Here is a 121,896-nt window from a genome sequence, read left to right as displayed (position 1 = left end):
CCGTTGCAGGGAACTTGGTCTTCATTACCTTCCTCACATGGCTGGTGCAGTTGGCTATCCATCTGTTGTTCTGCTTGTTGACCTTCTGATCTTGACAGAAATTCTTTTCATCAGAGAAAAACCACAGCATCCCGGGCTGCTTTGGGTGCTTGAGCTTGTTGAGCAATTTTGTTGACTTCATCAGCCTGTTGTCCTTTGCCTTCTGGGTCAAGATCTGGCCCACCTGCATCTTGTAGCTCCTGCAACTTAAATCCTCAGATACACAGTCCCTTATTGTTTTCTAATATCAGCCCAGATCCCTTGCCATGGCCTTCATGGACCTGGTAGGGTCATCCTCAACCATCTTCTTCGCCTTGTCGACAAAGGCGGTGTCCCTGACCTTCTTGTCGGCGCCCTCCTCCTTGGGGGCCCTCTTTATGGTGGCATCAACATCCCAGGTGTCCTCTAGCTTCTTACGGATACGCTGAACAGTCCGTAAATTCACTCCTAAGGTTGAAGCAATCGTTGAATTGGAGATTTCACCTCCATTATTAACCAATGCCATGACTACGGTGGACCTCGAAAGCTCCTCGTTCCACTTATAGCCTTTATCTCCTCATATGATGATGGCATGGTGCTAACTGAACTACGTATCATCAGCTGACGAGAATAGCTTTCCTATTTGGTAATCGGTTTTTTATCTGATAATGTCGTCTTCAAGTTATCAAGGTTTAAAGTAGGCGACAATTTGATCCCCGCTCCCTGTATAATCGGGCTCCAAATGTGAGTACATTTTGTGAGCAAAAAATGCTGTACTTATTTTGGGCTTGTGAGCAGATGCTATGCTTTGTCCATATGTGTTATTTCTTCATAGGGCCACTCCATTTATCCAGAGAATGTAAATTTAAAGTGCAAGCCCAGAATCAGTACAGTGACAAGCTGGATCCGAAGAGGTCACCCGGGCCTGCCAAAGTTTCTGGCAAACTAGGGTAAGAAATCTAAGAATAGGAAACGGATGTTAACAAGGGTCTTAAACTAGGAGTACCATAAGTTTCGCTCCCGCCTCCTCCTCGCGCGCCACGAAATGCCCAACCATAATAACATGTATCACATTAAACATTTCTGTCGAGCATAAAGTTTTTGCCTTTAATATATTTTTTACAAGACTTTAGAAATGTGTAATTTAAGGCTATTGTCACTCTTCTGGTGGCTGTATGTGTACACATAATAAGTACACAACAAAACATAGTCGTTGATTATTATAATATTACTTGTGGAGAATATAGAGGCTTTAAGGGGAGATTAAGTTCATGGCAAACTCCTTTTTGGTAATACTGTCACGTAATTTAAGAGCTATAAGTTTTTAAAGATAAACTTGTGTATTTTCGTTGTTGATGTTGATTATATATATATTATACATATGTGTCCCATCAACACAAAAACAAGCTGGAATTATTTTTTCATGAATATTCGTCAACTTTGTAAATCAATCGTTCATATTAACCCTTGGAGTGCGCCGTAAATTGCCCTTGAAGTAGTCAAAATTGATCGTCAAAATAAAATTAATAATAAAAAGATATGTTTTATTTAAAAAGAGCCATATTGGCTTCAATATGAGTCTCTTAAATCAAATAAAGGTTCTAAACTCTAAGTAAAAGTCTTGGTTATATTAACTCATCCCAGGAGTTTGAATAATAAGCCTATAATTGATGCAAAAAAAATTATGAAATGTTGGTGTATATGTATGTGTTATGATGTAAAAGTATATATAGGACATTTGAGGTCTATCAGCACAAAACCAAGCTAGAATTACTTTTATCAAAGGTAAGTATAGATTACATATGTATTCTTCAACAAATATTCGTCAATTTCTATGAATAAATAATTATTATTAACCTTTGGGTGTGTCGCAAATTGTACTTAAAGTAAAGTAGTGAAAAGTTCGAGTAAAGGAGTAAGAAATTGATAGATTTTAAATGAAAGGGATCACAGCGATGTCAATAAAAGTCTCCTAAATCAAATAAAGCTTATAAACTATATCTAAAAGGCTTGGGTATCTTAACTAATCCCAGCAATTTGAATAATAAGCTTATAATTGACCTCAAAGATGTCTATGAAATATTAAGATTTATCTGTAGAATCATTTAGGAGCCACATTTAAATTATTTCGTTTTTTAAACAACACATGTATTTACTAAGGGTAGTACCCGGCATTACACAGAGTTAGTTTGACTTTGCTTAAAAAATAGTGATGTGCCACGAGCAAAACTTGTAAGTTTGTACTCGAGTTTTATAAAATAAAAAACTCGGCTCATCAAAACCTCATAACCCATAAAAACCTCGTTACTTATCAAAACATTTCATTCTTTTTTTTCTTTTTCGAGCGCATTATATCATGTAAATCTTCCTAGACTTACATCCTTTCTTTACAAAATTTAGAATTTATGTTTTCCCATGGTATAGATGTGTTGACGTTTCTGCAATGTGTATTCAAAATCTTTGTTTGATTTTTTTCAGACTAGCGGGAGTACTAGACACTGCTTGCCATTACGGTTCTAGGAGGTTTTGCATTGAACATTTTGGTCTTTTACGTTTTTGCCATGTGGGGATTCGCCTTTTGACGCTTTCGCCTTGAGGAGTTTTCGCCGTGTATTGCTTTGTCTTTTGACGCTTTCGCCGTGATACTTTTTCCCCTTGGATAATAATAGAGTGAATACTGCCTCCTCTTAATTATATATTTGTTATGAATTTTTACCGTTGTATTACAGCTTTAAGAAATTAGAAATAAAAATGTAAACAAGCTAGACAATTACCATTTCTTCAAAATTTAATTAATTATATATAAATAATACGCAGGTTTCAAAGTATCGGGAAGGAACCACGGCGAAAACGTATCAAGGCGAAGGGACACAAGGCGAATGCGTAAAAGGCAAAATGTTCCAGGCGAATCCTCCTGACACGTAGAATTACTTAGCCGTCTAAAAACTTTTATTTTTCTATATATTATCATTAATATCCATTCAAATTAATAAGCATCCGTGTCACTAAAACATATTAGTGACAAGTTATAACCAGACAATAGTAACATATTGATTTATTGACTATATAAACTGTTAAATTACGCTTATGACGACGATTCAATAAGATCCTTTAGTATGTGCATTTACAATATATTCATTTACAAATACAGAGTCCTTTAGAGAAATACACAAATTTTTAAATGACAAATTTCAATAATTCATTAGAAAATATGATTGTTTGGACAGACTCCTTTTTCAGGGATCAATAAGTGAGTATCGAGGGTTGAGGTAAGTAACGAATATTCAACCGAGTAACGAGTAAAGCTCGTAATCCCTCGAGTATTTTACTTAGAAACTCGAAAATACTCATGGAGTAAAATTCAGCTTGCGGCAATTCACTATTAAAAAATATGGGATCTAATTACCCAGGAAATCCTCAGAGTTACTCATCGTTTTTCATGCACATACTCACACGTAGTTACTCAACAGATGGTTGTTCTCTCCTCAATAATGAAAGAATCACAATAGCAACTGAGAAAAAAAATAATGATATGACGTCATAACTAAAGGAATCAAGGGAAAGAGTGGAGTGATAAAAAATCGACGACAACAACAAAAATAAGAGGGAAAGAAATAAAGTCTTCATCTACAGCTATTGCACCGACTGATATATATATAGTTGATATTCTCTCATGATTCATGACTTGAAATGGTTATTTTTTATACAATAGTTACTATCTTTATTAAATAATTCAGTTAAAAATTTAATTTTTTTAAATAAATATAAAGTTCAAAAAGAACCGAATTTACTTTTCTTAAATTTTAAATACTTAAGTGAACTTTACTCTATCAACTTAAATAATATTATTAGGAAATGCTACATTTAAATAATGAATAATAATTAAATGGAACCAATTATCAAGACATTTGTTGCTCAATTTTGTATGTATACTTTCACTTTTCCTAGTCCCCTTTCTCTGTTCGTCTCTTTAAAGAAAGTTTTGCGTGCATCTTAAAACGAACTTGGCAATATTTTCGAATAATTTTTGTCTTAATATTATGACAATCGCTATTTGTTGCTTCTTTTTGAATTCATTTTGCAGGATATTGTCTATATTTCTTCAATCATTGGATTTTGAGTTTTAATAAGGTTGCAAAATTGCTTATCGGCTCTCATGAATATATTTTTGAAGGCTTACTTGATACTATGGTATAAAGAATGGTTAGTATACTCTTTTAGATCAAGGAGTTTTTTATATGGGCCAATATCACAAGTGTTCCAAATAACAAAACTAAGACGAACAAACAGACTGATACGTCTTAATTTATTTTAAAATATAGCCAGCAATATAGATAATAGTAAATACCGGTTTGTCGTTCAGACAACAAAGTTTCTTCTTGTAGATGAGGAGTTAGTTCTAGAAAAAAATATGTATAATCCACTACGTCTGATTGCTTTATTCCTTCTTTTAAATCATTTAAGAAATCGTTTAGATATTCGCCTTCATTATATTGAATATTGAAAGATCCCGATTCCTTCATGAACTGACTAAAAGCAATTATTCTAATATTACTTTACAAAGTAGTACATAAATTGCCTTCAAGACCTTTAAAATAAGCCTTATGGCAGTTTACAATTTCAAGCCAATCAACAAAGAGAAGGATAAAAACATGTTTTTATTCTACTGAGTGTTCACTCCTTCCCTGGAGTCCTTTAGTTATGACAAAAGGACTCTCAGGAAAAGCGGTTCAGGGAAAAATAAACAAATCAATTTAAAAACAAGGAAGATTATGTTCCTAACATCGACCTATAATATCGGGTTATTGTTGTGAATAACTCGCTCTTATTCTTCTCTTTCCACTAGGGGGGAGAAGGGCTGTTCAAACTGGCTGCGTGCCTGGATGAACATCTAACAGCTTCTAATTTTAAGCCAATCAGAATTGAGAACTACTAGATCCTACCTTCCTTTCCTTGAGCGTCCACTCTTTACCTGGAGTAATTTAGTTATGAATAGAGTTTTGTCGGTTCGTATTTGGGACGGAAGAATGTTGTCCCGTCTGCCTAAGTCTCATTCCGGTCCAGTAAAGTTCTCTCTATACAGGCTGGTGCAGGTGGCTATCCACCTGTTGTTCTGCTTGTTGACCTTCTGATCTTGACAGAAATTCTTTTCATCAGAGAAAAACCACAGCATCCCGGGCTGCTTTGGGTGCTTGAGCTTGTTGAGCAATTTTGTTGACTTCATCAGCCTGTTGTCCATTGCCTTCTGGGTCAAGATCTGGCCCACCTGCATCTTGTAGCTCCTGCAACTTAAATCCTCAGATACACAGTCCCTTATTGTTTTTCTAATGGCAGGCCAGATCCCTCGCCATGGCCTTCATGGACCTGGTAGGGTCATCCTCAACCATCTTCTTCACCTTATCGACAAAGTCGGTGTCCCTGACCTTCCTGTCGGCGCCTTCCTCCTTGGGTGCCCTCTTTATGGTGGCATCAACATCCCAGGTGTCCTCTAGCTTCTTACGGATACGCTGAACAGTCCGTAAATTCACTCCTACAGTTGAAGCAATCGTTGAATTGGAGATTTCACCTCCATTATTAACCAATGCCATGACTACAGCGGACCTCGAAAGCTCCTCGTTCCACTTATAGCTCTTTATCTCCTCATATGATGATGGCATGATGCTAACTGAACTACGTATCGTCAGCTGACGAGAATAGCTTTCCTATTTGGTAACCGGTTTTTTATTTGATAAGGTCGTCTTCAAGTTATCAAGGTTTAAAGTAGGCAACAATTTGATCCCCGCTCCCTGTAAGTCCTTAAACTTATAAATGTTGGTCCCTGATGAAGTCACTTAACTTTATTTCTTCTTTTTTTAATCAGTTCTAGTACTGACAGTCCTCCCAAGGACTGATAGGAGTTGTCCCAAGCCTTCACTGGACCGAATAAATAAGGGCTGACACAACACTACTTATGACTAGACTTGATTAGTTTGTAATGAAAAAAATAACTTCAAAAATTAGAAAAGGAAAAACGATTTTGACGTGTTCTCTTTCTTCTTTTCTATTTATTGTTTAAAGGATCGTCGTTGTGTTAACATCTCCACATTGTCTGTAACATATAAACAGAGTTGTATAAAATATGCGCTAGACAGCTAGAGCGGTTTTATCTAGTTGGCAAACTGAAGAGTCTTTTTATTTTTTTAAACTATTAACCTCGTGTAGAATAAAGTGTATATTTAAAGTCCATATCCTCGTGTATCTCATATATCATAACGAGTGATAACTTTATACTTAGATGTTTTATCTCTAAGAATAAAAGAATATGTAATGATGACAGCTGGGAAAATAAAAACCACTGTTCAGATTGCCTATTTGGAGGTAAAACTATGTATATGATCCAATCAGGGTTATGATTACATGATCCGATATGTGAAAGTCAGATTCCAACAACAGCCATTGAGAGGAATGGGAAATGTGGAACAAAATTGACTGTTGAATAATTGTAAATTGAATCTTGCAACAAATGGGAATTACTTTTGCAAAATCCTGATCTTCTATTTATACAAAAGTTTGGACGTATAATCAGTGACCAAAATATGTTAACGCACCGCATATATTGTCATAATGGAACTACTACTTTTGAATGGTCACTGGGTCTAGACGTCTCTAAGGATTACAATCCATAACCATTAAATGGAATTTTTTTTTTTAAACTTTTGATGAGTTTGTTCATTAAAATAAGTACGGAGAAAGTCATAAATTGAGAAGTATAAACCAAGGGACATTCAACCATTACTATACCATTTCCAATTCAAAACGGAATAACCCAATTCAAAATGAAAATTGTCCAATTCAAAATGGAAATTGTCCAATTCAAAATTTGAAGAATGTTTCCGAGGAGAGAAAGAATAATGTTCATTACGTTTCATTAGATCAGCTACAATCAGCAGTGACAAGAGAGGAAGGAGAAAAAGATATAAACAAGGACATTTTCTATAATTACTCCAATGTTGATCCCCAATTCTACTCTGAGTCCAACAAGGACCTACAATTATAACTCTACAACAAATCCTCAGGATTATCCTCCGTCTTTATGAGCACAAATGAACATTCAAACAGGTTTTGAATATTATTGAATCTATTTAGAAAAATTTTTGTCTCCATGTCAATATTTACTTGATTACTACATACTAAAAACCAAGAATATACTCGTATATTGCAAAGACTCGAGTGTAATATTCAGTATATACATTCATCTATTTGCTCTAACAACGCACGCATTTTCATCTATAGTATTTAAGTGGAATCGAATGCATCTTTAATAACTGATTGTATATGTGTATGATATATTACAAGATATCTTATAAAGTTTGAGTAAAGTTGAAAATGGGCATGTTGGACTTTTTTAGGTGAAAAGGTTGACCTCATGACCTTATTGGTAAAAACTCATTTTGTTGGCTTATACAATAAATTATAACATAAGAATAAAGAAATTATCTATTAAACGGTTATGAAAGTAGACTTAAAAATAGGGTAGGAAACTTTAGAAGCCTCTAAATCTTAAGTAGGACAACAAAAAATACTGAAATTTTGGATTTAAGAGTTTTAACTTATATTAAAATATGTGCCAAATTTGAAGAACAAAAAAATCAAAGACAATGCTGTTTTTAATCAATTGATTTGGCTTGGAATGATCCTACCCCTTATATTGATAGTCTTGTTAAATAAAAAATTCTAAAAATGCAAACTGAAATCATAATCCATAAAAATAAAAGCTTTTTTACTGGTAATAAGTAAATACAGGGTATCTACGATAAATTGGAATCATCTTAAAATTCAACCTGCTTGATAAAAATGGAATTTGGAGTGTATTTGTTAATATGAAAAAGTTAGACATGATATTAAACAATAAATTTATTCAACATGTCCTCCCTCAGCAGCCACCATCTTCTCCATCCTGCCTCTAAAGTATTTGCATGCCCTGATGACTTCCGCGGAATCGACAGCATTCCACTTCCTCGTAATGGAGCACTTCAGGGCCGCGATGCTCTTGTGGCTGACCTTGCACACCTCCCTCTCCAACTTCAACTACAAGTAGTAATCACACGGATTGAGGTCGGGTGAGTTGGAGGGCCAGGTGTTGCGATCCCCGAAAAGTGATGTCGGGGTAGTTGAAGAGGTTAGTGGTGCTAATGGCGATGTGTGCGGGCGCTGAGTCTTGTTGGAATATGAACTCCCTCCCAGCGTCTGTAGCCTTCATCCAGGGGATGACGAACTCCTCCATGACTTCGCAGTATCTTAGCGCGTTAACCCTTTGCTTGGGATTGAAGAAGAAAGGAGGTATCACCTCACCGGTGCTGACAATGACACCCAGGGTCATCACGGAGGCCGGGAATTTTGTAGTGAAACCCGCAGGGACCTCTTCTCTCTCCTCAGCATGCCACCTGTCATTCTGGACGTTGTAGCTTCTGTCGACAGTCCAGTTCTTCTCGTCGGAGAAGAAGATGATTCTTCCTCCATGGCTCTTCAGGTGCTTGAGGAGACGCTTACCGTTGGGGAGCCTGGTGGCCTTCCTGGATACCGTGAGGATGTAGTTTTTGGCCATTCGGTATGACCTGTACACGAGGTCCTCATTCACAACATTTCCCAACCTGAACAAGGAAGTCCCCGGTGAAACCTTGATGGACTTCCGGAGGCCTTCAAGGAAGCGGGGAGTATGGATTCGGTCACTTCTCATGTTGTGGGCCTTGCGGCAGACCTTCTCCTCAACCTCCCAGGCATTGAAACCCGGCACACCGTGGTCTTTGGGTAGTTAAGAAGCTTGTAGATAGCAGAGGGCTTGTGTCCCGCGCGAGCCAATTCGAGGATGGCGTCTCTCCTTGCTTGTTTCATGATGACTATTGTTTGTTGTCAAAACAATTGTGGTGGAAGTTATAGTGTATTTTCACGCAACCTTTTATATTAGTATGATTTAACCCCGAATATCCACATTATGGATCTGGATGAAGTTTAAAGTAGTTCCAATTTATTGTGGACGTAAGCACTCAAATTGTATCCTTGAACATAACTTATTTAATTATTAAGCAAACTACTTTTATTTTCTATTCAATTAGGACCTTTAAATGATCCATTTTACTGTTTTCAGAATGTCTTTGATAAATATCAAACATTTGATAAAGTTATTGCCATAACTTAGGATAATGCAGTAGATTTTTTATTCATTTGGTGGTGAGTCAGGGTTTAAACAAAGTGGTTTCAATAAGCAGGGGTGTCTGCAGGAGGAGAGCTGTATCCCCCTCCCCAAATTAAGGAATTTTTACTTTTTACTTGAAAATTTTATATTTGCATTTTTTTTTCCAATTAGTTTAATAATTAAAGAAACTAATTAAATATTTTTCCCTAAAATTTAAATTTTCTTTGAATAACTATAGATTTTTTTTTCCATAAACTATATCACTGAAATTTAATTTTTCAAATTTTTTTAAATAAATTTAATTTTTTGCAAATAGGAAATTTGAATTTTTTTTTACAAAAAAATTCAAGAAACAAAGACATTGCTCCCTGCATTTAATCCCGCAGATGCTCCTGATGAAGCATACAATGGAAAATCTAAAGAAAATACTCATTGCCATTAAAAATAGTCCTTCAAATTCTTATAAATTAGAAAAATTTTGTATTGTGAATAATTATTTCACTAACATTAATTACATTAATTTATTGGCCATTATTTTGCTATTTTATGGTCTGTATAAATAACCATTAACCATACAAAACTATTGCATTATCAAAGTAAACACACAAGAAATAAGAAAAAATATGATTTTGTACTAAACTACGACTCATAAACATTATTAAACTATTTATGTATTAGTTTTGAGACCCAGTTCGAGATTCGAAATTCTTTCTCGGGTTGGTCTTAACGATTAACTGTTCCTTTTTGGGGGAAGGTGCTTCAAAGTAACATTATCAAATAATAAACGTTATATAGAAATAATATAGCGAAGAAAAAAATATATTTTGTGATTTATTTAATATTAATTGACTACTAGGCTTTTTGAAGATAGCCAGTAAAAAATTAAAAATATTTTAATTATATATAGTTTGTTTATGTTCAAATTATAAACTAAAACGATTTAATATAAACTATAATTATATAATTGGTAAATTTCTACATTTTTATTTTACTCTCAATTTTGTGTAAATATAATCAATCCTGGACTCTTTTTGACATTCTTGAAAATTCAACATATAAATGATCCAAATGTTGACCTTCAGATGTATTAGTTGTCATTGCCGTGTTCCTTCTTCAACCATAATTAAGATTGGAGATACATGCTAAGACTTACTCACTAATCCTCTTCTTCCTTTTATTTGACTAATTCCCTTTTTTTAATTCGTATTTAATATACGTTCTCCTTTTTTCCCTTTGAACAATCATTCGTTTATTTAATTTTTTTGCTGCATTTTCGAATCGAAAACATATACCTTTAAAGAAAAACTTTGAGACAAGGGGAATCAATCTTGGGTTGTGACAAAAATCAATTAACTTGATAAAAAACAAACTTGCCCTCCAGAGCCCATGAATTTGGTCTGATTGGAATGCAACATATCTCAACGTACGTAACTCAGAAATTTAAAAAACTTTTATTTAATTGTTAAATCTGTTTCTGTCTTCGTTTTTGAAATTTTTATAATTGTTTGTACATGCGGGACGAACTGCAGACACACACATAAATTGTTGTTGGACCGAACTGATTCGGTCCAACAACAAATCTCATTCTGTACCTGTCTCATAGAAAAATTTGGTCTTGATCAGTCGAAAGGAATAGTTATTTCTGGATCGATCCAAAGGAAATATTCGGCCTAGATCGGTTCAAAGGAAAAGTTTGGAGTAGATCGGTTCAAAGGGAAAGTTCGGTCTAGATCAATTTTATCGATAAATTGTTTATAACATGACATCCTTTGTACTTTCAAGTACTATAACTTTATACGAAGTTAAAACAGAATAGCTCGGATGAATTTTAATCCTGTCGTCTCTCGTGGAATACGGAATTCGAGCATCTCTTGAGATGGATAATCAAGTTTGAAGTATCTTCCTTCGATTCCTTCCATCTTCTTTTGGTCTTTACTCTTAGAGAACATAGAAATCTACTTAAAGATAAAATAATAAAACAAACTTATTCAGAAGGAAACGGATTCCCATTAGTTAGACGACTTATTGCGAATTACTCAACTGATTTGCTTGTATAATCGAATTAATAAATTTATATTATATGTATAATGTATTTATTCTAGAAAATATCGTGTACTTTTGAGATTTTTTTGAAAAAATCAATGACGGTTGATCTAGAAAAAAAGAAATTTGTTATCTCATAACATATGTCACCGAAAAAAAATCGCTCCATAGGCTAAGACCGAAAAAAATTTCTCCATAAAATGAGAACGGAATAAAATTGCTACACAAAATGAGAAAAGTTGGTCCAAATCCGTCTATAGAAAATAACGTAAGACCGAACCGAAAAAAAAACTCGGAGCTGGACCGAGGCTCAACACTAATACACACATACTAACAGTGTTGTTTAATTTGTAAAGAAAAAGTTGGAGTTTGGCACATATTCGTTGAATATTATATAAAAAGGTTTTTTTTGGTATGTTGCATATTTGAAAAAAAAAAAAAAAAAACATTTCAGGGCATGGTGAGATTTAAACTTTTATAAGCAAATTCTATGGATGACAAATAGTAATGTGATGCAAATCTTGTTTATTTTTTAGATCGCTCGTCTATTTTGGAATTGGTACAACGTTCAATTATATTCAAAACCTGATTAAAAATGTGTGTGTACCCATAAAAGACGGAAAGTAACCTTGAGGTTTTCTTGAGGAAGGAGGAGTTAAAAGTATTTCAAGTCCTTGTTGGACTCTGAGTATAATTCGGGTTCGATGTTAGAATATTTTTTCCCTTTGTGGACGTTTATTTCTTTCTTCCTTGTCAGAGGTGATTTTAGATTTTTTTCAACATGATTTTCGGAGCTACTTATTTCCTAAATATCTCTCTTAAAAAAGTAATTCATTATTTATTCTCAAATTAGTTTTTGATAAATAACATATTTAACATATCAGTAGACCAGTTTGCTTGCAACAGCTGTCACCTCACCAGTGTTCCACGATTTAAATGAAGGATTTACAGTACTTGGGAGGAAGATAATGCAATAACTGACCATTCCATGGATAATCTATCTATATTAATGGTGTCATTTTTGACTATTTAAATACAAATTACAAAATTATACATACTATGTGTCACATTGTAAAGTTGAAATGCCATCCGTTATATTAGTCATAAATATATAATAACCGTATAATTTTAATGGAGTAGAATAAAATTATAGTATCAATTAACGTAGTGGGTTATTAGAATGACCAAAATTGTAATTACAAGTGATGGCACGATTCATCGGAATCGAACAATCTGGTATTTTTTCTGAAATTGGGATCGTACTCGGGAAACTAATGTTTAATTTGCTGTTCCAATGCATATTTATTTCTGGTATTTAACACTTAATTACTTTAAAGCTTACTTTTTTTTAATTTAATATTTGAAATTTAATTCAATTTTTCAAATATTTTTTTTAAATTTTAATTTGTCTGAATATCTATGGATTTTAACTTATATAATTAATTTTTTTTCAAAAAATTTTATATCAGAAATTTAGGTGTTTTTTTAATTTTTTTCCAAAAAATTTATTTTTATGAGAACAATTTGGAATTTTATAATTAAAAATTTTCGAAAAAAATTATTTTTTGTCGGCAGGGGGTGGGCTGAAGTGGATTTTAATATATAAAATTTAATTTAAAAAAAAAGAAATTCGGCCAATAGCTCTACATTTTTGAAATTTGTCAAAAATTTATTTTTTTGTCAACAGCTGTGGATTTTTTAAAATATTTCTCAATAATGTTTAATATTTGAAATTTAATTTTTGAAGGATTTTTAATTTTTTTTTCAAAAAAAAAAATATTTTTTGTAAATAGCTGTGAATTTTTGATTGTTTTTTTTCAAAAAAAAATTCATAATCGAATTTTTTTTTTGTTTAAATTGAAAAAAAAGTATTGCTATTGCAGGGTGAGTAGTTCAAATCATCATTTACCTATATTAATAAGGACCTTAATTCCTACATGTCTCCTTGTAAAGGTAAATTATGACCGACCTGTTTCATTGAATGGTCCATTTCTCTGCTAATTTATCTTCTTGGTCTTTGTTTCTACCACCATTCCACCAGCAAGTCTTCCCATGGAACTTGATTACTGATGTACTCCAAGTTTCCCTTACAGACTACTTGCAAAAAAAATCCAAAGGAAATTTGACCTTATACAGGGTGTCCGCGATAAATTGGAACTATCTTAAAATTCAACCTGCTTGGTAAAAATGGAATTTGGAGTGTATTTGTTAATATGAAAAAGTTAGACATGATATTAAACAATAAATTTACTCAACATGTCCTCCCTCAGCAGCCACCATCTTCTCCATCCTGCCCCTAAAGTATTTGCATCCCCTGATGACTTCCGTGGAATCAACAGCATTCAAATCCCTCGTAATGGAACACTTCTGGGCCGCGATGCTCCTATGGCTGACCTTGCACACCTCCCTCTCCAACTTCCCCTACCAGTAGTAATCACACGGATTGAGGTCGGGTGAGTTGAAGGGCCAGGTGTTGCGATCCCAGAAAGTGATGTCGTGGGAGTTGAAGAGGTTAGTGGTCTCATGGCGATGTGTTCGGGCGCTGAGTCGTGTTGGAATATGAACTCCTCCATGACTTCGCAGTACCTTATCGCATTAACCCTTTCCTTGGGATTGAAGAAGTAAGGAGGGATCACCTCAACGGTGCTGCAGATGACACCCAGGGTCATCACGGAGGCCGGGAACTTAGTGGTGAAGACCGCAGGGACCTCTTCTCTCTCCTTGGCAAGCTACCTGCCATTGTCGACGTTGTAGCTTCTGTCGATATTCCAGTTCTTCTCGTCGGAGAAAAAAGATGATTCTTCCTCCATGGCTCTTCAGGTCATTGAGGAGACGCTTGCCGTTGGTGAGCCTGGAGGCCTTCATGGATGCTGTGAAGATGTGTTGTTTGGCCATTTGGTATGACTTGTACCTTAGGTCCTCATTCACAGCCTTGGAGACTAGCTGCTAGCTCACTCCACGGTTCTTGGCCAACCTGGACAAGGAAGTCCCCGGCGAAACAATGTTGTGTGCCTTGCGTCAGACCTTCCCGTCAACCTCCCAGGCATTGAAGACCTGGTACACCGTGGTCTTGGGGTAGTTAAGAAGCTTGTAGATAGCAGAGGGCTTGTGTCCTGCGCGAGCCAATTCGAGGATGGCGTCTCTCCTTGTTTGTTCCATGATGACTATTGTTTGTTGTCAAAACAATTGTGATGGAAGTTATAGTGTATTGTTCACGCAACCTTTTATATTTGTATGATTTAACCCCGAATATCCACATTATGGTATGCTATTATGTATACCAGTAGTTTTCTATACAGGATGTACCCGTATAATGTTTTCATATGTATAAACTACAAATAGATTTAGTCAATACCAAATAGTGATGTAATAGATATCCAAGTTTATAAAAACTAAATGAAAACAACATTAGTAGTAAACCACTTAATTAAAATTGCTAAATGTTAATATATTGATTAAATTATTTATTTAATATCATTGGATACTGATGGGTTTTACATCTTGTACATAGTATACGGGTTCTTTATGAGATGATTCTCTCCGATGGCGTTAAAAAATTTGAGGGATACTTCAACTTGCGCTCCTCAAAAATGAAGTTATGGGGTTTACTTCATTTCAAAAGGTGCAAGTCAATCAATGATATCTTTCAACCTATGCTCCACAATTCAATTGATGTCTTCCGGACAGCATCTTCTAAAAAGTAAAATCTATTAGATGAAATCATAACTCCTAAGCTTGACTTCTTTCTAGTAGTCCTTGAATATACATATATATCAAGGAACACACCACGTAGAATTACTAACATAGACTGAATGTATTTCATCAAAGTTCTGCAATAACATATAAAAGGGATCTCAACCTGTCTTGTCTTCAAAGTCCCATAATACCCGCCCAAGAGTCTGCGTCACTTACGGCCCATTAATTTTGTGTGTAAAATAGTTAAATGAGTTACATGCAAATAAATTAATAAGGTAAAACGAAATATGGATTAAATAAAAATATATAATTATTAGATGCAGATTATTATCACGAAGACTGGTCCTTGTATGAAAGAAGAATATTCATAACTCTGAAAGCCGGTTTCAAGTGGTTGACACGAAGTTGGTTTGATGTCCCATGTCCAGACTAAAGGTTCTCTCCGAATTAGACAAGACTTTAAAAGGACAAAAATATGTAGGAGCCAGGGATGGTTTTATTGGCTTATTTCTGACCTACTTCAAACGCGGCTCTCGCTCCCGCCGGAGGCTCAGTTGTAACTCTTGGTTTAGCATGTTTCATCTCATTGGAGCTCACATAAAAGCTCTTATCGTTGGGAGCACCAGTGCCTTCGGTTAACAATAACGGTAACCACGGAGCTGAACCTAAGACATTGCCCATTTGAAAAAATGTTGCTCCTGGAATAGCTGGGAAGGCAAAACGAAACCCAAAATCACAAATGGAAGAGGGTCTAAACAAGATTCACCTTCCTGGTTCATTCTTGAACCGAGAGAAGTCTTCAAAGTCCTATGAAACCTCTCAATAATGCTATGGATCTCAGGGTGACACGAGATGGTGAATAGGCTACTCGAACCGAGGATTTGCCCGAAGCGTTTCCATAGGCAACCAGTAAATTGAGCTCCCCAATCTGAGCGTAGGGTCTGAGGGAATCCATATCTCGATACCTATCCTACAAAAAAGGCGTTCATATAGTTTCTGCTTTAGATTTTGTAGTTCTATCCAAAACCATTAGTAGAAATCGATATCCCTTTGATAGAGACAGTGGCCAACGAGGTCGATGTGGACGGTATTTAGCCTACCGGGATTCTGATTTAATGGCTTTGTGCCATTAGGTTTTGTGTGAACTGAGGGCTTGTTTTTTTGACAGAGCAAACACTCACTAGTCCAAAACTTGAAGTCAGCAGTCAGACATAGCCATGCAAATAACTTCGCCACTTAACAGAGAGTCAACTTAAATCCTGGATCTCAGAGCCCCATGTGTGCTTTTAAATTTTTTTTTCCTTAGCTCTCCAGACGACTAAAGTGTTCTTGTGACCCAAAACCCAAGCGTCTTTCATTCCCAAAATCTTGCATCGTAAATTGCTCAGATTTAAAATCCAAACTTCCAAGATCAGAAAATGAAGGGAAATGCCTCTGTTTTGACCGGTGCTAAGAGCCGCTATAATTTGTACGCCACAAAAATTGGACTTGCCCGACTTGTAAAGGATCTTGCAGTGAAACTCTGCTATGAATGGATGGCTTACAAGATACAAGAGCCGGTACCAACGGCTTGTGATCAGTAAATATTGGGAATTTAACCCCCTCTAAGGACCAACAGAAGTGGGATAACGCTTCCTTAACAGCCAGAAGTTCCGTATTGAACGCAGAATAATTCTGTTGTGTTGGGGTGAGGGATTTGGACCAAAACGCTGAAGGAGCCCAAGGACCCTCCACCCACTACTCAAGCGAAACATCTATACCTTTCAACGAAGTGTCGTTTGTGAGTGCCATAGGCGAACTTTCAAAACAAAAAGTTAACAAAATCCGATCCAACAGAGGAATCTTTATTTTCTGGAAGGGCTCATCAAGCTCGGCTTCCCAATAAAATTTTGAATGCTTGCGCAACAGCGGATGTAGTTTTCCAATCCATTGTGCGAGATCGGTAACAAATCTGGAATAGTAATGCATCCAACCTAGGAAAACTTAAGAGGAAGAAGATACCTTACCGCTTCTACACGATCATTTAGAGGTCTAATTCCCTTTGTTGCCACTCTATGTCCAAGGAAATTCAATGCGTGTTTCCCACATTCACACTTCTCCCCGGAGAGAGGAAGTCCGGCCTCCTACAGTTTTGACAACAATTTGAACGGTAGCTGCCGATGTTCCTCGAGTGACTTGGAAGCCACTAGAATGATCGAGGTAGTACATAAAGCACTGTATGTATTTCATCAAAGTTTTCAAATAATATATAAAAGGATATCAACCTGTCTTGTCTTAAAAGTCCTATAAATATATAAAAATACCGAGTAGACAATTAAAATTGGAACCCCTTTGAATTTTACACTTCAACAAGATATAATTTATTAATTAAACATAGAATTTAAACAAAATTAATACTGGAAAAAGATGTGTGTCTGAGCTCTCTTAATCATCAATGTAGCCACCCGTAGCGGCAATGATGGCTTCCAGGTGGTGGTTGAAGACCTGCCACCAGCTGTGGATGTATTCCTCTGTCATGTCGTCCCAGTGCTGGCTGACAGTGGCATTGAGGGTATCATTCTTTAGATTAAGGACTCCAGTGGTGTAGTCGAGGGGGCTAGCATCAGGGGCGTAGGGGTGTCTAAAGTGTGAAAAAAGAGTTAAAAGACTCATTCAAAAGAGTCTTGTAAAGGAGGAGATTGGTTCATTTCATTGCTGGTGTGAAAAGTGGTCTCTCCACTCTCCCAAGGCTCTGCCCATCCATTTTTTGAAAGCTTTCTTGACATTCTGGTGTGAAATCCCGAGATCTCTTCTATGGGCCCTCATACACTTGAGGAGATTTGCCTGGGATTTTTTCTTTAACTCCTCTGAGTCCAGTTTGATCTTTTTGAGAGAGTCCTTTTTCTTCTCCAACGTTTAGGACTTACTGACGGCGTAGAATGTGGCCTTAGAGACACCCAACAGCTTGGAGGGCGCGAATGGAAATTCGTGCATCACGTTCAAGTGTCATTTTCTCGACTTGTACGTAAGATAGAGAGCTTATGTTTGTTTTGTTTTGTAACTAATTGTTTATGCTTTGATATATCGAAATATGAATTAATTACAATCTCTCAACCTTCATTAATTATTGAATTAGTAAGTGTTCAGATTTCAGTGAACATAATGTATAATAATTATACTGTGCTCGGTTATGTGTTATAAATCCATAAGGCAATTACCTTGAGAATTATGCATTTTAAATACAGTATCAAATGAAAAATACACAAATACTATGCAGTTCAAAGGGTAAAGTAACGGGAAATATTATATACATATATATATATTATTCAATATGAAAGGTGAAAACGAATGCATGCACTTTTTAAATTCTTTTATATTTTTCTGGTCAACCCAGTCTTCAAACTGTTTAAAAAGTAGACTTTTACAAAATAGGACAAGGAACAAGTGCGAGAATATTTCTCATTATTCTTTCATTCTTGTGAAGAGAACAACTAAATATATAGTCAGGGGCGTCCGCAGGATTATAATATATATATTTTTTTATTTTATTTTTTTTTTTGGTAAGGGGGGTTCAAATTTTTTTTTTTTAAATCCCCAAATTAAAATTCTTAGAAAAAAATCCCCAAAACCCAATAGGTATCACAATTCCTCAGTTGATCCCAAAAAAATACATTTTTTTGGAAAAAAATTTTAAAATCCACAGTCGTTCACAAAAAAAAAAAAAAATTTTGTAAATAAATTTCAACTATTAAATTTTTTCAAAAAAAAATTCAAAAATGAGATTAAATGTATTAAATTTTTTCGTAAAAAAAATTAAAAATCTAAAGCTATTTACAAAAATCTATTTTTTTTTTTGCAAAAATAGTTAATAATAAATTTCAATTATTAAATTTTTTGGAAACCAATTTCAAAAATCCATAGCTATGCATACAAAATTTCAAATTTAATTTTTTTGCTCTAATGCATATTTCAGCAAAATGACTTTTTTTTTAAATAAAATAAATTTCCAAAAAATCATTTTTATCCCTATAAAATTTTTACATCCAGACCAAAAAAAAAATCTAGTAGCAACCAAAAATTCTTAATTTAGGGAGGGTCTATAACCCCTCTAGCCCAACCCGTGCGAACGTGCCTGATAGTGTAACCACGAGTTTGTGCGCTCATGAAAAATCAAGTGTAACGCTGAGGATTTGGTGGGGAGTTATAAGCAGTGATGCTAATTGAGAGGATTTTGGGCATGTGAAAAAAGCGAAAATCAACGTAGTAACCCTACAATTTGAAGAATGTTTTGGAGGAAATCAGTTGATCGTTCTCGATATTTCATTAAATCAGCTACCAGCTGACATGAGGGGGAGGAGGATAAGGAAATAAACAAAGACATTGGCCTCAAATGTCGATCTTTAATACTACTCTGTGTCCATTCATGACTTAAAATTATAACAAGAATTATAATGTACAAAAATAGCTACTAGGGCGTCATCTAGCTAGTCAAAACCTGACATGATTTCAAATGTTAAACACTGAGATGATGTAGAATTTCTGTCCAAAAATTCAAATTCCTCCGTAGCATCGTTTTCTTGTGATTAAACTTTGCTTTGATTCATGGATTTTTCACATTTCATAAAGCTTTCAGCTATGTTTTTCGATTAAAATCCTATTGAGTTTTCCCTGAGATACTACTGTTGAATATTACTCTATCCTCCCAGGCCCGGTTCTACGGGATACCTAAACTATAATTTCACTATTTTCTAGTTGAAAGACAATCATTTACTTAAACACTATTTTTTTAAATTGTAACTTAAATTATAAATAACTACATGACTTAGCCATTATGATATCGTATGAATTATTTACGATGGATTGCTGATAAGTTACAGGTAAATTGAACTAATATATCCAGTATTGTTGATAAATGTTATTGATTTCAACAACTTATTTTAAACTGGTCTTTGAATGATACCTTATTCTAATATCCAGTTTAATTTACAGTAATTTAATACCAAAATTAGAGAGGTTGCTGGAATATTATTATAAAACTTCCGAAAAATATTAAAACAATGCAATCTTTACTCCTAAAATTATGGATGAAAATCGTGGGCATTTTGGGCTTGTTAAAAAACTAAAAATCAACATGGCAACACTGACAATTTGAAGAATGTCTCAAGGGAGAGCATCTTAGCTGGCCTACGTTTCATTTGATTAACTCCTATCATCTATAACATAAGAAAATAAACAAGAACATTGGCAATAATTACTGTATGTCGATCCTCAATTCTACTCTGAGTCCAACAGGGACATACAATTATAACTCTGCAACAAATCCTCGAGGTTACTCTACGCCTTTTATGAGCACACACAAATGTTCAATCAGGTTTTAAATATAAATAGGATAGAAAGTTGACTACTCAGGAGTTAAATAATAATGACAAAAGCTCATGAATAGAAAATTAATTCCTCCGATTACCAATTCCAAAAAAAAGTGAACCAGCTAAAAAATGAACTCGAATTATATCACTAACTATAGTCTTTATTGTGAACAAATAATATTATGTCGTATATCAAAGTTGGCAACGTACACTTATATTTTACTCTCACTATGCCGGATTTAGACCATTTTCACATCTATATATATGATCATATTAAATTTTAAATGTTAATATCTTCATTTAAGCAAAGATTACTAAAAAAAGAAAATTTCATGAGTGAAAGTATTTGAACTATACACTCTAATGGTACCTTAAACCAATTTTTATAATCAATGAGGCTATTTCTATTAGCGTAATTATAAAGGGATCGAGGATCCGGATCAGGTATACGTTATTACTCAATACAGGAGTCTCAGACAATTTGTTGAAAATAAAAATATAGTATTTGATTTATATATAATCAACAATGATGAATTTGATCTTATACCTTAAGAAAAAATCGGAACGAACTTTGAGTGGAATGCTTGGTAGAAAATCAGGGTTGAATTTCATATCTCGTGATATCAATCAATTTTAGCAATGAAATTTATAACTTAAGCTCATTACATAGATACATATCTAATTTTGGTTTTAACAAAATCGAAATCTATGGCATAGGGGGAAAAACTCATCTTTTTTTTTGTTAATAAAATTTACGGAATTACTCTCCTAGTGATTAGGGTTATAATTCCTAAGCATTTTTTACTGTGGGAGTTATGTTGTTTCTGGCAACCTGAACAGAGTGTTTTTATTTTCTAAAGCTGTTATCATTGTTCTTTGAGGAGATACCATCAAAGTATAAAGTAATAACTAATGGACAGAGAATAAGACTGAAGAGCTGTTGGGAGTTATAAGTGTAAGTCCCCGTTGGACTCAGAGTAGAATTGATAATTGAAAATGGAGTCATTCCTGTCTATCTCCTTGCATACTACAGAGTGGGACTTGTATATATTTCTCTCTGCTCATAGCAGCTTGTAGACAATCTAATAAAAGGACATAGCACATTAGCCTTAATTTTTTTTACATGCTTATAATGCTTACGATTTACAATCCTAATAATAATAGCTTCGGATAATAAAAAACACTCTTCAAGTTGAAACTACAAAATGTATATCCCTCGCCTAAGGTCATATTGTTTTACGTTATTAAATGCTGGACCTCCTCGTATACTCATCCTCTTATAGTGCATAAGATCCTAGAGCATGGGAAATTAATTTTTGAAAGTTTAAATGTTAAAATTATCAATTGGTTTTGACTCTAAAGAAGCCTCTTGAGGGCCCGAATACAAAAAATTCGAAACCACACATTTAAAATATCAAGAACCAATGTAATAATGAATAATAAATTAATTAATTTTTTGGTCAGATATAAAGCCCCCATTAATTCTTCAATCACTTTTCAAGGTAAGAAAAATGAACATTATTCTAATGATCACATTGAAGGAGCAATTTATTTATTAGAAGACTAATTAAATACATCTTTTTTTTTGTTATTTATCTTGATTTTTTTCTTTTTGAAGAAAGGAGTAGAGTTCTAATATTAATCATAATTAAGAAATATATTGTTTTGATCTCTTAAATGAGTTTTTAGGGACAAAAAAAACCCTCATTATACATTAATATATATATATGTATATATTTATAAAGAATAAATCCTTTTTGCCAGTGTTATTTAGTCTTGTTAGCTTGATCCAGGTAGTAGCGAATAGCATGCCTTCCAGAGTGATCAACATAATATTCTTTTAACTCTGAAAATGATAATATTTCTGTCGTTTTTTAAGAATTTTTTGAACTACAGTAAGGATCTATTACAATTATTAACTGTAAACACGTTAAATTAAAAGGGGACATATTAGTTCTATTTATTACTTTTAATAATATCTAGTTGCAAACTAATATTTTCTCCGAGATTGATTAAGATACTTAACTATTGTGAATGTTTTGAATGACCTTCAGTCAAGGCCAACTTTAAATATATGTATATATTAACCTTTTTCGCATATTTTGCCTTAGTGAAGTTATATTAATGTTCAATTAACCATTTAAATAATTATTCTTTAAAAAATTACTGGACTCAAATTAATAATATAAATATAAATCGACGGAACCCTCAGCCCCTAGCAGAGAAGAAAAAAAAAGTTTGCTTGAAAAAGGAGAGGTGCATCTCTATTTTTTATTCCATTAAACGGAAAAAAGAGAAGGAAAAGGCAATAAAAGTTTGAAGAGCGGGTTCCAACCAATCAGACGTTGAGTTATTAAATGACTAGACTGAGGCAGAGATTACTGAGTAGTCCAATGGAAATAGGTTCTTACGGGATCCCCACGTGAATCAAAACATACCAAGGATCGTTCCTTTTTTTTCTTTCATGGATATTCCTTAAAAAAAGGTCGCTTTATTTCGTGGATTCCCTATGAATCGGATCCAATGAATGAAGAACTATGGTGCTGGGGTTCCAATTCTCATGGACAACTTGGTATAGAGGATTTTAACTCCGATGAATCACACGTTCCAGTAAAGTCTGGTATTCCCGGATCTTCCATGCTTTTGGACGCTGCTCTTGGTTCATATCTAGCCCTCAATTTTTGTTTGACTTCCTTTTTAGATATTAATTATTATTAAACACGGAAATAATTGGTTTTTATTCAGTTGCTCAATCTTTAGATCCATTTCTTTCATGTTGTTTTATTTTTTCTGTTTCTTTTATTCATGCCAAGTTTTCCCAATTTTTGATACATTTAAAACTTTAAAAGACTCGATTTTTGAAATGGTATGAAGATTTCCTGGTTTTTCGTCTCTGAGTTATGAGCTCCGCCTGGCTGTCAGCCATCATTTCATCTATTCAATGACACCCTTTCTTGCGAGATGAGTTAATGGCACTTACTACAAGTTTCCATTTACTGTGTATAAGCAATTACCACTTATTATATCTATTCTGCAATAATCACTCTACACTCATTTCCCCGCGAATCCCTTTATTCTCGTGCACATTCATCATTTGTGTTGATTTTTCTTTTATAAACATCAATCTCAATAACCATTCCAAGCTCCTACATCTGATAAATAAAACTTTAAGTGGTAGTAGTCATTGGCCCTAAATCATTAAATATGTTGTTTGTTTGTTTTTTTCCAAATTTTAAACTGAGGGTTAGATTTACATTAATCAGGTGGTGGACATACGCTCATTTCGTGCGAAGAAGGATATTTGTATGGTGCTGGCAGAAATGATCAAGGACAACTTGGCCTTGGGCCTGAATCATCATCAAAAGTATCAAGTTGGACATTAATACCTAGAAAGTTGTTGATTTCTGACAGTGTACGAATTTCAGCTGGATGGGACTTTAGCTATTTCTACAGTAATCATGAGATTGGTGTTGCTGGATCTAATGCCTTTGGTCAAATTGCTTTGAATAAAGAAATAAAAAGCTCCATGAGTATTACAACTATTAGTCATTTTGACTTTGTGAAAGAAGGGATTAAAGAAGTTGCTTGTGGTCTTAGGCACACTTTATTTCTAACTTGTCAAGGAAATGTCTTTGGAGTTGGTTGTAATCGTAAGAAACAGCTTGGACTAGAAGAGCGCTCCAATATTTTTTACCCTACGTTCGTACCAATTAGTACTAAAATCCTTCAGATATCTACGGGTCAGAATTTTAGTCTTTGCCTGTGCGAAAATTACAAAATAGTTGGATTTGGAGACGATAAATTCGGACAGTTGCAAATGCCTATCAGTGTCAATGCCCAAATCGATCCCATTGTCAAAGTGGCATGTGGTTGGACTCATGGTGTCTCACTTTCCCACCATGGAAGAGTAATGTGTTGGGGTCGAAATAATTATGGACAAATAAGTGGAAAGAACTTGGAACAATGTACAGATATTTCATCTGGTTCTGAACATGTTATCGGAGTAGTGAATGGCGAATTAGTTTCCTGGGGTTGGAATGAACATGGGAATTGTGGTGATGGAAGTACTGAGAACGTACTTAAAGCCTCTCCTATCAAATTTTCTAACTTATCTATCAACAGAGAAAATATAAGACTTATCAGAGCTGGCCCTGGTCATTCCCTGGCTGTGCTTTGCACAAACTAATTGCTTTAGATAATATTTTTATAACAACCTGAGTAATTGATAAACTGAAATACATTTATATATATGTATAATTGACCTGAAAAATGAATTGTTATGTATCTTTTTTTTTTACTTATGATCTCCTATTTTTTTTTTTCAGAATTTCAAAGAAAAAACGAAACTAAATAAGTTACATGAAGAAAAATAAAGAGTACGACGGCTTCTGGCGGAATAAGGTGGCAACGACTATTTTTGATGTCTCTATTTGCTCTTGGAACAAGAGTGATCTATTAAACTAAAATGTCAATACACGGAAGTTTAGCGGGTCAAAGTTGGAGTCATTTCCACGGTATAAGTGGGACTTCAACTCCATCACACTCACCTCGGCCCCCTTCGCCACCGCCATTGAAAAGCTACTCTTGTTCTGACGATGTCATGAAATTACCAGCTAGGGATATGCACATATTTGGAATTTGTCCTTCTCAAGATGACTTTTTATTGGTTATTTGTGAAATATGTGGTAAAAGAATTAAACTTGAAGCTTTTGAGTCACATAACGTCGCAAGACATGGGTCTCAAAGACAGAAAGATGCCCGAAAGGCCATGCTCAATGATAAGGCCTCTGCACTTGATCTTATTAAAGAAGATATTTTCAATAATACTCCTCCACCGCCAATTATTAGTAATAGTAGTAGTAGTTCTACGAGTCCTTCATTACCTCAACGAATCAAGACACCTGTTAAGGTTGAAGAACTTTCCAATTCTCAGCCTTTATCCATGAAAATGGAAGTAGTGGAAGAAGTGGCGGAATCAACATCTGCCACGAACAATGTCATCAGTATTCCAGACAATGAGCCTCTTCCCGCTGGAATGAGTAAAGATCTAATGGCGATGGTCGAGGAGTCATCTGGTTCCTTAGTTCTGCCTCCCCCACCTCCCCCTCCATCGAATAGCATCCTACTGCCTAACAAAACGCAAGGTTCAGCTCTTTTATCTAACATATCCAACGATATAGTCAAGCCCTCCCCCAACAAAAAGCCGAGAAGTGAGAGGCGTCAAAATTCGAGAGACCGGGAATATCATCCTGACAAGCATTGTGGTGTGTGGGATAATGACAGCAAAAAACACTGTACTCGAGCTCTCCTCTGTAAATCTCATTCTGTTTTGCTTAAAAGAAAAATCAATGGGAGAAGTAAATCCTTTGATGAGCTCGTTATTGAGCATAAAGCAGTTAAAGAGGCCGCTGCACTTGCTGCTAAAGCTGCAGCATCCTCTCATGTTGAAATATTGCAGCAACCATCTCCTCTACCACCTCCACCTGTTCATAATGGGACGTTGCCTCGAATAATTCCTACTGCCGCTGTCGTCGTCGCACCCGCCGCTGCATCTCCTCTTCCACCTCCTCCTTCCTCTCAGCAGCAACAACCGATAATCCATCAGCATTCACCACCCTCGGAAGAAAACCTATTTTATACGACAGATCATCCTAAGCCTTTAGCTGTTTGTTCCTTTGGTGGTCGTCGTATTGCAAATACTTTAATGACGAATAGGTCAGATGCTTTTACTAGAAAACTTCTTCGCTTAGCATATTCTTCTCAGGGGGTAATTAGGACAAACGGAGGAGGCCCGGATAGACTACGGATCCTCAAACAACAACAGCAGCAACAGTCTACTGTTCGTCGAGTCAGGACTTCTCCATCCAACATTCTGAAGCCCTCTCCTCCACCTCAACAACAAATCATGCAACAACTCACGGCATCTCCTGCCGGCTCAGCCCAAGCACATGTTGGTAGTAGTGGATTCCTCGTGAACTATAATCTAAGTAATCATACATCAATGAATCACTCCTTGGTCAAGATTCAGCCGGGCTCAGTGAGTCAGCCTCCTAATTCCTCACCTAATCATTCTCAGCAAAGACTTTCAACCGGCATCAAGCTCTCGTCTCTTCAACAAAACATCATTCTTCAAGATGGTTTTAAAAATTCAACAGACTTTAGTGGAATTCAATTTGAATTCGGAAAATAACGTAGGCGGAGTTTGAAATTTATACTAGGGGAGGGAGCAAGGGTTTGAAATTTGTTCTAGGGGGAGGGCAATTTGTATTACTTTACATACCAAGTATATAAAATATACATGTTAATTTAATAAATCTTAAGGGTCAGGGGGCCTGCCCCACTTGCAAACTCCGCCTATGGAAAATAGTACTATATTTTGTATCAATAATTACTCGTCAGTGTAATTTTTTATATCTTATTCTCATTTAATTTTTGAGAAAAAAAAGGGGGATTTTTTCCATTATTAATTTTTGATATTTCATCGTTAAGGGCCCTTTTAACTCTCCTAATACTACAACCACTACGTTTTCAAACTCCCAATTAAAATCAGAGTTCCTTTTTTTACCTGTTTAGTTTTTTTTTTGTTTTTTCAAAAAATAAATAAAAAATAAAAATAATAATACAATAGAAAAACACAAAAAACATTTTGTAAAAAATAAAAAAAAAACACCAAATATATATAAATAAATATTATTAGACTATGTTTGTTCCATATTTAAAAATCATTCATTGGTAATGATATAATTGTTTTACAGTAATTTCAAAGGGAAAGTATTTTCCTTCATCCCCGCCCCACTCTCTCTCTCTCTCTCTCATTTTCGTTAATTGAACAAGGAATTTGTTTAAAGTGAATGTGGTAAACTTTTATTATAACATATTTCTAATTTTTGGCATTTTTATTCAAAGTAATTTTTATTCTTTAAATAAACACTCAGTTATATATATATTTTTTTGTTGGTTTCAAACGCAAAATTCAAAAATTAGCAAATTAGAATAATATTTTTCAAAATTTAAATGTTTGCATTTAAAATGTTTTGACTTAAAAGAAGATATTGATAAAAGTGTTATAATTGTATACGTTTGTTATTCATTCAGTACCCTATCTTTCTGAAATAAAAGCCATGTTTTAGTATCTTTGTACATTGAAAAATCAACCAAGTGTGTTATATTTTCTATATACATATATTGTACTAAAGTGTGTAGAACCCAGAAGATTTATTTGTTATAATTTAATGAAAAACTTGTTTAAAGGAAAAGTTTTAAAGCCTGGGCTCCAACTCAGAGACTTTAATAATATTCATCAACTTTTTTATGTTGATATGTGATGTAGTTTAGGGGTGGTGCTAGTTGATTAGCCCACATATATTTAACACCGTTTTATAGTTACTTATTTAAATAGGTTTATTTATTACTGACGGTAGTATCCGACATTGCCGGAGTAATTAGCCTCGGGCGAAAGATAAATTTTTCTTTAAGAATATAGAAAATCTATCCCCAAGAAATCCTTGGGTTACACTCCGTTTTTCATGAGCACGCTCACTCGTAACTATCAAGAATGAAAGAAAAATATGAGTATAATGGGAAAAAATTAATGTGATGAGCCAGGGAGTACTTTAGTCTTTAGCAAGGTTAATAGAAATACAAGGTTAGACCATCATTTAATCGAGCTTACTAGAATATTCAATCTGATGTATTGTACCGATTGCTGGGCAAGACAGGCAGATTTTGACAAAACACGCAGCCACTCATAGTCCATGACGTCACTATTGCTAGCATTTTCAATTTGATATAAAGTATCGACTACTCAGGAAGAAAAACGGATTTTGATAAAACACGCAACCACTCATCTACAATATTAAAATATGGTCTGACCTTCATTGTCTATTAACCTTATGTCTTTAGGATGTTCACAAATAAAAAAACATAAATTCATTTCAAAATACTGGCCTTTATATTTTATTCAAATCTTAACATATTATACTTTCATAATTGCGTTTAAATTATTATTTCTTATATTAAAAATATTTATAGGATTTACATCAGGGAGCAATATATACAGTGCACCCTGTATACACGTTCATTACTATTTCAATGCACACCTGTAATATTTCATTAAAACAATAAAAATTACTATTTCTTGGATCACAATATGTTTGTGATATACTATACCTCACGGAGTACTACATACAGTACACACGGTGACTTGTCATACATTCAAACAGACGGACAAACTTTATTGAGGGAGAACAGAAGAGGGATGGAGAGAGAAGAAAATGAGGTTTTATTTCGGTCAATTACAGGATCTTACTGACTTTGGAGGCCCAAAAAATATCATATGAACATTTTATATACTTACTAAATTTCTGACTGATCTGTTCGATCATTTTAGATGCCATATGTGATAACACCAAAAACAGACTTGTAGATGCATATAAGATATGATAAATTTATATATTGTTTTTATTTTTTGAGGGGGGTTTAGAAACTTTTGTAGGGGTTTTTAGCTCCCCCCCTGCAAAAAGTGGCTAGTGACGCCACTGAGGTAGTTTAAAATCTAAACTAACAATTATATATTTTTTTTACTATTGCATAAGTAACGATGTTGATCATGAGTACTTCTCCGAAGATCTAGGGAGAATCATTATTCACAATTCTACCATTATATTCGGATAACATGTGATTTATCTTCTCAAGAGCTCTTTCATATCATATCATATTTAATACTATTTTTTATTGCGAAAGAATCAACATTTATAATTTATATAAAAAACAACTTAATTGATGTTGCTAAAATTACTTTTCTGGAATGCAATACGCGTTTACAAAAGGGAAAAAATACTTAATCATATATAAATATTTTTGAGTATTGCCGAGACAATGATTAGAAAATTAACAATACGTGTTAAAGCATTGACGCTATATACAAGAATAGCAGCCTTCGCTTGTGGATTCATCATCATGAGTTTAATAGTTTTTGTCTTTACACTTATTTTTTTCAAACTTACTTTCAGCGTTCCCGTTAGAGGATTGTACTTTTCAGACGTAAATGATTGTAGAAGAATATTATATGGCTAATCTTTCATATTTTAATGTAAATCTATTATTTTTTCAGACTCTACTTGTAGTACTTGGGCTCACACTTATAAGTATATTCATACCTCTCATTTTTTTGACCTTCTATATATCACTTACTAAATTAAATGCTTGTATGAAGATTAACAAAATTACTAAAAAGATAGATGCAAGTAGTGGTTCTATTAACCAGGCTGCTAAACGTGGATTTATGTCCAGGTAAAATCATACTATTTATTAACTATTATTATATATTATATACTGTTAATATCCAACTGCTGAATACTGATTCATTTTATGAACGAGTAAAAATAATATATCAGATATGTAATACGAAAACGCAAAAATAATCTGGAACCAAAATCAGGAAAAGATAAAATCCTTTTTTTCCCCCCGACTTCAAATACCTATACATACAGCCCAATATTTCATAGACGTCAATTATAGAATTTGTTTTCAAATTAATGGGATGAGTTAAGATACCCAAGAATGCTAGATACATTTTAGAATTTTTGTTTGGTTTATAAGACTTATATTGGTCCCGATATGTCCTTTTTCATATAAAATCTATCAATTTATCATTTTTATAGTTGTGATGATTAATTTTGACTACTTTAAGTGTAACTTGCAGCACACTCAAAGGGGTTATAAGAATAATATTTTCAAAAAAAGGTCACCTTTGACTGTAAAAAGAGCCCTTCTTTCGATTATCGCTTGACCAGACAAAGTTTGAAAATCTGCGAGATTCCATTTTTTCATCTCCAACTGTTGGTTCAGATTAAAATGTATTTATTATTTCAATGAAAAATTAATTACTGACGAATTTGTTATAAGTTATGACCATCTTTGACTTAAAGAGTGTGTTACTCAGTATCCTTTGTGAAAATATTTATGTATCCTACGTAGTCATTTTATTTATTTGGTTCCAGATGGAATAAACGAGGAAACTTAATTAAGAAAAATTTGTTTAATACAGAGGAAAATAACAAAAAAGACGAAAGTTTAGAATCCAATGAATCCTTTTTTTTTAATCCAGAAAACCTTGATAAACCCGACTATTTAAATGAACATGATCTAGGAATGAACTTTGATGATCAAGAGAACTTAAAAGAAGTTAAAAAGTTAAAAAATCATATCTCTAACCCGTCATCTACAGAGTCAGAGCCGATTGTCACGGATATCCAACTCCCAAAGCTAGATCCAGTACATGAAGATGCATTAGAAACGCATGTGATAAAAGAAAGAGAAAAAGTATTTTACAATTCGGACGAGGAAACAAGTTATGACACAGAGTCCTCATCGTCTGTCAGTACATCGACATTGCCTGAGTCAACCTCAAAGTCAACCCCTCATTCATCATTGAAACCATCTGGAGAGAAATTGAATTCAGAGAAAAACCAAAACTCATCATCAAAAACACCAAAGTCAGAGACAAACAAACTCATCATAACAAAGTCAGAGACAAACTATAACTCATCAAAAACACCAAAGTCAGAGACAAACTATAACTCATCATCAAAAACACCAAAGTCAGAGACAAACTATAACTCATCATCAAAAACACCAAAGTCAGAGACAAACTATAACTCATCATCAAAACCATCGAAGACAAACCATAACTCATCATCAAAACCATCAAAGTTAGAGAAAAACGATAATTCATCGTCAAAACCATCGAAGACAGAGACAAACCCTCACTCATCATCAAAGCCATCGAAGTCAGGAGCAAAGTCTAACTCATCATCAAGCCAATCTGAACATAAATTGAATTCAAAGATAAACTCTCACTCATCTGAACAGAAATTGAATTCAGAGAAAAATCCTCAACCATCATCCCAACCCTATGGACAGCCATTGAATTCCGAGACAAATCCTCAACCCTTATCCCAACCCTATGGACAGCCATGGAATCCTGACACAAATCCTCAACCATCATCCCAACCCTATGGACAGCCATTGAATTCCGAGACAAATCCTCAACCCTTATCCCAACCCTATGGACAGCCATGGAATCCTGACACAAATCCTCAACCATCATCCCAACCCTATGGACAGCCATGGAATTCCGAGACAAATCCTCAACCATCATCCCAACCCTATGGACAGCCATGGAATCCACAGACAAATCCTCAATCATCATCCACACCATATGGACAGCCATGGAATTCTGAGACAAACCCTCAGCCATCTTCACAACCATTGAATTCTGAGACAAATCCTCAATCCTCCTCCAAACCATTTGAACAGCCATTGAATTCTGAAACAAATCCTCAGGCATCATCCAAAACATCACTACTTGCATCATTGTCAGAATTACCAGAATCTGCACATAACACACAACCACAAGATCCAATAACCCAATGTAATCCTTGTAATACAATCCGAGGTTGTGTATCGTATGAGTTTCGTATAGATCCCTTGGCATTTTTAAATTGCAGTTCTTAACAAAAAAGTCAATACTTGTTTTTAAAAAAAACAAAAAAAAAAACGTAATTATCTTTGTACTAAGACAACATTGATAAATGATCGATTAATAAAAAGTTAAAAGATGATTTAATGCGCCACAGAGAATGGTTTAAAATATAACATAGTGTGATCTATTTTTGTTCTTTTAAGGCAATAGCAAATACTTTTTTATAAAGAATATGTAAAAAAAAAAAAAAAAAACCCACAGCGATAAAGAGATGGGAACTCCCCCAGTTTTATGAATTTACTCTTCATTTTATCACAAATAACAACAAATTGTTCGTGTGTGTGTTATTAAGATATGTACATTCAAATCAAAAGAAATTAGCTCATCAATAATTACAGATTATTTCTAAATGAAATGAGTTACAATTGTGGCAAGATGATGGTACTTTCTTTATATCGTAATAACATGGAAAGTAATTGTCTTTAAGGAGATTACTACTGTATCATTCTGACAAGTGAGAGATACATACATATATTTAATTACAAAACGAAATTTTGGAACCCCTTTCTTTTTTATAAAAATATGCTTCATCATAATTACTCGTCTTTTGAGTGTTATTAATTATATTTGCTTTTTGAAATATAGAGAGACTGAGAGGGAAAACAAAGAAATATCAATGAATAATTATTTTGTATAATAACAATATATTATCATAATGTGACTATTGACTAAGATATGAAACCTACGTCTTACTAAGCCATGATATAATTTTAAATACTATAAATGCGGAGAAGCAGCCGGTTAAGAGGAGTTCTCTCTGGGATTGCTGTTGATTTTGTAGCTCGACAGCCATTAAGCGATGATTCATTTTAGCTACTTGTTTTCTAAGAAGTTGAATTTCCTCGAGAGGACTCCCGTGAACCTCTGGTCTGTAGTTCTCTCGCGTCATTTCCATTGTGGATGCGTTGAGGGGAGAGGCGGGCACGATTTCGTTGCTGGGTTCGTCTAGAGAGGGTAGTGGAGAAGGCTTGGGAGAAAGGGGCGGCAGTGGCGTCGTCGTTGAGGATGAAATGAGTTCTAAGGGACAATAACACGTAAATATGTAAATAAAATAAAGTAATAAATCATGTAGAGGATGATGGTTTAGGTACATACTTGGCGCTTGCATGTGTCCAGCCTCCTCCTTCTTACGAAAGGAACTCCCTGTGGCTTTACCCAGAATGATCTGATCAGGAACTTTCATTTTGGAACGGATATCCTCGGCGTAGATGAGATCCGCCCAGGGATTCTTCATTGCAACCTCCTCCATTCTTCGCTATATTTATTTCTTGAGCAACAATTACAGGCCACAACACTGTTACTGTACAAATTTAAAGACGGTAGAAGCTGACCTGACCTGACCTAAGCTGCAGGGATGGAAGAATTATTATAATTAATAAGTGTATTAATTCGCAAGGAGCTAATAAGAAAATAAATAATTTCACAGCTGATGAGAGGAATTTTTGTCTCACGCAACCTATTGAGGGTGTTTGTGAGCTTTCAATGACGTATTTAAAAGATCCTGACGTCACTGAACTACGACAACAATCTCGTAATAAGCTCAAATAATAATTGATTTCTGTAGCCACGGACTCCTAGAGAGAAAGACTGGAGACAGTTTGTAGTTGGCTGTGGACTGAAGTCCTTTTACTTCATTAATCATTATTATTTGTGACGTCATCCAAGGAAATATTAACCAATCTTATTAGAACTAAGATATTTAGATACTGATCTAACCTATGGACAAAGATAAACAACTAAAAAATCGTAGAGCATCATATTTAATAAGTAGCACTCTTTTTCTTTATAGTTACGTTATTAAGCAGGTTTGTTTGGGTAAATGCAATACATAAAAAGTAAAAATCTAGTCATTAATTTCTTATTTACTATTGCAATAGCCAGGGGTTTCAATCATTTTCAAATTTCAATAGTTATTTTCCTCTATTTGGATTCCCAATGACGTCATCTATTATGATGGTAAGTTATCAGTGAGAAATAAAAATCCTTGTAGACTAAACTTGTTTTAATAACATTGGCCCGAAACAACAACAAATAAATTAATGAAAGTTTTTATTATTATTTGAATTTCAGGACTGCATTCAACAGCTGTACCAATTATGTTTCCCGTCCCTCTCTGTAGTGGTCCTTGCTGTTGCATATTTGTATATTTTCTATAAGAAAATATAATATAAAAAATACATCATACCCGTCATTGATTTGGAGCTGCTAAATTGCCCTGGATTGGTTGTTTTTTTTCATGAAGGAGTCATGAGAGATGAAAAGGAACTCAAGGCCGAATTGCATAGACTTGAACGACTGTTTCATCATCTTGATAGGAATAAGGATGGTGTCGTTGGAATAGAAGATTTGATTGAGGGCCTTCATCAAATGGGATATTATCATATCTCACGGCAACAGATCGATGTAAATATTAAGGATTTATAAATTATATTGACGCTTTTTCATAACGACCTTTTCACTGACGTCATGAATTGTATCATAATTGAAGGAGACGCCATCTTGAGGGCTCAAATGAACAAATAGCCAATCACTCTTGATGAAACTTCATCATATGGCTTTAAGAATAAAAAAGACTTAACATCTTCATTGAATACTAGTTGAGACCAATCAGAAATACTGTTATTTGAATAAATCAACTTAATATCTACTCAAAATCTCTATAAATATCTCAATTTGTACAATGACTTTTGTATTGAACCGATTAGAGACGAAAAATAGTATCTTATTCGTTCCTTTCGTATAGTTAATTTTTATCTACAACACAGAAATAAGACTCCATAACGATGTTTTAACATATTTTTAATACATTTTAGGCAATGATATATAATAAAACGTGACAATAGAGGGATACAATTTTCATTGACAGTCCGGGTTAAGTCCTTTTAATTGTTGATCCCATTTAGACCTCCAATATGCTTTTGATTGTTGTACAACTTGGTGGTTAGGCCCTTAAAATGTCCAACATATAAAATCCTAATGTCATATGATAACGTTCTATTAAAATAAATTAATACGTTCTTTTCATTATTTATTATTTACTTATCTATCTGCAAATTATTTCATTTCCTTGGGAAATTGCTATTTCTATCACTATAGTTAATATTAAGAGTCACATCCTTTAATGTGTATAGTTACTGTATATTATAGTTAATTATAATTTACAATAACTATACACATAAATAATAAAAATTAAAATATTACATTTTATTGTATGTACAATTTGAGTCTAATTCATATTCCTCTTTTAATTTGTAGGACTTCTTAAAACTTTCCGATGCGAATAAAAGTGGGAATTTAATCCTGTCGGAGTTTGTAAATTACCTTAGGGAGCACGAAAAACAATTACATTTTGTTTTTCATTCATTGGACGAGAATAAGGATGGTAAGACGGTTATTCTGGATATTATATAACTTATTCGCCATATTCATATATTGATATATATTTACAAATTGCAGCTTGTTGTAGGAAATTGTACAAAGTTGCAATTTCTTCGTCTTAAAAAATGTATGACTTCATTAACACATTGATCATTTTAATTATCAACTATACATTGATACTATCATTTCATTTTGATTCCTTAAAATTACATGGTTATTATGTATTTATGAGTAATATAACTGTGGGCCTTTGAACTTTATACTGTGCCACAGAATACATACATAATATTATTTTGTATTAAAGTAGACATAGATGACAGCATTAATATATCAACTATCCATGGAACATTCAATTATTGCATGTTCTTCATCTCAAGACCTGTAAATCCTCCATTTAAAATTAGTCATCTCATTTTTGGTTGCAACTTGTACAATTTGATTATTCAAGTTACAACTTGTACAGAACAATTTGTTGTTATTTCTTCCTTTATTCGCTAAGGAAATAATGTCCATTCAATTCTTCCCCTCATGTCACTGAGCAAAGTATTCTAAATAACTAAAAGTAAGATACATTTCTTGAGCATAAGAGAAAGGTACAGAAATGTCTTTGAAAATATGTTGTCAAATAATTTAAAGCCTAAGCACAATACAAATGTTTTGAGTGACCCAACTACAATAGCTTTAAAGCACCCTTTAACAAAGTCTCAAAACAAAGTAATTTATTTTGAAGTTCTAGTCTTATTCCATCTATAATGTCCGTAATAACGAGAGAAGAGCACAAGTGACCCCTCAACTCAAAGGCAAGCTAGAATTATTTTTTTCCAAATTGAATTTAAATTCTCTTTGAGAAAAATATTCGTCAATTTCTTATTATTCTCATTAAGCATTAGAGCCGTCGCAAATTGCACTTAAGTCAGCCTAAATTGATAGTTTTAATAAAAGAAAGATTTCACATCGTAATATATTTTATTTGAAATGGAATATACAGGATGCGGCAACATAGCAAACTTATTCCAAAATACTCTAAAACAAGTTTTATTTGAAATTTTATTTTACAATCATATCAGACTGGTCACGTGAGTCATTGTTTATACACCAAACTTCGATATATTAATACTCTATGATTTTTTTGTTTATCTATAAATAACTTTTCGTTAAGATGTTTTAGAGCAATATTTATTTTGTACAAAAAGATGTAGAATTTTATTGGAAACCTATCTTATTTTATAGTTGTGGATGATTAGTTCTGATTAGGTAAATACTTATTGCCGATTCCGCAAAGGTCTTAAAAATGTTGAGTTTTTGGGAGTAAATTCGATTTTAAATAAACGGATTTAGAGAAATTGCACTATTTCAATGTCTTTAGATGACACCGGATCTGATGACATCAATTTAAGCTCTCTAGCATAATTATTTGTGAAGTTATTCCTGTTAAAAGAATTTTGCAATTTTCAAATTATGAAAATTAATTTACAAAATCTTTTTTTATATATATTATAAATTGAAACAATTAACTAATTTTCATGAATCGCATGCAATTAAAACTCAGGAATTAAATCGTTATTTGTTTCATTCATAAAATGTTCTGTTAAACTATTTTTTGGTAATATTTATTTTCGACGGCAACATATGATAACGATTTATTATATTTCTAAGAAAACTAGCGTGAAACCACACCTAATCCCTACTACTTCTACAGCCGGATTATCACGTATTATAAAAAAGGAAGTTATTTTGCTTCACTCCCTAGAAGCAAAAAAATATAATGATTTGGCCCATCCACTTTCAAAAACGGTGAGTAGAGCCTAGAGTAATGAACATTCAGAGTTCAGACAAAGGGCAGGATAAAAAAATATCACTTTTTTAAATAAATAGTTTTTATTGGAGTTTTGGACCATTTTTTTCATAGTTCGCGGGCTCGGAGCTAGGCCTCTCACGATAACACATTTTTCTGTGCGATTAACTGTCCCAGAAATTATTGCAATAAGCGATAATTTTGCCGTTTTGACACCTTTTTCAACTTATATAATGATAAGGGCATAATAAAACTGGACATCTGGAAGACATTTAAAATACCAAGAATCCAAAAACAATAAATAAAATTATTTTAACACAAAATGCTCTTGAATAAAAACCAAACCCAAACAAAAACAATAAATAAAATTTAAGCACTAAATAAAAGGATGCACCTAAACTAGATTGCTCTTCAACAAATAACAAACACTAGGCTCAGACATACAGGGAAAACTGCCAATTAGACCTTTGTGCAAAAAAAAGTACAAATTAACAACAAAAAACAGGACTGAGAGCGGATGCCTCAACAGGTCATATGCAAATCTGTAGCTTCTTTAGTCTTTCAGATTTCGAGCAAGAAATATCAACGCCGGATTAAAAACCTTTGATACCCTGTTACTTTGAAGCGTGTGGATGGAGTTTATTGCAGCCGGAAAATAATTATCGCTCATTTTAATTTATTGTGTAATTAATCGATGTATTGCAACAGGTGTAACATGTCACTTTCGATCCCATAATAATATAGTATAATTAGTAAAGGTTTACCTGACGTTGCTCCGGCTAAGGAGGGAGTGGGAAATCACATTGACAATGGCCAATATTATTTCTTCTTAATGTTTAGACACCTTCGGTGCGGACTAGCATTATAATATACATATATGTGTTATTTTAAATTTAAAAAAAAATGTTATAAACTTCAAATAACATACCAATATATGTATATGAAAAAGTTGACTATATGAGAAGCCCATTATATTTTATTTTGTCTAAAAATTGTGAAATTGATATTCGCGAAGAAAATTGTAAAAAACCTTGTACATTAACAAAATCCATCGTTTTGTGACATTTCTTTTAAAAATTGAAAATTGACGCTGTAGGAAAGAAAGAGGGAAAATAAAAAAAATATTCAGAAAATGACAGATATCAATTTTTTTTTGTGTCAAATTGATATACAAACGAATTTTCAGACAAATTTTTATAAACTTTTTTTATCTACGAATCCGATGTTCCATTGGAAATATATATTTTTTTGCACCTGAAAAAAACGAAAGTGCAATTTGCACCGAATTCTTATTTTGCCCATAATTTTTTTGATTTTGTCTAAATGTATTCATATTGTTGTTTTTTGAGACGCTGATCACTTGTTGATTTATATCTCAAATCCCTATCTAGTCTCCTAGAGCTCCAAAAAATAACTTTAGTGTTTGGGTATAGAATAAGTCCCCTTCATATTACCCACAGAAAATCATTAACTCACCAGATTTAAAAGAGGTGCCCATACAAAATTTCAGCCTGATGGGTGCAACGGTGTGGGGACCCATAAATGACACAGACCCACAAACTCCATTATATATACAGAATCTTCTTTATAGTTTATATTACTTGCAAAATACTACACGGAAATATTCACTATCGATTGTACAATTTACAAGATAGTTATGAAATATTTTGTGAACTAAAATGACTGATATCTCGAAACAATAATAGGATTTTACATTTCATCATTTTACTCCAGATCCACGATATGTGAAGTTAACTTAAAAAAAGTGTTTTGGGGTAAATTGTGACGATGACAACAAATTGAATATAAGTTATTTAAGAAATATATAATATCTGAAGAAATACTTCATTCGGATACAAAACTTCATCAACCTATAAGGTTATAAACAAAGGTGAAAATCCAGTGTGGAATGCTAGAAAAAATCAACTGAAAATCAACATGGTAACCCTAAAAATTTGAAGAATGTTTCGTAGGAGAGTAGCTTAGCTGTCATACGTTTCATTTCATTAATCAAATCAGCTGTGACGAGGAAGAACATTGGCAATAATTACTCCGATGTCGATCCCCAATTCTACTCCAAGTCCAAATAGGACTTACAATTATAACATCCCAACAAATCCTTAGTCTTTTATGAGCACACACGAACGTTCAAGCAAGTTTTGAATATAATTGAATCTATTTAGGAAAGGATATTCACTACTCAAGAATTAAATAATAATGACAACTGCTAAGGAAAAGAAAATTCGTTCATTATACTACCAATTACAAATTAACGGGCCAGCTAAAAAGCACACCGGATTTACATGTATAGTTATAAATAATGATTTAAATTGTGTTTATTTTTTAGCTGGCCCGTTTTTTTTTTTGAATTGGTAATCTGAAAAATATATTTTCTTAGCTGGTATGATTATTATTTAATTCCTGAGTGGTGAACTTCCATTCCTACTTCATTCAATGATATTCAAAACCTGATTAAACATTCATGTGTGCTCCTAAAAGATGGAGATTAAACCTTGAATATTTGTCGCAGAGTTATAATTGTAAGTCATTCTTGGACTCTGAGAAGAATTAACGATCAATATGAGAGTAATTCTTGCCAATGTCCTTGTTTATATTCTCCTCCCTCGTCACAGCTGATAGTAGCTGAGCTAAAGAAATGTCATGACAGCTAAGCTCCCCTCCTCCAAAATATTTTTAAATTGTGTGTGTTACCATGTTGATTCTTGGTTGTTGTTTTTTTTAACATGTCCAAAATATACACGATGTTCATCACTAGTTATAACTAGTAGTTATTAAATATGTAAGTTTATTCTAGATTGAAATGGTTCCCTAAGTCTTTAATATTAATAAAACCAAGTTTGTCTAGTATCTCTTTTTTGAGTTTTACGGAAATTATCAGAGAAATAACATGGTAGCAACGAGCGTGTGTAGTAGCTAAAGCAAAACACCGCATATTAAAAAATAAAAAAAAAAAAAAATTGGAATAGAAATCCAGGGCTGTAAATCCTAAGCATTTTCTAGTGTGCAGGTTTTATTTTTTTTTTGCCAATCTGAACAATGTTTTTTTATTTTCTCGAACGTTGTCAACATTATTTCTTTGTTGAGAAAGGAACATCTGAATATTGAGCAGCTACGTGTGCGTGTGCTGATGAAAAACGGAAAGTAAAAGAAGGGATTTCTGATGGAGTTATATCTACAATATTAAAGCAAACTTTGCCTGTTTGTCGACGCCTTATATCTCTGAGCAATGCCCACTAAAAATTATAACGGTCTCAGACTGCTGTAGGATTTTCAAACCGAAACACAATATTATTTGCTACACAACCTTGTTTCTACATTGTTATTTCATATATCAAAAATGATTTTACAGTAAGCATATACACATCCAGACAATCTTTCCTTATTTAATATTTTAGTTCTTATTTCCTCAAATCTGATTGGTTTACAAATTTTAGCTGCAGAGGGCCTTCAATACCTATGATATTTAATATCAGAATTGAATCCCAGAATTTGGCAAAATGGGCATGATCCGTTACTTTTTATGTAATACTTTATCTACAATTAAGATCAGGCTCTTCTGTCATGAAAAGGTTTATGAAACTGTACGATGTAGTATGATAATGCTTTTAAAAAAAATGATAGCATGAATAAAATATATTTTTTATGAGGTATAATCAATTTAGTGCACATGTGGTGATTTAGATGAAAGGGTTTCTCTGAGACATATATTTTAAGGGGGGGAAAATGGAAAGAAAAGAAAATTCTTTTTTAAATTTTATTTAAAAAAGACAAAAAATTCATCCTTTATATAGGACATATTTTATAAAAAATCCTAGCACTGGACTAGTGTACTATTGATTTTTTTTTTGTTGTGGGTTGGATTGGGTCACGAAATTCCAAAAAGGGGCATCCCGGTTAACGACAATTTCCCGAGCAATGAGAAACCCAATCAACAATATAAACTAGTCTTGAGATTCGGTCTACATAATTTTTTCCCCGTATGGGATTAAGTGATTTTTCTAGACAGATCTATACCTATATTTCGATGGATCGAAATTTACGAAGATCGAAAACCCGTCCCCCCTCCCCCCTCATATTTGCTTAATGAAATAACGTAGGTAACGGCGTTATCTCGCTAACAAAAATAACTTCAGTCTGTTTGTGTTGTCAGCTAGCGATGTTTCTGCTTCTTTACTCCTAATCAGTGTTCTGAACTTTGATTATTTGAATAAGAATTAGCTTTCTAAGGTGTGAATAATTCCCAACACTGATTGTGTATTAATTCCGTGTTGTAGAATAATTGCTAACTATTAACTGATTTTGAGCATTTTGGTTTCTTTTTGTACGAAAGGTTGTGTGATAAAATAAAGATAACGATGATGTATTATCCCATATTAAGGGTTCTGAACGTTGATTGGCTGAATTATCTCTTGTTAAGCTCAAACCAATTTCCAACAATCATGGAGTATTAATTCTATGGTTACGAAAAATTGGCGAATTACGAACGGATTATTGGACTGATTGGTTTATTTTTAGATGAAAGGTTGCGTGATAAAATAAAGGTAACAATGTGTTTTCCCGTAATGAGGGTTCTGATCGTTGATTGGTTGAATGACCCCCTCTTAAGCTATAAATAATTTCCAACAATCATTAAGTATTAATTCCATGGTTGGGAATTTTTAAAACCCATAGTAATTCACAGAAAATTAAATTAAAAAAAAAACATTTAAATTTCAAATCAATTTCAAATTTTTTTTTTTAAGAATCTAATGGGCTTCATTTAAATTTTTTGAAAAACGGAATTAATTCGAAAATATTATAATTTTTGAAAAAAAAAATCAAATATTAATTTTTTTGGAAAAAATAAAAATCCATAGTTATTCACAGAAAATTAAATTTTGTAAAAAATTTCAAATATTAGATTTGAAGGAAAAAATTTAAAAAACCATTGTTATTCACAAAAAATTAAATTTTTCGAAAATAATTTCAAATACTAAATTTTTTCAAAACATATTTAAAAAATCCTTAGTTATAAAAAATTAATTTTTTTGTAATTTATTTAAATTTTTTCGAATCCTAATTTTTTTAGAAAGAAAATTATAAAATCTATAGCTTATCACGGAATATGGAATATTTGGAAACACATTTTAAATATTATATTTTTGAAAAAAATTTAAAAAATCCATAGTTATGTACAGAAAATTAATTTTTTGGTACAAGATTGAAAGAATCCATATATTCATATAAATTATTTGAAAAACTAAATTAAATTTTAAAATATTAATATTTAAAAAAAAAAAAAAAAAATCAAATATTAATTTTTTAGTAAAAAAAAAAATCCTTAATATAGGGGATGGATACAGCCCCTTCAGCCCTCTCCATGTGGACGCCTTTGGTATCTACATTTATTCTTATTTTTTTTGTGAATATTATCTTATAAAGTTATTTTTTACGTTTTGTGTAATATGTAATTGTGTAAAATTATTACTTCTCAAAATGTAATGACCTCTTACTGTGACCATATATTATCTCTAAGTTTGTTAAAAATCGATATGTAATTTTTGCTGTGATCCTGGTGACAATCAAACAAACAAACTAAATAACAAAAAAAAAACAAGGGTTTAAAACGTAATCTCCGTTTAACTTCGTTGCGGAGATTATAACATTATCTCATTCAAAAGATATTTTATTTATTAAGTTATTGTAAATAGAGTTCTTGAAAAATGTGTATAATCATATATTAATCTAGTATAACGAAGTTATTGAAACAAATAAAGATACATAAATCTATTTGATTTTAAGGGAGGATTTGCGGTCTACCGAATGCCCCTTCTAGTATATCAATTGTTTTTACCTTTAATTTTTATCTATATAGTTATTTCATTTCAAAATATGGGTTTGAATCGAAATTATACGAAAAAATGAGATTTTTAATAAAAGGATTTAAAGGCGAAATTTACTACGATTCAAAATTTAAACGATCATTTTAGTGTTCTATTTTTAAATTAACAATAATATATGTACGTTTTAGCCAAACGTTGGCGAAAATTATGTTGCATAGTGTAGTCATTCCATCCATAGTTAAGGAGAATTGTCCCCAGGCCTATATATATATATTTTTTTTTTTTTTGGGGGGGGTATAGGGAGGGCTTGGATTTTGGATTTTATTTTGAAAAAAAAAATCGAAAAATTAGTAATTTAGAAAAAAAAAATCTGAAATTGATCGCTATTTAGCAAAAAAAAATTTACAAATTTTTTGAAAAAATTTCAAAAATCCAAAGCAGCTATCGATAGAAGTTTAATTTTATTGGAAATATTTTTTTTTAAATAAAACTTGTCGATAAAAATTTTGAATTTTTTTTCAAAATTTACAGTTATTCACAAAAAATTTCAAATATCTTATATTTAGATAAAAATTTCAAAAATTCAGATTTATGGACAGAAATTAAATTTTTTGGACTTTTTTTGAAAATCCACTGCTATTTACAAAAGAAATTCAAAAATTACTTTTAATTTACAAAAAAATTCGAAAAAATACATTTCAAATATCAAATTTTTGGAATTTTTTTTTTTAAATTCATAGCTATACATAGAAAATTAAATTATTATGATTTTTTTTTGAAAAATTATATTTTTGGATACAAATTTCAAAAATTAAATTTCTTAAAAATCCAATGCTATTAACAAAAAACAGCCTTTCCCCCGGCGGACGCTCCGTACCAACCGATTTTAGTCCTTCTTTTTTGGTTTCTTTTTGTATGAAAGGTTGTAACAGAAGTAACGATGTACTTTCCCTGCATAAGTCTTCTGAATTTTGATTTCAATGGTAGTCCTTTTTCCCAATTTACAATTGGGAAAATTTGAGTTATCTCTGTCAACAATTTCCAACAATCATTTAATAATAATTCCATAGTTGGAAAAATTGCCTAACCAATCTTTTCTGATTTATTTTCACTACAATTTCAATACAATCATGATTTTTTAATAATTATAATGTAATACAAGTAGTCCTTTTTCTTTTTGTGAAGGCATAATTATTGAACACTAAGTTTTGTATTTACCCCGTAAATAGTTTATCCGGTTTTTTTCTGGAAACTGAACAATGCTGTGGTTACTTCTCAGACAAACTTTTTATACAAAACATTTATTTAAGAAGATTTACTCGCAGTCTTCCATATGTAGGTCCAATAGCAGTCCAAAATGTGTACTCGGCCGGAAACGCTGCAAAGAACATCATCTGCACTATAAAGTACGAGAGAAGGACTGTGGACAACGGGTGCAAGGTGGCTGGGGAATCAAGAATGCTCTGTTCAGTCCCCACAAGGCAAAAATATCATATGCACGTGACTTGTGATTAAAGCTAATGGTGCCCACATCAAGTAGAAACTGTTTGGAAGTGGTCCTTGCACATTATTATCGTCAAAAAACCTCTGCTCTATAATAAACAATAAAATTATGGAGCTTTATAGTTTTGTGTAAATTCTTCTGTCCATCTCTATAATTGGGTCAGCGTTGATTTATTTAAATTTTAAAACGTACCAGTTGTAATTATTATTGTGTCGGTCAATATTTAACTGGTACAGTCCAGCCTTAGGTTCGGTACTATAGGTCCTTATTTAATCATGAAAATATCCCTGGCTTATGAAGCCGAATAAAACATATGAAATTTGTATTAAGAGCATTTCACATTAGAGCTGTTTGATTTTCAACTTTTTTAAATTTCGATTAAGGCTATAGCGGAAAAGTTATCATACGGTCAGACAATTATCCATCCAAAATTTCATGGTTCTAGGAGCCCATCTTTAGGTCGCACATTTCGATCAAATTAAGAAAAACTGAGTGAACATGGATCGTCAGAAGATATTTTTAGTTATTTCGCATTAACTAATTTTAATAGACTTTTTTAACTTTTAAAAAGTCTTTAAAAAATTTATTTCTGAAATTGTGCTATGGAACAGAATCTGTTAACAGGTTTAGTAACTTGTTAACAGATTCAATTAGTGCTCACCAGAGAGGCTAGGAGCAAGAAGATCCTGTTTTACTGGAGGGCATTTGCAATTCTTCTCAGATGAGAAGATATTCACTATCGACAAGAAAAGAAACTGAAAAGAAGTAGCCAGAATGATAGATGTATATTTAAATAGCCTTCTGAAGTCCCTATGATGTTCAAGGCGAAGAACCCAGCCGCAGTGACGGTCCTGTGTGTCATTAGTAGTGAGGGTCACGTCATACAACCCTACTGCTTCAAGAACAAGCAAAAGGTGTAAAAAGAGGTCTACGTGGACGTGGCAAGCCATGGATGGACAAAGGTACTCGAGGCAGAAGTTACACCTTCCAGCAGGACTCTGCCCCCGTCCATAAAGCCAATATTGTGCAGGAATGGATGTAGGGGAATGTGCTACATTTTTGGAACTTCAAGACCTGACCCTCTAATTCTCCTGATCTTAATCCTTGTGATTATAATCTGTAGGGAAAGTTGGAGGGGAGGCATGTGTAATCTACCATAACTCTGTTGATGACCTGAGGCCGTCTCTCAGTTCAGTGGCAGCTCGATAAACGCTGCTGAGAGCTCAAAGTCCGTTTAAGCTTTCAGGTTTTGTGTGGGAGGCTGTCCTTGAAGCAGGAGGTTTTAATATAAAATATTCAAAATTGTATCACTCTCCTTTTTTCATAAATAAAGTATTCACCATGAAGGTTCGTTATGGGCCTTGGGTCCCTTAAACTTGGTCAAATTTATCTACAAGACCTTCTATACCGGTCACAAGACTTGAATGTACCGAATAAATTAGGACTGACACAGCATTAATTGTAATTATAACGCTCTCTATAACCGGTCTATGATTTCCAAAAGACATCACTAATATTTTGTTCATACCCCTATATATTATTGACTAATGCTTTATGTACATAGAAAGGATGTTTCATATTATTATTTTGTTTGATAACTCTCAGCTCTACATAACATGTTCTACAATCATAACATAAACATTGACTTATTATAGACCTACTATGTACTCACATGTCATTTGCCAACACTTCTCCTCTGCCTTCTCTCTTAATAATAATTCTAATTTGCCAAGCAATTATCTTTCATTATCATATCTATATTATAGATACATATATTATGTGAACACATAGAGACAGCTTCTATCCTTGTCCACTATCAAACACCTCCACAAATTATTGATGACAAATAAGACATTTATTGACTTACAAGCAGAGCTGCTGAGTAGGTGCATTCAATTTCCGATTCTGACTCTAAGGACTAATTTTACAAAAATATATTTTATAGCCTGAAGAAGTAATATTGAGTAAGGTTGTGACTTTATCGGTTTAGCCGTTCAAGGGGTTCCGGTTCTTGAATCGCTGGAACAGGAACCGACAAAGTCGAACTGAGACCGGAATATATGTCCTATCTGTCTCGGTTCTTGTGTTTATTTTCGTTTGTTGTATTTTTTTGTATATTTACAACCTTTTAATATTCCATCTACTTAATTTTATGTAAATGAAACACGTCGTTACATTTATTGTTTCACGCAACCTTTCATCATAAAAAGAAAAGAAAAGAGGGGCCTCAAATAATCTTATAACTAGCCAAATAAGTCAAACATACCAACTGCTATTCTCTTAAGTCCTACGAGACTATTATTCTCATATTAAATCTTCACAATTTTTTAAAATTTTTAAAATATATATTCATAATATCACCCCCACCCTCTAGCCTCCCCTCACGGCCCCACTTTGAAAACCATTGCTTAAGTAAGCTTAGTTTTTGGGAACCCTGGTGGAACTTGGGGCACTACGCATTCATTCCCAAAATATAATCTCGCGGACGTACCAAGGGTTGGTATAGTCTATTGAGCGCGTTTCAAATTTGTGTAGTAAACTTAAAAATTAGCTTTAACTTTCAAGTTTCTGAAATTAATAGAACTTGTTAGGGGGATTATGGGGGGGGATAATACCTATATTTTACAATTGATAAAAAACATTCCAGCATTCAAAATATCAATTATTTATTATAAAAGTTATTTATTAAGGGGGGTAGATGGGTTATATAAATATTTTATAAGCGGTACATCACTAAAAAAAAGTTGAGAATCCCTGTACGTAAATTTGTGGTATCCTAACAGCCTTTGTATAATTAAACTTTTACGGATCTTAAAAAGCCTATAGTATTGCTTAATGCTTCATCCTAGTTAAGAAAATAATATCATCTATATCGAACGGAGCATCTCTATTATCCTTATAAGTGCTTGGAGCGACATCTATACAACAATTGTCGGGGGTGTCTGCAGCGGGTGGGCTGGAAGGGCTGTATCACTCCCCAAATTTAGGAATTTTTGATTTTTACTTGAACTTTTTTCCGTTATTCGGTCAAATTAAGCAGCAGAGCAAAAATAAAATTTTTCTTTTTTTTTTTTGCAAGGAATGTAATTTTTTGTGAATCGCTATGGATTTTTGAAATTTTATTCCCAAAAATTTAATATTTGAAATTTTTTTGTGAATAGATTTTTGATTTCATTTTCGAAAAAGTTTAATATTTGAAATTTAATTTTGGAGATTTTGTCCAAAAAATTTAATTTTTCTTGATTAGCTTTGGATTTTTGAATTTTTTTTTTGTAAAAGTTCAATATTCGAAATTTAATTTTAGAGATTTTGTCCAAAAAATTTAGTTTCTTCTCATTAACTTTACATTTTTGATTTTTTTTTTTCGAAAAGTTTAGTATTTGAAATTTTTTCCCCAAAAATTTAATATTTGAAATTTAATTTTTCAAATTTCTTTTGAATAGCTATATATTTTCGAAATTTAAACATGCATTTAATTTAACCAAATAATAAAACCAAGCTCCACCCAAAATATAATCCTGCGGACGCCCCTGGTTGTATTGCGTGGCTTTACCAATGCAATTATATAAGTAACTAATATTATGTTCTAAAAGTAATTGTATCGGAATTGGTAATCACTAAAAATGTAACCTTAATCAAGATTCTATTTTATAAGGGTCCGAACTTTTGTTAAAATAATAATAAAATTCGATATTAATATCCCTCTAATTTTGAAAACGGGCCTAGATCCAAGTGTTTGGGCACTCAAAATGACTCTAATATTTACGTCTAAAGATCCAAAAGGACCCGGATCCAAGAAAATGTGGATTTGTCCTGTGTTTATAAACATAATTTTCTCTTACGAACATATACATTTCTTTTAGATTTATATTAACATTGATTTAGACCATTTTTTCATCCCTATTTTGGAAACAAAGTTTGTACGTTTGTTTGTTGTCTATGCCTAATGCCTGTAAGAAATGCCCAGGTACTCCTGCTAGTATTATATTAAATGATCAATGATAAAATGTGGTATCAAATATAATTGTCTCATGATTGATTAATGTTCAAGTTTATGTGATAATTGATAACCAATATAATAATAGCCGCCAGCTTGATTCATAACAAATTTCTGCTATTGATAAACTTTTTGTAGATAATATGGAAATAATGAATGAGTTATTAATCATCACCACATTATATATCGATGTTAAAATATAGTTCTATATATATTTTGTCCGTCAAAACAAAAGCAAATTGACATTTGTATTCCTCAACAAATATTCGTCAATTTCTATGAATACATTATTTTTATTAACCCTTTGAGTGTGTTGCAAAATGCACTCCTAAAGAAGCCAAAATTGATAGTCACAATAATAAAATAATAAAAAATTGATGGATTAAATTTGAAATGGCGGATATCGGGTCCAATATAAGTCATATAAATCAAAACAAGGTTCTCAACAATAGCTAAACCTATTGGATCCTAATTCATCCCACAAATTTGAATACAAAGCCTATAATTAACTCAAATATGTCCATGAAATATTTGCCTCTGTGTACTAGAGTGAAAGTAAAAATTTACAGACTCTTGAAGTTCGAAATTCTGAGGTGGCAAGTGACTGATTTTAAAAGTTATAATACTAAATAGTATCTACAAAAAGATATACTGGCAGCAAGGATTTGCTATTTTTTAATTGAACTATGAATGGCAGCTGACATGGAATCCTAGAGATCTGGAATTTGTCACGTATAATTTTCATTCCCAGATGAGGAGAACATAACAGGAGTGAGTGGTCGAAAAAAAGAGTAGATCTCATTATAAGTAATTGGATGCTGTTCAATAATAATAAAAAATTATGGCTCTATCACTACTAAATGGTATATTATAAGCCTTGCAAGATTTTCTCAATTTTTCTGGATCACCCTGTATATTAATACAACAAAGTTTGTCTGGATGTTTGCAGGTATTTCAAAATTGAGTGAATAATTATCGTCAATTTCTATCAGCAAATTATTCTTACTAGTCCCTTTGGGTGTCCCCAAATTGCTCTCTTAAAGTAGTCAAAATTGATCTTCCCAATAAAGATAGAGGGATATATTTTGTTTGAAAGGGACCATCAGGGATCAATATAAACCTCTTTATATCAAAAACTATATAGCTACAATTCTTGGGTATCTTAACTCATCTCTGTCACTTGAATACAAAGCCTATATTTGACTCAAAAGTTGAAGGAAATATTTGGTTGTATGTATATATATTTATTAATCAAAGTTTGTTTATGATGTTTTCGGGTAGCTCAAATTGAGTGTGGGTGGATTGCATCAACAAATTATTCTAATTAACCAATTGTGTTTGCCGCAAATTGGACTCTTAAAGTAGCCAAAATTAATCGTCACAATGATGATAAATTGACATATTTGGTTTGAAAGGGGCCATATCGGGGCCTTTATCAATTAAATGAATAAATTTAATTTGCGGCACTTTCAAAAAATTCGTTGAAGTAAATCCGGACCACCTTTAACTACATTCTGATCAAAAATGGAAGCAAGTAGAGGTTTGAAATTTTATTTACAACTTCTAATCATAAAAAAGAAAAAAAAATCATTTAATCTTTCTATCATCTTCGCCAATCATTCGACCCATACGAGGCTGAATGGATTTGCAGACCGAACACGTCCGTGGGAGGAGACTTTGTTCTAGTACTTTATGATGGAGTCCTTCTAGGAGTCGACAATGTTGTTTGAATTGACAAAAACCTTCGTTTCTAACTCCCTTTTAAAGAAGTAATCCATGGAATTCATATCGGAGGAGTTAGAGGGCCAGGTGTCCCTAAATCTTCTTTGAAGAAGTTTTGGATCTTGTAGCCTTGTCAGAAGCGACTGAGACTTGTTGAAACAGGAAATCGACACTATTGGTATTAGATTTCAACGAAGGTATCATTTGGTCCGGCAGGAGTTGACAGTAACTATCTGTTCCCACCCTTTCTTTTGGCTCAAAGAAGATAAGGGCATGCCACTCCCGTTGCTCCCAATGACCCCAAGGTTCATGATGCTTCCCGGAAACTTGGTTATAAATCAATGGGGGACATTAGCTCTCTCTTTGGGCAACCATCCGTCGTTCTGGATATTGTGGGACTTCAAATAGTTCATTAATTTTCTTCCGTGGTCAGCCAGGGGCCCTTCATTTTGTCTGTAAGGATGGGTCTTTTGTAGAGGCGGTATGAATTCATTCGCAGGTCAGTGTTGATGGTCCTAAATACGGTTGTACTGCTTACTTGACGCTTTTTGGCAAGAGATTTAATCAGAGTACAAGGAGATGACTTCACGGACCGTTTCAAGCCTACGATTTTTTTATCACTCCAGGACATGTAGGCTTTTCTCTCTTATATGCCTTCTCCTTCCAGAGGTTATAGACGTCGTAGACTCTGGTCTTTTGACACCCGTGCATTTTCTTGATGACGCTGGACTGTGTCCCGCCCAGCGAATTCGATGAAGGTGTTGTTGCTCCATCGTAAATCCTTGTTTTGAATAAAAAGTTTCACAAATAACTTAAAGCGAACGCTCAACCTCTCACTTTAAAATTGAAATAATTTGGATTGATTTTCTTGAACGACCCCTAATAAGTAAGTGGTCCGTCTACACGAAATCAAGCATAATGATTTCTCTCAAAATTACCTTGGAGTACATAAGTATACTTCCACGAATATTCCTAAATATTTATACAACAAGTTATTCTTATTAACCCTTTGGGTGGTGCGTTGCACATTCTGCTCAACGTAATCAAAATTGGTAGTTCTTATAAAAGAATTAGAAATTTGACATGTTTTATTTCAAGAGCCTATATTGATGCCTTAAATCAAGAAAAGGTTCTAAACTATAGATAAAATTATTGTATATCTTAACTAGTCCTAGTAATTTGAGTACAAAAGCTATAATTCACTCAAATATGTCTATTAAATATTGGGCTGGATGGTTATATGTAGTAAATGAATTAATTGAGATTTTCTGTTTTTGTTGATTTTTGTTCTATGTTATTTTATGTTGAAGCACCATATATATATATATATATTTATATATATGTTTTCCGCCTTTTTATATTAGGTATGTTAATAATACTTCAAGGTCAAGAATGGTCCGGTTTAATAATGATAATAATAAAAAATGATAAATGGAAGAAGGGTTTGAGTTGTATGTCCTACTATTTAACATCTTTTATTTATTAAGGCTGGGTTCAAGCTAGTTGAAGAGGAGCATTTCCTTCTCTTAAGGGTATTTACGAATAAATAATGTCTATTATAATTATAAAAAAATATGAGCTGATATTTTCATGTTGTACGTACGTTTGGATAAGGCTGGTTGGTGTTCAATAAATACTTTAATTTTGACAAATAACTTTAAACCTTTTTTTTTTTTAAATCTAATGAACACATATGTCCTATTTTATTGTAGTATATTCATATTTAGATAGATCAGGGGTGGCAACTGGCGGCTTAGGGGGTACTCAGTTAGTGTGTCCCGAAAATAGATCAATTAAAATTTATAATATTTAAAAAAAAAAAAAAAAAAAAAAATATGGTCGGTCATGTGGCCCTCCAATAATAGTGCTGAAAAAAATTTGGCTCTCTTTTTCAAGGAAGTTGCCCGTCCCTGACTTGGAAGATAAAGTCTATGATTTTTTGAGAGAAAGGCCACTAAACACTCAATATCTTATTTTCGGAATTTTGAATCTATCTAACATAAATGGATTTTGCTGAATTTTTATGTAGCTTCTTAGGGCTCCAAAGACGGTTCTAGTAACATTTTTTGGCCTTCAAAGCCTTAATAGCATTTTTCAAGAAACGAGTTTTTTATACTAACAAACGACTATTTAAAATAAAAAATAAAGACAGTAAAATTCTAAGAGTGATTCTCGTTGCAAGTTGGTTCTTTGCTCTTTGCACACTTTTTTTAAAGGATATTATAAGGTTTAGAGAAGAAGAAAAAAAGAAGAGATAATTAGGCAAAGGATCTTTGACCATAACATGACAGTTGAGCGAACGAAAGTTCAACGATCCGCGCTCAACTGTCCAGAATTTTGATATTCGATAGTTTCATTTTGTTAAAATTTATTCCTTTAAAAAATTCGTTAAGGCGTTTATGAAAAAAACAAATATATATATATATATATCATAATGATAAATATTATTAAAACTAGTCCATTTAGTTACAATTAACGTTAGTACTAACAACAGTATGGGAAGACAAAAAGTAGTATTCGCTGTCCAGGAGCTAGTCAGAACCCAAAAAGGGAAAGGCTAAGTTACGAATATGGAGACATACATTATAAATTTAATTAATTTTAATATCTAAATATCCGGAGCAACGCTGGGACATCTACTCATGTAGAAAATGAAATGAGGTGTACAATGGTCATATGGTCTAAACTTTGATTATATCACGCAACCTTTTCCCTTAAAAATCATTTGTAATTCAGCCAATTCTTTCCAACCTTTCAAATAAAGCGACCCATTTTATAACAAGCAATCAAGAAACGACCCCAACTACACCGTTAGTACCCGGGATTATCTGGAGTTATTAGGAGTGGACAAACATGCAAATTTTGCTTTAATAATATAGAAAATAACTCCACACCAAATCCTGATTACTGCTCTCCGATTTTGATGAATAAACTCACTCAATACTCCACACAATTAACAAAAAAAAAAAATAACAGTTTATATTTTTTTAAATTAGGATTTGATGAATCAGGGAGTACTTTAATTCGTTGCTGAACCTCATTTAAAGTCACATTAATTTTTTTAAATTTTATATAATGTACTTCTCGCTCGGATTTTTTCTTTTTTTTTAATATGAGTTGAGCTAAACACCTGGGAGATTCCATTTATTTTATACAATGCTCCATATGTAATATACTCCCTATTTTCTTTATACTGTATTGGTATATAATATACATCAGGGAGCACTATATACAAACTGTGATAAAGCTCGATAGGATTTTAACACTAGAACGACGAGGCTATCATTTTTGTTACCCATTTGGGATTCAATAAAACATTGTGAAAAACTTATTAATTGTATTTGTTCAAAAGTTCTTGAATTCTCCTAATTCATTTCCTTAACCACAAAAAACAAAATTAGTAATCGTTTCGTTCATATAGTGAACACTCCCTAGACAGACGTGGTTATCATATTTGATATCCCATCATTTCAAATAATGTTTTTATCCTACAATTGTGTATTAAAAGGTTGAAGCAAGGTCAGACAGGAATGGACAACTTTAGAAAGGAATTGTATAGCCTCCTTATATAAATATAAACAGAGATTTTGCTGAGCTAGCCATTCTGATTCAACCTGTTATTGCGCTAGGATGTCAAAGAAAACAATATCCAATGATGAAATAAGACATGTTCTTGTGTTGAACTAGATTAATAATATATCCAACTACCTTAATTAAGTTCTTCTGATTACTATTCTGAAGTTTTTGACTAACCTGTCGGTGATACATTTTGTTGAATACCATTATTAGTTTTGCAAGATGCTATTTGTATATATTGACAACTAATTGGATTATATAACATTTAAATGTCAGAATACAATCAAGTGACTCAATTACCACCTTCTAAGAAACATAAAACAACCAACTTATTAGGAGAGTTAGTGCATGTCGGTAAGGAGAACACAATTTGGCACCAATATGAATGAGAGAGAATTCAGCCCGTTTTAGGCAAGAAAACATTTTAAAGGAAGTCCCAGGTCTATCATTATTAGCAAAACGTAACATATTTACAGATATTTAAAAATAAAAAAGGGTATCATTTTTGATATCCACTGTAGTTTAAGGGGGGTAGTTACCATCCGTCGTTCTAGTGTTAAACGATATAAAATGACTGAAAATATTAGAAAATGTGAAAAATTCAACCTCAAAGCAATCTTTGTCAATCAAAAAAAAAAAGAAACCGTCAATCCACATGGTAACACTGAAAATTTGAAGAATATTTTCGAGGAGAGCAACTTAGCTGGCATGACGTGTCATTTAATCAGCTGCAATCCTATGTGACGAGTGAGGAGGGGGTGGAAGGACATAAACAACAAGGATATTTGACAGAATTTCTCAGATGTCGATCCCCAATTCTACTCTGAGTCCAAATAGGACTTACAATTATAACTCCCCAACAAATCCTTAGGGTTACTCTCCGTCTTTTATGAGCACACACGAACGTTCAAGCAAGTTTTGAATATAATTGAATCTATTTAGGAAAGGACGTTCACCACTCAGAAATTAAATAATAAAGACAACTGCTAAGGAAAAGAAAATTCATTCTTCCGACTACCAATTTTAAAAAAAACGGGCAAACTAAAAAATACACAAGATTTACATTTATATCCCAAGAAACTGACGACACAAAGTCATTGAATTATTTTAAGTATTGAAAATTTACGCTCCTGGCAGGTTTTGACTGGATAGAGGGCGCTCTAATGGCTGTTTGAGTACATCAAACAGTCACTATTGACCCCATTCATATAAAATCAATCAATATATCATCATTGTATTGTGGTGATCAATTATGGCTACTTTAAGTGCTATTTACGACGCAGAGAAAGGGTTAATAAGAAATATTTGTTGGTAGAAATGAACAAATATTCGTTTAAGAATACAAATCTAATCCACATCATTATGTCTTGTTTTTGTGTCGACAGTATACTCCCTCTAGCGGATATCCCTCACAATACATTATATGATATTTATAGAAGAAACAACTGAAATAAATAAAATAGCATATATTATAATATATATTTCTTATTTGTGCTTTCTAATTCGTAATTCGACTATGATTAAATAACGCACAAAATACACACTCAAAAAGTTGTATTACATCAGAGAATTTGATATATAAATACTTATTAATTATTTTCACTTAGTTTTTCGGTTTTTTTTCCTTTAGCAAATAAGTAATATTATACATACATAACGCAATACGTATTAAAATAATAAATAAATATTGAATGATAAATATAAAATCAATTTCACTTTAAATTGTATGATTCTCCAAAAATATATATATTGATACATCATTACATAATAATATTCTGTGTCGGACTAGTAAAAACTCCTTTCATTTCTCTCTACCCGCAAATATATTAAAGTATTTTGACTGACGTCATATATTACATCATTATTGAAGGAGACGCCATCTTGGGGGCTGTGTTTTTAGTATATAAAATGATCAAATAGCCAATTACTCCTGATGGCACTCCATCAAATGACTGTAACAGTCCATAAACAATGAACACCTGTTTTAAAAACTACTTAAACCCAATTATAAACAGTGATATTTGAAAATAATCAACGTCACATCCACTGAAAATCCTTAAAATTGTCTCAATTTGTACATTTATATATTTTGTGGATATATTATCCATATTATTCCAGTTAATAATTGACTGTCTACATTGTCAATTAGTGTTGTGACTCTCGTTATTTAGGACTGAAGACTCCAGTCCCTTCCAAGTCAGTCTCACTCTGGTCCAGTTCATTCCTAAAAACTTCGTTCCTTGATCACGTCGCTCAACTTTACTTCTTCTTTGTTTAATCAGTTTTCTCGTACTGAGTATTAAGGGCCGGTCCAAAGACTGGACCGAACTGTACCAAATAAATAAGGTTCTATATCATCGATGTATTAACAAATGATTATAGGGTTTTATATATAATAAAACTAGGCAATACAGAGATAACTTTTTGAGTGACAGTCCGCTGTAAGTCCTTTTATTTGTTGGTCCCGTTTTGACATAACATAGTTCACTAATTATCCTTAATATGAAGAAGTAACTTTAATTGTTATAAAACTGGGTTGTTAAGGCCCACAAAATGCTGACGTCACGTGAAAACCGCTCTATAATAATATGGATATATATATATTCTACAACTAGATAATTAATTATATGTAGGTAGATATATAATGAATTTTTAATTAAAAGAATAATGATTTAGAAATGCAATTAACAAACAAACAAAACACCAACGGAAACCCAGGGAGAGATGTGTATGAACTTAAGTAGTTTGATCACTCATCCATTTTATTATCTATCCATCCGTGTTTTAATTACGTATCTTCCAAATTTCAGGTAAGCTTTGCGTCGATGAAATCATTGGTGCTTTTAAAAAAATGGGAATCAGCATTACGCCCACAGAAGCTGAAGGACTATTAAAAAGGTAATTTCTTCGCTTATTTCTTATGCTATTCTCATCATCCTTGTCACATGATGATTATAACATAATTTTATGAAATGTGTGTTATTATATACTATTTGGATCCTTTTCTATCACAATGGGTTTGTGGTTAAGACTTGGAGATAGGCTAGGACCATTAGCGTTGCTTGGATTTGAGGGAGGAGATAGTTTAGCCATAATGTTTTTGCGAAAAGTGCGAAAAGACTGACGTCTTTTTTGACTCATTCCCGGTGAGAGTTGCTGTTCATTGTTTTGACTGGATGGAAGTTTAAGGGATTGACTAAGAGGAACTAGGGTGGAATTGGACTCCTTGAAGGTGTCGAGGTCTTCATCATATTGATCAAGCTGGATATCATTCGGGAAAATCTCGTCGTAGTGCTCGATGAGTGTCACCATGATGGATATTACACTATCTAATTTACCCTGATCCACCATTGGGCACCGTGACAGTAAATTAGGCCCCAGAACAATAGCCAGATTTTTCGAATTCATTTTTGTGCTCCCGCTCTCCTTTGATAGAAGGGATAGAAACTTGATGAGGAATTGAATGTTGTCATAGGCCTGTTTTGTTAGCTCCCCCAGTACGATTTGAAAGTGTCGAATTTTTCTATCCTTGGCCTTCGAGGCTGCAGCCTCCATCCATGCCATGTAAATCTCCTCAGGAGAAAAATCTTCAACCGTTGTGAGTAAGGGCTCTGGGAGTTCTCTTAGATAACACTTTAAAAGACCTGCTTGTAAATGCGAGTCCTCTTCGTCAAGAGACACTCCGATATTTGCATCTAATTGAGCCTTATATTTGTCCAACTTGATTTGTTTGGGGGAGATGCGAAAGAGTCCCTCTTCTTCTAAGCCAAAACGTAGAAGGTTATGCACAGATAAATGAATGGGCAATGCAATTGTTCTCCCAGTGGAACGAAGGTGATCACTGAGTCTTTCCCCAAACACGGGTCTCTGAGATGTTTCAAGTAAGATCCGTTCCATGTTGGGTAGTTCAGCCTCGATGGTTTTGAAGGCGTTCTCATAGAACCCCTTCTTCAATCGCATTAAATTGTACACTGTGACTGCATATCGATTCTCTCGTGAGGTGAGCGTGAGCAACTGTGAAGTAACTTTAGCCTCCTCAATCCCAAGATCCTTTTCCAGAACCTCCTTTTCATATAATAATTTCTCTGTTTTTTCCCTTTGAGCTAGTATGGAGCCTGTGTCCTCAATTGCCTCTGGAGTAGTCGAGGAAGAGCCAGATGATTCCTCTGTTTCACCAGTTGAGGACACGTTGGGAGGATTTGCGTTATTGGTGTCTCCATTTGTTCCTCCTGTTGTAGTTGTAGAGTTCTGCTGCTGCTGTTGCTCAAGCTGATCCTTTCTCTGCTGTTCCATTTTCTCTAGTCTCCGTAGCTCTTTTTCTAGTAAATTATTTGCACTGACGTGTTTTTTTGGCTGAAAAGTGAAATAAGATGTATTTATAATTGAGAAAATCAATCAAGCCTCTCTTTCCAAGACCTTACCTAAATGCTCCAAATCCTTTTTGTTGGCAGTATAGACGGGTATTTCATCTGAGACGAGTTTAAAAAGAGGTGTATTACCAAGGATGAGCATCTCCATTTCACTTTCATGTACGGCCAACATATGAGCCACCGTTTTCTCTAGATTAGCATAGTGCTCTACAATGGTTTGAAGGGGTGAGGTGAGATTTTGTGCTGTTTTGACTTCTGTCAGAACTTGACACGCAGAGGCAAGATTCTCTCCATGAATATGCTCCACTGCTCTTCTCTTTTTAGCCTCAAGATCATCTTCCTTTTTAACACTTGACCTAGAAGTATTTGTCCTGAGGGACTCTTCCACGCTTTTTTTTTTATCATTTTGCCAGCCTGTAAATTAAGTTTAAAGGTAGGAATATTAAATGGTTGCAAAATCAGTATTTTTAGTTTGTTATGTTGTTACCTTTTTTAAGGCCATGAGCCTGGTTTCGGCCGTTATTGCATAGTCGTCATTTAAGACTTCTTGTGGCTTGAGCCAGTTGAAATTCATAGTGATGATGAGTCCGTTACTATTCTATGTATTTATTCTCTATGTTGGTATGTTTTTCGATAAAGAATCTTATTTAGTACCCCCAACCGTTGTCCTTGTGCTTAACTATGCAGTTTTCATTTATTGTGTGTTTTTTTAAATAAATATATATATATTCTTTCCTTTTGAAGTCCCGCTTCCAGCTTGTTCTTGGTAGTTTTTTTTTTTTTAAACACTATTATTAAGTATTAGTTTGTGAAAATACACAATGTTACTTAGTCCTTGATAATATTATGGATGATTTTGTTGAGAGGTGAGGTGATGAAGAAGAGAGAGATACTTGTTTTCTTAATAGTAATATTTTTATAGTAGATTTAAATATACGCACTGATTACTACAACTATATGTTCTAACGTCTTCTCTTCTGGCCCCGTTACTCGTTGTTTCTTCCTTTCTTATCATCAAGGATGACGACGAAGATGCTTCATATGAATATGATGAAAACGTTTCATTCTTATATAAATGTGCTTCTCTCTTTGAATTGTTGAACAAGAATATTTTTCTTCTTCTCCTCTTTGACTTAATGACTTATTATGTGTTCTAAGTGCGTCTATGGGAGAAAAGGTGTAGGAGGCAGACGTTTATTATAACTTGTAAGTAGGAGAAGATAGTTCTACGATTCGATGAGGATGCCTGATTTTAAAATAATAGTATTCAGGAATCACGAATAACGTTTCCAATCCTATTAGTCAACTACATAATAGATAAGTAATAATCCCTTGTACGTATCACATTCACTCTTATAATAATATATATACAATATAATACTACACTACTCCTTGTCCTGTTGTTGTCGTTCTGTTTCTTTTTCTTCTAATAGACTTATAGTCGGAGTGTATACACAAACGACTAACTTCAAGTAAGTAAGTATATCTTTAACAATACGGAGTGGAGTGTTTATTCCTCGTAACAACTCCCTGCCAGAGAGCGAGAGAGGAGAGAAATTACACTTTAGGAGTGTGCTGTGTGTGTGGGGGAAACGTCAATTATTATTACTTACAACTAGTAACTATATATTATCAATTTCGCATAGATAATAGTAATATATATTAAAATTATTATACTGTATAACAATAATGATTAATACTAAGGCAATACACAGGCGTGTAAAGGATATTGAAGAAGGTGTTGTAGAAGGGAGTACGGGCTGAGAGGAGGATTTCATTCAAAATTTCCAGAATGGATGAATCACCACTTCTCCTGTGGTGTTGGTGGTAGAGCATGTTGTCCTGATGCTGACGGAGAGAGAGAGAGGATAAGAAGAATGTGGACAAAGTACATCATTTGTGCACTATTATAAAATAATTCTCTATTATTTTTCGTCAAAGTAGTTGATAATGAAATAAATAAATAGGGGAGTGTGGATAGACTATTGCCTATTGGAGAGGGGGGAGGTAGAAGGAGGAAGGACAAGACGTATGAGCAACACTACTAGAGACTCAATATCTAGTCAGTCATTGGCTCATAGCACGTAGAGCATGAAAGATGGACTGATCATTATTTTCCTCACACCACCCTGCCTGCGTCGGACAACAACATATGGAAATGTCCATGAAATACTACTGCCACTATATACGACCAAAGGTAGACCCAAAAATAAAGCAGGTTTTCTTCTCCCCTCATCTCGCTATCTTCCTTCCTATTATATCAATGTACCAGACGGGTCGTCCGCCTGTAGATTCGTGTCCTTTCAGGCCTCATATTGCCTAAGGATACATCAGATTTTGACTATGTACGGTGATGATGAAGTATTCATTGAGGGAATACAAGTACATGGATAAAATGTACCTATTAGTGTTGGGACTTGCTCCAAGACCGAATTTATTTTTTTGGTTCGGTTTTATGGGATTTTTTTAGAGCAATTTGGAGGGATATTATTGTTCAGATTGTGATTTATGACGGAAAATTAATCTTTTTCAAATCCTGGCTCGATTTTTTGAATGTCCCAATCTATGGATTGATTTTTTCCCCATTCCTGAATCATGAGTAAGGATGTGTGATGAAAATTGTATGTATTTTGGGTATGTTAAAAAAAAATCGTCAAAAAATGAGAGCAACTTAGCTGTAATGAGGTTTCATTAGATCAGCTACAAACAGCTGTTACGAAGGGGAAGGGGCGAAGGAAGTAAACAAGGGCATTGGCAAGAATAACTACGATGTCGATCCTCAATTATACTCTGGGTCCAATAAGGTCTTATAATTATAACTCAGCAACAAATCTCTCCCTCTTTACTGAACTTGCACGAATGTTCAATGAGGTTTCGAATATAATTGAACGTTAGTAGAAAGGGAAGTTCACTCCTCTCAGGAATTTAATAATGAAGACAAAAGCTGAGGAAATAAAAATTAATTCTTCAGGTGACCAATTAAAAAAAAAAGCTAAAAAATACGGATAAAAAAATGTCAATTATGTATATATAAAAAGAGCGCAATGAGAAAAAATACAGAATAAATACCTTTGTTTTAATTTTGAGGGGGTAAGGACTTTGATTAAGAGGAGGCCCTTCCACATTTAAATAGCATTAGTGTAAGAAAATTTATTTAATTGTATATTTATTTATTTTGTTATGCATTTTCAAAACAATTACACGAGAGGTAGGGTATAATGCTTACTTCAGAGGTAGGAGTTGCCACCACGAAGACCCATTAAAGAAGAAAGAGCACACGCTACAACCATTTTTTCTATTCCAATTTCTAAATTAAGTCGTCTCGTTATAAATAATGACATAGTTATTCATGAGTAATATGAGTTATGCAACACATTACACAGCGTGTTTTCGTCAATTGTAAGTGGATCCTCACAATTTTGAAGCACAGCATACGTCATCAACAATTCATCTCTAGAATTCGTCTTGACAAAAAAAAAAAAAAAAAAAAATTGAGACCGTTCTCACGACGATACCTCGTTAATACAAAAATTTACATTATTTTTTGTCAACTATTGATGTTTCTGCTTTCCTTCCCCCCTGAATTAGTTTTCTGAACCTTGATTGGTTGAATTCGAAGTAGTTCTTCTGAAGCTGCGAACAATTTCCAACAATGATTACATAATATTTCTATAGTTGGGCAGACTGATTATGGGCCTTTTCCCTCCGGTTTATTTTCGGAGGAAGAGTTGTGTGATACAATAAAGGTAACAACGGGATCTAGATCGAATTGTCCTTTGAGGGAAGTCCAGACTGAACTGATTTTAAGGACTACAAGTCATAACGGTCCCATACCGATCTAATATTTTCGAACCGAAACGCAACACTAATACCTATACGCTGACACCACGTCTAGCACTGCTTTTAAACTTTAAAAGTATGGCGCTCCTTCATACAGGTCATTATATGTGGTTGGTAGTGTCCGTCAGCACAAAATCATGCTAGAATGATAGTCATCATTAGAATTAATTTTGTTTTCTTCAATAATAGTCAAGATTAAAGAGATTAAAAAGGAAAGAGCAGACAAGATGGTTGAAATAAAAAGTAAACACAAACTATTTATATGAATTATGTTCAAGATTCACGTAGCCTCGATCAAGAGATATTTTGATTGTATTTTTGATTTAAAATAACTTGAATAATTTTTAGAGTACAAATATGATTCAGATACTATGAACCATGGTTGTAATTAATAGTTTATTCTAAAGAAAAATGTATAACCCTGTTGATTTCTATTAAATCATATTAGATGAATCGTAGTCAAAAGATGTGATATATCACTATGAACTGCACAAGAGATGAAAAAGCGCATATACCGAATTTGAGACGAATCGGAATTAGAGATGAGAAAAAACATTCTTGATAGATATAAAGGGAGCGGGGATCAAATTGTCGCCAAAATATTTTTCTACAAAAAACAAACCAAAATATACATTTTTTAACTTTTTTATTGAAAATCAAAACTATGACGAGCATATAGGTATAGAGTAGCCATTCATTCGATATAATCACCGTTGGCATCAATAACGGCCTCTGAACCGGCCACAGGGTCTTCTGACCATATCATTACCCATGTTGCCGAATACCTCCTTGATGGAGTCTTGATGATTTTTTTTCTTATAGATTGTACCATTGTAGCTCCTGAGGCCTTAAATCCTCAGATAACAGTCTCTTATTGTTTTCTCATGGTGCAGTCCTATTGCCCAGCCAGATCCCTCGCCATGGCCTTCATGGACCTGGTAGGGTCATCCTCAACCATCTTCTTCACCTTGTCGACAAAGTCGGTGTCCCTGACCTTCCTGTCGGCGCTCTCCTCCTTGGGTGCCCTCTTTATTTTTTACATCACAGGTGTCCTGTAGCTTCCTACCGATACGCTGAACAGTCCGTAAATTAACTCTTAAGGTTGAATCAATCGTTGAGTCGGAAATTTCACCTCCATTATTAACCAATGCCATGACTACGGCGGACCTCGAAAGCTCCTCGTTCCACTTATAGCTCTTTATCTCCTCATATGATGACGGCATGATGCTAACTGAACTACATATCGTCAGCTGACGAGAATAGCTTTCCTATTTGGTAACCGGTTTTTATTTGATAATGTCGTCTTCAAGTTATCCAGGTTTAAAGTAAGCGATAATTTGATCCCTGACGCCCTTATAGTCTCTTTAAGTCATGTTTATAATTCATTTCCATGTATACTATAAGGTAGGTATTAGTAAATTATTCTGATTAATCCTTTAGTTGTATTTAAAGGTCATTTGGATCACAATTTGATAAATGACTAATTTTATGGTAGGTATTTAAAAGTTCATAATATTGTAGCACAATAGAGCCTATTAGTTATATCAAATGAGGGTTTTAGACTTGGATTACTTAGGTTCTGTGGTACATTTATTAAAGGGAGATAGAACAACTCTCATTGAGGGTACGAATTAAATTTTCATATTTTTTAAAATATGTATTGGGGTGAGTCTAAAAGTTTGAGAAAGACTGCTCTAATCACCCTAACATAATTCATAGGCAGCTTATAATATACAACATGCTGTTGTTATTTAAGAATGAACTTTGAGTGCTGCGACAGCTGCACATGCTCAGGCAGGACATTGTTTCTTTTTTTGTCTTTGACGCCCCAAGTGTTTGGCGTCAGTTAAAAAAATATGGCATCGATCAAAGAAGTATCATTAAAAGGCAGAGTGTCCTTGTTGCAATCTGTGGCGGTTGAGGGAATTTTGAGATTGCAAACTTCTTAAGCCTGTAACGGTTCTTCCTGTTTGGAGAGTTCGAAATCAACAATTATGAATCAACAACAGCCAACCCGCATTGCTAAGAAAATATTGACCGGGTTGAATCAACTTATTTTTAAACTTGGACTTTTTTCGAATAAAAATCCGATTTGATGTAAAGCATTCGGAAGGAAGTCCGGAATATGCCAAAGAAGACTGTCATAAAGTCAAGCTGAGGCCGGTATTGAACAACATATTTTTTTTGTTCAGCTTTCATTTGGCATTAGTTTTGATTAAAATCGGAGGATTAGTTAGATAGAAAATCCAATGAAAAAAAATCGTGTTGGATGTTAAATAGAGGTTGCAACCTGTATGTATCTCAATCCTTCCCGGATATTTGAGTCTATTATTGAGTGAAATACAGGTGAAAAAACGATTCCTTGTCGATAAGTTTGCCCACTGATAAATATTTTCTATGGTATTGAGATCCAGAGACTTACTAGGCCAATCTATGAACGTAATATGTTTCTTCTTGTGCCACTCCTTTGTTGCTTTTGCAGTATATTTTGGGTCATTGTTGTTTGCTCCAAGGCCCATCCACGATCCATTGTAAGTGCTCTGCACGGGAGGAATAATGTTGTTGCTCAATATTTCTCGGTATAAGATATTCGAAATTTCATAATATTGGAGCAAAATGCAGTCTTATAGTTACATCAAATGAAGACTTGTAACCAGGACTAGAAGTGGATTTATTCTAGTCCCGAACCTTCCAGCCTGACTTTGATTTATAATGTAAAATAATTCCTTTTACAACTAATCAATGGCGTCATTTTTGATTCAACAACCCCCCTACCCCCTCCCCAAATGAAGAAATTTTTGTTTAATACTGGAATATTTTTTCGTTTGGAAGAAATCTAAAAAATATATATATATATTTGTGATATTTGACTTCATCAATCAGTTATTACATTCTGATGTGTTTTAAATATATTTAGCTCTTATGAGTATATATTATAAAACTTTTAATATATAGATTTTCATATTCTGGCCCAAAACACTACACCTCGTAGCCTGACTTAGCTTGAAGCCCGATATTTTCTAGCGCAATCCACTTCCAACCAGGGCTACTAATTCTTTCGTGTTTATTTAATCCTCCGTTAGTGAAAATCCTTTCTTTGACGAAGTGAATTAACTTGAGTTAAACGTTAATCCAAATATTAAACGAATTTTATTTATAAATTATACTAAGTTTACATAGACTTAAAATTACGCTAATTAATCATAACATCATTAGATTTGGGCATCAACAAGATATAATTGGTATTTATTAGGGTTACAATATTATAATTTCATTTTCAATAAAATAATTATATGAAATATTAATTACTTTGAAGGAACTTTTGGTACTAAAAATAGCCTCATTAACTTTGATGGGATTGAGTGTGATGTATGGGATAACAGCTGATATTACATTTGTAGCAACGGTTAGATCGAAATTTAAGAAAAAAGGAAATAGACAAAGGAAAAGAACAACATGAAAGGGAACATATTAATCAAAATCACCAAACCTTGATAAAAATTGCAAAATTTGCAAATTGTTCCAAGAAATTACATGTTTGGAACAACTAGTTGCATTCAGTCTGAAAGATATTTCAGGAGCATATTAATCCTGTTTCTAGCCTTAAAAGCTATTTAAAAAAGAATTAAATCAATTTGATCAAAGTAGAAAACCCCATTTCACTAACGAAGGGTTAAATAAAAAGACGTAAAACAACTCGAAAGGAGATGACAAATAGAGTTTTTAAGATTCGGAGAAAGAAAATGTATTTAAGAGTTATAAGTAATCATAGTCAGCTAATAATCATATGTATCTCAATCCTTCACATATATTGATCCCTTGCTGATTTTGTACGTTTGTCGGCTGAGACAGATTTTCTTTGGTAGTGAGATCCAGAGACTGGCTATGCTGCTTCAAGAACATATTTTGTGTCATTGTTGTGCTGGGAGCCCTCCACGATTTTGTCCTGAGAGAAGAAAGTTGTTGTCCAATATTTCTAGGGTACATGGCTAGGGCTATCCTCGCTTGGATGCCATGAAGTCGTCCATTCCCCCATAGTAGAGAAACACCCCTAAAATATCATTTTTCCACCCTCATGCTTGACAGCGGAGGTAATGTTCTTGGAATTAAACTCAGCAGTTTTCTTCATTCAAACGCTTTCTTGTTCATATAATGCATCTCACTGTTAAAATAAACCTACCATTATAGACCGTGTACCGTATTTCTTGCTCTCGCCTTCTCCTTGCACACTTTTTTATATATTTTTTTTTCATTATAAACTACTCAACTCTAGGTATATAGAAATAATGGGAACCCTGAAGTCCATGACTCATTTTCCACTTGATTTTCAAATTCCTGATAGTATAATTGTCTGTTTTCTATTTTTTAGTATTCATGTTGCTTCGGCGTGAGTATAATTTATATTTACCTACAAGGATAAAGTGAATAACTTAGAGACCATTATTCGCCTTATTTTCTTAGTTAATATGAATATGTTATTATGTTATATTTACTGACGTCATCTTTGCATCATAAGTGAAGGAGTCACCATCTTAAGGACTCATAATTGGTATTCTTACTACAAAAAGTGTGTGCAAAATACTTTGCCTTAAACCATTGTGCCCCAGAACATTTTTCCTGAAACGATTTTGCCTTAAAGCCATTTTTCCTCAAAGATATTTTGCCTTAATATATATGTAAATAAATGAGCTTTATAACACAAGGGCTTAGAAGTCACGGCTTCATACATAGATGGTTTTTTTTTAAATCATCTCATATTCAATTAGTACCAATCTTTAAAAGACAGCTGTCTTTGTAATTCTGTATCATAAGTACCGCATTTACATGGACAATTTTTGGTTCAAATCATATATATTACCTTGTGTCAACGTCTCAACCCTCGAATATACATTTAAAGCAAATATTACGGGTAATTTGTAAGTCAAAAATATTTTTAAAAGACAAATTATGGAATATTTTACTTCCTGTGTAGTTTAAACTTTTGTTTTAACAAAACTGACATTTCCACGCGTGGAACCCACATTTTGAATTCCAGAACTAACCAATCTAATTAACATATTGCGTAAAGCACTTTGTGTCCTTGTTTCTGATGGAACAAAACGGTGTTCTATAGACCTTCAAATCTAACCCAATCAAATATCCCTGTTTATATATCACGTACATAGGTCGTTTATATCTTGTGGTATTCTGGGTTAATACATTTTTTTCGGGACCAATCAACGTTCAAAACGCGAACATTCTGAAAACAAAAACGGAGGAAAAAAGACCTGAAATCAATTGATAATTAGCCAAGTAAATCAATCATACCAACTGCCATTTAATTCTTAAGTACTCGTGGAGCTATAATTGTCATATTTAATGATATAAATCGTGTGGTTTTTTTTTTGGGTTTTTTTTAATTGATAATCTGGAGATTGGATTTTCTTTTCCTGAGCTGTTGTCATTATTATTTAATTCCTGAGTAGAAAACTTCTTTTCCTACTATATTCAATTATATTTAAACCCTGATTGAATATTCTTGTGTGCTCAAAAAAGGACAGAGAGTAACCTTGAAGGCTAGTTAATTTTTCACATGGCTTGCAAAAATAAATTGACTAGCCTGTTGGCTAGTGGCTAATTTTAATGATCGTCAAGCCCTGCAAATAAACTTCATTTATTTACATGTACATTGGTAAAATATCCTCTAGGCAAAATAATTTAAGGAGAATGTAGCAAGTACCCATAAAATGAACAAATTTCCAATAAATCTTGATGAAACTCCATCAAATGGCATTATGAATAAAAAAAAGACTTGACACCTGCATTGAATACGACTTAATGCTAATTATAAATAGGGATATTTTAATATAATCTATTAAATGTTTAAATTTGTACAATTGTATTTTATTAGGGACGATAAACGTAGGGAAAATATCATATTCATATTCCATTGTCATAGTTGATTTTTGACTTCAATATGGAAATAAGATTGTAATAACATACATATTGAAAATACATTGAAGTGTAATATAAAACCAGGCAATAAAGATATAGATTTTTGATATAGGGTTTGAGTCCTTTTATTTGTTGGTCCCATTTAAACATGATCCAATAACTCACTATTTTCCTTGAAAAAAGGAGTTGAATTGTTACTAGACTTGATAGTTTAGGTCCGCAAAATGACCCAACAATGTTGACGTCATTTGAAAATGCTATATTATATATTGTGCATAATGTTGATATTTATGTGTGTACTTGTATAATGTACATTAGACTGTACCGTTTTCGGGTTAATATGCCCCTCTCCCTTTGCACAACAGACTTTATCTCCTAGAGACTATCAAACACCTAGCTTACGCAAAGTTTGAGACCTACAAGATCATTTTTGACGTGGTATAGTCTACCAAGTAGTCCATTAAAATATTAACACTTTGAATTTTAAAATTCGGCAACATATAATTTATTAATTAAGAAATGAATTTCAACAAAATGAATACTGTAAATAGATTAATGTAGCCGGCAACGATGGCTTCTAGGTGGCGGTAAAAGGCTGAACACCCGCTGTAGTCCTCTCGTCATGGCCTCCTAGTGATGGTTGACAGTAAATTTTGAGAACCTATGTGTTGGGATGACGGACACTGCAGGCCTTCCCCTCAATATGCATACAAAAGCTGTAGTCGAGGGGATCACATTTTGTTGACCGATTCAACACTAGTTTATCAATAAAGAATAATGTACAATAGGCAGGTTGGTTATTCAACCATTTTTCGAATTTCAATTAGGCTAGGATTAGGGTACCCAAAATTTATCCAAGTAAGGTTAAATACTCAGATAAATTTCGGGTACCCTAACTTTTGGTTCCAGATTCGAAACTAAAATTAGACAGATATTTGTCGCAAATTGTATAAGTATTTTACACGAAATTCAGATTTAAATAAAAAAAGGATCTGGATTAAGGTTCCATTTTTACTGATTACTGATGCCAAAACAATAAATAACCGAATGTTTTTACTATTAGAAGATACTTATATACATGGAATATTTTTTTTTCAATAATGATATTGGATACGTCATTGTATCTTGCAACCTCTCCTCCGAAATGAAACAAGAAAAAGGTCAAAAACAGTTGGTAGTTGGCCAATGCTTCCAACTTTGTAATTATTAAAGTTAATAATTGTTTAATAGGAACTATTTCCTATCCAACCAATCAATGTAAGGAACACTGATTAGAGGAAAACAAGAAGAAACTTCTCCAGCTAACAACCAAATATAATGTACATTTTAGTGTTAGTGTACACTGTGTTATCTCGCGAGCACAAAAATATACAGTGTATTTTGTAGTCAGCTGTGGATGAATTTCCTTCTTTTCTCCTAATCAGTGTTCTTAATGTTGATTGGTTGAATTATAATTAGCTCATATTAAACTGAAAACAATTCTTAGCAATCATAGAACAATAGGTTCATAGTTGAAAAAAAAAGCCTAACTACCAAGGGATTTTTAACCCTTTTCCCGTTTCTTTTTTGGGGGAAAAGTTGTGTGATACAATAAAGGTAAGGACGTGTGAACTAGTATTAAGTATTCAGCAATTTTAAGATCTGGAAATTCCCTTGAATCTTTTTTATGAGCCGTAAAAGCTCGAATACCTGCAGCCAATTCAGGTCTCGGATTTTTCAGATAATACAACTATATTTATACCGTACCCGGGTATTTCGGATCCAAATCCGGCATATCTCTACTTACGGATAGCACGCATACATACAAACAACTATACTCCATTAATATAGATGATCTATATCATATGAAACATATTATGAATCCATAAAAAAAAAAAGTGCTATGAACTTAAAATAGTTTAACAACATATATAAAATTTACCTAGATGAGAAGAAGTCTATCTTTTATTTTTGTGAAAAAATTGTCAAATCGAAATTCGTGAATAAAATAGCAAAAAAACTATTTTGTACTAATTTTGCAAAAGAAACAGTAGTTTATAGTATTTGTTGCATTGTAAAGAGGAACATATACCTACCACGATTTTTTCGTACTTGCAAAACCACAAAGTTATGGAGAAAAATGCCGAAAAAATGAGCCTTGATGTAATAAAATATTCCGGAAATGAAAAAGACTAAAATACAATATTGAGGTCTATTGAATTATATCCAAAATGCATCGTTTTGTGGTATTTCTTCTTAAATATTGACTAAAGAAAATATAATTTTTTTTTTAATCTGAAAATGACAGACATTTCAATTAAACATTAATTTTTATGTGTCAAATTTATATGCTAACGAATTTTCAGACAAATTTCTACAAACTTTATTTTATCAACAAATCCAATATTTTTGCACTTAAAAAAACAAAAACTGAAAGTGCAATTTTCACCGATTTCTTATTTTTCCCATATCTTTTTTGATTTTGACTAAATTAAAAAAAACGTTTTTATTCGTATAGTTCTTTTTTGATACGCCAGTCACTTTTTGATACTAGCTAAACACGTTATTTAGTCTCTTTGAGCTAAAAAAAAATAATTTTGTGGTTTGGGTATTGAATAAGCGCCTTTATATGACCCCCACCCCGAAAATCAATAGGCCCAACGGTGTGGGCACCCATTAAAGGCAAACACAAACTGTATTATATATATACAGATATTAGCCATTTGATTATTTCTATGAATTAATTTTGTCTATCCAATAAAAATACAGATCTATAGCTATGCTTTTAAGTAAAAATGACTAAGCAAAATTATATTACAGTATCAAATAAAATACTATGTAGGATTTTGTATTATGTAATTCATTTTAAAAATTGTGGATAAATACTATCACAATGATTGTAGTTAATGATACTACTTAAGAGATAAGTAGCTGTTGGTATAATGTGACTTATTTGGCTAACTACCAACTGGTTTTGAGCATTTTTCTGTTTCTTTTCGAAAGAATGGTTGCGTTCTTAAATAGAGTTAATGCCGTGCTAAGCATTGAGTGTGCTTATAAAAAGCAAAGAGTTATCTTCTATATAATTGAATCAAAGTTTGTCTGTTTGTGGAAGCCTAAAAAGTGTGGGCAATGCCGAATACTACTGCAAGTGTATACAGGATGACCCATAAGTCCTGGGACAACTTCAACAGCCAAGAAAGTACACAAATATTTATTTCTCAAGACATATTTTTACAAGATTGCAATCGGGGTAAAGTTTCCTTCAAAATGAGTGGCATTTCATTTACATGGTCACCATTTGCGGCAACTACAGCTCTCAGACGCTTTGTAACTGTTTTACATACTATACGGATGGTCTTTTCCAACAAGTTGTCTCATGCGGAATCAATGGCAGGCCTTCAAGTCGACGACGCTGTGGTAGGAAGTCACACTTACCTCCTTGCCCAGAATGAACTATATGGAGAAGTCCATTAGGTTAAGATCTGGGGAAGGAGGGGCCACATGTCCATGTGAGCCACAGCTCCACGGTAAAGATCTTCTCGTCACTCCAAATATTTGAAACATGCGTACAAAAATTGATGAATTTCTGAAGCACCCTCGCCCGTATCAGGCTCATGGCCATTTTGACCTCGCTTAGATGCTGCTGCTTTTGTAGACGATACGGCTTCATCCTGGGATCCTCCTTAACTACCCTTTGCATGGTTCCACGAGACACAGCAGCCTCGTGAGACATCTTTTTCATAAAGGGCTAGTTTTTGCAGTAGATTTCCGACCTCTTTTCCTCGATCAACCTGGGTGTCCTCATGGCCTTGGGCGACCACTCCGGGTCTCCTTGTACCGTTTGATCGTGTAGTGGATCTATAAATTGGACACATTGAGCTCTTTCAGGTCCTTGATTATGGTCCTACAGCTCCTCCCTTCCAAATGAAGTGAAATGATGGTGTGCCTCGGGTTCATGTTGTCGTCGTTAGAGGATCAAGAACAAGTTTTAGAAAAAAGTTTGTGTAACAACAAACAAAGATGGAAGTTGCATGAATCATATGCAACAAACATAATTTTTTTTAAATATTCACATGTCTAAGAAAAATATTGACTTGAATTTCTGTCCTACGACTTATGTATTGGGTCACCCTGTAAATATATAAAAACATTAAATAATAATACGTAAACTCTCTAAATTTTTCGTTTACACCCCCTATAAATTTGCAACCAAAACTTTGGAATAATATGGAATTTGACTTATTTTTCCAACTACCTATGACTTGATCAGCAGGTAACAAAGTAATTAGGTTATTAAAATGAAGAAAAAATAAAGTTTATTTGTAAAAAATCATTGTATTTTTGTTTAAATTTTAGCTTCATCAAAAAAACCTCCCTCATAACCTTGGCCTGATCTTGCATGAAAATGAATATTCATACTATTTATTATAATATATCAAAAAACTGGAGGGGGATTATTTCTTGTTAATGTTTTATTTTGAGTTGAAGTTCAAGGGTCGCAAAATCTGAAAATTTTTATTTAGAAGGTCATTGCCCCCTTTCTATATTCCAACTCTAAAAAGTGATACCAGAATTGGTTTTCTGGGATTATTACTTTTACAATGATAGTTCATACATCCATATTGGTCAATTGGTTGCGGAGATATAGGATTTTTAAAATTTGGGGTCAAATTTGTCGAAAAAGTCAAAAATTCAAAATATTGATCCAAACTGTATAAAATTTCAAAGGAGTTAGTTTCAACACACAGGCATCAATTGTGCCAAGTTTCATCAAAATCGGAGAGGGTAGGATTACAAATTATGTTTCCTTACGTGATTTGGGATGGAATGATCCCTTTACCGACTATTAGCATTCCTACCGTTAGTTTTTCAAGATAGGCAGGTGTGATATAATTCCAAGCATTCTTCAAAATGTTCCACTTACTTTTGAGCACTTTTCCCGAACTTTTCTCTCAAGGTGTTCTCACAATAGCTCTATTGGATTCAAATCAGGAGATGGAGCTGGTCATTGCATAATAGAAAAAATGTAAGAGGCTTCTTTCTTTTCCAAAATGTTTTTGCAGAGCATGGATGTATGTTTGGGGGGCATTGTCTCTTTGAAAAACAAACTTCCTTCAAATTAATCTCTTCCCAGAAGGAATGGCTTGTGTCTACAGGACAGAATGAGCACCATTTTGAAAGGAATTAACTACTAATCTTTCATACATTACATTACATATGCAATCAAGCCAAGCCAATACAGGTAGATTTTTAGAGACGAATAAAAAACAAAAAATTTATGGATCAATTTTTTAATAGTAATTATTACCCTCTGGTTAAATTAGAAAAATATTGATAAAGTCATACACATTGATCTAAAATGATGAAACACTATTTTTTTTTTTTCCAAACTTTTTCTTATCTGTGTACATGACGTAAGTAAAGTAAACACTTTTTGGGGGATTTTCTCCTTTTTCTTTATTGATATTCAAGACTATTTTTATGTTGACGCACCCACATCTTTTCCATCCTTCTTTCTCTTCTTTTGTTTTTCTTTAGTTATTACTTGATTGTTATTATTATTTTGTAGTTAGTTAGTTAGTTTTTTTTTTGTTTAAAAATAAATATTTTACCTCAGTTTTAAGAATATTACATTCTATTAGAAAGCTTTTACTTAATATGTTTATTATATACATGTGTATATAATAGATTGTTCCTTATATTTTTTTTTAATAAATAAATAAATATCTGTTCAAATTGTAGTTCATATATATATATATTTAAAAATGACTTACTTTGGAATACACAATTCTTATGTGAGAAACAAACATATATTAAATCCGCTATAATTCCCCTCTGACAATACGTGCCTTACGCAATCGCGTTTTGATGGAGGGGTAGAGACAGCCCCTAGATCCGGACCCTTATACAGCGCGTGTCAGCTAATCACAGAAAAAGCTTTGATCCTTGATTTTTGTGAATGTTTTGCCTTGCCATGAATCATTATGAGCTGAGGCTACAATTGTTTAAGCTCGATGATTACTTTAGTTGTAAACTGTTGTCGCTCTGGAGGATGGCTGGTGCTTCAAAATAATGGAAGATATGTAGAAGCTGATAGCCTACTTTAGCAACTCTCTTAGAAGACAAGGGTCTCAGTGTAACGAAGTTTGTTAAGTGGCATTGATTAACCATAATCCACTTGAACTGGCCTCGAGGAGATTGTGTTGTGTCGGTCCTTATTTATTCGGTCCAGTCCGATTTAAGGATTGATCCGTAGGACTGTCACTCATTGGGACCGGTTCTTAACCGTCTGTCCTTGTAATTTTTCTCATTTTTTTATATGGTTTATTAAGCCATATACGAGATATGTATGCATTAAGATTATTGTAGAAATATCTTTAAATTGTCAATGCTTTGTAGAATAAAAGTTGTTAAGTTTACACGTTCTTCTTTCAAATGATATTTATTTTGAAAAATTGCTGGAAATGGAGGATAAAGACAACGAGTTGCTAACTTGCTCCGCGCCGTAACACTAATCCCTCCATTTTTGAGATTGTCCCTTGCGAAAAGATACTTATTTAACAGGAGAAGAAGAAATATAGAAAAAGTCAGGAGATGAAGCTTTGTAGTAAAGGACAGAACAAAGTGAAGATTGAGGAGTTTTGGAGCAATTAGGGGACACCATCGAGGACAATCTAACAAGGTTAATGCAAAAACTTCCAGGGAAGTTGAGTGTCTCAGAGCTACAATGTTCAGAGCGGTGGGGAAAAATGAAAGTTGAAGATGTAAATAAACAATTGCATTGCTAAAGATTTTTTCTACTACAACCTCCACAGCCTTCATGAGGGATTGACTTTGGCTTAGTAATTTCACTGACGGAGGCTGTAATATATGTATAAAACGGCTTGTAAATTGTAAGCATATTTGCTTTTTAACAAGGAAAAATCCGAAAAAGGAGTTAGTAACCCGGACAATTTTAAGAATGTATTGGATGAGAACAGCTCAGCTGTGATGATGTTTCATTTGCTCCAATCGGTCGTGAGAGGAAAGAAATAAACACAAATCCCACTCAGTATCTGGGAATAATATGGAGAGGAATTACTTCAATGTCAATCCTTAATTCTACTTTCAGTCCAACAAGGACTTACTCGTATAATTCTGCAACATAGTGTTACAATCCCTCTTTTTATGAGGACAAACCCTTAATAATGATAAAAGCTTGAGATAATAAAATAAAACTAGAATGAGAATTCGGTTGAGCTCACACATCCACTTTGGGTCATTTTTCCTGAATTAATTTTTTTTTTCTATAAGAAACATCTTTATAAAACCTACATATGGACACCAATTTGAGCTCTGTACCTTTCTCTACATTTACAAGTTATAGTCGGTTATGTATTTTTAACGTTTTTGCTACGTTAACCTTTGACCTCAAAATATTTAATGACCTCTTACTATGAACATGTATAATCTTTGTAGCAAGTTGGAGCAACATCTTAGGCCTCGTATAGAGGTAGTTATTAAAGCTGGGAGCTCAAATATTGAATAAAAGTTGTGGCGAGGAATATCTTCAAATAATTTTGTGAAATAAATATCCTCACAAAACCTCTTGTTTCAATTTTTCAAGAGAAAAATTGAAAAGAATTAAATCTGTAACAATAGATAAGATCAACCTTGTAGAATTAATTATTCAATTTATTATTGCGAATAGTTCACAGCTTGACAATTTCTAATTTAACCAATCAAGGATCAGAAGACTGATTATGAGAAAATAAGCAGAAATATCAACAGCTGACTACAAATTGTGAGTTAACACCGTGACATAAGAATTTATTCTTAATATTACTCTCTTCTAATCTCATTGGCCTTGCATTTCCTCTCCCTTATCACCACCTCTACGGTATGACATAAGTCATAACATGACACGACAAAAAGTAGATTCCACAATGACTTCTTATAAATATATAGACATTTACAAAGAGTACATTTTTAATATATTTATACGAGTTTTTACAGACTGCAGAGAGGGGTTTTTACTAAAATGACATCGAGATGTGTTTAATCATACGTACACGGTTCGTCAGCAAATTGCAGAAATATCTTTAAAGCTAATTTTCGATTTAAAAAAAGAGAAAATTTTCGAAGTTTTGTAGAGCAAAGGTTTTAAATTTCTGCATTTCAGCTTTCAAATGATGTTTGTTTTGATCAAATAATAAGACAACAATAAGTGTTAGAGATGTAAGGAAGAAGAAGCTGGTGTTGAGGAAGAATGAGCTGATATACGGGCCGACTATGTTGTGAGGGTCTGCAGTGGCTTCAGGGGCATAATTGAGACCATAGTTGAGGTAGATGTTTGACATTTTGAAGAGTGAAAGTTGAGTATTTATATAATTACTTGCATGAATAGTAATTTTTTGTAACTCCAACCCGCAGTCTCCAATGGTATTGTCCTTGGCTAAGTTTTATTTCTCGCGATTCTCTGACGCACGCTGTAAATATGTATTTTTAATGATGTTGCGTCTTGTTTTTTCGTATTGTTCAAAAGTGTTATATAATTGCTCGTGGAGTACGGTGTTACTTTGCTAACATACAAATACCCAATGTATTTTGTTGTCAGCTGTCGATTTACTCGTGTCACTTTATACGTGTTGGCTATTTCATATTTTATTCTTTTTGATAAATAAACGAAGTTGTATGAGGTAAAGTCGCGCGTTATAATAAAGTAACAACGTGTGAGATGAGAGACTTGGGTTTAAAGGATCTGGACATGTGTGGCCCATCAAGATAAAGACAAACTAGAAGGACTTTTATCAAAATGGAGTCTGGATTACGTTTGTATTGTTGCTGAACCAGGGGCGTCTGCTGGACTATATTTTAGGGCGACCTTGGTTATTGGATTTTTTTTGAGAAAAAAATGAAAAAAGTAAATTTAAAAAAAAAATCAAAAAAAAATCACAAAATTTAATTTTTAATATATTTTTTTTTTTGAAGAATTGTTATTACCCCTTTAGCCCAAGCCCTGCGGACGCCCTTGTGAAAGGTATGGTCTCAAATGTATACAACAGTTTATAATTTTAGATCACTGATCTTATTTCTTATTAAAGTCCTTCTTTTATTGATTTCTATAGAAATTGATAAATTATGATCATGTCAATAGATTGGAGTTTAGTGCTTCTGTATCCTAAATAAATATAAGTACCGGGTGGAAACAGGAAACTTACACACTTGTACTTTATTGATTTTGAGAGGTTCTGTGAGGGAAATTATAACTGTCTTTAATTGTATAGGTAGCCATGTATCTCAAGCTCCTTCTGCTTTATGATTTTTTTGAAAATCCGACAAGAAATATAATTTGCAGCGAGATTCATGGCTTAGGTCATCAACTCAACCATCAGAGGTGGCCAGGCTGATGGAAATGGCGTCTAAGACCATCAACAATGTTAAGAAGAGGCTAAACCACAACAAGACTATAGAGAGGAAGGAGGGCTCCGGAAAGGGCCCATCATTATTGCAAATAACCCTCGAGGACGCCATCAAGAGTGACTGTGTGGGTTACATGCTTAGAGTACCTATGTAAATCGACGTTCTCAAGGCCAACCTGCATCCCTATGTTCAGGCAAATTTCCCCTACGGCAACGTCGTCATTCAGCAATAAGGGGACCCGCTCACGCTGCAAAAATCACTCAGATCTTCATACCTAGCAACATCGCCACCATACAGTCCGGATGTCAATCTCCTCGACTATTCTTTCAGGCCACACATCCAAAGGATAGCCTGTTGCATCTGTCACCCGAAACTTGAAGTCATGAAGGCCTCCGACGACGAGGAGTGACTTCTATGGACCCAAACTTCATTGAACTGTTTGGAAGAAGCTTGCCGCCATGCATGAGGCCACTGGCGGCCCAATAGAATAAATCAATTTGACATATGTATCAGAAAATTATTAATAAAGATTCTTTTTAAATGTAGTATAAAAGAATTGCAAGCTATTTTCTTTTTAAGTATGTAAATGTCAAGTTTCACCCCGGTATAGGATCTAAAATTCTTGGGTATTTTAACTAATCCCACAATATCAAATAAGAACCTTTTAATTTACAAAATCTGTCTATGAAATATTGGACTGTATGTATATCTATGGTAATAAAGCAAAGTTCATCTGAATTGTTGTATGTTTGTGGGTATATCAAACTAAATTTTGATTGGATTACGTTTGTGTTCATTGACAAATAATTATCGTCAATTTGTATAAGAAAATTATTCTAATGAACCCTTTGTTGTGTTTACTCTTAAAGTAACCTAATGGATTATCACAATGAAAGAATGATAAATTGAATGATTAAATTTGAGAGGAGCCATATTGAGGTCAATATAAGGCTTTTAAATAAAATGAAAGTTATAAACTATAGCTATAATTTTTGGGTATCTTCATCTTAATAATTTGAAATATAAGTTGTATAATTGACTAAAATATGTCTATCAAATATTGGGCTCTTTGTATATCTATATAAATTAAGTAAAGTTTATATGAATGTTTGTTCGTAATAATTATCGTTTATTAAAAAAATATTCTTATTAACCCTCTGGGTGTGCTGCAAATTCCGCTGTAAGTTGGCAAAATTGATCGTACAATAAAAGAAGAATAAATTGTCATATTTTGTTTGAAAAGGCCATATCTGGTTCAATATAAGACGATCAAATATAGGTTTTAAACTATAGCTAATGATCTTGGGTATCATAACTTATCCCAGTAATTTGAATATTAAGCTAATAATTGACTTAAATATGTCAATGAAATTGTGGGCATATTACATTTACCGGGAAGTCCATTGAATCTGAACCCTTACTAATTCAATGATTAATGAAGGTTGAGTTATTGAAATTAATTCAAAATAGATCAATTAAAGCATAATTAAACAAACCTGAGCTCTGTAGCTTACGTACAAGCCGAGAAAATGACACTTGAACGTGATTTACGAATTTCCATTCCCACACTTCAAGCAGTTGGACGTCTCCAGGGCCAACTTCTACGCTGTCAGCATATCCACAACGTTTGTGAGGAAGAAGGTCGTTGTCAAAAAGGCCAAACTGGACTCGGAGGAGTTAAAGAAAAAAGCCCAGGCTAATCTCCTCAAGTCAATGAGGGCGTATGCAAGGGATATCGGAATTTAATTCTAGGCTCTCCAGAGAGCAATATAAAAAGTGCCTTGTGGGGGTAGAGAGGCTACTTTGGACGCCAGCAATGAAATAAACCTATCTCTTCCGTTGTGAGACTCTTTTCAATGAGTTTTTTTGAGCTCTTTTTTGACACTTTTGGCCCCCTCCAGCCCTGATGCCAAACCCCTCGACTACACATTTTGTGTACATGTCGAGGGGAAGGCCTGTAGTGTCCGTCATCCAAAAAACGAAGCCCTCAAGGCCACTGTCAGACAGCATGGAGACGCCATGACAGAGGACTACATCCCAAGCGGGTGCTAGGACTTTTGCCACCGCCTGGAAGCCATCATTGGCACTAAGGACGGCTACATTAATGATTCATATAGTTCAGACACACATCTATCGGTAGTATTAATTTTGTTGAAATTCTATTGTTAATTAATAAATTATATCTTGTTGAAGTTTCAAATTGAAAGTGTTTAATGCAACACTCGGTATATGAAAAAAATGAATAAATGCGGATTTTCTCCTTTTTTGATTTGTGCTCAGGATTGTTTGTATGTTGATAAACCACATGTATTTTAATTGTACATTAATAATATAAAATGCCATACACTCTCTATGATGCATGCTAATTGTGCGTGGGTGGGCTGATAGACGGATGGATTTGGGCAGTAGTAGTTTTTTTTTTCATTTTTAAACCCTCTCACTTAGACATACATGGGTATTTGTAATTATGATGTCATTTGCAAATTATGTACAAATCTACAAGACATATTATATTGACCTATTATATTAAAAATACATCTAGAAATATAATTCCACCCTTGCATGTTTGCTCATAATTATTTTATGTGTGCATGATCTAATAATCCAGTGCTAAGGAAAAGAGGTAAATTACCCCAAATGGGGTAATTTAGAAAGTTTTAGGGGTAGTGGGAATACTATGAAATAAACAACATGCCACCACAGGGGCGTCCGCAAAAAAAAAAATTGTATTTGAAAATTTTTTCCTAAAAAATTTCAAATCTTTTTTCCCAAAAAATATTTCATATTATTATTTTTTTTTTACAAAAAAATTATTTTCTGTAAATACCTACGACCAATAGAAATTTTTCTCCAAAAAATTTAATTTTTAAATTTTTCTTCCAAAAACTTAATATTTTTCTAAAAAATTTAATTATTCAAATCCTTTTCCAAAATATGTAATTTTTCAAAATTGACAGAAAAAAAACAACTAATTTTCTGTAAATGGCTATGGATTTTGAAATTTTTTTCCAAAAAAAATTTATATTTGAAATTTAACTTATGGAATTTTTTAAATCTCTTTCCAAAATATTTAATTTTTGAAAGTTTTTTGCATATAAATTTAATTTTCTATAAATAGCTACGGATTCTCGTAATTTTTTTTTCAAAAAACTGAATATTTGAAATATATTTAAAAAAAAAAAAATTATATATGTAATTTAAAATTACCAAAAATTTTAATTTGTTTGAATATCATTGGATTTTTCTTCAAAAAAATTCTGAAAAACAAAAAATCTGCCAAAAACTAAATAAAATATTTATATATGTTATCTTGCAGACGCCCTAAAAGTTCTTTCGTGGTAACGCTAAAAAAAGTTACCCTTTTTCAGTATTAAGCTATAATAAACTTGGGTAGATTTGCATAAAAAATACCTTTCAGGTTTATAAAAAATCAAATAAATTGTAAATAAATGAGATCATTAGATGATTTATTTTTCGACTTGCTTGGAATATAGATTAAACATTTTTCTATGAGGTCATTTTTAGGTCGCACATCTGGATCAAATTATGAAACAAGGGAAACACTCTTAAATTAAAATTAGTGAATTATGATACGAAGGGGTTATTTTAAATAAAATAATTTTGATAGACATTATTTAACCTATAAAAAGTATTTAACGATTTTTTTTTTTTTTGTTAAATTTTCCTATGGGAAAAAATTTAGTTAAAAGTTAAGAAAATTGGATTAATTGCGTAGAGTGCCTATCGTTTTTTGTACAATTTGGAAAAATCAGTATCAATATTTTTTATTCTCTCTTTTTACTCCATATTGTAGCTTTTGAAAAAGAAAATAACTATTAATATTTATTATTGGATAGAATAATGTCCTATCATATTACATGGATCCAAAATAATGATTAATACTGTATTTTAATCTTTATTGACACAATAAAGAATTCTTTTCAAACATTCAACTAGGTGTGCTACCTAAAGATAACTCAATCCCAACTTGTCCTAATTAGCTGCAATCAATTTCAATAAAAGTTGAAATACAAACCCCCCTAGTGGTCACCCTAACAATTTGAAGAATGTTTTCAAGGAGATGCTGTAATGATGTTTCATTAGATTAGCTGCAAGCAGCCATCAGAGGAAATAAATGAACACAAAGACCTTCCATATATAGCAAGGACATATAGACTAGAATTTCTCAGATGTCGATCCTCAATTCTACTCCGAGTCCAACAAGGTTTAACACGAGTTTTACTCTCTGTCATCCACGAGTACACGCACGAGTTTTTAGCTTTCAATTATGGGCCTAAATGAAGATGATTCCTTTCAGATCCCACTTTAATTTGTTGTACCCTCATAGGGTATGTGTAGCCTAAAGCTCTAACGAAAAATTGGGGAAATCAAACTTGCAACTTGCCTGTGGCTCCATTTTTGATATTTCACAAATTATGTTTTAATGGCAATTTTATACAATTTTTATGTTTTTATAAAAGTGAAATTGAAGCCTTTGCTCTTGTGAGTATGTTGAAGCCAACAATTTTGAAATTGACTCTGAGGGGAGTTATACCCATTTGAAGTTTTTGTTGAGATAAACAACCTGATCAATTATCAGACATGTCAAAAATTTCCCTAAAAGTGTGTTTACTTGACATGGAATGTATTGACATGTAAGTGTAACCACTTATAGTGTATTTATTTACATGAATGACGAAGAGTTACGGTCATCGATTGTTTGGGGATTATACAGGGTGAGGACTCAAAAATTAGAATCCTTTTCGAGGCCGTCTTGCCTCAGGTCTGACATTTTTGTACTTGGCGCCATTCGTAAGAGCTAACAGAAAGCTACAATTAGTTATTTGCATTGTTTTTGTACGATCAAAAATGTCCGAGCAAAAGCAAAACGGAAGATGGGTTGTCATCACCTCCACGCATAAGTTGACCCCAAGGATCTGTTATGAAAGGGGAAATGATCGCTTCTTGACTAAATCAAGAGCTCAGGTCGAGTGAACCTTCAGGACCAAATATCCAGCTCAGGTCATGGTCCTCCACGTCGTAGCGTCGGACGGCAGTAAGGTACATCCCTACTTCTTCAAGGCCAAATACGAAAGTCAACACGGACGTCTACTTCAAGGTCCTCAGGTACCAGGTTTTGCCATGGTTGAAGAGTACGTTTCCCTGGGACAGTTATGTGTTTACCCGAGACGGTGCTCTGGAACACACGTCCAAGAAGGTGAAGGATTTCTTTAGGGAGAGTATTGCTGCCTTCTGGCCGGCAGACTTCTGGCCTTCTTCCTCACCAGACGTGAACTACCTGGACTTAGCTGTTTGGAGCTTCCTAGAAGTCATGAAGAACAAAACTTCACAACTGAATGTCGATGTCCTGAAGGCCATGATTCGGAAGGTGTGGAACAACTTGTCCTTGGAGTTCATCAAGGCCAGCTGTGCTTCTGTTAGTTCCCGTATTGAAGCCATCATTCAGAATTGAGGGGTACATATTGAATAAAAAGTGTAGAAAATTGTTGAATTACCAACTTTTGATTCAAAAGTCTGCCATAAAAATGGCACAAAATAAATATATGGAGAAGTGAAAATGGCTTTTAAAATGTTCAAATTTTGTCACTGTAAGTCCCTGTTGGACTCAGAGTAGAATTGAGGATCGTGATTTGAGTAATTCTAATATATGGAGTGGGACTTGTGATTATATCATTTATCTTACAGGTGCTCGCAGTTCATTTAATGAAACATTATGATATCTAAACTGCTCTACTCCAAAACATTCTTCAAATTGTCAGGATTACTACGTTTACTTTCAGTTTCTTTTATTTTTACATAGTTCCAGGCTATATTTTATACAACTATATACATTGATCCATGGAATGATCCACGATAAATGTTTTATAGAAAATGGATTTAACTCAAATTGGTTATGGTAAATCATTTATAGTATCCATACGCGGAAATGAAGTATTATATCACTAACTTGATCCAACTATTGAGTTCTGAGATCTGAAAGATGAAGAAATTAGTTTTACATGAACTATTTGTATTTATCTACAAAAAGTAAATAAGTGTTCATCTAATTTAATGAATTATGTACAAAATGCTATATAAATGAAATATTTATAAACCACAATATTACTCCTAATTCTATGACTGAACTCTACAATACTTTTTTTTCTGAAGAGTTAAGTGTTCCATCTTTAAATGTCTAAAATTAAAAAATAAATAAATAATAATAATGAATGTCTAATACCCTTTAAAGTTTTAAGGTCAAAAACTAAGAACATGATTCATAAACAAACACTTGTAAAAATTATAAGTTTTGTTTAGCTATCTGATAGCTTTTCAATACTAAATTAAACTCGTTCCTCATTGTTTTCCTTTATCAAAAATTCTTAGAAATGCTAACTTTTTTAATCTCCCAATACTCAATTTTATTTGATCAATTTAGTATCTTAAAGGGACTAAGGGTTATCTTTAAAACCTCAGATTTCAGAGTTGGATTGAGTTACAGATCCAATATTTCATTTCGGAGTAGGACTACTATCAATAATACTACATACTCAATTTGAGTTAAATCCATTTACTAATCCTAAATATATCGTGGAATGACTCACATACATACATCTTACTGATTATGATTTCTATTTTCTCTGTTTCAGGATCAACTTTGATGATAATTCCTTGGATATTTCCTATGAGGAATGGAGGGATTATCTCCTTTTTCATCCAAGCTCGGAGTTAAGGGACATTATACATTCCTGGAGACACAACGTAAGTTGAAATTTCTTCGCCTTAAAATGCTTTATTTATTTACAACGTTCATCAATCTAATTACTTACTATGCATTGATATTATCATTTTATTTTGATCTATTCAAATTAAATGATTATCTTGTATGTATGGGTCATATAACTGATGGCATTGGAACTTTATCTATGGTGTGCCTCCCCGAATCCTCTCAGTGGTTTGCCTCGCCATGACCTCTTCTTCTGACACATCCTGTATCATAACGAAAGGAAAACACTGTTCTTCCCTCGTATTATGATTTTTTGTTAACCCATGACTGTTTTCCATTATGAATTATCCATCATGTCGAATGATAATTCTTCGATTGGAATCGTTATTGTGTTTGTTTATTTTTCTTATCATATTAATTAATAGTTAATTTATCTGTTTTGTCTCTGGTACGAATTCATTACATCAGTGGTTCTCAAAGGGGGTGGTACTTGGAGGCACTCCAAAGGATGCTTGAGATTTTGAAAGAATATTTTACAAGTGGTACATGCCTCAGGAGCGTTCGTAGGAGGTGGGCTGTAGCCCCCAAATTAAGATTTTTGGTTATTTTACAAGAAAGTTTAATATTCGATTCTTTTTTCAAAAAAATTTAAAATATGAAATTTAATTTAATTTTCTGTGAATAGCCTTGGATTTTTAAATTTTTCTCCAATAGATTTTATAATTTATATTTGTTTTTAATAAAAAATTTCATTATTAGTGTACAGCTGTGGGTTTTGAATTTCTTCCCCCAAAAAAAATAATTTTTGAGAATTAATTTGGTATTTTGTGGAAATTTTTTGAAATTTTTTTTAATTTTTGGATTTGTGTCTAGAGACAAGGTACTTTTGATTTTTTTTTTGGTCAGGGGCTGTAGCTCCCAAATTAAGGATTTTTTGTTTTTTACTAAAAAATTTAATGTTTGATTTTTTTTTTTCAAAAAATTTAATATTTGAAATTTTATTTAATTTTCTGTGAACAGCCATGGATTTTTAAATTTTTCTCCAAAAGATTTAATATTTGAAAATTTTTTCAAAAATTTTATAATTGATATATTTTATCCAAAAATTTCATTTTTGGATACAGCTATGGGTTTTTAATTTCTTTCCGAAAATTTTTAATTTTTTGAGAATAAATATGGTTTTGAAATATTTTTTCTAAAAATTTTCGTTTTTGTGAATAGGTAAGGATTTTGTACATTTTTTTTTCGAAAACATTTGATATTTTCAAATTTTTTCAAAAAAATTCCAAAAACCAAGCCCCTTCCAATTCCAAAATATAGGCCTGTGTACGCCCCCCGGTCACTGAAGTTAAAAATGCTTTGTGCTGATAAGGGGATACTTGGGTTTAATAAATATTTTACAAGTGGTAGATCACTACAAAGAGGTTGAGAATCCCTGGATTTCATAGTGAGATTTTGATGTCAGTCATTTAATATTTTTTAAAGCAATAAATTATACATATTTTGAATAAAAAATTCAAAGGGAATATCAATTTGAACCAAAAATATTCAATAAGGATGTAGAAATTTTGTGTACTTATATATTAAGGCTAAATATCCTTGAGGCAAAATGCCTTTAAAGGAATGATTTAAGGCAAAAGTACCTGACACCTAAAAAAACATGGGGAAATAGTAAAAGGGGACATTGAAAAATAATTTGCCCCATTTGACGAGTTTTAGATCTAAAAAAGTATCCGTTCGACGCGGATTTTCTTATTCCCAAAAACTGCTATAAGCGCGCTATTCCCTGTATGCATACATGTGACGTATGAGCTTAAAACCGGTTTGAATAATAGAGGAAAAGAGAGCAAACATCTTTTATAGAGCGTTCTACTAAAAATCAAAACGCTCCAAGACATATCTAGGATGATTTTCAACACGAAACACAGCACTAATAGATATGTAAAATATATGACGGGACAAATTGTAGCGTTGTGAAGAGTAGAGTAAATATGTCTATGAAACATACATAGGCGGATGAAGACACGTTTTAGCCATTAAAAACCACCTGCAAAGGGTCTTCCTAATTCATACATATAAGTAAGTGACTTGGTGAAGTGCATTCACCTTTTTTTTTTTTAATATTTGTACATTAGGCCGGTTTGTTTTTCAACTTTTTTCAAATTTCGATTATGGCTTGTTTGAAAAAGTTGTCAATTGGTAAGGAAATAAACTATGGGAAATTTTATTACCCTACCGTGTCTTTTTAGGTAGCATACCTCTTTCAAAGTTTGAAATTAGACTAAACTTCTTTATTTTCTCAGTGAAGATTAAAATAAGACATTAAGCATTATTTTGTATAAATCAATCATGATAGATATTAATAAATTTTTTTCTGAAAATACCCTATGGAACAAAAAAAAAAGAATCACAGAAGAAATTTTTTAATCTTTCTTTAAAAAAATACAAAAAAATGATGCGCGTTATACGCGGTACATTACATTTTTCTAACATTTTTTTGCTCTATTGTATAATTTTAGAATAAAACTTTTTTAACATTTCTTATGGGCTAAAGCAATGTCTATCAAAATTATACAATGTTCAATATCTAAAAATCCCTGTTAGTATATATATTTACTAAGTAAAGAGTTGTTGTCTTTTTTCATCATTTGATCGAGATCTGCATCCTAAAGATGACTTTGTAGGACAATGTCATTTTGCATAGGTCATTTCCATACCATATCACAACATTTTCGGACTAGCCATAATCGAAATTCCAAAAAAGTTAAAAAACAAACTACCCTAATGTACATATTCATGAGAATAACTAGATACATCATACTCAGGAAGTATAGTCTTTCTTTATGTACGTATTATGAATGATGAAATGTCATGCTCCTTCCCCCTCTTTTTAAAACATGGGTTTACCCAAAAAAAAAAGAGTTACATGAGTGTATTCCACGAAGAAGCGGAGTCACTCATGACTAATATATAAATTGTATATAGATATTACAGTTCTACGAAGACTGCCCTCCAGGATATTGTAGGTGGACAATTGCACGCAATTATACTATGTACGAGTATGTACTTATTTGTCTACCAATCTCTCCCATCTAAGTTCTGTAGATTGTTTTCCCCTCAAAATTGATTGAATTATCTACCCGTTTATCCTATCCACAGGTGGGACTGACCTATCTAAGGATCTGTAGATAGTTTTACAATCAAAATTGTTAGAATCATCTACCGACATGTCCTATTTAAGGATCGTAGAGAGTTTTCCCATCAAAATTGTTTGAATCATCTACTGATCTATCCTATCCACAGGCAGGGTTGACCTATCGAAGGATCTGTACATAGTTTTCTTATCAAAATTGATTGAATAATTTACCGATCTGTCCTATTTACAGATTAACTGATTTATTTCCGGATCTTTAGATAGTTTTCCAATCAGAATTGCTTGATTATCTACCGTTCTTTCCTATCCACAGGTGTGGTTGACCTATCGAAGGATAGGAACATAGTTTTCCTATCAAAATTGATTGAATAATTTACCGATCTGCCCCATTTACAGCTTATTTGATCTATCAAAGGATTTATAGATAGTTTTCCCTTCAAAATTGGTTGAATCATCTACCGATATATCATATCTACAGGTCGGGTTGACCTATTTAAGGATTTGTAAATAGTTTTCCTATCAAAATTGCTTGAATAATTTACCGATATGTCCCATTTACAGATTAACTGCCCATCAAAATAGCTTGAATTATCTACCGATTTATCCTATCCACAGGTGGTACTGACATATCTAAGGAATCATCTATCTGTTGATAGTTTTCCCATCAAAATTGCTTGAATATTTTACTGATCCGTTCCATTTACAAATTAACTGACATATCTAAGGATTTGTAGATAGTTTTCCCATCAAATTGCTTGAATTATCTACCTATTCGTCCCGTTTACATATGTTCTTAAACCATTGAAGGATCTGGTTATAGTTTCCCATCTACCCATCTGCTGTATTTATAGATGAGACTGACCCTTCTAAGGATCTGTAGATCATTTTCCTAACAAAATTGCATAAATCATCTACCGTCTGTCCAATTGACAGATGTGACTAACCCACTGAATGATCTCTAGATATTATTTAAAAAAATGTATACCCTCAATTTTCCCTATTTAATCTCATCTATACAAATATAAAATTTTCCCACTTTGAAACAAGGATAACAGGTCCCTACCGGTGCTTACACTAATTCTTTAAGCGTAAATGGAACTGGAACATTTAATACTTAAGGTAGGGTAGTCATCAACAGTTTAAAACCTTTATATGTTTTCTTCCATTACTCAGAGGGGATTCGAACTAGACCCACCAAACTTTTATATAACAAATTTACATATATTTACTAATAGACATATGAATTAAATAACACTTACAATAAGTATTTTTTTTTAAATTTGGATTTAAGTAGAAAATACCAGAGTCCTTCCTACGCTCAAATCATAGTTAGAGTTTTAGCTCAAGTTGGGACCTGTCGTCCTTGCTCTAAAGGAGAGTATTTGATTTTTATGAAAAGAAAAAATGCCTTGGTATTGCCTAATGCAGTGGTTCCCAGTTTTTTTTGGTTGACATTGTGCGACTCCATCACCTCTCATTGAGAGATTATTATAAAATTTGGAGTTCATTTTATACAAATTATATAAAAAACCATACAATCCCTATAAAGTTAACCCAGAGCCAAATAATTTAAGTTATTTGACCCTATTGATCAAAAACAAATATTTTAGTTCTACACATATTTAAAAATATAAGGAAAAAATAAGAAATTCAACGAATAAATGATTGGATATATTCTAAATATATAATCAGCGATTACGTGGAATTATTTCTAAACTATCAATTCTCTCTTTGTTGTCGTAATTAAAGTCAAAATTGAGAAAAAATAACATTAGATGTTGTGGATGTGATAATAGGCTTATAAACGAATAAAGGTCTTGGTTTGACATAAGTTCACTCCGCATTGAGAAAAGCAGGTCTTGTCTAGGTTTAATTTTGGACACAGCAACTCAAATATCATCCTCCAAGTTAAGGCACGATCTGTATTTATTTTGGATATTTTTTATTACGATCTTGCGTAAATATGAGATATCCTCACTTTCGGATCCAGATTTTTAACCATAGAGGGATAATTGTCTCAAATTTCATGCGAATTTCACCTGAAATTCAGAACTAAATATAATAAGATCCGGGTTTAAGTTGCATTTTTATTGATTACTGATGTTAAACAATGAATAACTTGATGTTAATACTTACTAGAACAAATGATTAGTTACTAATAGAATTATTGTAATACCAACGTTGGGATAACCATGCGATGCAACTGTTAATGGGGATGTCGCCGCAAGCACTAATCAAGAGAAAAGGAAATGCTACGTTCTTTATAGATCATATATTTTTTTGTAAAACTAGGATTAAGTATTTATTGTGGAATCCTGGATAATAAAAGCAATACGTTACCTGAGTACCTTGGATACGGATACAAGACTTGTCCTATATTTTTAAAGTAATACTATAGGCTTTTTAAGATTAAAAAAATATCCCTCGGATATTTTTTTAGATATGTAAAAGTTCGAGTAACCAAAGCCTTTTTCTGATACAGGAAAATATCAATTTATTTTACCCGATTACTTTGGGTTTGGATTCAATACTAATTTGATCTATATTAAACAAAACTAAAAGTTTTTGAAGATCCTTAAATGTTCGATTACCCAAAGACTTTGTTCCGATCATGGATAATATCAATTTACCTAAACTATACCCGAGTACTTTATTTCCGATCCAAGACACATCCTATATTTATAAAGCAATATTATAGCTTTTTAAGATCAAAAAATCTATCGTATATTTTTTTAAGATCTGTAAAAATTCGATTACCACATGCCGGTTCCAATTTACCTATAGCGAACCGAATACTCTGGATCAAGATCTTAAGATCCGTCTGATATGAATTATCCAATAATTTTAAGGTCTGCAAAAGTCTAAGTAACTGAAGCCTGTTCGGATCCAGAATAATACGAATTTACTTACATATACCGTACTCAAGTATTTCGGATCCGGATTCAAAACTTTTCTTATATATATTAAGTATATACTATAGACTTTTTAAGATCGGAAAATCTCTCTAACTTTTTTTAGATCCATAAAAGTTTGAGTAACAGAAACCTGTTTGGATCCCGGATAATACAAATTTACATATAGCGTACTCAAGTACATTGGATTCAAGACCCATCCTAAATTTATTAAGGTATACGATAGCCCTTTTATGTTTTGAAAGATCTTAAATTCTTTTTTAAGATCCATAAAAGCAAGAGTACAGTAAGGTTGCCCTATTTATTACTTAAAAGTTTTGAAAAAAAAAAAAAAAAAAATTGAAACCCCTCCGCAAAAATAAAAGAATTTTTGCTTCTTACAAGAACATTTAATTTAATTTTTCAATTTTTGGAGAAAAATTTAATTTTCTGCGAATAACTATGTATTTTTGAAATTTTTCTCCCAAAATTTTATATTTGAATTTTTTTTCAAAAATTTGATATCAGAAAGTTTTTTCCTTTTTTTTTTATGGTTATTTTTCCAAAAAAATTTAATTTTTTGTGAACAGCTGTTGATTTAAAAAAAAAAAAATTCCAAAAAAATAAATTTTTTGTCAATACTTGTGCATTTTTGAAAAGAATTTAAATATTAAATTGTATATTTGCAATTTTTTTTCAAAAAAATTCCAAAAACCAATCCCTTCCTCCCAATATAATCCTGTATACGCCCCTAATAGCAAAATAGTATGTTTAGCTACTTTTTAAAATATTAAAGATTCGGATTAAGCATCCGGAATTGATACTAGAATTGCATCGGAATCGGCATCGGTTTTTATTTAATCGTCCCATCAATAGCTTTTTAAGATCCGTAAAAGTTCAAGTACTCAAAGACCGTTATGATCCTTTTGGATAATACAAGTTTACTTATACCGTATCCATTTACATACTTCGAATCCGGGTCAAAGATCCGTCTCATTACTACTTTGGACAGCCTAATTTACATGTACTTATTATGTATAGAGTCCATTAATTGCTAAAGGGACTCTTTCTTTTATTTAAATAGTGCCCTTCCTCTGTCTATCTACCTATGGGACAAATAACAAGCGTGTTTTGTGAACTGCTCTCCAACCAACATGCAATGGTTGTTGAAGGAATGTACTTATGAATGTGCCTAGTGATGCATGCATCCATGATACATATTAGTATTCAAAAAGAAGAAGGAAGGAACAAGCAGACATGAGGGGGTCAGTCATACTTCTTTCTAACCATTCAATATTTATAATGCTTGGATTATATTAGAGCGCAACGAAAATTATTACCATTTAATAAGATTATATCTTGCTTTATTGAATAGGAATTTCATTAAAAGCCGAATAAAAGCCGACTAAACCCACAAATATCAGACATATCATTTTTTTTAAACTAGAATGACACTCAGTGGAACGCACAACCTCCCCCTGAAATCAAGGGGGAGCTATGTATCTCAATTGGATCCCCAAGGATGCAAATAACTCCATAGATAATTATTCTAGAGAGCCTAAATGTCTGAAATTTGTCCAAATCGGGTAATTGGAAACGGATTTATTCCGGAAAATCACACATTTTTAAAACCTTTATATTTGGCATCCAAGCTACCTGGATCTGTTGTGCTACTATGTGTCGAGCGACCGGTCTCTCTCTCTCCAAGACGCCCGACACATAGAGTACTGGGGGTTGAGATCCATTTCCAATAAACGTGAACATGGCGAGCTTCCATTCTCCAGGGATTGGCGAACATGAACAAAGAGTTCCATATCCAAGCCTGCGCCAGGTTCAGGACCAGGTTAGAGGCTGTGGTTGAAGCTGGAGCTTGAAGCACTATGGATCCCCTCACGTAAGAGAAAAAGATTTGTGATTTGCTGAATTAGTTTTGGTAAAATAATTATTAAATACATGATTCCTAATTTCCGGATTTATAATCCCTAGTCCATATATAATCGTAGTTCGTTCAATACTAGTAATAAAATGGTGTGTAAACATTGTTTACTTGGCTAGGCGTAGAATCCTTGCGCCATCTAACGTCTGAGATCGTGATGCGGACCGAAATATCACTCCAAATTGTAGGGTTTCCATCTGAAAATCTTAGATCAGTCAGAGAGATCCTTATGATTCTTAGTTTACCGAATTAGTTCGGTCTGGATGGGTCTCATTTAAAATTTGGTATATCAGGATTCTATAGATTAATGGTTAATGACGTCATGGGTGCGTTTCAAAATTGTGAGCTACTATAACGTCATATGAAGTACAATGAGTTGAACAAATCATATTTGTACAACTCATAAATCAGAATAAGGGAATCAATTGGTTCATAGATTGAGCCCGAGAAAATTGGTCCACGATTTGAAAACGATTTTTTAATGTTCCTTTATTTTGGTCAGATAGAGTTCCCCTGTTTAAGTATGACGTAAGTTTATAGTGTTACATTTACTTCATCTCACCTAGGAATCTTCTTTGAATTCCACATACGTGAAGTATATTTTCTTCTCTAGGAACGGTCGGGGCGCGAACCTACGCACATTGAGTTCTAGAGAATAATTTATTCCTAGCCTGTTAATTTTAATTTAAAGGATTTTTAGATTTAAATAATGAAATAATGATTAACTTCTATCTACAGTCTGAGATTGGGAATACCTGTTCAAATTGTAGAATTTTCATTCGCAAAATTCTTGACCAGTCTGAATCCGTTGTAATTTTTAGTGGACCGAATAAGTTATATAGATAAATAGTTAATGTCGTCATGTGTATTTAAAAATGTTGAATATCAGCACAATAACATTATACGAAGTTGAATGAAGTATAATTGCACAAATTCTATTTGTACAACTCATAAACCGGATAGGGGAGAAAATCAATATAGAGATTGTCGCTGTCCACGATTTGAAAACGATTATATTGTGGCATAATATTGTGTACCGAAATATTGATTCAAATAGTAAGGTTTCATTCTGAATATGATAGACAGGTCTGAAACCGTTATGATTTATAAAGGGACCAAACTATTTACAGATGAATTGTTCTCATTTAAAATTTGGTATATACCATGGATGTCAAAGCCGTGGGCCGCATTGCAGCCCGCTTAATGTTTAAGTGTGGTCCATACTCATTTTCACTTCAAGTAGTATTTATTAGCAAAATTTCAGAATATCCTCAAAACTCCTAGAACTTGAATAAGTCGTTTTGTAATTTTCGAAAAATTATTGCTCTCGGGAAAAAAGTTTTAAATGGAAATCAGGAGGAAACAGATTTTTTGCGGATTTATTTTCTAAACAAAAAAAGTCGTTCTATCAAATTATGCAACGTTGCAAAAATTTTAATTTTTTTTCAAAAAAAAACTACAATATTTTAATCCTTCGGACGCCCCTGAACAGGGTTGCCAGATTGTCCTTTTTTGAAGTAGTTTGGTCTTGAAGAATTAGATAGCCATTTTTCATGACATTTAATTTGATAGATTATGCGGGCCATTAAAATATTTCCTGTGGCAATGTGGGGCATTATATTAAAAGATTGGACATCCTTGGTATAGATAAATTATATGGATGAATGGTTAATGACGTCATGGCTGCTTTTCAAAATTGTGAAGATCGACAATCAATAGCGTCATATGAAGTAGCATCAATCGTACAACTCATAAATCAGAATAGAGGAGAAAATTGATTCATGGATTGAGAACGAAAACATTAGTTTTGAGATCAAATATGGTTGTAGGGCTCCTATCAACCACCCCACCCCAACGTTTTAACCCCCTACTAGCATTTGACTCCCTGACGCATCTACAGCCCTATTTTCGTATTAAAATTTTGATGATTTATAGAACTCATATGTAATTACTTTTTGATTCGAACTTTAAAGTTGCATTGCCCAACAAGTGCTCCAAACAACCAGAACATTCATTTATGACTTTGGCTCTCTATCATATACTGATTGTACTTTTCAATGTTAATGATAAAAAGAGATGGGGGTTAAGTGTTGAGGGGGGAGATTGTTCGGGGAGTGAAATGATTGGAGATAAAAGTACGGGGTACTTGCTCAGGAGGTAATGCTCGGGGGTGTCTTAGATGTCTTGTTCCCATCGAATATATCCGTGCTAATCAATCAATAAAAAAACCCACTCAAGAGCGAAGAGTTCGGTTTCGGACTACGTCTCAACACTAATTCATTATATTTTTAAATATATATTTTCAAGGTTTTCCCCGATTTATTTATTTTTTTGCTATGAAACTCGTATTTCCTCAAGGTTAAGCAATAAGAGATTGAGATGACGATCGTCATCTCCCATTCCTTATTGGTTTGGTTTTTCATGCCTACGTACGTTGGATTTTTATTTGTACTTGGATTAATATGTACCTAGAATGTATTTTGATCATTTTTTTTTTTGAAAATTTATTAGACTCTTGGAAAGTCCCGACTTTCTTTCTTAATCAGTTCATTGCTCATTTTTTTAGGACGTTGGAAACATGGGAAAAGGGGGTAGGAGGTATAATTCCTGGAAATTGAACTTTTAAAAAGATTATATATTTATATTCTTTTTTTTGCAATTCTTCGTCTATTCAATTGAATGTTTATTATTTAAGGCATGACATATACATTTATCATGGATTATATTAAAAACACACACATTATATTTGGTGTAGTAAATATTAACAATCTTGAAATAAGATCAAGAAAAGGAGAAATTTCCAATTAGTTTTTTATTACTTCACATATATAATACAAAAAGACTTATTATTCAAATCACTGGGATGAGCTAGGTATAGTTTAGAATCTTTATTTGATTTAAGATAAATACATATGCTCCTATATGGCCCCTTTCAAAAACATACCATCTGTCAATTTCTTTTTATTTTATTGTGACGATCAATATTAAAGAAGGGAAAATTTTGCATACCCAAAGGATTAATAAGAAAAATTTATCAGAGGCTTCATAGCCCTTCCCAAATTAAGGAATTTTTTTAATATTACTAGAATATGTTATATTCCAATTTTTTTTTAAGTAAAATTTTTGAAAAAAGAATTTAATCGTCTGTTGAATAGTTATGGATATTTGAAAAACAAATTCAAAAAAATTTATAGCTGAAATTTAATTTTAGTTTTTTCTGAACAGCTCTGTAATTTAGAAATTTTATGTGAATAGCTATGGATTTTTGAAATTTTTTTTCTCCCAAAAATTTAACATTTGAAATTTAATTTTTAGTTTTTTCTTAACAGTACTATAATTTTGTAATTTTTGTGAATAAATAGGTATTTTTGAAATGTGAAAATTTGTAATTTGAAACATGTTTATTCAAAAGATTTAAGTTTTTTTATGAACAGCTCTGGATTTTTGGAATTTTTTGAGAATAGCTATAGATTGTTAAAAAAATTTCTCCGGAAAGTTTCATTTTTTGTGAACAGCTACGGATTTTTGAATTTTTTTCCAAAAATTTAATTTATAAAATTTTTTGAAAAAAAAATTTAATTTTAGTCAATAGTTATGCATTATTGATAATTTTACTTCAAATTTAATATTTCAAATATTTTCCTAAGGAAATCATTTTTTGTAAACAGCTGTGGATTTTTTTTAAAATTGAATTTTTTTTTTTTTCAAAAAAATTCCAAAAGCCTCCCTCCCTCCTCCAAATATTTTACCTTTCTAGCTTGCTTTTGTGTTGACAGACCATATATATATATTATAGTTTACGTATTTTGCTAGGGTTCATATCTATTTTTTATATATTTTTTGAAGCATTGCATACAAACATTTGATTTATCCCTCAAGAAAGAGTGAGTCAGAGATATATATTTATATATTTACACACTCTCAATAGAATAATTGTTTTACTCGTAAGTCATACTACATACATACATACTTAACTATTGGTGTTGAGACTCGTCCAAGATCGAATTACTTTACTCCCGATTCGGTCTTAAGGGATTATATATCCTGTATAACAACATCCTTAGCTTCATTATATGATGCAACCTTTTCTACAAAAAACAACAAGAGGAAAGAAATCACATTATGATTAGTGTTGAGCCAGTCCTGATTTATTCAATCCCGTCCAATACAGTTTTAGGACCTGTACTATCAGTCCTTGGGATCGGTCCTTATTAAGGTAGGCCCTTGGGATTGTCAGTACTAAAACGGATGATGCTGATTGACATAATCACGGACCAAACTTTATAGGTTATTACGACTGATATTTAGGGCTGAACACTCTTACTCTACACACCTTTCCCAACAAAGTTATAGGCCGGACGGGTTAAAGCTATGGGAACATCACTGGGGGAAGTGTGTAGAGCTACAAGGTGACTATGTTGAAACATAAAATACAAAAATCAGAAAAAAAATAGACAAAAACACTGACATCAACTCACTCAAACAACTGTGACATAACAACTGTGCGTCCAAAATGGCTGTCAAACAGATGCTAGATAGATGTGTCTAGCTTTTATTTACGAGATTTTCAACTTGAGGTCGAAGACTGTTCATACCACCCTCGTAGTACCTGTATACGGAACAACAATAATATTTCTTCTTTGTCTTATTGTCTTAAAGACATGTCCCAAGGACTGATAGAACCAGCCCTAAGATGTGACTAGACTGGACCGGCTGATAAGGAGTAACACAACACTATTTAGGTTTGAGATACAATACATTAACTCCATGCCGATATCATAGACCATAGTAAGTTGTTACCTATATTATATCACGCAACCTCTCCATAAAATATAAACAAGGTGAAATAAGGAGTAACACAACACTATTTATAAGTACAACTATTTCAGGTTTGATTCCAATCATTAATTGGTGTTTTCGTCCATGCCGATATCATAGACCATAGTAAGTTGTTACCTATATTGTATCACGCAACCTCTCCATAAAAAAAAGAAACAAGGGTAAAGCCTAAAATCACTTGGTAGTTAGCCAGTAACTGAGCCAATTCTTCTCAAATATGGAACAATCATTCAATAATCGTTATAAATGGGAGACAACTTAACATGAGCTAATTCTAATTCCACCAATTAATGTTTAAAACTCTGATTAGGGGGATTGTAGTAGAAAAATCCAGAGCTTGACAACCAAATATAGTATAATTTTTTGTGTTAGTGAGGTTATACTGTGATAGAACGGAATTTAATCGTTATCAAATCGTGTACCAATTTTTGGGATCTCTATTTTTGTACCTATTTCCTCACCGATCTTGATTTATCAGTTGATTTATGCAACACACTTAATTTCATATGGTGTTAATGTAGGCCAATGTTCACGTGGGTACTTATTTATTTAGTCCAGTTTAAGGACCGATCCTATCGGTCTTAGAACTAGAACGGATTTAAAAATGAAAGAAATAAATATAAGTGACGTCATCAAGGACGGAAGTATATATTTTTTAGGACAGATATGGAGGACTGGACTCGACTTAGATTGAACTGGACAAAACTGCAGTCTTCAGTCCTAAATTAGTACCCTCACACACAACACAACACTACACACACCACGACTTATTAAATAATAAAGGAAAAAAAGAGCTCCTTTGTCTCAATTGGAAAGGGAATTGAAGTCAGTGACAAGGCAGTTAGGGCATGTATTAACGATATTCTGAAATGCCAGTCTTACACAATGTAACCTGGACAGATCTTCACAATTATCCTCCAGCAGCCCCAATCTTAATCTGATAATCTAGGGCCAACTTGAGACACACACTAAAGACGCCCCCACACAAGTCTAAGCCAAGCCTGGTTGCTGTCATCAAGGATAACTTCATATCCATGCCCAGGGACCCTGTCATTAAGGTCTCCTCGTGCTTCAGAGGCTCTATTGTGGCTGTGATCGTGGTGAAGGAAAAGTATATTGAGTAAGGATCACGATCCTACGATGACATTGTTTTTTATTTGAACATAAAATACTAAAAATTACGGATTTTATGTTGTTTTTGTAAATCCGAGAGAGTGTGCGGATTTCATCATCCAGGCCTCTAATAAAGCAACTGCCATGCCTCATTATGATGCAATTTATGACGTCAGTAAAATTGCTCTATCTACATCTGTTGTCTACAAGTTCACTTCGTATAAGCCTATGAATTGTACGAGTTACAACTTATTCGTCTTATAATAACGCCTTATTTAATTATAGTATGAGTCATGCTGTAATTACATACAAACGGCTTACTAATTATCCTTTGATCTACCTATCAAAATGACCTATTTGTTATTATGTAGTTACTCGAGTTATTATAGAAATGTGGACACTGGTATAGTTATCTAATGTGCCGTTGCTAGCTTTCATCATTTGGGGGCTTAGCCTCAGAAAAGTTTAAACCCGTAATACTTATACCATTTGGCTTATTATATATGTTGTGTACAAGTTCCAGAATAGATGATACTTGTATTAATCCTGTCATTTTTGACTATTTCACAATAGAAATTACTAAAATATTAGGTTGGGGAAAAAGTAATTTCGTATTTCCTGCCTTCTTTTTTAAAACTAAGTATATCTTGTTCATTATTGGTCAAATAGGATCATAAGATAAGGCGTTGTAAAGGTGGGAGTATATACTCCAAACACTTTTCAGACAGTATTGCGCTTGGCTGGTTTAGACAGGAATTATTGTGCGTCGATTATGGAGGTCTCAAAGCAATATTTAGCATTTTTTACTATCTGAAGGGAAAAATACGTCGAAAGCGACCAAGAAAATTGGGGATTTAAACGGGGCCGATACTCTATCTGTTCGTGTTGCACAGCAGTGATTCGAGCGATTTTTCCCCTTGCTGAATTGTGCTTTCTACTGTGAACAACTTGATCGTTTCAAACTGTCGATCGAGCAGAAGTGGAGAGCATTGGTGGATAGGTGACAACAAGACATCATCAAGACAAGACCAGGGCCCACACATCTTTTAATGACGGGCCAGAACCTCTGTGAGCTCGGATGGGAAGTTCTCATGCCTCTACCCTACAGTAAAGACCTGGGACCAAGTGACTACCACCTGTTCCTGTCTATGGTTAATGCGCTGAGGGATACAAATTTGGCTTCAATATAGACCTGTGAAAATGGCTTTGCGAGTTTTTTGCCAATAGGGACAAGGGCTTCTACAGGGGCAGTATGAAGATGGATTCTCGTTTGCAACATGTTCTGGAACAGAGTGGGGGTATACTTGGGTTAAATTGGATGTAACACTTCTTATAAGACACTCAAATAAAGCACAAAAGATTAAATTACTTTTGCCCGTACCTATTATAAGTATTCTCTGGTACATTATAAAATTCTAATGCCCACCCAGTGTTACATTACTCATAAATACATAATAGCCATGAAATTTTAATATATCAAAATGAAATGATAGTATTAAGTTATGGTTAGTAATTAGAATGACAAATTTTTTAATTATATAATGCATTTTAAGAGGAAAAAATTAAATATATATATATGAGAAATAATTTGAAGGGGTTTTATAAAAACTCTTTTTTGGAGGGGGGTATCCCCACAAAAAGGGACTAGTTACGTCCCTGCCTATCAATTAATGCTAATTTTAAATAAAAATCTCCTATATAAATTAATATTGGTCTAATTTCTACAACTAGTGTTGTGTTGGTCTTATTTATTTGGTGCAGACAGTCAGTCCTTGGGACCGGGTTTGAATTTTTTCATTAAGCCATATAAGATATATGTATCAAGATCATTGCACATATTTTGCAAAAAATATAGGTTGCGGACTCAAAAATTTGAATCTTCTTCGAGGCTGTCTAGCCTCATTTCTAAAAGTATGACAAAAAGCTATAATTTCATGTTTGTTCGGTTTTTGTGCGATCAAAAATGTCCGAGCAACAAGCGAAACGGCAGAGTGCGTGTGATCTCCACGCAAAAGTCGACACGGAGACGCTGTTCTGAATAGGAAAAATGATTGCTTCTTTGCTAAATCAAGAGCTCAGGTCAAGGAAACCTTCAGGAACAAACAACCAGCTCAGGTTATGGTCCTTGGCCTCCATACTTCTTCAAGTTCAACGAAAATGTCAACACTCACGTCTACTACAAGTTCCTCAGGTACCATGTCTTGTCATGGTTGAAGAGTAGGTTCCCGCAGGGACAACTATATTTAGCCAAGAGGGTCTCAAAACACTTCTTGATAGGTGCAGTATTTCTGCAGGAAGAACATGACTGCCTTCTGGCCTTCGTCCTCACCCAACGTGAACTCCCTGGACTTTGATGTTTGGTGCATCTTGGAGGGCGAGACTAATCAGACTTCTCATCCGAATGTAGATGCCCTGAAGAATAAAGGGATCATAATGAATAAAAAGTGTAGAAAATTGTTGAATTACTCAGTTTTGAAATGGCACAAAATAAAACTATGGAGAAGTGAAAACGGTTTTTAAAAATTACTCATTTTTGAGCCCTAACCCTGTATTATTCTCTATTAAAATACAATATAAACTGAGTTATTTAATTTATTCTGTTATATAATAGAATGATTAAAAAAGGAAAAAAAAACTCTCCAGGTAACGTAGCGAGGGATCGATTTTACCTTCTTTAAGGCCTACAAGTAGAACTGGACTGGTTGGAACTGGACTGGACTGGTCTGCGTCCTGAGTTATAAATAAGGACCATCACAACACTAATCACAACTATATTCATTTTCATGTTCAACTTATTTTTGATACTACAACAAAATAATATTTTCGTAACTTCCATCTTTTATCAGGTACCAATTACTTTTATTCATTTTTTATTTTTTTTTTCATTTATAATACGTTTAATTTCAACTTTTAAAAAAACAATATTAAATCTGTATATTATGTAAAATTGATTTCTGTTCAAGGTTATTTTGATGTTAACACACCAAAAATATTTAAGTACAAATGACATTGAGTTTGAACCTACTTACATGGAACCTTGAATCCCTAGAGGAAAATATTTATTCTATCCAAATATGTATCGACATATTTTATGTATAATTTTGATTGGCTATTTTTGGAGTCTAAACCATTTATTGAATTATAAAAAAATGCCCAATATTCCATTCAAAAAATCAATTTACAAAAAAATATATAATATATTGTATCTATTTTATCACAAGCTAGAAGTAGTACCCGGCATTGCCCAGAGTTATTAGGTATCGATGAACAATCAAACTTTGCTTTAATAATATAAAAGGTAAAAACTTCATAAATGCTTGTAGTTACTCTCTGTTTTTCATTTGTTACACTCACTAATCAGTTTCAGTACTGTTAGCATTAAAGATTGATTCCAATGACCGGTAGGATCGGTTCTAACACTAGACCTGACTAAAACGAATATATAAGTCCTCGTAGATATCCATCAGTGAGTTTATTTTATGTCAATCTTAACCACTTTATAACTGTACGGTGTTACCTTACTAAATATAAATTGCTTGGTTTTTGGAGTTTTTTTGAAAAAATAATCAGAAAATTAAAGTTTTATGAAAATAATTTCAAAAATGCATAGCTATTAAAAAAAAAAATAAAAAAATCAAACTTCAAATATTATATATATATTTTTTAAATATCAAAAATCCATATCTATTCACAGAAAATTTCAAATATTAAATTTTAATGCTCGGGGAAAAAATTCTAGTAAAAAGCAAAAAATCCTTAATTTAGGGGAAGGGCACATCCTTCGGACTCCCCTGATATTAGGCATATGAAAGTTGTCTAAAAACCTCGTGTGCTTAAATCAAAAAGAAAAGATATATTTGTCAACATTGAAAGACGTTATACTGGCTTAACTTTGATCACTATCAATACTATAGAGCTCTTTGGTCGCTAATACGTTTGAATTTTCAAAATAAGGAGAAATAACTAATGAAAGTACTAATATTTAGCAGATTATTAAGTTATATATACTTTTAAAAAAAGTGTGAGTCATGAGCAATTAATTCATATTTATTTATTTATCTTTTAGTATTTGGACCTGGGTGAGGATCTTGGTGTACCTGATGATTTCACTCCTGAAGAATATTTATCAGGAATGTGGTGGCGCCATCTCGTTGCTGGAGGCTGTGCCGGCGCAGTCTCGCGAACATGTACTGCACCGTTGGATCGATTAAAAATCATTCTACAGGTACATGGGGGACGAAAATCCTATACTATGAAGGAAGCCTTTGTCTACATGTTCAAAGAGGGTGGTGTTCGTGGACTCTGGCGTGGAAATGGGGTCAACGTAATTAAAATTGCTCCTGAGTCCGCTCTCAAATTTGGTGCCTATGATTGGATCAAAAATCGAATCAAGGGACCTGATGAGGAAAGGGACTTTGCTACGCACGAACGTCTCATTGCCGGCTCTGCTGCTGGGGGAATATCCCAATCCGCCATTTATCCTTTGGAAGTGCTGAAAACGAGGTTTGCGCTTCGGAAGACGAATGAGTACAAGGGGATATTTTGTTGTGTACGGAAGTTATTACATACAGATGGAATTCGTGGATTCTATAGGGGTTATGTGCCAAATCTTTTGGGGATTCTGCCCTATGCAGGCATTGATCTCACCATTTATGAAGTAAGTCGTGGGATGAAGTGTTTCAGAAATATTTAATATATATACTAGCAAAGGGTTACTCGACTTGTTTTGGCCAAGGACGGAGCTGAAAATCACATTGACAATGTTGAATGTCATTTTTTATACATGTTTGGTGTGGGCAAGCATTATAATATAGCGACTGTATATTATATAAAATTTATTATTATGAATTTAAAAAAAAAAATTGTGTTATAAACTTCAAATAGCATATCAACTTATACGCATAAAAATTTGTCTAGATGAGATGTCAAAAAATTGACCTATCGAAATTCGCGAAGAAATTTGCAAAAAACTGTTTAGTACAAATTTGTGTGAAAAAAGTTAATAGCATTTATTGGCATTGTAAAGAGGAACACAAACCTACCACGATTTTTTGGGTACTTTATTTAATCTACGAATCCAATATTCCATTGGAAATACATTTTTTTTAGCGCCTAAAAACAATAAACGAAACTGCAATTTTCACCGATTTTTTTTTTTCCATAACTTTTTTGATTTTGAATAATTTTAGAAATCGTCCTTATTTTGTAGTTGTTTTTGATTCACTTTTTGATTTATAACTCAAGCCGCTATCTCGTCTCTTTGACGTCCGAAAAACAATTGCTATGTTTTGGGTATAGAATAAGCCTGTCTTAGTTTGAACAGGTTCTAAATAGGGGCCTATTCTAGGTTTCAGACTCATAGGCCTAACACTGTGTGGGCACATCTTTAGGACACATATACACAAACTCTATATATATATATGCAGATTTATGACATTTTCTTCTTGAACAAGGATAACCCATATCGATTTGAGCTTAAAGTTTAACTATGACTTGAGCTTCGAAACATATCTTACTCATATACAAATAACAGAAGAACCATTTCTAATAGGTGCTGTTTAATTAATTTCCCTTTGAAAAAATATGTGTAAGATCCGAATAATTAAATCTACTGTATAATAAGTAGTGATGGGAGGATTCAATAAAAAATATCGATTCCGATACGATCCTAGTAAAAATTAGTGCTGCCGATTCTGATTCTTTAATATATTAAATAATTTAAAAAAAAAACCACAATTTTGCTATCAGGGGTGGCCATAGGATTATATTTTAGAGGGGCTTGGTTTTTTGAATTAATTTGAAAAAAAATCCTAAGTTAAATTTCAAATATACAATTTCGATATTAAAATATTTAAAAAAAAAAACATTCACAAAAAATTTCAAAAAACAATGGTTATTCTTAAAAAATATGAATTTTTTCGGAAAAATTTCAAAAATTCACTGTTATCCACAAAAAAAAAAAAATAGATTTTTGTAAAATAGTTTCAAATATTAAATTTTTTGCTCTGCTAAATAATTTGATGGGCGTTTTTTTTTTTTTTTTTTTTTTTAAACAACTAAACATTTTACACCTTTTTTTGAGTGACCTATAAAATTTCTAGAAAAAAGCCAAAAAAAAAACCCACCTGTTAAGGGGTCTGGCCAGTCTTCGACGAACCTCAGTCCCAGTTAAATTCCATATCAGTGGACAAACTTTCTTAGTCTCCAAAGGATGAAATACTTATTTCTTTCACTGTATATTTCTTAATAATTTGTCATTTAAGTTGTATAGTTTAATGAATTAATTATCTAAATTATGCTTTCTTTTCTTTCAGACTCTCAAAATCCACTATTTAAATAAGTACAGTAGCACTGAAGACTCCTCGCCCCCTGCATTTATTTTGCTATCTTGTGGAACGTTTAGTAGTTGTTGTGGACAACTTGCAGCATATCCACTTGCTCTAGTCAGAACAAAACTTCAATCCCAAGGTGTGTTCCTCTTTCTTTCTTTCTTTCTCTCTCTCTCTCTCTCTCTCTCTCTCCTTAGCTCCAAACAAATTTTTTATCATAAATACAGTGTGCGACCTCTATTTAACAACTAACACGATATTTTTTAAGGTGGATTTTCTCCTACACTTATCATCCGACTTTAAAATAAAACAATGAATAAAGAAAATATATATTATTCAATATGAGAGCCTCAACTCGACCTCGAGCACATCAGCTCAGATTTTGTGTTGGAGGAGGATCTGGTAATGTGACGCTCAACTGCTCCCTAGACAAATAATTCTATAGGGTTCAGATCTGGTGAGCTAAGAGGCCAAACACTGTGTCCAACAAATTCACATAAAAATTCTTACATCCAGGTCAAAGTTTTCTTTGTTGTGTGGCATGGAGCAGAGTTGCCAGACAAAGTATCTGCCACACATATTTAGTGCAGTTGAGATCTCTGGCAATGAGCCATATCGATTTGAATGGCCCATCATCAATGATTTTTGCAAATTTGAAATGAAATCCTGATCACGCCGGCAGTCTGAACTTATCTTGTGAACAGTATCTCTTTGCTGTTGATACATAATCACCTCCAGACTCTCCAAACAAAGGACTTGTCCAGGTTTTTAAGCAGTTTGTAATCTCAACATTGTCTCGTACGGGGCGGATCGCCTATTCCACGATTGTTGAATAAACACTTTGTTGATCGATGCTGTCTTTTAACTGACACCAAAGACTTCTGGCTAGCCGAAAAACAACAAACAACGTCCTACCTGCGCACATGTGGCAGTTGTAGGTGCTCAAAGTTTGTTGTTAAAAGATGACCGCACGCTGTATATTTAAAAAAATAAATTGATCTTTTGGGGAGGGGGAGGGGGCAAATGATGGAAATTATTGACACTCTTGCCAGGCATTACTAATCTATTATTATTCTTTTTCAGCTGGACTCAATCTAAACCTTCCGAAAGAACAAACCCGAATGATTGGATTGTTCAAATATACTATTAGGAATGAGGGCGTCAAAGGACTCTATCGTGGAATCATTGCCAATTTCTGCAAAGTTGCTCCTGCCGTCTCCATCTCATACTATGTGTATGAAAGGACTATCGGTTATCTGGGAGCACAAATGACGTAGAAACAAATCCGTTCTTTCATTCGTTCGCTTTATTCATTCTTTCACCCACTAAATTCTCAGTACTATTACTACTTTTACTCGATCATCCATCGCTTTCATATCCTTTGATTTGTAGAACCAGATGTCCTGTCGGAAGGTAGAAAGGATTTGTTAGTGCATGAATGTATTTTCGTACTTATATATATAAGAGTTGAGAGGGAGCCTTGAAGGAGTATCAATTTATTTCTAATAAAGGAACTAGGAAACGACAGACATGCAATGACAGCTACAGCTACAACTTTCTCTCCTGCCCATGGATCTGGCACCTGGATTCTTTTTCCCACTTCTTTGTTCTCTCTCTCTCTGGCTTCTGTACCTAAAGCCTACCTTTTTGACGATCCACAAACAGTTGGTGAAGAATACAACATAGTATATATATTTTAAATGAATATAGATTTATTTATCTATTGTAAATCTTTGTCTATGTAAATCAGTCGGATTAGTGTCTTTAATTAATGGTTTAGTTATCAGATGCCTGACTTGCTCAGGGAATACGTCTATAGTAGAATCTGTTGTAGGAATATGTATAAATTATTATAATAAGTATCCCGCCACTTTCAAACATGCAAACACATATACACAAATGATGAAGTGTCGTGATGTGGAAGATACTGGAGATGGGATGGAGAAGGCATTCCCTCATTTTGTGGAAGATCCCTGCAGTATTAAATATGTGGCCCCTCAATATAAAAGCAACATTTGTATTCATTGATGAATATTCATCAATTGACATCAACAAATTAATCTTATTAATTGCACTCTTAGCGTTGTCAAAAGTGATCGTCTCACAATATAAGAATGAATTTAAATCATTTGAAAAGGGCCATATCCAAGCCAATATACGTCTCTAAAATCAAATAAAAGGTCTGAGTAATATATATTTTAATTCATCCCACAAATTTGAGTAATTATTCAAATAAATATTTTGATGAAGGCGCTAGGATCGTTCGCCTTAAACTTTTTTGCCTCCGGACAAGTTGCCTTAAACCCTTTTGCCTCAAGGATATTTCACCTTAACATTTAAATAAATGAGATTAATATGTTGTAATTCTTTACTTATGATTAAAATTGATGTTCCTTTATTATTAAAATGTGTATTGCTATAAAATGCATTAAATGTTTGTTTTCTGTTGGAAAAATCATGAAACTATGCCCCAAAATGTCAATGCATACACCAACTAAATCTCACTATATAATGAATCCGAACCAGAGACAAAAAATTAGTAATATACGAAAAATTAACAAAAACAGTAATGATTGGAATCGTAAAAGTACTAATCACTTCTTCTTTATTAATTATCAGTATACATGATCGATAAAAACCTTTTAGAAAATACTCATGGATTAACAAACAAACATAGTATTGGACAGGAGCATATTTCCATCATTATACCAACATAAAACAAGCAATTAATTCATTTTATTGTGATACACATTACATATTTTGATTAAAAATTCAAAGTGAAGTTTAATTTCCACTAATAATTTACTATAGAGAATTAAATACATCATTTATGTATATATTGAGGTGAACTATCCCTGAAGCAAAAGTACCAAGCAACCTATATGAAAATAATCCGGTTTCTTTCCCGTTAAACTATTTTGCATGAGTGCTATTCACTGCTCGGCTCTCCGTTATCAATCACCATTAGACATGATCATTATTACGAAAAAGTTATTATGTGGCATGAACAATTATTTCAATTTATTTATCATCCAGGATGTGTCTTAAGAAGAGGCGGCTTTTAGTGTTTTGCCTCACTACTACCAACTGCATCTTCTTTTGACACATTGTGGATCATAACGACCACTGAACATCCCTGCTTTTTCCTCATAACAACCTTCCAATGTTTTTTAAAGTAAGAAATATTTCATATTTTGATCTAAAATTCAAAGAGAGCATCAATTACAAGCAAAAAAACAAAAATATCAAGGTCTAAATATCATTTATTTAAATATTCTGGAAAAATATCCTTGGAGCAAAATGGCTTTAGGGCAAAGTACTGAGCACCTTCTATAAAATATTTGGGATTTCCTCCTTTTCTTAATGTTGTGTCGATCCTTATTTATTCGGTTCACTATAGTTTTAGAACTGATCCTATCAATCCTTGAGACTGATCTTTAAGGCTCTCCACTGCTAGGACTAATTTAAAAAAGAAAAATACAGTTGAGTGACGTCATGAAGGACCAGACTTTATCACTTTAAGGACCGAGACTAAACTTAATGGGATGTCAGTTTTCAATCCTAAATAAGGACCCTAACAACGCTACCTTTTCTCGATTTGTGTTCAAGGTTCATTTGTTATGTTGACGCGTCATGTATTAAGATTCCATTTCTGCCTAGGAAATCCGCCATCTTTTTATTTGAAGCATAGCATCTTATTTTTGTTCTCTTTTATTCCAATTATAATTATATCTACGAGTAATAATTAATTATTATTACTATGACTTGAATAGAAATTCGTATCAAAGGACCAGCGTTTTCTTTCTTATCGTCAGATTATTTGAATGTTCATATTTTAGGGTTATTTTTTTCTATTTTGATATATATTTTAATCATTATTCCTATTTAATTTGTATTTACTATACATATTCATATCAATAAAATGCAAGCCAAATTTGATCACACGGGAGCGTCCGCAGGAATAATATTATTATTTTTTGGAGGGGGGAGGGCCTGTTCTTCGCAAAAACTAATAAATTTTCAAAAATCTAAAATAACTATCAAGAAAAAAAAAAAAAAAATACATTTTAGTAACTTTTTGCAGCAGCTGTTCACTAAAAAATAAAGTTTTTGGAATTTCTTTTTGAAAAAATCTACAAACAAGATCAATAGTTGTGTAAGTGAGCCTATTCTTCTTCTTAAAAGGAGATGCAAGCAAATTTGTCCCGCAGGATCTTTGTTATTTATTGCCACAATTGAAGAATTTTGTATATCTCTGCGCAGGAGATATAGGGGCTATGGAATTTCTTAATTCAATTCTAAACATTTACTTGACACTTATGGGGATAATATCACATTATTTATCGAAGCCAACAATGAGCGTCAGTTGATTAAAATAATTGATGTCATTCATAAGTCCAATGAAAAATATTCCCACATTCATAATTAATAAAAGTAAAACTGTTTTTTTCTCCTGCAGGGATTCGGAAGCCAGACTCTTCTACTAACCTTTATTACTGTAATATCAAAAATAAGGCTGAAATTTAAGGCATTTATGACAAAAAACAGTATGAAACATACACAAATAGGAAAACACTATGTTTTTTGGTTTTAAAAAAATGTAAGGGAATTGAGGAAATAGAAAATTAATTGGGGAAAAAATTGAAGAATGAAGTTTTTAGGAAATTTGGGATGGGGGTGGGATAAATGAATGACTCAAAACATTGTTATTTCTCAGGTACATCAATCAATAATCCCTTTTGTTGTTACACATCCTATCAACAGTTTCTCAAGAAACATATACAAATATCTTAAGTAATAAGTATTGTCTCATAAAGATATTCTTTTGAAAAACAAAAATAAATCAAAATTGAAGGAGTTTCTTTTTAAAAACAAGAAAGAATTTCTTAGAAATGCAATCGAGGAAAATACTTTCTCTTCTGAATAAAATGATTAGTCAATCCATCTATTTACAAACATACATAATTATGGGTGAGTTCATCATTAAGATATTTTGACCTCATAGTCTATAGGGAAAATAGGGAGATATTTTTTTTCGCGGTATACCTCTTTCTTTAAATATTCTTCAAAGAAAGGTCATTGACGTTGAAGTAATTATTTATGGGGTTCTACTTACATAGGATAATTTGCGGGGAAAATGTTTTGATTATTTATGACTAATGAAATATATCTGGGGCATATAATACTCAATTACCGTTTTTATTATTGTCGCAAATAGAGATGCTAAGCGGTTGCATTTATTACTTCGCTTATTTTTTCTTTCTTTTTTGAGTTGACAACTTGAGGAGTCTTTATTATTTAATGGGGCATAATCCTTGTTTACTTATATTAGTTAGTAATCAAAGTGAGAGAGAGAGAGTGGTGCCACCTTGCGGTGAAATAATAATACTGTCTTGTAGTAACAATAGGTGTTTTAAGAGGGAATCCATTATTTTCCAAATAGATGGCTTTAATCATGTGTATCTCGCGTTGTATAAATGAGACGGCGCTACAAGGATAAGATTTCATACTTCAAAGGCTTCTTAAACAGTTTTGGGATTGTTTAAAGATGGACACCAGCAAAGAGAAAATTCTCCACACTTTATTCAATTTTTGCTACTATTTTATCTGGGTTTGTACAATAAATTATATCCACTATAAAAAAGGCTTGTACGGTGCAGGGTTTGGTTGGGTACGTTTTTAATCTCGGTGTGGTATATATATTATCACTAATTAAAATTTTTCATATTATAACAATTTTGGATATTTTATTTTTAAACCTGAAGAAGTTAATTCGACAGTACTCCATTGTACGGTTGAAATAAATGATGTATTGTTGCATAGTATAAACACCTTCGTGACAAAATTATTCGGTGATGCATACGAATCTGACTCAAACGAAATAAAACATTATCCAAAAGAAAGGGAAAAAGAGATAATGACTACCAAAATGATGAAATGCATTCCAGTTGACAAAATCCCAGTGGAATGTGGAGGGATTATTTAGATAAATTTCCCAATGTTTCCAAGTTAGCTGCACCATACCTCGTAACTACAGGTACATTTGTACGAAGTAAAACAATTGATTTGACAGCTGGCGATATTGTGAATGCTGATCAGTCTTGTTAAATCTAGAACTCATCTTTTATATAAAAAAAAATTATAAACCAAAAATATCAGCTGTTTATTTTATAAATATGTTAAATATATTTAGGAATAATTTATTTGTACAAAAAATTATTACTAAAGAATAAAATATCGAAAAAACTTGAAAAACTACATTTATTCAATTTAAAAAAAAATAACTTTTTACACGTATACTGTATGGATCTGTATACCGTAAAGGTTGTACCACAGTTCGAACCGAACTGTTGACTTAGCGTACTCTCAAAACAGAACAAACCTGAGCTCTCTAGCTTACGTACAAGTCGAGAAAAGGACACTTGAATGTGATGCACGAATTTCCATTCGCGCACTCCAAGCTGTTGGGCGTCTCTAAGACCACCGTCTACGTCGTCCGCAAAACTGAAACGTTGGAGAGGAAAAAAACTATATCAAAAAGGCCAAATTGGACTCGGATGAGTTACAAAATGCAGCCCTCAAGTCCATGAGGCAACTTGCAAGATATCTCTGGCTTCCACACCAGACTATCCAGAGAGTTATAAAAAAGTGTGCAGACGAAAAAAAAAAAAAAAAAAAAAAACACAAAAAGAGCCTTGTGATGGTGGAAAGGCCACTTTTGACACCAAATGGTAGAATGGTAGTATGTTAGGGGTTCAAATAACGAGGAAGATTTGGCATCATTTGTGGTCAATCATCGTCTTTAATTCTTCTGACATAGACATCATATTAGAAGATTAAATAAGTGACATCGGGAAGGATTCGGGTCTTCGAACTTGTAACCTTTTACTTTACCCATATATAATACCTGGAATATGATTTTCGAAATATATAATATACATTTAGACGTTTTCAAATGTTTTACTTTAATCAATTCCAAGTATTTATATAATAATAATTATATAAGCCATGTAGATTTCTGGAATAATGGATAGAAACCATTAGAATATTCTGATAAACATATTTAATCATTCATAACTTTATTTATCAACAATCCCCTTAAATATCAAGTTATCCAACAGAATACGAGAATATAGCAATAAATGTTTAACAAGGTCTTCATCATAGGAATACATAAATTTGTGTGTACATCATGCGTCACGAATTGCAGAATATAACTTAGCCAAGTCACATACCTCGTGGAGGCTGAGGGGTTGTTGGTCGAAAAAATCTTTGGTGATGCAATTAATTATTTACATGTTCAACTCTCATTCATCAAAATGCCCACCTTCTACCTAAATTATGGGCTCACTCCTGCCCCTGAAGCCACTCCAGTCTTTCACACATGGTCTTCCGGCATGGTAGACGATTGCTCCTCAACAACAGCTTTAAAGGCGAGTGGGGGTCAAAAGTTGGACGGCCAATTAATTACATGTTTTCCCCTATCCAGTTTGCAGATTTTGGTCAATTCAGTATGTAGCTGACGTTTCCTTCTTACATATGAGGTCATGCCAAGGTTCCCCACGGCTTTGTGCACTGTGCCTATATATTTTGTTGTCAGCTGTCGATTCCTTCCTCTCGCCTGATACGTCATGGCTATTTCCTAATTTATTATTTTTGACAAATAAATTAAGTAATAAGTTGTACTATTATACTTTTGCTCCGTTTCCGAAAGGACAGGACTACAATTTGCTGTTAATCCCTTGTCGTTTATTTAGTATATAAATTTGCGATTTAATTATTATATGAATACATTTTGGCTACCCTGTAGAAACACATATTTATATCAATACTTATACTTTCAATAGAATATTACTAAGCAATATTATAATGCTGTATCGAATAAAAATCTAGTATTTACTATTTATCAACCACTAAAAAGGATGCCTTATATCGAAAGGGTCTTGAAACTATGCTTTTCTGCAATTCGTTATGATCCTAAATCCTCCCAGTAATAGGAAGATGGATAATTGCCACATAGAATCACAAAATAGGTATAAGATATAGACACACAAGACAGCAAGATAATTTACTCTTGAGGCACAGGGAGGGAAGTCCAAGTGAAGGGTCGAAGTTAGCAGAGCAAAATCTATGATTGTGATAACTGATAAATAAGTTAATGAAATATGTTGATATATAATATAAATTTGTCATATTCAGAAATACATGTAGACTTTCATAGAGTAGGACCCCATCTTGATCTATAATTGAAGTATAATCCTTGATGTCAGTAGGGATTTCAATATCTCATCATGGCATTTTGATGAAGAAAGGGACTGCATATGAATGCTAATGATCCTTTGCAACAGAACGTAGCAGAAGCATTCTGTGATTCCTTTCCAATGCTTTGAAACCTACGTATTATTTATATATAATTCATTAAATTTTGAAGAAATGAAGCTTGTTTGCATTTTTATTTCTAATTTCTCAAAGCTGGAATACAACGGTATAAAAATCAAAATAAATATATAACTAAGAAAAACTAGCATTCCTAATGTCACAAGGGGAAAATGTCCCAAGGCAAAAATGTATCAAGGCGAAAGCGTCAAAAGGTGAATACGTAAAAGGCAAAAATGTTCTAGCCAAATCCTACTGACACGGGATTGACGTGACCAATGTTATTATAACAACAGTTCTAAGAATAACTAACATTGGGTTATTCATTGTTTCGGGATCAGTTATCGGTAAAAATGTAGCTGTGATTCAGATCTTTGTCTGAACTTTGGTTAAAATGCTCAAAATTCCCAAGAAGTCTAACTTTTTTTTTTCGGATCTCAAGATTGCATAAAGCGTTATAAGCTTGGGGTCCCAATACTTCCCGTAACAAAATTATGAAAAAAAGTGAATATCTAACACTTTATATCCAATATTAGCAACTATTACTTTACATAAAGCTAGGGTAAAAAACGTCTATTTAAACTATATTTTCAAAATATTTCCCTTTTTAGAGAATACTATAAATAAATATAAATGACAGCTAATATTAAATGTCTTACGTGATTGTCAATTCATATATAAATACACTTGAGGAGGAAAAATCGTCGAGTAAATATTATTTATTAAAGTAAAATGATTTAAGAGTGTTATCGTTTAGATTTAAACTTAATAGCTGTAATTCATTTGTCTAAATTTGTTGTTTTAAACAACCTCAATAACATTATTATTCAGGGTAGGCAAGCTATCTGTGCTGCGATAAGGATTTTTTTTTTTTTCAAATCATCCAATTTTCCAACCAATTATCAGATTAAAAAAACTTTATCTGAAAGCTTTATAGATTCAGATTTATTTTATTCAATAAAATCATCTCCATTCACAACTACAGTCTCTATATGAGGCCGAAAGCGCGAGCAGGCCTTAGTCACTTTGTCTTGGCAAATCCTACAAATTCCTTCTTTATCCGACTAATAAGTCTTTAGTGTTTCAGCGGAATAAGATAGTTTTTCGTTTGATTGCACCCCACTCAAGAAAAAAACCATGGGATTAAGATCCGGCAAGTTTGGAGGCCAAAAGTACAGCAAATTGTTTTTGAGCCATTTAAACTTTTTTTTTTTGGATTTGGCAGGGAGTCTAGCACCTGCTGTCACATGTAGGGCCTCCCATTGATAACCATGTCGATCCAGGACTTAACCTTGGTCTCTAGCACGTACAGGTGGACATCAGTGTTGACTTTGAGGCCTTGGGGCAACACTTGAGGATGCATGACGTTGACTTCGGAGCTAACCACCCCAAAACACAATGACGTAGGTTGGAAACTTTGTCGGCATGACCTTTAGAGACCTCAGATTCCCTTCTAACCTTGCGAACGAACGTCTCACTGAGTCCCAGAGTTTGAGCAATTGATATGTTGTCACTTGTTGTGTGGATTACAAGGAGGCCTCCATGCCTTTTCCAAATATTTGGCACAACGAATTTGTTAATTGATTCCATTTCTCTCCAACTGCTACAAATTTGAACAAGCTATCTAACCAAAGAATCGAGCAAAAATAGCTGCTTAAGTGCCTGCGTTTGCCCAAGAGAGACCACCAAAGTGGTGGCATAGATAATTTGCGCATCCTTTACATAAACCGCTATCATTTTTAGAGGACCGAATTAATTTGGTCCACTTAAAGAAGTTCGGTTTGCACTGGTATTAAAGCAAAATTCAATTTATATCGGTCCCAATGGAAAAAATTCGATGGGACGGATTCTATAGATGAATTGTTGATGACGTCAGATTTGAATTTCAAAATAATCGGGATCGGCCCACAATAACGCCATATGAAGTTAAATTTAATGCACAAATCATATTATTACTCATTTAAATATTCATTGCATCTCAATATGAGGCCGTATGTAATATTGAAGGTGTGCGCATCTAAAACTGAACACTCCTTTCAATTTTAGGCATGTGTACTTATCTACAGGGTTGAGGGCTTGACGAGGGGTTCTCTTGTAGACCTTAAGGCCAAGATCTTTCTTAACTAGTCGTTCCATGGTCTTTCTTCTGACGTTGAACAACCTGGAGAGGCCGCTAACGGTAACCTTGCCTCTCTTGTCCTCGATAGACTTTTTCACGGCAGCAACCATTTCGTACGACCTTCGAGACCTTGACTTGGATCTTGTGGTCGCCTCAGGAGTCCCTTTGGCTACCACGCTGTAAACGGTGGTGCGGCTGCAGTTCAGAACCTTAGCAATTTTAGTGGGAGTTTTTCCCCGCGAAGGAAAGTTCCAAAATTGCGACTCGACGTCTCTCCATATTATCGGCTGTTGTTTCAATGTTGCTATTTAGATTTTGCTGGAGTTTAATTTATAACTAGTCAAGACCCTTGCCTCGAAGTATACACCGGTTTCAACTCAATAAAATTACGAATATGTGCATGGCGTAAAATTTAAAGGAGTGTTCAGTTTTAGACGCGCACACCTGTATACACTTTTCTATTCATTCTAGAATTGCTATTTTTTACATGTGACAATAAATGATGTCATCTTTCAGCCATATTAAATTCAGTCTAATTGTTTGACCCATCGAAAAAAGGTATGCTTCTATTATTTTTACAATTTTTTCCCACAGAAAAAATACTTTTTTAATTGCATTCTATAGTGGATTAAATTTGTTGTACAAGCCCAGATTAAATAGTAAACATAGATTACAATTCAGTGAGTGATGTATTAGTTTCTAAGACGTTATATTTATTAGTAACATAATATAACATATGCAATGGCTCTATGGGGTAATATGAGACACCCTAATTGGGATAATATTGCCCATGGTCTTGTGGATGTTTTTGATATCGTCAATGGGCTTCTAAATCCTCCTTAGTTGGGACCAAAGGTGTAACCTATAGTAAGCATAACAAACACTTCTTGCATGCTTCATTTTTTTAATACTGTGGATTGAAAAACATTTGAAAAGTACGTATAAAGTCCAAGAGATGGCACTGCATGCATATAACGAAGTTATATTTAGTTATTAGCATCTCTTGGAAGAACACACACATACTTTCAGCTAGATCTGTCTGTTTCTTTCTGTTTGGCATTTGTTTAAATCGAGGAATCGGCCAGAAAGGTTATGGCAACTATCTTTTGGATTTGCAAGGGATAATCTTCATCGACTATCTGGAAAAGGGCAAAACTATTACCGTTGCATATTATAAATTGTTATTGGACTGTTTGAAAGCAGAGCTGTAAGAAAAACGCTCACGATTGGCCCACAAAAAGTCTTTTTTCATCATGACAATGTACCAGCTCACACCTCAGCAGTTGTAGTTGCTAAATTAATGGATATACTGGGTTCCAACTTGAGATGCCCACAGCATCAGCAATCTCATGCACCTGCGTGTCATTTATCTGTCATTTATCACCTTATCATGGGCTTTATCATTGATTTCTGGAGTAGTAACCTCAACAGGGCTTGTGCCCATATGGTCACTACGAAAATTTTGAAACCACTTGTAAACTGTTATAATCCAAGATGCAGAGTCCCCTAATGTTTATCAAGCTTATTTTTAGTCTCTTGAGGCGTTTTGACTTTCATAAAGTAATGTTTCATCAACACACGAAAATATTCTCCATTTCCTTGATTCAAACGAATGCTAAACAGAAAGCAATAGACCGATCTGTCTTAAAGTTGGTGTGTGTTCTTCCAAGAGATTATACTAACTATACCTAACCTCCATGCATGGAATTAGTGCCATCTTTTGGACTTTTCAAACAGCCCTCCTATAGCTAAAACTATCGTGTATCTTTTTCCATTAAAGTAGTTTGAATGCTAAGGCTATAATTGCCTCAAATATATCTATGAAATATTGGGCTGAATGAATTTATGAAGTAAAAAAATACATGAGATATTTGTGGCTGTCAACACAAAAGCAAGCTACAAGGATTTATATCAAAATTGAGTATGGATTACATTTGTATTCTAATAAAAATTACCGTCAATTACTATAAATAAATTGTTTTTATAAACCCTTTCGATACGTCACAAATTGCACTTAAAGTATCCAAAATATATCGTCATAAATACCAAATTAAAAATGGACATATTTTATTATTAAAAGGTATCATATCAGGGCCAATATAAGTTTCTTAAATGAAATAAAGGTTCTAATCTACGAGCAAGGGTTTTTAAAATGGATCTGCATTTTTTAAAGTACAGACTTACAATAATCAAATGAGATGTTTTTACAATTTATTCAAGAATTTTTCTTAGAGCTATGAACCTCTGAATAAAAATCCTTCCATTAAACATAATTCGAATTTTAAACATGATAAAGACGTTATAAAATGGCTTTGAAGTCCTTAAATGTTAAGTTTTTTAATGTACATGTGATTATAAAAAGCCCAAAACTTTATGGTCTTTGTCTGATGGAGAAGAACAAAATGCCATATTTGGAATCAATACCTCAAACTTTACAAGATATAAGTTTAGCCAATTCCAAATTTAGGACAAAAAAGAAAGAGTGATTTGTTTTAGTAGTGTCGGGATTCGGTGTGGAAATTATATACCAGTCTGAAACCGTTATAATTTTGACGAATTGGACAAACTTTGATTGACACCGGTCTCGTAGTAAAATTTACTGATGATCCAGTTCCAAAAAAAAAAATGTCATTTTTTAAATAGAAAATAATACATAAATATTGGGGTAATTTGCGTAAATATGCTATAATTTGATTTTTTCATATCTTTTAAATAAGAAACTTAATTTGAATTACATTACTAATAATTGATAAGTCTATTTATTAGTTATTGCTTTGGGAGGATGATTAGTATTTGAAGGCCTACGAAGACAATTAGCCGAACAGACACTTTTCTCAAAAAAAATAATAAGTAAATTTTATGATGCTTAATACTATAATGCAACAAAATTGAATCCAAAAATTTAATAACGAATATGTTTCTAAAACATATATCTCTTATTACACCTAAATACTACTGATAATGGCAATTATTGTAATTTTACAGTACAACTATGATTGTATAATGCTACCTGTAAACTTATTCCAACAATTATGATCAATAAAATCATCACAAAATCAAATGATAATTAATGTAATATAATATTAAGACTTATTAATAGGTAACAAATAATTAAGTTTGAATAAGGACCACGATTATTTATTAATAAATAATTTAATTATGGTTTGAATTCACTCCTATCCGAGTTCATCGATGTTCAAGAAGAAAAACGACAGTACAAATTCGCACACAACGATTCCCTTGCAAAGTATTCCTGAAAGTAATTCTACCGTCATGATTCATGGTAGATATAAGAAAAAGTATTAATGCGTGACATAATTAGATATGATCTCCTCCGGCCTCCTTTCTCAGTCAACAGATGGACTCCGAGAGAACTCAATTCACAACTTCTTCCACACAATGAAACTTTCCATCTATTTTGTGACCCTTCGAAGTGCTAATTAACCGAATAACTTGGAAAAGTCGAGATCCCATTCGTCCGTCAATGTATTCTTCGATTCACCTCGTGTCTTTTCTTCCTCAGCCAATTATATTCTTCACTTTGCATCCCTACGCTTGACCTACCAAATTTATATCCTTATTATTAAAAGGTTGCGAGAGCTGAACTCCAACGATCCTCTGTTGCTGTCTCCAATTTGGGGATAGAAAGAGAAAGTATGACGTGTGGGACAACTTATACAGGATACTCAAACATTGTTATGTGGAACATAATTATGTGTGTGTTTTTATTTATGTTTTTAATGCAATTTTCGTTTGGACTGAAATATCGGTCCAGATAATTATGAGTGATAAATTATATTTAAGCAAACACCTTCAAACGTCCTGAAGATTGACAAACAAGTGTATTTAATTTATTTTAGTTCTGCATTACGAGGTTAAAAGAGTGGACTAATGAAAACACAGGAGTAAGGGCAGCTATGGCTGCAAGCAATCAATACCTAAAAGGTAATTGAGCCCTTTTAGTACAGACCACAAAAAATGATAATAAACTAAGGATACAGTTATAATAACAAACTAAGAAATAAGAACTCAGGCCTAGGCTGTCTGATCCTAAAATCAATTGAATAGCGTTTCTTCTATAAATAAGTAAAATTATGGCTCGTCTCTGTGGATACAACTGTAACAGGCGGATAATAGGATATCGTGAGAGCTCCTCAAAGATTTATGTAAAGCTCACTTATTATTATTTTTATAAATATACCTCAAGAGGCAATATCCTTGGATAAACCTTAATAAAAAAGGGATTTTTCAATCGCCAAGGATTCAAGTCCCTTGATATACTTTTTACGAGTCTCTCTAATGAAAGGGGTATCCTAGATCCGGAGGCGAATGATTTCGCCTTTACAGAAAATATTTATTGCTCATTTTTGCGTTTCCTAATTAGTAATTACTTTCTGATTCGAACTCATAGGTAGCATTGCCCAACAACTGCTCCTATCAACCATAACATTACTTTGCCCCTTAATCGTTTACTAGCTGGACATCTCAATAGGGGCATTGTATGTGTGAGAGGGGGATTAGCCACAAAATTTATCACATTGTTATATAATTACTGAAATATGCCATATATTAGCCAAAATAGATATATGTATCTATTGACTTATACAGGTTGCTGCAACTTGTATACTTTATAATCCTTTAAATGTGTGGGAATGAGGCTGTATAAGTTGTAGGGGGTGGTCTTGGCTTAATTTTAGCGGCAAAATTCTATGTGTTCTCATAAACAAAGTCACTTGCTATTATGCGTTGGATTAGTGAAGATCTGTCGTTTGCCGTCAAAAATAAACATTGCTGAAAAATGGTATGACATAATATTTTATACCATAAAATTAATTGTATTGTCTCCCTTGAGTTTTTACTTGTGCAATTTATAAAAATCAGTTTCTTACTTCAATTTCTAATTGAATACTTTTAAATTCATTTTCATAATTTGAAATTTACAGAGTTCTTTGATTGCATTGAAATTCATGGATAATAATGCTAGAGAGGTAGAATAAGAATTACCTGAATATGTGTCATACTATTAAATTGGTACGATTTGTCCAAATCAAGTAATTGGAACCGTATTTATTCCGGAAAAACCAAGATTTTTAAGACTTTTACAGATATATATCATGTATATCCAAGAAATAAGATATTTTGCTAATTAAATGCTGTATATTTTTGTATGAAATAACAATCCCTGTTAACCTCTCAATAATAAGTTTTTAAAGGGAAGCAAAGTATTAAAATACCAAAGTTCAGTCTATCAACAATGGGGGAAGTCACCATTTTGATATGATTCTCAAAACTATGTGTAACAAAATTTTTAAATCAGGGGTAGGAATATATTGGGGGGGGGAACTTGGCTTTTGGAATTTTTTCTGAAAATAATTTCCTATATTTAGTTAGAATTTTTGGACTTTTTTTTTAACATCCCCAATTCATAAAAAATTTAATTTATGGAAAAAAATTTCGCAAATCCACAGCTGTAAACAAAAAATTTGATAAATCCACAATAAATAAAATTTAATCTTTTTGAAAAAAAATTCAAAAATTTAATCTTTGGAATTTTTTTTCCAAAAATCCACACCTGTATAAAAAAAAAAAAAAAATTTAAAAATTTAAATTTTTGGAAAAAATTCAAGCATCTACAGTTTATAACAATTAAACTTTTAGAAAAAATCAAATAAATCCACAGCTATATACAAAAAATTTAATTTTTTGAAAATAAAATTCAAATATGAAATTTTCAAGTAAAAAACAAAAAATCCTTTATGGAGGAGGGGCTACATTTATGGAATTTGTTGTTTTGACGTTTGGAATAATGGAACTTAGGTTGTCGCATACTGTGCAATTAACTACAATAATGTTTAAAACCCCTCTAGCAACAAGTTTGTACCAATTTTCTTTCTTGATATTATAAGTTTGCTTACTAATTTTATTTGGGATTGAGGTCTGGAAACTAGTTAAGTCACTTTATGACCTTAATGGGCTCCTTTGTGAACAACAGCCTTTTGTTTTGTGTCATTGCCGTGCTGAAAGATCGATTAGATCGCCCACTTACTGTGCCCTGAGGAAAGGAGGTGTTCGCCCATACTCCCTTCGATGTGGTGAAGTTGTACTTTACCTTAGCAGAGTAAAACTTACAAAATGTAATGTTCTTACACTAATTCTGGATGGTGGAGATTTTGTTTCGGGGCTTATACTCAGCATTTTTCGTCCACCACCAAATATTTTTTTTTTTGTTCATACAATGTATCTCACTGTTAAAACAAAGGATCAAGGGATATGTGATGTAAAAAGTTCTGAGCGATTCTCCACTTTATTTTAAATAATAAAATTAACATATTTAGTATTATCCAATTTAGATTAAATATGCACCGTTTTGGCAGATAATTTTTCTCCATTTTGAGGGCACTTTCATAATTCCGCGATTGAAGAAGTATTCGTCAATCGTGGTAAAAACTTGACCAACTCATTTTCTCAACCCTCTTTTAAGGCCAGTTTTGTACCATCATGGAAATTTTGCAAATGCTTGAAAAGGTGATAATCACTTGGTGTCAGGTATGTACTATTTGCCCAGTGGGATAGAACCTCCCATTCAAGCTCTTGAAGCTTCTGGCGTGTCATTAAAGATGTGTATGACCTGATGTTCTCAGCTTTAATTATTTATTAATTTGGAAAAGAAGAGGAAATTTCTTTTGTTGTCAAAGTTTAAAAATTATAAATTGAACATGTGAAATACAGTAAAAAAAAAAAAAACCTAATTTACTTATAAACTTTTCTTAACATATTTCAAGGCATTTTTCCTAACTAATATTTAGGTAAACACATTAACATATTTTTCTTACTACGCCACATCACTAATTCTAAGTACTAGTTGTTGACAAGTGTTAAGTTCGAGTTAAGTTCATGTTAGTAAAATATATGAATTTTCGAATTCGGCCATGTGAGATTTTTTGTATATTTTCTCATATTATTAAATCTGGTTTCTCCTTATATAAGATGGGTTACCACATCTATCGTGCATAAACGTGTATGCATATATACCGGTCCGTGCAAAAGAATTGAGACTCTTTTTGGACAAATAATAAAAAAACATATAATTCATTTAAATGCTATTTTGTCTTAATCCTATTGCAACAAAAGTTACTTAATATTTGATTTTCTATAATCATCAAATATGGCCCCCATTAGCTTCCAATACATCCTCCAGATGGCGCCAGAAGCCCTGTTATACCCTGACGAGGTAGTCCGTGGACATTGTG

The 121,896-nt window shown here is 33.1% G+C and overlaps 6 protein-coding genes and 1 long non-coding RNA gene across 10 annotated transcripts; 5 read left to right on the top strand and 2 right to left on the bottom strand.

Annotated features, from left to right (window-relative positions):
* Positions 1-22,475: 22,475 nt before the first annotated feature.
* LOC121126529 (secretion-regulating guanine nucleotide exchange factor) lies at positions 22,476-24,595 on the top strand. Of its 2 annotated transcripts, none has more exons than XM_040721853.2 (2): positions 22,476-22,957; positions 23,538-24,595. In XM_040721853.2, the coding sequence occupies exons 1-2, from the start codon at positions 22,798-22,800 to the stop codon at positions 24,458-24,460; spliced, it is 1,083 nt and encodes a 360-aa protein (XP_040577787.1). In that variant the 5' UTR covers positions 22,476-22,797; the 3' UTR covers positions 24,461-24,595. The 2 variants fall into 2 exon arrangements, with proteins under 2 accessions (XP_040577787.1, XP_040577789.1); XM_040721855.2 differs by having other exon boundaries at positions 22,490-22,933.
* A 144-nt stretch (positions 24,596-24,739) lies between these two features.
* On the top strand, positions 24,740-27,486 carry LOC121126528 (uncharacterized). The gene has a single exon (XM_040721852.2). The coding sequence runs from the start codon at positions 24,740-24,742 to the stop codon at positions 26,462-26,464; it is 1,725 nt and encodes a 574-aa protein (XP_040577786.1). The 3' UTR covers positions 26,465-27,486.
* Positions 27,487-29,032: 1,546 nt separating this feature from the next.
* LOC121126522 (uncharacterized) lies at positions 29,033-32,430 on the top strand. The gene is made up of 3 exons (XM_071891776.1): positions 29,033-29,316; positions 29,387-29,565; positions 30,276-32,430. The coding sequence occupies exons 1-3, from the start codon at positions 29,152-29,154 to the stop codon at positions 31,789-31,791; spliced, it is 1,860 nt and encodes a 619-aa protein (XP_071747877.1). The 5' UTR covers positions 29,033-29,151; the 3' UTR covers positions 31,792-32,430.
* A 13-nt stretch (positions 32,431-32,443) lies between these two features.
* Positions 32,444-33,298, bottom strand: LOC121126526 (uncharacterized). The gene is made up of 2 exons (XM_040721851.2): positions 32,915-33,298; positions 32,444-32,836 (listed from the first exon to the last, which is right to left on the bottom strand). Exons 1-2 carry the CDS (start codon positions 33,066-33,068, stop codon positions 32,502-32,504), a joined length of 489 nt encoding a protein of 162 aa, XP_040577785.1. The 5' UTR covers positions 33,069-33,298; the 3' UTR covers positions 32,444-32,501.
* Positions 33,299-33,349: 51 nt separating this feature from the next.
* On the top strand, positions 33,350-108,095 carry SCaMC (Short Calcium-binding Mitochondrial Carrier). 3 transcript variants are annotated; one of them, XM_040721848.2, is made up of 9 exons: positions 33,350-33,634; positions 33,697-33,775; positions 33,890-34,222; positions 35,075-35,201; positions 56,445-56,532; positions 83,813-83,924; positions 101,889-102,479; positions 104,137-104,290; positions 105,235-108,095. In XM_040721848.2, exons 3-9 carry the CDS (start codon positions 34,067-34,069, stop codon positions 105,426-105,428), a joined length of 1,422 nt encoding a protein of 473 aa, XP_040577782.1. In that variant the 5' UTR covers positions 33,350-33,634; positions 33,697-33,775; positions 33,890-34,066; the 3' UTR covers positions 105,429-108,095. The 3 variants fall into 3 exon arrangements, 2 of the variants coding, with proteins under 2 accessions (XP_040577782.1, XP_040577783.1); XM_040721849.2 differs by lacking the exon at positions 33,350-33,634 and having other exon boundaries at positions 33,688-33,775; XR_011782175.1 differs by lacking the exons at positions 33,350-33,634; positions 33,697-33,775 and having other exon boundaries at positions 33,869-34,222; positions 105,235-106,331; positions 107,552-108,095.
* LOC121126524 (rho GTPase-activating protein 17) lies at positions 56,216-61,490 on the bottom strand. Its single transcript, XM_040721850.2, has 3 exons — positions 58,492-61,490; positions 58,056-58,418; positions 56,216-57,987 (listed from the first exon to the last, which is right to left on the bottom strand). The coding sequence occupies exon 3, from the start codon at positions 57,925-57,927 to the stop codon at positions 56,617-56,619; it is 1,311 nt and encodes a 436-aa protein (XP_040577784.1). The 5' UTR covers positions 57,928-57,987; positions 58,056-58,418; positions 58,492-61,490; the 3' UTR covers positions 56,216-56,616.
* LOC121126527 (uncharacterized) lies at positions 74,478-77,900 on the top strand. The gene is made up of 3 exons (XR_005866969.2): positions 74,478-76,662; positions 76,731-76,779; positions 76,868-77,900. It is a non-coding gene; the product is annotated as an uncharacterized lncRNA (long non-coding RNA).
* Positions 108,096-121,896: the final 13,801 nt, after the last annotated feature.

Source organism: Lepeophtheirus salmonis, chromosome 11, assembly GCF_016086655.4.
Source record: "Lepeophtheirus salmonis chromosome 11, UVic_Lsal_1.4, whole genome shotgun sequence".
Taxonomy (NCBI): Eukaryota; Metazoa; Arthropoda; class Copepoda; order Siphonostomatoida; family Caligidae; genus Lepeophtheirus; species Lepeophtheirus salmonis.
This window is presented reverse-complemented; position numbering and strand designations above follow the sequence as displayed.

Coding starts and splice junctions, on each gene's coding strand:
- LOC121126529 (XM_040721853.2), top strand. CDS start 22,798: ATGAATGAAGAACTATGGTGCTGGGGTTCCAATTCTCATGGACAACTT. Junction 22,958..23,537: donor ATATCTAGCCCTCAATTTTT/GTTTGACTTCCT, acceptor TACATTAATCAG/GTGGTGGACATACGCTCATT.
- LOC121126528 (XM_040721852.2), top strand. CDS start 24,740: ATGTCAATACACGGAAGTTTAGCGGGTCAAAGTTGGAGTCATTTCCAC.
- LOC121126522 (XM_071891776.1), top strand. CDS start 29,152: ATGATTAGAAAATTAACAATACGTGTTAAAGCATTGACGCTATATACA. Junction 29,317..29,386: donor GAGGATTGTACTTTTCAGAC/GTAAATGATTGT, acceptor TTATTTTTTCAG/ACTCTACTTGTAGTACTTGG. Junction 29,566..30,275: donor AAACGTGGATTTATGTCCAG/GTAAAATCATAC, acceptor ATTTGGTTCCAG/ATGGAATAAACGAGGAAACT.
- LOC121126526 (XM_040721851.2), bottom strand. CDS start 33,068: ATGGAGGAGGTTGCAATGAAGAATCCCTGGGCGGATCTCATCTACGCC. Junction 32,837..32,914: donor TGGACACATGCAAGCGCCAA/GTATGTACCTAA, acceptor ATTGTCCCTTAG/AACTCATTTCATCCTCAACG.
- SCaMC (XM_040721848.2), top strand. CDS start 34,067: ATGAGAGATGAAAAGGAACTCAAGGCCGAATTGCATAGACTTGAACGA. Junction 35,202..56,444: donor ATTGGACGAGAATAAGGATG/GTAAGACGGTTA, acceptor TCCAAATTTCAG/GTAAGCTTTGCGTCGATGAA. Junction 102,480..104,136: donor TTGATCTCACCATTTATGAA/GTAAGTCGTGGG, acceptor CTTTTCTTTCAG/ACTCTCAAAATCCACTATTT.
- LOC121126524 (XM_040721850.2), bottom strand. CDS start 57,927: ATGGAACAGCAGAGAAAGGATCAGCTTGAGCAACAGCAGCAGCAGAAC.